Source organism: Oryza brachyantha, chromosome 7, assembly GCF_000231095.2.
Source record: "Oryza brachyantha chromosome 7, ObraRS2, whole genome shotgun sequence".
In the NCBI taxonomy this organism is placed as follows: Eukaryota; Viridiplantae; Streptophyta; class Magnoliopsida; order Poales; family Poaceae; genus Oryza; species Oryza brachyantha.
Window position 1 is genome coordinate 2,162,619 of NC_023169.2, and position 119,047 is coordinate 2,281,665.

The 119,047-nt window shown below is 40.0% G+C and overlaps 12 protein-coding genes, 5 non-coding genes and 1 pseudogene across 17 annotated transcripts; 11 read left to right on the forward strand and 7 right to left on the reverse strand.

Annotated features, from left to right (window-relative positions):
* Positions 1 to 17,946: 17,946 nt before the first annotated feature.
* Positions 17,947 to 19,229, forward strand: LOC121054903 (blue copper protein 1b-like). Its single transcript, XM_040525846.1, has 2 exons — positions 17,947 to 18,118; positions 18,886 to 19,229. The coding sequence occupies exons 1-2, from the start codon at positions 17,947 to 17,949 to the stop codon at positions 19,227 to 19,229; spliced, it is 516 nt and encodes a 171-aa protein (XP_040381780.1).
* A 1,785-nt stretch (positions 19,230 to 21,014) lies between these two features.
* LOC107304655 lies at positions 21,015 to 22,491 on the reverse strand. The gene is made up of 3 exons (XM_015839602.1): positions 22,353 to 22,491; positions 21,804 to 21,949; positions 21,015 to 21,338 (listed from the first exon to the last, which is right to left on the reverse strand). Exons 1-3 carry the CDS (start codon positions 22,443 to 22,445, stop codon positions 21,179 to 21,181), a joined length of 399 nt encoding a protein of 132 aa, XP_015695088.1. The 5' UTR covers positions 22,446 to 22,491; the 3' UTR covers positions 21,015 to 21,178.
* Positions 22,492 to 24,609: 2,118 nt separating this feature from the next.
* On the reverse strand, positions 24,610 to 30,976 carry LOC102715593 (MACPF domain-containing protein At4g24290-like). Its single transcript, XM_015839841.2, has 8 exons — positions 30,441 to 30,976; positions 29,997 to 30,359; positions 28,792 to 29,030; positions 28,285 to 28,480; positions 27,862 to 27,930; positions 27,604 to 27,790; positions 26,645 to 26,811; positions 24,610 to 25,558 (listed from the first exon to the last, which is right to left on the reverse strand). Exons 2-8 carry the CDS (start codon positions 30,258 to 30,260, stop codon positions 24,863 to 24,865), a joined length of 1,818 nt encoding a protein of 605 aa, XP_015695327.1. The 5' UTR covers positions 30,261 to 30,359; positions 30,441 to 30,976; the 3' UTR covers positions 24,610 to 24,862.
* Positions 30,977 to 34,126: 3,150 nt separating this feature from the next.
* On the forward strand, positions 34,127 to 36,344 carry LOC107304583 (small nuclear ribonucleoprotein-associated protein B-like). The gene is made up of 2 exons (XM_040526495.1): positions 34,127 to 35,048; positions 36,059 to 36,344. The coding sequence occupies exon 1, from the start codon at positions 34,255 to 34,257 to the stop codon at positions 35,038 to 35,040; it is 786 nt and encodes a 261-aa protein (XP_040382429.1). The 5' UTR covers positions 34,127 to 34,254; the 3' UTR covers positions 35,041 to 35,048; positions 36,059 to 36,344.
* A 6,306-nt stretch (positions 36,345 to 42,650) lies between these two features.
* On the forward strand, positions 42,651 to 48,302 carry LOC102716229 (probable inactive leucine-rich repeat receptor-like protein kinase At3g03770). The gene is made up of 9 exons (XM_040525929.1): positions 42,651 to 42,821; positions 42,948 to 44,791; positions 45,335 to 45,468; positions 45,794 to 46,034; positions 46,127 to 46,335; positions 46,424 to 46,455; positions 46,915 to 47,026; positions 47,264 to 47,567; positions 47,857 to 48,302. The coding sequence occupies exons 2-8, from the start codon at positions 43,408 to 43,410 to the stop codon at positions 47,540 to 47,542; spliced, it is 2,391 nt and encodes a 796-aa protein (XP_040381863.1). The 5' UTR covers positions 42,651 to 42,821; positions 42,948 to 43,407; the 3' UTR covers positions 47,543 to 47,567; positions 47,857 to 48,302.
* Positions 48,303 to 48,650: 348 nt separating this feature from the next.
* Positions 48,651 to 53,223, reverse strand: LOC102716512 (ubiquitin-conjugating enzyme E2 2). The gene is made up of 5 exons (XM_006657416.3): positions 52,939 to 53,223; positions 52,718 to 52,743; positions 49,964 to 50,053; positions 49,758 to 49,846; positions 48,651 to 49,076 (listed from the first exon to the last, which is right to left on the reverse strand). Exons 1-5 carry the CDS (start codon positions 53,061 to 53,063, stop codon positions 48,948 to 48,950), a joined length of 459 nt encoding a protein of 152 aa, XP_006657479.1. The 5' UTR covers positions 53,064 to 53,223; the 3' UTR covers positions 48,651 to 48,947.
* Positions 53,224 to 54,700: 1,477 nt separating this feature from the next.
* Positions 54,701 to 56,660, reverse strand: LOC102721661 (annotated as a pseudogene).
* A 2,966-nt stretch (positions 56,661 to 59,626) lies between these two features.
* On the forward strand, positions 59,627 to 69,322 carry LOC102716793 (glutamine-dependent NAD(+) synthetase). Its single transcript, XM_006657417.3, has 13 exons — positions 59,627 to 60,015; positions 60,507 to 60,812; positions 61,342 to 61,565; positions 62,229 to 62,332; positions 63,078 to 63,212; positions 64,088 to 64,256; positions 64,638 to 64,773; positions 65,424 to 65,562; positions 66,726 to 66,902; positions 67,073 to 67,240; positions 67,530 to 67,625; positions 68,390 to 68,518; positions 68,602 to 69,322. The coding sequence occupies exons 1-13, from the start codon at positions 59,822 to 59,824 to the stop codon at positions 68,830 to 68,832; spliced, it is 2,208 nt and encodes a 735-aa protein (XP_006657480.1). The 5' UTR covers positions 59,627 to 59,821; the 3' UTR covers positions 68,833 to 69,322.
* A 64-nt stretch (positions 69,323 to 69,386) lies between these two features.
* LOC102717077 (BTB/POZ and MATH domain-containing protein 4) lies at positions 69,387 to 73,861 on the reverse strand. The gene is made up of 4 exons (XM_006657418.3): positions 73,322 to 73,861; positions 70,983 to 71,358; positions 70,608 to 70,881; positions 69,387 to 69,719 (listed from the first exon to the last, which is right to left on the reverse strand). Exons 1-4 carry the CDS (start codon positions 73,765 to 73,767, stop codon positions 69,535 to 69,537), a joined length of 1,281 nt encoding a protein of 426 aa, XP_006657481.1. The 5' UTR covers positions 73,768 to 73,861; the 3' UTR covers positions 69,387 to 69,534.
* A 1,693-nt stretch (positions 73,862 to 75,554) lies between these two features.
* On the reverse strand, positions 75,555 to 85,959 carry LOC102717354 (probable polyribonucleotide nucleotidyltransferase 1, chloroplastic). The gene is made up of 24 exons (XM_040525798.1): positions 85,571 to 85,959; positions 85,089 to 85,157; positions 84,461 to 84,567; positions 84,324 to 84,366; positions 84,161 to 84,244; positions 83,956 to 84,020; positions 83,708 to 83,864; positions 82,995 to 83,051; positions 82,387 to 82,500; positions 81,729 to 81,989; positions 81,409 to 81,483; positions 80,613 to 80,726; positions 80,052 to 80,144; positions 79,395 to 79,573; positions 78,769 to 78,952; positions 78,598 to 78,645; positions 78,395 to 78,467; positions 77,776 to 77,849; positions 77,578 to 77,685; positions 77,421 to 77,515; positions 77,210 to 77,273; positions 76,957 to 77,010; positions 76,837 to 76,878; positions 75,555 to 76,299 (listed from the first exon to the last, which is right to left on the reverse strand). The coding sequence occupies exons 1-24, from the start codon at positions 85,874 to 85,876 to the stop codon at positions 76,039 to 76,041; spliced, it is 2,727 nt and encodes a 908-aa protein (XP_040381732.1). The 5' UTR covers positions 85,877 to 85,959; the 3' UTR covers positions 75,555 to 76,038.
* A 987-nt stretch (positions 85,960 to 86,946) lies between these two features.
* TRNAG-GCC lies at positions 86,947 to 87,017 on the forward strand. The gene has a single exon. It is a non-coding gene; the product is annotated as a tRNA-Gly (tRNA).
* Positions 87,018 to 89,153: 2,136 nt separating this feature from the next.
* LOC102717629 (probable glutathione S-transferase GSTU6) lies at positions 89,154 to 90,217 on the forward strand. The gene is made up of 2 exons (XM_040525799.1): positions 89,154 to 89,579; positions 89,674 to 90,217. The coding sequence occupies exons 1-2, from the start codon at positions 89,247 to 89,249 to the stop codon at positions 90,028 to 90,030; spliced, it is 690 nt and encodes a 229-aa protein (XP_040381733.1). The 5' UTR covers positions 89,154 to 89,246; the 3' UTR covers positions 90,031 to 90,217.
* A 7,478-nt stretch (positions 90,218 to 97,695) lies between these two features.
* LOC102717910 (glucan endo-1,3-beta-glucosidase 8) lies at positions 97,696 to 100,916 on the forward strand. The gene is made up of 2 exons (XM_006657421.3): positions 97,696 to 98,483; positions 99,508 to 100,916. The coding sequence occupies exons 1-2, from the start codon at positions 98,152 to 98,154 to the stop codon at positions 100,616 to 100,618; spliced, it is 1,443 nt and encodes a 480-aa protein (XP_006657484.1). The 5' UTR covers positions 97,696 to 98,151; the 3' UTR covers positions 100,619 to 100,916.
* Positions 100,917 to 105,194: 4,278 nt separating this feature from the next.
* LOC121055065 lies at positions 105,195 to 105,273 on the forward strand. Its single transcript, XR_005812284.1, has one exon. It is a non-coding gene; the product is annotated as a small nucleolar RNA R12 (small nucleolar RNA).
* A 67-nt stretch (positions 105,274 to 105,340) lies between these two features.
* Positions 105,341 to 105,422, forward strand: LOC121055064. The gene has a single exon (XR_005812283.1). It is a non-coding gene; the product is annotated as a small nucleolar RNA R12 (small nucleolar RNA).
* Positions 105,423 to 105,499: 77 nt separating this feature from the next.
* LOC121055060 lies at positions 105,500 to 105,585 on the forward strand. Its single transcript, XR_005812279.1, has one exon. It is a non-coding gene; the product is annotated as a small nucleolar RNA SNORD24 (small nucleolar RNA).
* A 587-nt stretch (positions 105,586 to 106,172) lies between these two features.
* On the forward strand, positions 106,173 to 106,264 carry LOC121055061. Its single transcript, XR_005812280.1, has one exon. It is a non-coding gene; the product is annotated as a small nucleolar RNA SNORD24 (small nucleolar RNA).
* Positions 106,265 to 109,907: 3,643 nt separating this feature from the next.
* On the reverse strand, positions 109,908 to 112,141 carry LOC102718189 (zinc finger A20 and AN1 domain-containing stress-associated protein 9). The gene is made up of 2 exons (XM_006657422.3): positions 112,102 to 112,141; positions 109,908 to 110,634 (listed from the first exon to the last, which is right to left on the reverse strand). The coding sequence occupies exon 2, from the start codon at positions 110,620 to 110,622 to the stop codon at positions 110,140 to 110,142; it is 483 nt and encodes a 160-aa protein (XP_006657485.1). The 5' UTR covers positions 110,623 to 110,634; positions 112,102 to 112,141; the 3' UTR covers positions 109,908 to 110,139.
* Between the last annotated feature and the right edge of the window lie 6,906 nt (positions 112,142 to 119,047).

Sequence of the window (119,047 nt, forward strand, 5' to 3'; positions counted from 1 at the left end):
AATTATAATGAATTTTTAAATAAAACTAATGATATTCGGAAGTCAACGACATCAAATCAAATAAAGAAAATATGCGAGTATCAATCACAGCCAAACACGTATACGTATGTGCGTACGTGCATGTGTAGGGACGACTTTAGGTTGGATTAGACCTCAAGAAATCATTCTGTGGGACGCTACTATACTACTTTTCTTATTAAACATGGACCAGGCTTAGTTATCAACGTTGAATATATGACATGAATTTTTTGGCTCAATTACAGCTCGCTTAAAATTAGTTTTAATGTGTTTGGTAGTTCCCTAGCCATCCCATGCGGCGACGAACGCCACAAGATTAAAGAGGAAGAGACATGTCTGCATTTGCGTCATGATCCTTAACCTATGGCCAAATTAAAAACATTCAACTTGCCTTCTATCACTTTAACTGTATCTTTGAGTCAGACGACGTGGCTAAAATAGAAGAGTCAATACGAGGATGACAGGATGTGCCCACTTTGATCGTCCTCCCTCCATCCTTAAATATTTGACTTCGTTAATTTTTTTTATATACGTTTGACTATTTATCTTATTTAAAACTTTACATGATTATTAATTATTTTTATATCGTTTTATTTATGGTTAAATATACCTTTATGCACATATATATAGCTTTACATATTTGATAAAAAAATTGAATAAGACGAATAGTCAAATATGTATAAAAAGTCAATGTCATCGAACATTTAGGAACGACGTAGTATCTTTTCTCTTATACTTATGCTTATAAGCTAAAATTTGAATTTTCAATCTTAAATTTAAGATTAATTTTGGTGTTTTTTACCTAAGTTTATTTTTTAGTCTTGTACTTTAGATCTCTTATAATACGTATATAGAATTTTTATTCATAATTTTTTTATAAAATATATCGTTTGACTTTTACGTAAAACACCCAACCAATCTAACAGGTAACTCTCTACAATCACACGCCACCGATGCCTCCCAACGTGCTCTTCATATTTCCTTTGAACTCCCAGCAACTTATCGGTAATTAACTGGAGATGTGTTAAATTTATTTCAGTCCTGCACGAGGCAAATTCCATTGCATGCATGGTCAATTTTCGTTTCTCTTAGAGAAAACTTTCACAAAAAGATACTAAGACCCTGGTTGGTTTAGATGATTAATCCATTAGTCGCTACACTTTAGTCTCTTTTAGTCACTAAAAACCCAAATAAGAAGGACTAAAATTATATTAGTCTATTAGTCCTTTCTAGAGATACTTATTGGAACTAAAACTTCCTTTCACACTTGCCCCCTAACCAAAATTTCTATATATGATATACTTTTAGTCTTCTTTATTCTCTCTAATAGGGATTAGAGTTTTTAGTCCATGGACTAATTTTTAGAACCAAACATAACCTAAATCTCCTGTAATAGATTATTTTTCGGACTTTAGCATTCTTAAATCACTATTACTGTATCAATCAGACCAGATGCTTTTGATGCCCAGCTGTTTTCGTGGGTATATTCCAGGGACCCCGGAGCACAATCCAACCAGCCATTGCTTTCTGATTTTCTATACAAGGTAGGCTTAACCGTTGCTTTCTTTGAGAGGGATATATATGTGCAAACTAATAGAAGTAATCGACAACCTCAAGTTAAGTAGAAGACAATAATAGCTTAAACATACGAATCCCATTAAAATAGTATAAATTATAAACTAGTCAGTACTAGATGATACCAACATATATCATTACCACGAGAAGCACCTAAGGATAATAATAAGTGCGGGGAGACCACCGACGGCAAAAGAGCATGGAGTAACGGTGCTGCGCACGAGGAGGAGCGGTGTCAAAGCTAGCACAATAAAACTACTGTCGAAGACGGGGGTCCATTGTGTAGTTTTTCTGTAGACTAAATGCAGAGAAAAAAGACAGAGAACTGACTGAGATGCATGAAAGCCACACAATTGATTTGCCTAGCTTGTGTGTGTCATGCATACAGAAGAAAGATTTATTTATATTTATAAACAGCGAACTTGTGGCGACTGGAGAGCATAGGCTTGGTCTTCCTTTGATTAAACAGACAAATTCAATTAAAAGTTCAAAACCGTTCTGTAAGATCAATCAAGGGGATCACCATGATTTCACACGGTGTAGTTTGAGCAAGTTTTTTTTTAAACAAATTTATGTAAGAAGTAAAATTTCTTGTTTCTGGCTATGATCAAGATGAGGGAGCAGGGGTTGCTGCCAGCACACTGAGGACAGAGGCTGTTTGCAGATTAATTGTACTACTCCGTCCAAAAAAAAAATTTCTGGGTTTTTTAGTCGAGCATTTGACCATCCGTCTTATTTAAAAAATTTATTAAAAAATTAGTCACGTGTAAAATACTATTTATATTTTGTCATGGAGTAACAATAAAAATATTAATCGTAAAAAAATTCAAATAAGACGAAGAGTCAAAAATTCTAAAAAGACACAGAAATTCGTTTATTTTAGGACGGAGGTCGTAAGTTTATAACCCTGGTTTGTTTGGTCCATCGATCAATCATGATATGCCAAAGTGCAAAGGAATAAGACCTTGTTTAGTTTGCAAAAATTTTTTTGCAAAAACATCACATCAAAACTTTAAACACACGTTTGAAGTATTAAACGTAGTCTAATTATAAAACAAATTTCAGATTCCGCCTGAAAACCGCGAGACGAATATTTTAAGCCTAATTAATCCGTCATTAGCGCATGTTGGTTACTATAGCACTTATGGCTAATCATGTACTAATTAGGTTCAAAAGATTCGTCTCACGATTTTTCACATAACTGTATAATTAGTTTTTCGTTTTGTCTACGTTTAATACTCTACTTAGATGTCCAAAGATTCAATATGATGTTTTTGGGTGAAATTTTGGGAACTAAACAGCCTTGTGGCATACATTGACTCCGAGTATCCATGTCCGAATCTTGCACCAACCGAAACTATTGGATATTCTCTGGAAGCTGTTTAGTGTAGCATAAGACATACGGAGTAGTTGAGAAGACAGGCTTCTATCAATGCAATTCTGAACTTCTTTTTCCTTGTTACTATGCTGTAATGGTGGCCCAGCTGTTCTCAATTCTGACCATGTTTTGTGATCCGGTTAGCATTTAGAGTTTCATTGGAATGCAAAAGTCTTAACTTTAAATAATCAGTTCATGTCTGACAAAGTCAGTAAAAACTTAAGTCAATCATTTGTTTTCAATTTTTGTTATGAAATCATGCAGTATATTTTCCTCGCAAAAAAGAAAACAGGGGGTATTTTTATCTCTGCAGATACTGGCCCTGGAAAACTCTACTACGCAAAAGGTAATTTTCTTAACCCATTTAAACATGTTTTGGGATTTCCTTTGGTGGGTTTCAGCAGACCTGATACTTAGGGTTCTTGATTTTGGGGAAAACTTAATTTTGAGATATCAGGCTATGCCATCAAGAATTAAAACCAATCTGACAATAGGAAGGCCCTCCTGATGCTTTAGCCAATGTATCTTGCATGCCTTATTCTGGACGGGACGAAGTTAAGTTCATTGACCATTCATTCAGTTTTAGTGGGAATATGGTAGGATTTTAATCTGTCTGTTGCAGATCGCATATCATTATTTCTTTTGTGTTGCTGAAATCCTGAATTGACTGTCCAGTGAACAAGAAATTTAAGATCAAGGAATTCTCCAACACCAAGGTCCTCATTGACCTGATTGAGTATGTAGGTACAGCAACACGCCAACACCTGGCTCTTTAGATTTTTTTTTTATACTTGAGATGTTAATACGACATTTCATTTTAGTAACAAAATAACATATCTGCCTAAACCAACGGACAATGATGTGATGTGGCTATTTATGTTTAACTTGCTAAGTTTCAGTTGAACACATTATATGTGATTATTCAGTTCTTTTTCTCGTTGGTTCACACACTGTTATTGATCAGTCAGATGTTTTATCTAAAATTTCTGCATGCAATATATGATAGCTCTCAGGGAGGTCTTAAAACCAAATTTTCCACAAGCATTTTCTAGCTGAAAGTCGATTATAGAAATATTTTTACATATTGGATGGCTCTTTTTTTGCTTTCATGTGAAATAATTGGATGCAATTATCCAGCTCGGAATACTTAGCTTTGTTTACAGAAACCAACATTTTTAAAATCATTTTGGAACCATTAAGTTCAGCCTACACTGGCAATACAAATTTTGTTTTATCAACCATTTACCTATGTTTCTTTGGAGAAACTTTCAGTTCAATCAACATTCATCTGTACAATGCTAGATTGCTCAAAAACTTTGCAGTACATTCAAGAACATTGTACGAAAATTTAGACGGGTACAAATATAGAATGATAGGCCAAAGAAATAGTATAGGATAGTTCAGTCTAAAGTGCATATCTTCTTGTTATCGCAAGTGATGATCATGCTCTTGTTTTTGGTTAAGTGCAATCTTCCTTTTGTTGTTTATTTGTAAAACCCAATGAAGCCGATGATGAAAGAACCCACTGAACCGAATGATGTTGTGCTACATAGCGAGATTCGCACAGTCGGTTATGCCAGGTTTGATCACCAAGTGAGTAGTAGTACATTTGTAATGCTTGCCATTGATGAGTTCCTCAATGTTGCAATGCTTCAAAACTGTAGGTCACTGAGCGCAACAGCTTCCAGGAGAAACTGAATATGGAGAGGGAGAGGCAGCAAAAGGTACTAACACCTACAAACCCTTCTGAAAATTCAGATGCAAATATGTAATCGTGTTCTTCAGGACTGAGTTTTCTCTAGGACATTTGTGCTGAAAAGGTAAATGAATCTGGATGTTAGCATTTCCATAATCTAAAAAAGGAATATCTGGCTGTTATATTCCAGGTTAATTCAGCTAAGTTGTGTTGTTGCAAATGGAGGCCAGTGAAACCTCAAACAGTTCCAAGAGAGCCAAAATTTCACCCTAGGCTAAGTAGGAGCAATTCCAAGACGTGATTTGTTGCCTTTATAGATACATCATTTCCTCCTGTCTGTACAACAAAATGACAGTAATGATTGTCACTGTTACATAGACATTTCGTTGTTTTGCTAATGTGATAGGCTGATAGCAGTTAGCAACTACTTTCTCTTCAAGAAAAAGGGAACTATCGTCAAACATCTCCGAATTTAGAGAAATTGACTATTCATGAGGTAAAATGTTGGTTCAAATGTGCAAAAAAAATTCTTGTGTTTTTGGTCACTTTATTCTGAAATTCAAGTTGATACTTGTATCAATTTATTACCGTTCAAATAAATCAGTCAAACACAAACAAATTATTTATTTCTCAAATATAGTTTTATTATGAAGCACGGGCATAAAACTAGTATTCCTAAAAACGTTGTAAGCATCTGTAGGCAAAAATTCACAATGAGTTATCTCAACACAAGGATCATCGACCAAATTCCATATCAGGAGAACCAACACATAGATTTCAAACTTTCAATGAAGCGCTTATCTAAACTTGTTTTCAGATAAATTTCTAACTATATAAGAAGATATGATCAGAACTAGTAAACAAGATATAATATGAACTTAGAATTAAGAAACAGACCAAGCAATGAGTTTCAAGACACAAACTTAGGAGCTAGAAAACAACAACATGATTACACCTACCTACCATGCAAATAAGTTCAAAAGAATGATCAATCTAGAGTCAATGTTCACACTGAAATACTGAATTATAAATTTGAACACAAGGAACATGTAGCTGAAGATTATGTTCATATCAAAGAGTGTGGTTCAGTTTGTCCTGATATGGACAGGAGCCAAACTGAACAACCGATAAGAATTTATTTAAGGCCCTATAGTAAAGCACAACAAACAAAGATTCGAAGAGCCCAACATTATCCATCTGGCAAAAAGGCCCATCTCATGCAACCCACGTCGAGCGCTCGCTATAGATAGGGAACCCGCTGGTAACTTCTAGAAGCACACACATTCAAAACAAACCAACGTCTATTCATCCTCCCAACTCGCTACCACACTACTAAGCCACCTCGTCGCCCTCCCTCCGTTGCCAGAATCAATGACGTGGTCGTTTCCATGGGATGGTTTACCTGATGATTTGATCTATGCAATCTCTTGCCGTATCCACTTCCATTTTGACCGAGCCCAGATACTTCTCGTCTACCGCTGCTAGTTTGTGTTCTCCTGTGAGGAGCTCCTAGCGACGCAGCTTGCATGGCTCCTTCGCCCTCTTGCCGATGGACATACCTTTTGCTGCCTTCTCCACGAGGTAGACGAGCTTGGTAGCAATCTGAAGTCCCAGGGAGATAGCTTAGAGAGGGGTGAAGAGATGACCTAAAAATTCTCTCGAAATGCAGCGGTTAGTAGGGCCGAACCGTCCGGGCTCAGGAGGCGGACTGTCCGGTTGGGCCCTCGGGTTGAACTGAGAGTTCTGGCTGGACTGTCCGGGTATGACCACCGGACTGTCCGGTCAGTGAAAGGAGGGACTTTTCAGTCCTCCTTTCTTGGTGAAGTTGCTGCGAACGTGTAGTGTATATGTGTGGCAAATGAACTCAGAAAGATCACAGGAACAACATAAAACCAAGGAAAACAAAAATATGGACACGAGAGATTTTTACCCGAAGTTCGAATCCTTCGATCCTATTCTCCGTTGAGGCGCTCCACTGAGCGGGATCTCTCTCGATCCTTTTCCTCTCTTGGCTTCTTCACACAAGATCAACACGGGTCTCCGAATTCACCCCTAGGCGCTAGCAACCCCTTGATCGACCACCAACATCAAGATCAACTCCTTGCCTAGCCCTAAGATGCAATTCGCTCTACCCGGCAATCTTCTAAGAAGAAGCATAAGAATCCACTAGATAACTTGCTTTTTTCCTTGCGGATGTTAGGCGTCAACCTTCACAAACTTAATCCTGGGCGATCCACAAAGCTTGGAGGCTCGCGGGCGACGCCTATCCGTCTAGGAGCGCAAACTCTAAGAGTAATAGGCCTCCACGTCTCCACATGCATCCATTTGGTCGCTCAAGATTACTTGATCACTCTCTTGAAGGCTCAAGAACACTTAATATCACCCACTAATCCCTCTCAACACAACCTAGCCTAGATTATCTCTTTAATCACTCTAGTAGGTATTGGAATTGGTGGGGGAGGCTTGGAGAGGGCTAGAACCAACCTAGAAAATCTACAGTTTGAACTGGAAGCCTCTCCAACGGCTAGAATTAGTGTTGTCAAACGTCAGCGAGCCGTTGGATAAAGTTACATGAGCCGGACTGTCCGGGCCCAGGGGTCAGACCGTCCGGCCCACACTTGGGTTTTGGCTGTTGTCTGGGGTCGAACTGTCCGGTCCAGTCTTTTTGGAATTTTCTTTCCTAGCCTCTAACACTCACTTAAATACTCACGGATGCATGTGTTGACTAGGTGACCCCTCTTAATAGTACGGATTTTCCTAAGACTCAAAGTGAAAAAGAAAAACGTCTTTCTATTTTTTTACATCCGTTCACTTTTCGTCTTATGGGTCACTTCTAGTTTAACTTGAAACTTTCGCATTAGAGCGTGAGTTAAACTTCGCTTGACTTCTCTGCATTCACAAAAGGTCCGCGCACACATGCTTTAACTAGGATTGTCATTAATCATCCAAAACTCGCTTTAGTGGCTAGATGCACTTTCAGCATCGTCCGTTGCACCCATGTTCCAGCCAAACTGCGCGCCGCAATTTTCTTCAGATCAGTGACAATGGCTAGCTCTTTCTCGCCTCTCGCCAGATTACTGGTAAGATACTTTTCAATCTCCGCACAACACGACGTCTCTGTCTTTCTATGTTAACTAAGGGGACTTGGTCATGATAATGCTCACCATAACCCTCACGAATATCTTGGTGCTGCCATAGTAACTAGAGATTAAGTTTTTACACTATAAAATATAATGCAACATCTTAAAACATTAGATAAAAAAACTCTATATAGATGTATGTATATATATATAAATTTTTTACGCTGCATCTTAAAGAAATACTAAATATGGATAACGTGGAGTTAATGCTAAAAATTTACAAGTCTATCTTTAAAATAATTTTGTGCGGTTTAAAACTGTAGTTTTCTATGTCAATATCACTGAAGTGCCTATTGTGCTTGTACTACTTGAGCTAGCTCCATGATGTTCTTAGTTAGCATGAAAGTTTGCATGTTCAGATTGTTGATGCTAATTATTTTGTATAATTGGTTGAGAGCAAGTAAAATAGACAAGTTGCTTTGTCTTGTGTCTTTCTAAAAAGAGAAGCTTATTTGGTGTATGTTATTAGCTAGCTCTCATTCACTTCAATGTTAAGTAGTACATCATCTTTTCACACAACTTGGTTGCCTATTTATAACAACACATTGAATAGTAAGATAGATTACTCTATAACTAATTACATCTAACTAGATTATTCTAGACCTTACCTAATAGGACATGAACATACGTATACTACATTATCCTAGAGATTTTCATGTGTTTTCTAGCTACTACCTGATCCTTGTTTCACGAATATTTGAGAGGCTTGACCTTGCATGAGTTAACTAGAAGCTTCAAGAAATGAATTAGTTTTTTAGTCATACATGAGTTATCTAGAATCTTTAAGAAAAAAAATTAGATTCAACATAGATTCTTCAAGATTTACTTAAACTGCTCATGGCTGCAATGAAAAAAAATATTGGAAAAACTCCCTCATAAATTGATGATATATAGGGTGTATTTGCTACGGATGTTTGGCTATGTGGCACATGTTAAATAGACGCGACCTCACCTCAAGAAGCTTGAAGATCGGAGCATTCCGATGGTACTTGTTGAATATGAGGAAGGCACAAAGGGGTATCGAGTCTACAACCTCACCACCAAGCGCGTCGTGATCACCAGAGACGTCGTCTTCGATGAAGGCGCGCGGTGTGATAGGGAGAAATCCGCACCGGCGCAACAAGGGACTCATGGAGCCCTCGACTCATTTACAGTTGAGCACATCTCCTACCGGCTAGCCTGCGACACGGGCGACAACACGCCCAGCACCCGTCAGGGTGGATACAGGTCTCGGGGGTCAATGGAGCCAACCGCGATGCACGGACGGGGGGAAGCCACGGCGGGAATGGAGTACCCGCCGGCACTCTAGGCGGGAGTGGTGCTGCGTCCCCCTTCGCTGAGGAGGAGTGGGTTGATGCTAGCCACGACGATGCACCGCTCCATCAATGACATAATTGGGGAATCTGAAGCACCTAAAATGGTGGCGCGGGAGCTCAATAGAGAGGACACGCTGTTCGTCTTAGCTGAGGAGCCCACATCATTTCACGAAGCTGAGAAGAGCCCAGCATGGTGGCGAGCTATGCTAGAGCTAGGCACCATTGAACAGAACAACACTTGGCAACTCATCTCACTTACATTCAGGCACAAACCGATCAGGCTCAAGTGGGTTTACAAGGTGAAGCGGGATGAACGTGATAAAATGGCGAAGCACAAGGCAAGGCTTGTTGCGAAGGGATATGTCTAGAAGCAGGGAATAAGCTTCAAAGAAGCTTTTGCTCCGGTGGCAAGGATGGAATTTGTGCGTCTTCTCGCCGTGGATGGGAAATTCACCACATGGATGTAAAGTCTGCCTTTCTCAATGAAGACCTTATAGAGGAACTTTATGTCGAGCAGCCACTTGGGTTCATCGCTGATGGATAGGAAGACAAGGTGCTTCGCCTACGGAAGGCAGTGTACGAACTTTAACAAGCTCCGCGCACCTGGAATGCCAAACTAGACAAAAGTCTGGGTTATCTCAGTTTTCAGCGTAGCAAGTGTGAGCACGTTGTGTACACTCAAGGCTCAGAAAAGACACAGCTCATTGTGGGAGTTTATGTTGATGATTTAATCATAACTGGGGCCTCATCAGTGGAAATTGCCAGCTTGAAGGAAGAAATGAAGAGCTCCTTTTATACGAGTGACTTAGGGTTGCTCACCTATACTACCTCGGCATCAAGTTTGAGCAGAGCTCCAGAGGAATCACCCTATCTCAGGGAGCGTATACAGCAAAATTGTCTGAAGCCGCGTTTGGCAGTAGGGGGAAAGTAGGTTAGTTATCTGCCACAGAAAACATAGTAATAGATTAGTACATGATTAATTAATTATTAATTATTAAAAATATAAATAGATTAATATGATTTTTTGAAATTAGATATCTTGCCGGGGGTGCCAAACGTGGCCTGAGTCTAGGGCTGCTGGATTGCAACCCCTGCCAAACAACCATGGAGCAACGACTGAAACTCAGCAAAGAAAGCACCAGTCCACCAGTGGACGCAACCCAGTATCGAAGCATGGCGGGAAGCTTGCGATATTTGGTGAACACACGGCCGGATATATCGTATGCCGTGGCATATTTGAGCAGGTTCATCTAAGATCCCAGAGAGGATCATTGGGATGCGGTGAAGCATCTGCTGCGGTATATTGCTGGAAGCCGAGACCTGGGAGTTCGCTTCGTGCGTGCTGCGTGCACGGCAACGGAGCACAATTTAAGCTGATCGGCTACAGCGACAGCGACATGGCCGGCGACGTCGACACCCGGAAAAGCACGACCGGCGTTCTGTACCTGCTCGGCGACAACACCATTATATTACTTGGCAGTCACAGAAGCAGAAAGTGGTGGCTCTGTCATCGTGTGAAGCGGAGTACATTGCAGCGACCACCGCAGCTTGCTAGGGAATCTGGCTCGCTCGTTTGCTCCGGGAGATGACATCAGAAGAAGCAGGGGTGCCGGAACTCCTAGTGGACAACAAATCAGCCATTGCCTTGATGAAAAACCCGGTCCATCATGAGCGAAGCAAACATATCGACACATGCTTTGATTCTAGGGGTCGTTTAGTTTGCAAATTTTTTTTAAAAAACATCACGTCAAATTTTTGAACACACATTTAAAGTATTAAACGTAGTCTAATTACAAAACAAATTTTAGATTGAAACCGCGAGACGAATCTTTTGAGTCTAATTAATCCGTTATTAGCACATATTGGTTACTGTAGCACTTATGCACTAATTAGTCTTAAAAAATTCGTCTCGTAATTTTTTATATAACTGTGTAATTATTTTTTTGGTTCATCTATGTTTAATGCTTTATTTAGATATTTAAAGATTCAATATGATATTTTTGAAGAAACTTTTTGGGAACTAAACAAGACCTTAATCGTGGATTAAGGGGATAAATTGTCACATAATCCTAGCTAGCAGTCTTCGTCGTTTTCGGTATTTCAGTTGAGTGCGTGGATCTCTAGCCTGCAAGCGTCGTTTCTGGCTTTCTGCTCTCGCTCTCTGTGCCATTGCTGGTTTTGCTACCGTGTCCATTGTGTTCGTGTGTGTTGAAACTTGAAACAGGTTGGGCGCTGGCACTTATGGCGCGTGCCCCGCCGTCCCGCCGCAGCCGCCATCCGCGGGCGCACCTGCGTATCTCGCGGACAAGGGCGTGCTGTCGCCGCGGCTCCGGATTCCAGTCGACCTCATTGCACCCGCCGCGGGCGCCTCCGGCCTCCCCGGCAGCTTCTGTATGCGCGCGCAGGTGGCAGGCTTCACCGACCTCAACTTCACGCCCGGTGGATCCTCTACCGCGAGGTCCGCGACGGGCGCCGCTCCTGGCCCCGACGGCCCGACCACACCGACGCCGTCTTCCAAACATCGCTCCGCGACCACACAGGTGACCAGCTCTCGCCTTCCACCGACCTCGCCGCCCCCACCGCGGGTGCCTCTGCCTCCATCCAGTATTCCAGTCGCTCGACTCCTCTAGTGGAGAGGGACGCGTCGGCTGGGCACCGAGCGTATCAACATGCGGAGCTGCTGCGCGCGTGCGAGCGAGGAGGCTGGCGTCGTGCTGCTCTTCCGCGCGACAAGGAGGTCTACCACCTCCAGGCTTCATCCCGACAAGGTCAGCACCGCGGCCACGGCCGGAGCTCTTCCTAGGCTCCCTCGGCGAAAGCTAGGTGCAAATAGACAAGGCGGAGCGGGCGGGACGGGTTGGCGATCGAGGCAGTAGGACGTGATGACGACGGTGATCAGCGCCGCCGTCTTGCCGGTGCCCGTGGGCGGTCGGCATCTCGAGCAGCGCCGTGGCCCCGCGCGTCAAGGGCGTGCGTGCTTGAGCCCTTTTAATGGTTGCGTGGCCAACCATCAACTCTCTTTTAATTGTCAGAAAAATAACTAAGATCTATATATCATATAACTTTTATTAGTTCTACTCTAATGCTATTTTTTAATAAAATCACGTCATGGGCAATATGCTAGTTTGACGAAAAATATGGAAGTGATACCGGGACAAATCATATTATGAGAGTTGATGATTTGGGAAATAAATATGTACAAACGTGGTGATTCTATACTCCTATGATGATTCTTTTACGAACTGCTCCATATCATTTATAATGTTGAAAAAAAGATCCTTTTACATATTAATAATATATTATTCCATCTATAGAATACCAGTTTACCATGCAAAATCATCCACAGGGATGAAATCTAAATAGGCTTGTTTAATAGAATTTATCAACCTTTTCTGTTGATAGTAAGCCAAAATTTGAATTTCAACCTTAAATATTGACTTGATTTTAGGTTTTTCATCCTATTTTATTTTTGAACCTTTGCTTTTTGATCGTCAAAAACAATATAAAAGTTTTATTCATAAATTATTTTTTATTTGTAAATATATCGTTTAGTTTGACTAGTCCTAGGTAGAGGTAGTATATTATATTAATGATCAAATTAATGTAGTACACACCGATTAACTTATTCAGATTGATTATTGATTGCTGGTACTCTGCTTTGGCGCGATTGTAAGTGTGTTGAGCGTGATGATTTACTTGACGGTGCACCCCACTCCAGGGGCAAGCATTGTTGATGAACGGGTACGCGCGCTCCATATGTGGGTTCAGCGTAGGCCTCGCTGTGGTCTGGTTGCTCTTTTCCTAACGATTAAGAGTAAGATTTTGCTCGATTAGTTAATTATCACTTGAAAAAAAGAAACATTTAGAAATAGAGATTTGGTATATGATTTTACTTTATTTTTATCTAAGTTTGATCGTTTTTCATTCATTTTTGTAAATGGAATTTGCTAGGTTTTAGTTTCCTAAAAGGGCACGCCCTATTTTTCATTACTGTCGAAGACATGTTTAGGTCGGACAAAAAATAATCTTGAGGATAATATTTAGTCTGAATATGACATAAATCTGGAGTTAGTAAAAATGAAGAATAAAGTTGGTATGACATAGAATGAAGTCTGGACAGTGAAGTTCAAGAGCCATAAAAAATGGAAATGCTTAACTTTTTGCCACTCTTACGAGTGGTGATAACAAATTTGATACTGGATTTATATGTCAAAGCACATAAGGGTTCATATGTCATAGACACATGAGGACCTACATGTCATAGACAACTAATGATAAATTTGTTATCATTGAATCTTAAGAGTGATAAAAAGTCAAATATCCATGCACTTTGATGTGGATAGAAAAGCAAAAGTACGTTGATAGGGACAGAAAGTCAAAGTGTGAATTTGTATTTTACTCATTCTATGTAGCATTCGCTCATTGTACTTCAAATCCGATGGCCTAAATCCATCTCCTTCGAAACGAACAGCCCTAATGCATTTGCCCACCCACTTCAAACCTAGCCACCACCACCTCCACCGCTTACCCTAGCCGTCACGGCTTCATCCTCCGTCACTCTGTGTCGCCTCGGTGCGCATCCAATGAGACCGCTCTACCATCAAGCTGCCACACCATCGCTGCACATGCCACTGCACCACCACTTTTGATCCCGAACGCTGCCTCCTATCCCAACCACCTCTGATCTCCGACGTCGCCTAGATCTTGCTGCCAGTGCCAAAACCACCGTCGTCGTCGATCCCCAATGCCACCATAACTGAGATCGATGCGGTGCCACACCACCGCTTCCGATCCTTGACGCCGCTTCCTAGCCCATCGACTCCGATCTCCGGCATCGCCTAGATCCCGCCTATGATCTACTATGGATTTTTTTGGGTTTGCATCTCTGTTTTTTTTATTTTTATTACAAAACTCATAAAACATTGGAATTTATAGGAGTTAGTTTTGCAATACCGGAATATATTTGACTATATGATATATGCAACTACTATATTGGAGTTTCATTCTGTTGTAATGCAACTTACTAATTGGTATAAGTTCATTATCTACCCTAAGACCTAAACATATTTCCTTCCTAATTAGCTTAGCTCATTTTTCTTTTCATCCTTTAATTTTTTTTGTTGACAGTCGAGACAATAAATTCTATCTTCATGTTATAATTTATAATCTTCAATGTTAGTGCAGTGTGTGCCAAGGTCATATGATGATGCTCTAGGTTAATTCATCTCACTAACCATATTTGCTCTGTTAAACAATAAATTACAGATAATTCATCAATCTTCTCGGCTAAGTAAGAAAATTATAGAAAAACACGTGTATCTATACCTCATTTAGTTCAAAGCCTAGCAAACCACTGTCTGCACAACTTAAAATATTTTCGCACATGATACAGGCATAGAACTAGTTTCTATACGACATCAATCAAGTAACAAGAGACAACCACATATAAAGTTTATATCAACAGTTATTATACTTTTATCGGTAGTTTGAAAAAGAAAAAAATCTCATCCAGTGTGCCAGCCGATCGGAGTCCAAAAAATCAGTCGAGCGTCTTAACCCAGCTACTGTACATTGCGGAGCCAACAATACACAAAGCACGTAAGTAGTATATATACCTCCTCCGGCTCCAAACAAGCCTCTGGCTATGTTGGACTAGAACATTGTGCCCATACCAAAGGTGAGTAAGACGCGCAGCTATACCGAAAGATCTCTGGCGATGTGCCAAAAGAAAAACCTACTATAACCCGCGTGGATGCAGCAAAGTAGCCCATAGCAACATGACCGAAGACAAAGCTCTTAATCCAAGCAGATGATTACATCATCAAAAGGTAAGCAGCAAATGTCGCGCGAATTGCTCCCCATAGCAATGGTTTTAGTAGAGTGACATACTTGGCCTACAAGAAAGAAATTATAATTTATAGTAAAGTGACTAAATAGACCAAAATGACTATGGGCTGAGATTGAAACACAAGGGGAAAGAGATGATATTTTTTTTATGGTGGTACAATCCCAAAATTCTTATAAGATCCTAATCGATTTGTGGGATGACATTTTTGTGAAGTTCAATTTTGATAATGGTATAATCCCCATTTTTTTGCAAAATTTCTAGAGTGATTGAACATCTAACTAAAATTAACATAAAAGTGTTACGCGTAAACTAGCATGTGAGGCACCACAAATATTATAAGCATTCTAGTGTTTTAGTATTCTAAAGGTGCAAAACATGCCAATTATTAAATAAAAGGGTCAAATTGGCTTTTAGTTCTTCAACTTTGCTCAAAGTCACCCATATTTGTCTTGGTGTTAATTACTTTGTAGAATTGGTTAGGAGCAAGGAAATAAAGGAATTGTTTTGTTTTGTTTCTTCCTAAAGAGTAAAGGTTGAGAGGTGTATGTTGTTAGCTAGCTTTCATTAACTTCCATGTGAAACAACTTGGATAGTAAGTTAGATTATTCTACAAGTAAGTAGATTATTCTAGACCACATGAACATATATAGAAATACTACATTTTTCTAGAGATTTCTATATATTTCTACTACTCGGCTATTGTTTTATGAATATTTGAGAGCCTAGAAGTTTTCATAGATTTCTAGCTATTAATTTATCTTTATTTTATGAATATAGGAGAGGCTTAATCATACATGAGTTGGCTAGAAGTTTCAAGAAATGAATTATCTTCTTAACCATGCATGAGTATGATCTAGAAGCTTCAAGAGATGCATTAGCCTCTTAGCCATTCATGAGTTAGCTAGAATATTCAAGAAAATAAATTGGCTCCAACAATTTGCACTCACCAAATGCTTAACTTACTAAGTGGTACGGCGAAGTAATTTCATTATCAATATTATTTTGCAGTCAGTTTAATTGATCCGGAGAAATGAAACAATGTAATCAAGCTAGCGTAGAGCAATTGATGGAATTAACCATAAGATTTACACAACTAGACTAAATAGAACAGGCACAGATCAAAGTACTAACATGTGAGGTGACGCTGTCAACAATAGCTGCAAGACGAACGCCAGAAGACAGAGCCCCCGTTCTCGCTCCTATGGTCGCGGCTGAAATGACAAACTCAAGATGATCCTACATAATATTTTGACAACATTAGCACATCAATTGATCCAAAAACATGAAGAGTTGGCAGTACAAGATCGTTTGCAACCGAAATAACAGGAGCAATAATTAAGATCATCTAACCCAGGACGATCCTACATATATACTAGTATTCCTGACAACTTTAGCACATTAATCGATCCAAAGGAGAGAGGCTAAAACTACAGAATCGATCGATTTGCAACCGAAACAACAAGGCATTAATAATTTAGATTACAGAACATTATGACAATGTTAGCACATTTATCAATCCAAAAGAGGAAGAGCTAAACACAACGAGATTGATTGAAACTGAGGCCAGTAGTTCAGATTGCCTCGAGGATATCAGGATTCTCCCAGGATGTGGGTTCACGCGTGTTGCATTTCGTGCGTGTGCCGCCATCGCTGCCAGAACCCTCATGGCGGCCACCGAACCAGAAGCGGCAGCAGTCTGCAGCCCGCTTGTATCGGACAAGCGGTGCCTGCCGAACCAGCAAGATCGAGTACAACTCATATGTGCCCGCATGGACTCAATACCTCTGATGGCGCCCTCGGTGGCAGAATTCTGCTCGTCAATAAGATGAAAGTGTATCTAGCCTTTAAAGCGGGTTTTGGATGATTAATGACAATGCTAGTCAAAACACATGTGCGTTAACATGTTGTGGTTGCAGAGAAGTAAAGAAGTTTGACTCATGTACGAAATGCGTGAATTTGAGTAAAGCAAGAAGTGATCCAAAAGGCGAAAAGCGAATGGAGTCAAGATGATCAAAAGACGTTTTTGATTTTGCTTTTGAGTCGTAGGACAATCTGTACTATTAAGAGAGGCCACCAAGTCGCTATATGCATTCGTAAGAGAGTGACGAGTGTTTGAGACTTATTTAAGGAAAATTCCAGAGAGCCTAAACCGGACCGGACAATTCGGCCCCAAGCAGTAGCTAGAGCTGGCCGGACGGTCCGGCCCTGGGCCTGGACAGGCTTCACCAACCTCAACTTCACGCCCGGTGGATCCTCTACCGCGAGCTCCACGATGGGCGCCGCTCCTGGCCGGCTGACCCCGACCACACCGACGTTCCACCACCGACGCCGTCTTCCAAACATCGCTCCGCGACCACAGGTGACCAGCTCGTGTTCTAGGCTGTCTATCGATCGCCGGACGCTGCGTGTGCCTGCTGGATTATATCATTTGTCATGTTACTTGGCTTATTTTGCGTGGTTCGACTGTTCAATTAATTCGCTGGAAGCTCGAAATTATCCGTACTGGATTATTAAACTCGTTTTCTGAGGACCAATCGATCGATCGAGCCGGCCATTGACCCAGCTAGCTAGTTCATCAGGTTCAGGAAATCGTCAACCCTGCAAGTTGATCTATACGCAAAACGCAAGGAGCCAGGGGAAACAACAATGCTCCAATCGTTTCTTCTCTTTGGCTTCTGACCTAACCATATACGTTCATACTGCCACTGATAATACCAAAGCATGCCCAAAACATTAATATAATTACACTCTTCTCAGAAAACTAATTAATTAGTGCCAATTGCACCCATGATCCCACCTGGAGCTAGCATAAATAATATCATTTATCACCCCCTGCGTCAGCAACCTGGTCATCATTTTTACCTCTATATAAACAGATGTGATCATTCACATTCTCTCCAAGCCATTGAATCCTAGCTTAATTTCTAATAAAGCTCTAACCAAGAGCTAGATATAGCTGATCAACTGCAAAACCAATGGCTTCCCGGCAGGTGTTGTTCTTGGCCGTCGTCGTCGCCACCGCCATCGCCTTCTTCCCGGCGACGACCTCCGCCATGGACTACATGGTGGGTGACAGCCATGGCTGGACCCTCGAGTACCCCTCCAACTGGGCAGACGACAAATCGTTCAAAATCGGTGACAATCTAGGTATTTCTTTTGTAGGAAATTAATGGTCATTTGGTAGGTACAAGAGGTTGTATGGCTTTCTAATGAGACAATGATTTATAATATAGTATTGATTATTGTATAAATTTATTGGGTATGGGTTCAATAGATAGATCGAGTAGAAAACAAAAAATTCTATTTTTCTCATGAACGTGATGCAATGCACGGGTAGGGGTGAAGCGATTGGTTTTTAGGGTTTTCTCAGGGTGCGGAAGTGGTTGTTGTTTTAGAATTTCTCAGAGTGAGAGTGCACTACGCGCAAAGTGAGAGGACGGATGACCGTGGCCGCGTTCGTTCAAGTTTTTTAACACCATCGTTTTCCCGCACGCACGTTTTCCAAACCATTAAACGGTATATTTTTTGCTAAAAATTTCTATAGGAAAGTTGTTTTAAAAAATCATATTAATCTATTTTATATTTCTTAAAAAATTAATAATTAATTAATCATGTACTAATCTATTAGTATATTTTCCGTACCGGGTAAGTTAACTTATCTATGCCTCTCCCAAACATAGCCCATGTTTTCTACATAGTATAGAAATTTGGTTTTTAGTGTGTCGGACAACGTCTTCTTAAGTATTTTACAGGTACTATATAACATATACAAAATACAAATAAAAGAACCTTTGGGTAACCATTAGTATAATAGTGTGGCACCCAGCTTGCACATAATATCACGTAGATAATGGTTTTGGTATTTGTTAAAGGTTTTTCTCTCATCTCTTTTCCTAATTTATAATCGATCGCAGTGTTCATGTTCCCGAAGGACAAGCACACAGTGACTGAGGTGGATGGCCCAGCGTTCCGCGCGTGCGACCGGCAGGGCAACACGCTGCGCACCTGGAACTCCGGCAACGACACGGTGGCGCTCGACAGGGCCGGCAGGAGGTGGTTCTTCTGCAACGTCGAGAACCACTGCGAGCGGGGCATGAAGCTCCTCGTCAACGTCGCCGACCCCAACGCGCCGGCGCCGTCGTCGCCGTCACCGCCGCCGCCGCCGTCGTCATCCGCTGTAGTGCTCAGCTACAGGGTCGGTGGCGCGGCCGCCGGTGCCGTGGCCGCGGCGGCGGCGGCGGCGCTCGTGTGGCTCTAGGCTGTCGATCGCTGGACGCTTGGCCGCCGTACGCGTGTGCCTGCTGGATTATATTACCTCCGTTTCATAATGATAATGTAGGATGTTTAATTTTTTTACTGTAACATTTGACCATTTGTCTTATTCAAAAGTTTAGTAAAAATATGAAAAATAACAAGTCATACTTAAAGTTTTTTTGATAATAAAGTAAGTCATAAGCAAAATACATGATATTTTCATAATTTTTTAAATAAGACAAATGATCAAACATTACAAGTAAAAAAATCAAACATCTTACATTATGAAACGGAGAGAGCATCATTTGTCATGTTACTTGGCTTATTTTGTAGGGTTAATTATATTTTGTAGAGCCGTGTATTATTATAATTAATAAGGTATTTGCCAACTATAATTTTTAGTCACCTAAAATTATATATTGCTAAGCCTAAAATTGCAGTTCTATATAATGTGTAATTTAGTTATTGTAAGTGTAATTCTGCTGTCATGTATGGTTTTACTTTATTTTTATTTGTTTGAATTTTGCTTCTATCCAAGTCATGTAAGTTTGTAGATCTTATTGAATTATAAGTTTTTTCCATGTTCAGGTGAGAAAATTTTATCCGAGAAAGAAGGAATATGTTTTTAGGCAAAAAGTCTGCCAATTCATTCATAGAAGAATAAAAAGTTTGTTATACGGCACACCTGACACACACACCATATCAAGAAATTACAAGAAGGAATACTTTCAAAAAATAACGGGGATTGATAACAACCATTGCATATATGATTCTATTTGAGCTCTTGAATCTTTAGTTTTTCTTTTTCTTAACTACATGGGTTCCATGCGCGTGATGGCTAAGTATGGTTTATAACGAGGGAAGGCAACAATTGGACAACAACGATGGCATCAAGGTCAACAATGGCTTATCGTGCTCGTAGAATCGATTGTTTGTCTCAATTAGAAAATTTACCAAAATCCATTTAAATTTCACTCCTGGCTTGAGTTTCCCCCTCTAAGCTGATTTATTACAAATACCCCCTTCTAATTTATTTTGGTCTGAGGAGACCATGTTACGTATTCTTATGATCTTCATCCGCATGTTTTATACTATCTAGGTAGCGATATCGGTAAGCAAATCTTACTCTTGCTACTTCAGGAGTTGGATGTAGCTCTCATGCGTATGGAGCTACTCCCATAGTGATGTCTAGATGATCTAGCTACCCACTGGTGATATGTGATCATTAAACTCATGTTCAACGTCGACGTCTGACGACGCTGTCTATGAACGTGTTCTATTTGCGAACTTGGTGTTCAACTACAATGCCAAGAGAGATCTCGTTGACCTGCCAACGCCGAAAAAGGAGTTGTCTAGCTTACATGTACCAAGCTCGTCAAGAACAACCATGATTATGTTCTTCTTATTTGTTATCTTTACTCTTGCCAAGAAATAATTAGGTTACAGTTAGAAACCTTCTCAGGCCATGGATGAACATACCTAACTACAAGAATGCATGAATTTCCACAATAGCGGCCAATTTCAAACCAAATGAATTAGGAGGAATGTATTTACAACCAATCAATTTATAGGGGATTCAAACTAAGAATGATATTTGAGGATTTTTCCCCTTTTATATATATATATATATATATATATATATATATATATATATATATATATATATTTCTATTGTAACCAATTTAAATGTGTTCATATCGGTGAGATATATTATTATCGAAAGTAGTATGAAAGTAAAATACATTGTCAATATCAAAAAAAAAAAGTACTACCACCTAAAATTGCATTTGCATAGTCTTATTATTTTATTTCCGTGAAAATGAAAAAGGCTGCTCATCATTGTAATAAGCAGGAAAGTGGCATGTTTGCATGGACACCTTTAGTCAAAATTTCCAAAGAAAATTGTGTCTGCAAAATTAGATCAATTTTGATATAGAACATGCAAACATCAGTTTACTCGTTGCTTGAGCTTGTACAGCATTTTGAACTGGCCGATTGGCGGCCGTGGCGCTTGGATCCCAAGGACAAAAATACAACGTTCAATGTACAAAGGGCCAAACAAAATGTGATTGTAGCCATGTTATTGTGCATTCCATCAAATGCCGCATTCCCGCTGATCCAAAAGAAAAAAACAAATTGACTCAAATCAGTAATATTTCTACAAATTCGATTTGAATATAACCACATCTTCTTTAGTACTATTTGATCAAGTTTGTGCAGTATAAGAAAAGCAAAATAATGACTCTTTTTAAACAGTTTGTCTAGTAAAATCTTCCAGGTTCAAGAGGCTAACTACGTAGGATGCGTTCGTTCCATCGAATCATCCCTAGATTTTTCACCGGTTGTTTGTGCATGCTTTAAAAACAACTAAATGATACATATTTAAAAAATATAAAAAAAATTACTTATTTCACCTTTCTATAATAGATTTAGTTAATTTTATCATTTATACTATTAAATAGCTATAAAAACAAGATAATCTTCCATACTTCGTATTTTATTAAAATACACAGCCATAATCCTTAAAAAGGTTTTGACATTGCGGATACAACAAGAGAGAATTAGTGCTAATACTTACGAATTGGTGTTTGCCATTGTGGCGAGCCGGTCCTTGGCAGCTGTACTTAATAAAACAGTCGTGTTAATGTTGCCTCCAACACAACCATAGGGCTTGATCTTGCGATTAGTGTGAGTGCTTGGAAAGGTGTTGAAGTTCCTCGATGCCTACATTAGGCAGGATAACAAATCAGTACAGGCCATTGAGAGCCAAGTATTTTTCTTTGCTAGTATATAAAATGCACACTTATACATTGGTGTTACTTAAGTATTCCCTACGTTTTTAAACAGAGTGCTAATAGCTTTTGTTGAGTATGTTTGATTATTTATCTTATTTGAACGTAATTATTATTTATTGTGTCACATTGTGAATTAGCGTCCTAAAAAAATACCACCTATGTTATGTAAAACTGAATACAGGATACATATATACACATGAATTCTTTCATAACCCTAATTAACCATTATATATTTTTAGCTCAAAAACATATAAAATTTTAAATAATTGCTTTTGAACCCAATCCTCAATTTCTATTGGTAAAAAGTTAGACCTATTACCACTTACACTAACCTTAGTAGTGGCGCGGAGGAAAAGGCTTCTTCCGGTAGATTTGGAGGACAGATGAGAGGCCAGGTTACGAAACACGAAGCAACCGGCGGCCATGTCGACGACGACGGCTATCGATCTGAGCTGGCCTGATCTGTTGATGTTAAAGCTGAAATCCTTCAAAAGAAAAGAAAAAACGGAGCGCGGACGCTCCGACGCTCGTACTATAAAGGGAGGTGATGTATGTAACGGCAACCGATCACCTTTTCAACCCCGGAAGGCCAAAGCCGAAGCAGAATCGACTACAGGGATGAGGTCTCAACTACAGAGAATTAGTGCTAATGCTTGCGCCGTTGAGCCGGTGGCAACGTCGAGCCCGACCGACTAATTGTAGTATCTGACGAACTAATTCTTATTCCTCCGATACGTATTACAGGACTTTCTCTATATTTATATATGCTAAGAAATCTAAACACATATAAAAAATATATAGATAAATAGATATATATATATATATATTAATATGTAGATAAATCTAAATAAATCTAAAAATCTTATAATATAAAATGGACAAGTACTGTTTACGTCAACGGAGAAGTCCGTCACAGAGACGACGAGATAAAGCCCGAGCGGTCACTGGACGTGTCGGGGAGCTGATCCTCGATCGCCAGCGTCATCGGCCCCATCGTGCCACCGCCACCGTCGTCGTCCGCTGGGATCAACTATAGGGCCACATACATGGTCGGCGCTTAGCTAATGGCGGTCGTACCATACGTGTGACGAATAACAGTTAACAGGGACGACAGCGCGCGGCAGCGCAGTATCATATCGAGTTGAAAATTGCCACATGTACGACTCAACTATTTCATTTAACTATCCAACAACTGTAATGACACTCACGCTTGACCCTCTTTATTTAACGGAAGTGTTTAGCGTATGACGAAAACGTATGATTCTCGTACGATTTCAACCAGCGTCACCCGCGTTTTGCTGTCGCCAGCGCTTTGCCGTCGCCCACGCCGTTACATGCATACGCTGTCACTGTGATTACGATGTTAATCGTATGTACGAACTACGTACATATAGCACTACTTATTTATCTAATCAATGGTTTTATGATTTTAGTAGTGTTTTAGTTCGTACGAAGATGGTACGATTGGGCGTTCGTATCGAGTTACGCCGAAACAAAGGCTTAGTTTCGAGCGTAGTCGCAGATGGTGAGGGCGGCGGTCGTCGGCGGCGGCGTCGCGGCATGCACAACAGTGTTGTCATACATACGTCCTGCCCAGTGTGCCGTTGTGTTGTGACATGGCGCGCTTCCCTGACTGATTCCCATGGATGGGGTGATCAAACCCCGGCCAGGTTCCGTCGCAGCGCGAGCACACGGCGATTCCGTTACAGCGCGAGCATATTTAGTATATAAAGTTAGTATATATAACATTTAGCGTACAAAGTTTGTACATATAATATTTTAGTATATAAAGTCTATACGTATAGCATTTAGTGTACAAAGTTTATAAGTATAGTATTTCATGTATAAAGTAATGTATACAAGGTTCCTAGGTAGTTCTCTAGTGGAAGAAGCGCGCAATCGTGCGCGTGAGACTGACCCGTGCAGCTGGGGTTGCTGTGCATCTCGGCGAGGACGCAAGACGGTAGAGCAGTATATTGCAAACGACTGCTCCTATTCTTAAAAAAAGTGTTGTTTGTGATAATCATAGTATCGGATTCAATGGTAGTGCAACAAATCTTAAGTTTTTTTTTTTTTACTTTTGAAATGAAGACTACAATGTGTCACATCTTGCTATTAAGTTCTTTTTATTTTGAAACGAAAGGAGCAGTTGTTCTTATATGTTCTCTTTGTTTTATATGTAAATCATTTCTCATTTGGATTTGTAAAATATTTTTATATTTGACTAGATTTAGAAAAATATACTAAAATTTACAATACTAAATTAATTTTACTAAATCCACCATTAAATATATATTTATAATGTATTTATTTTGGGTCCTAAATATTGTTACCTTTTACAATAAACTTAATGAACTTAAAAAGACATTTTGACTTGGGACAAACACAAAGCAGAGAGAGCATATAATAGAAGTATGAATCATCAGAAGAGCTTGCGATAATGCTATCATCAACAAAGAGATATATAGATCTCCATATATATTCCACTGAAAGTTTACCACATTCATGCATCATCAACAAAAAGAAATGCAGGATTTCACAGAATTTCGCTGAGGAATTATCTTAATATTGGCCTACAATTATCTAATCTTAATCTGGAATACATACATGCTGTGAAGGAATGGAACATTGGTGCAAGTACAAGAAACTATCTCGCTTCATCAAAGCCAGAGACCAATATTCTCTGCCTCAATATTTAAAACCCGCCAGTGTAACAACATAGATTTCCAACTAGTTCACATACAAATGCTATGAAAACCCTAGATCGATCTTTTGAGTTCATGAGGTTAGCTGCACATAAAACAAATGAGCTATTTTTCTTCCCTTCGCTTGGTTGCCGGTTCTAAAACTCTTCATCGAATGCAAACTCATCATCGTCAGGCAGCATTGCTGTCAACAGTGAGTATCTCACCCTCAACGATATCTTGCCCCTCTCAAGTTGCAGCTTTGCACCTGAGACCACCCAATAACCTGGCAGATCCTGCGGTCCACGCATCACCTCCGCTGTATCCACAAACTTGAGCAGTTTTGGGGTCTGCACTGGAACAGGGGGACCCCCAGGGTACACTGCCGAGTTGATGTTCACATCAGCAGGGCGCGGTGCGGGCCTTTGAGCAGCTGTGGAGAAATGTGTGCTAATGAGTGTTGAGATGAGGCCTGATTTCTGACCCAGGTTTGGAGATCCTTCCCACTCAGGGTTCCTGACAGAAGTGGCATTGCAGACCTTGGAGAAATGCAGGCGAAGGAACAGTATTTTCTTGAAGCCATGGTTGATCACTTCTAATTGTGCCCCAGTGACAATGGAGGAATCATCTGACTCAACTGGTGCAGTGCAGACATGGGAGAAACGTTTCCATGAACCAATTGGTTCGTAGTATTTGCGGTCATATGCTGGATTTTGGTCATTGTAAGGGTCATCTTCAAGTTGAAGAATCTGAGGAAGAGAGCAGAGATGTTGGAGATGGATAGCTAGTTTGTTGCTCTTTTTTCCTTCAAGAAACAACCGAATTCCAGTAACAGGTCTTTTGCCCACATCAACCTGCACCAATATTTTCAAAAACAGCTGAAATTATAGAAGAAAAGGACATAAAATAAAATTAAACCATCATGCAATACTGTTAAATGATAAGATTACATCCAGTAAAAAGATAGTAGCCCTTTTAAGGCTAGTTAGGCTAGATGTTTTTGTATGGTTTAGTTACTTGCGCGAATACTTTTTTTTTGCCGGGAGGCCCAGACTGGGCCAACCAATTTCATTAAGATTGAAGCATGTACAAATTGAGTTTACAATCTCAGCAGAGGATGCTGAGTCCGGTTTTCACCGGGGAAACTCTAACTAGAAAAAAACTAGAGGTTACTCCTCGCAAACTTTAAAGAACCCCACTTCCGCCCATATAATGATCTCGTCCCTTATCGCATTGAAAAGCTGGTTAGGGGACATTGCCTTGCTGTCGAAGATTCGTGCATTGCGCTCTTTCCAGAGCAGCCAGCAGATGAGCAGACAAGCTGTGCCGAAAGCCCCCCTAAACTTGCGCGAATAATGAACAGTGTTGTCAATGCGGTATGCAACAACTGCTATCTGGAGCTAGATTTGAAGGCAGTGGTGTAGGATTTGCGACAACAAGCCATCTGCAGCAAGAAAGGAGGTGACTGCAAGCCAGCTAGGTTTCTAGGATGAGCTTACGCCCCCCCCCCCCCCCCCCCCCCCCTTTCCCTCTCTCCACTGGTTTAAGGTGAATGAAAGACAAGGCAGAGGGACGCCTTATCCCCTACAACTGCCTTACCGATATAGCAACACTAAAGTGATGATATAGCGACACCTTCACAACCATGGTACTGAATTTTGCAATTTTTACAGGTAAAAAATTCAGTTACCAATGACTATAAATATGCCAAAGTCAATAACCATCGACCATCGTCATTAATTCATCATTATCAAATGTTTCTAGGGCTAGCCTATCCTGACATTTTGATTTTTGTATCAGAAGTAGGACTAACTTAATGTTATAGTGAGTGCAAGGTTACAATAATTATGATACAGAGTAAGCAAAGATAAAATTGACGAAATATATGAACAAATGAGGTTTCAATTATTATAATTTGAAATAACAAAAAGGATGCATACCATGTTGGTACAAACATAAAGCTTTGGACCAATTAAATTTACTGGCAGAGATGCAGTGCTTTGTCTTTTTCTCTGAGGACCCAGAGGAAGGTCACTGTAAACGGGAGCCCACTGCCTTGGCAGCTGGAACTCCAAAAACTGGTGCAACTCCTCAATTTGAGGCTTATCTGCACAGAAATCAAATATATCACATTCTTGCTAGCTCTTTCAGGCCTAATACCATTTTTTGCTGGTTAGAATGCTTGTCTGTGAGCATAATACGACTATGACCTATAACCTAAAAGGATGTACCTAAGAAATTGCAGAAAGTTTAAGACTTCTCTTGAAATTTGGAAACACTTCTTTTGAAAAACTTCTGAAGTTTATTAGCGGAGAACACATTTTTGCAGCCATACTAAAGACAACAACTAACATGGGGAAGACAGCCATGCAAATGCAAACTGAATAGCTGATGTTGTGGTGCATAATAAATTGGGTGTTATTTCACTTGCCACAAAGAAAATATAGAAAGTACAGTCAGTGAACAAAGATATCATGTATGGAGTATAGCCATATTGCAAAAACTATTCTCCAGCAGAACCTTATTTTCTTACAATTAGTAAACAACATGAACCACTATTTTTCTTCTATGGAAGAGAAGTCAGCCCTCTGTCTGACATGTGTGACCACTTCAGTGGACAGGGTCCAGGTCCAACATTTCAAACAGCCTATAGATAGCACTAAATCCTGCCAGAGGGTGTGCCGTAACAGTTATTTTCTTAATTCTAGACACTACCATTAATTATAAACCATGATAAGCAAGTGCAATTATGGCAATAACAATGTAAGAATTTCTAACCTTTCCTAGATTCAACTATTAACTTCAGGATAATAAGAAATGTCTTACAGTATGAAACAGAGGGAGTATTACTCATAACTACAGATGCGGTTTCATGAAGAGAGTGAAAAATTCAACTTACATCGAAGGTACAGATTAATGGCATGGTTTAAAAATCCACAGCCAGGAACTCCATTCAACAGTGAAGTAATAGGTACGAAGGACATTGAGATAACATCAGGTTCGGCCTGAACAGTATTCAACCAGTCACTATGAGAAAGGATATCTTTATCCCTGCCACCTCTCCGCTTAGGCATCGTTACCAAATCCTGGGAGACAACAATTTATCAATATAACTTTATATGAACAGAGATAAGTGCATCAACACAAAGAACTATACCTCCTTTGAAGAGTAAGAATTCAATGGACTGGAGTCCACAAATCTCAGCCGGTGCTCTCTCATGTCAATCTGAACAACACAGAAAAACTAAGATTGTAAATTTTAGAAGAGAAAAAAAAGAAATAGGAAAGTGATGCCAAACCAACACATTATGTACAAAAAATATGACTAAGAAAACAGTAAAATTTATTGTTAGATTCAAATTAACCTAGATATACAGAGATTTAGATCGTGAATAATTGCCAAATGATGTATCTGTATCACTAAACCCAGGATACTCCTTGGCTGTGTAGCCTCATAGAGCTTAGCATTTGCATAAAACACATGCCATTTTCTTGCTCCGAATATTTGAAAGTTGCAATCCCAAATAAAGTCATGCTATGAGGAGATAAAGCAAAGAAAATTTAGAGGCTGAGGAAGTACCTTATCCTTGGAATCATTGAAACTGAAGTCAGATTGCCCATTTGCATCAAGAAACCTTCTGTCGGACATCTCCTTCAACCGTTTTTGAACATCAACAGCTTGCAAAGTTGATGAATGCTGTTGTTTTAAATAAATCACGTCCTTTCCTCCCATTTTTACACCAACAACTACATGAGTCCCAAACTTTCTAATAAACCTGTAAGAATAAACCACATTTAAGTTGTGAAACAATATCAAACAAAATTTTAGTTCAGCACATGTTTTGATGAGCATAGACTTCATCCATTGGTACAATAGGCCAAATACTAACTGTAGAGAAGGAAACTGATACTATTGACCAATGACCACATTAAATTAGTTAGGCCCACATATGGCATTACAAGGCAACATATTAGGTGTGGGTACTCAAACTTTCAGAATGATATAAATATTAAGATTTCAACTCTGCGTCTTGATTTAAATCACCACATGGTTTAGGTATGAATGTGGACTCAAATTGCATCTAACCTTGCTAATGCAGCAGGTTCCCAAGTTGATGGAACAGCTTGCTTAACATGATCCCGGAGTACAATCTGTGCCTTTGAGAGTGCAATAGTGTACAGTGTGATACACCAACCGTCAAAGGCAAGTGACTTGGTATGAGCAGCATCTTTCTGCCAGCAGCCAGCAAATTCAAACATAGTATTGAATAAGCCAGATGGAATTTTCCCAGACAAAGATAATTCCTGGTTGAATTGCTCCGACATCTGCATTGGAACACAAATATTACCTTTTACAGATGCAATTATACTCTATGACTTAGAGCACCTTCCAATGACAGCTGAAAGGGAAAAAAAAAGAAGCATGATATGGTCCATATGGACAAGACTTGTATCAATGAGACATAAATACAATAATGTTCAGCCCCAATGGTATATCAGTTCACAGCTCATCACTTGGAAAACATAGAACAATTATGAACAGGGTATATAGGAATTGCTTGTGTGACACATATATCGCTGTTATGTGAGATACTACGAGAATCATATTGAATACTCCTTAACTATAAGGTGGAACTCCTCTGCTCTAAATTGGAAGAGATAAAACATTGGATTTGCAGAGTCTAATTGATTCATGTGCCACAACACCTGACCAGATGACTGTAGCTTGAGAGGTGGTGTTTACTAGTGCCATGTGCCAAATTTGCATGCAACCAGCAAACCAGATAAAATCCTACAATTATGTCTAAATATCTAGCAACTCAATTGACCAAAAATACTCTGATCTGGTGATTATCAAAACATGAGGCGTCACTGGAAATGTGTCTCCATAGTCCATACACCTCACAGTACTTAAGACTTACACTGCAAGCCTGGAAGTATAATTTAGTATGGAACTCACATCTCTGCAACCCTCAAATTATGCCAAATCAACCTAGAATACAAGGTAGGTTAAAGTATATGTTGGCAATAATTCCAATTGTTGAGACCATCCACATCAAGTAATTCTGCAACACCAAATAAACTTGTATTCCTATAATATTTTCTCGCTGAAGAAGTTGGAGCTATGCATGGCATCATATTAACCTCTTAGATCAAAGATAGCAAGAGGTTCACCGTGATTATTGTTACATCACAGTAGCAATTACAGATCATCTTACGGTATACTTCTCTGTCCTAAACATGACAATATGCAGTATGCATAAGAACTTGAATTGATCAAATGGTACATACCTGCTGAAATGATAGGACATCGGAACGGAACCGCATCCGCTCCCCTTTGTCACACTTGATTGACTTGCTCACACCAGCAACTGTCAGGCCACCAGGGAGCACGATATCCTGAACCTCGTCATGGTCAAGCTCAATGAGCAACGGGTCAGGTAAATTACGCTGCTTGCAATACTTGAGACGTATGTCGTGAGCAATGTCGTAGCCAAGACCAATGGACCGTATAGCAGACTCGGCAGAACTTTGCAGTGTTGCTTTGGGTGCCATTTTTTATCATTCCACGGTGATAGATCCAAACCCCTGCTAATCCTCTGGTTGATTTTTCGGCGATAATAAACTTCCAAACAAAGTAGACACTACAATCCTCTGCAGCCAAAACCGTCACTAGCCAAGATTTATTTTCCTTGATGAATCGAATAGAACTGACAGGAAAAGACAACTTATTACTGGTTTGGAATCGAGTATTGTTACTCCTCTAAAAAGGAGAATTAGGGGCGATGGTATCCAGTCACTCCAGAAGACCTTTAGTAGCTGGAACTACCTAAATACAAAATCGAACCAAGTAATCCATTAAGCGCAACTATCCGGATCAGCAATTCCATACATCCCCCAATTCCTAAGCAGCACCAACAACCTAGAGCAACCACCAATGAAGCACCATTCCAAGCAGCAGCACCGAAGCAAGCCAAGCAGGGATACCGAACAAGATCCACCTATCAGCTCGATTCCTCGAGGCCGAAGCTATAGCCAAGCGGACGCCATCGACGGCGGCTAAGCGCCCCCCACCCCCGCGGATTCGGTCGACTGGCGGGGGGAGTGAGGCCGATTCGTTCGGCGCCGGGGCGCTACCGGGGCTAGGCAGGGCAGGGGCGCGGCGGATTGCAACCGCGTGGGCGGAGGGGAGGGAGGGTTCGGTGCTTCGACGACGGCGGAGGAGCTCGTGGGGAATGGGAGGGAGGGAGGGAGGAAGACGAGCGGAGTTGAGTTGCTCACTTCTTTCTCCCCTTCTCCCTCCCTCTAGAGGATGACATGTGGGCCATGGGTTGAAAGAGGAGGATGGCAAGTGGGGCATTGTTTTAATACGGATGTCGTGTAGTCTTTTCCACTTATATATATTCGTTGGGTTTGAAAATTATTTCCTTGGTTGCGTATGATACTGCTTCCTATTTTTCTACGTGACCCTTAACTTTTAGATTTGTTCGATCATTTATTTTATTTAATATTACATAATTAGTTATTATGATTTAATATATAAATAAATATACATGACTTATAATTATGTATTCTGTGAAAATTTAAATAAAATAAATAGTCAAATATAAATTTAAAAAGTAAACACGTATAAGAAAAGTCAGAAGGATTAGTAGTTAGTTCTTAATTACTCGTATAGTCATATGCTAACGACTTGCTTTTATAAGCTCATGCAACCTTCTATTCCTATTTTTTTCTTATCCTTATATCCAAATTTTAAATTTTTAACCTTAAAATTACTAAATTTAAAGTAGATTTTAGGAGGTTTTTCGTCATAATTATTTTTCAATGTTGGCTCTAAGATCGGATTTTTATTACAGATTATCATTCATTTATTTTTTTTTCCTAAATAAACCAAATAATCATCCCTTCCATTAGTACGCAGTCCTATTTGAAAAACAAGAAACAGTGGTGCGAGTGTGGATTATCTCGTTAGTTTCTGTTGGAATATGCTGGTTCATGTTGTGTGTAAACGTGGGCTGGACGAAAAGCTCGTGGCTCGGTAGCTCGCTCAGCTCGTGGCTAGCTCGGCTTGGCTCGACTCGACTCGTTTCAATTTCTTTAACGAGCCAAGTCACTCGTTTGCGATAACAAGTCAGCTCGAGTTGGCTCGCGAGCTACTCGTGAGCTAAATTATGGAGACATGAAATTAATTTTCTAGATTATTTTGTGCCTTGGTACTTATAATTTAAACAATCTTGATCATGAAATTATGGAGACATGAAATTAAATTTAGATCATGTTTTCATATTTTAATTAAATTTACATTATATTTTTTGTATTATATTTTTATGGTAATTGTAAATTTATAGTGCAAAGAATTCATGTAAATGTCGTGGCTCGCGAGCCTAACGAGCTAGCTCGAGTTGGCTAACGAGCCGAGCTGAGCTAGTCGTTTAGTTAACGAGCCGAGCCAAGCTAGCTAGTTAACCAAACGAGGTATAACGAGCCGAGTTGGCTCGGTACTCAGCCCTATCTGTAGAGAGTGATTATGCGTATGTGTATATAAGTATTTGTACGTTTCAGAAAAATATATGTTGTCATTGTTTTGCTTATTTGAAGCATAAGGGAAACACCTTATTAATGACTATAAAATAATGTAAAGTAAATTTTTTACACATATTTTATAGTGACCTAAAAACAAATACTGAAAAAATACGATGAAAAAACTTATTAAAATTTAAGTGATGATTTACTGGAATAAGCATAATAGAAAGAGAAGAGGCCCGTGATTAATGTACTCTCCCGTAGTTGTCTTGAAAATGGCGTGAGAGAGATAATCAGTTATCTGATGGAACAAAATAAATGCATGCGTGACGTGAGACAGAGAAAATAGATACAAGAAAGGAAAAGGTCTCGTTAAAAGGTCTGCGCAAAAATTATATGTTATGTATAAACTTACGCAAACTATATACTACCTCCTCCGTCCCTAAATATTAAACACGGTTAATTTTTTTGACACATATTTGATCATTCGTTTTATTCAAAATATTTTGTAAAATATATAAAGTTATATATATATATACATAAAAATATATTTAATAATAAATAAAATGATATAAAATAATTAATAATTATGTAAATTCTTAAAATAAGATGAATAATCAAATATGTATAAAAAGAACAACGCCCTCAAATATTTAGGGACAGATAGAGTAATTATAGAAGTACCTGTACTGACGGATAAAATGATGTTTCTTTGTCACAACTTATTAGACCATTGACTTAGAACCCCGAAAATCCGCTTAGTACAAGTGATGGACTTTTATGGATCATTCATCAATGATCTTGGTCTCTGCTAACTCCACCACATCATTGTCAGCATCCTATATAGTTCACCAGTTTTTGTATCGCCAAATTCAACGGCAGTTGGAATACTACTTGCCCACCTTCAACCTTTTATTCATTTCTAGTGGCCTCCCTATTCAAAAAATGGGCCTTTTTAGAGAAAGAAAAAAGGAAATTGGGCTTCAACTATGCTTGTCTTTACGGGTACGAAGAGCCTCTTTTATACCATTTTCATAAAGAATAATTAAATTTCTCATATTTTTCTTTGAAAATCTTTGATGTTCTTTACGATTGAACTCGTCCTCATACGTGCAAGCTCACCCTTGGATTAATCAGAGACGAAGACCATGTTCATTTATGCCGGTTAATAACTTAGATTCTCTCATTTTTTGTGCGTATTTTTTTCAAACTACTAAATTATTTGCTATAATTTATATAGAAAAAATATTTTAGAAAATCATATTAATCAATATTTTATTTTTTTATAACTAATAATTAATTAATGGTATGTTAATCCACTGCTATATTTTTCACACTGGTTACTAACATAACCAAGAACATGACCCAAGAAAAAAAGAAAAATCATAACGTTACAGAAAGGACTTTTCAAATGCCAAAGAGTTCGAGTGATATCTTGTAAGCTCGATTCTTTTCCTTGGGATGTCTTCCATGTTTTTTACTATTACATGATTCCAAACTACTCCCTCTATTTTAAAATATAATAAAATTCATATTTTAAATCTTACATTAAAATAGAAGTATTTCTACTATCATTCACGTCACTTCTTGTCACATCAACCATTTCGCATTTAAAATTATTTCTACTTTATCCTCACATATCCTCACGCCCTATATATTCCTTATTTATTAATAAATATTATAGTCTTTTTTTCTATCTTTAATTACTGCTAAACAGCTTTTAGGACGGGAGCACTAATTTAGACCATCCTAAGCCCACGAGTTTCTCACAAGGCCCATTTAGACCATCCTAAGCCCACGAGTTTCTCACAAGGCCCATCGGCCCATAAACCAACCGACTATCAGTACTACACAGAAAGCCCACGAGCCACGACGCCCGCACCCCCCGAGACGCCGACGCCAACTCAAACCCCCTCGAAAACCTCCTCCTCCCCTCCCACCCCTCTTCCCCGCTCGCCGCCGAAACCCTAACCCTAGCCGCCGCCGCGCCACCCGGCTGCGCCGCCCGTCGCTGCCGGCAGCCATGTCGAATCCGAAGGGATCGAAGATGCTCCAGTTCGTCAACTACCGGATGCGCGTGACGATCCAGGATGGGCGCCAGCTGGTGGGCAAGTTCATGGCGTTCGACCGGCACATGAACCTCGTCCTCGGGGACTGCGAGGAGTTCCGCAAGCTGCCGCCGTCAAAGTCCTCCAAGACCACCGGCGAGCGCGAGGAGCGGAGGACGCTCGGCCTGCTGCTGCTCCGCGGCGAGGAGGTCGTCTCCATGACCGTCGAGGGCCCGCCCCCGCCCGACGAGTCCCGCGCCAAGGCCGCCGGCGCCGGCGCCGCGCTCGCGGGGCCCGGGGTGGGGCGCGCCGCCGGCCGCGGTGTCCCCGCGGGGCAGATGCTCCAGGCCCAGCCCGGGCTCGCTGGCCCTGTGCGGGGCGTTGGCGGCCCGGCCCCTGGCATGATGCAGCCGCAGATCTCGCGGCCGCCGGTGCCGAACCTCTCGGCGCCGCCGGTTGCGTACCCGCAGGTGGTGCGCCCGCCGCCGGGGCAGATGCCGCCGCCCATGCGGCCGCCACAGATGCCGATACCGTTCCAGCGCCCACCGGGGGCTCCGCCTGCGTTCCCCGGCGGCCCTCCGCCGCCACCTGGCCCGTTCATGAGGGGACCACCGCCGATGGGCCCTCCGCAGGTAAGGCCTGGGATGCCTGGGGGACCACCGCCAGGAATGAGGCCAGGGATGCCGCCACCGCCCTTCAGGCCTGGGATGCCACCACCGCCCCCTGGTCCGCAGCAGCCTGGACAGAATCCTCCACAATAGCTTTGCTGGTAATGCTCAGTGACTCGTCCATCTAAATTGTATCAATAGTTATGTTGCGCTACCGATTCATGCATTTAAGATAGATGAATCATATTATGCATTGTAGTTTGCAATTATATTTAGAGGTTGATGTCCTTGAATCTGCCTGTTGCCAGTGTTCTGGTTGTTGCATAATATTGATCACTTGCTGTTGACATCGGTTTGGCTTGCCTGTTAAATGCACGATAAAACCTGCCAGTAGTAATACTTTTTTCTTTGAGTGGGCAATGAGCCAGTGACAGAATTTTTAAGTTCACTGAAACACCATTATTTCGTACTGTTAGGCATGCCTATGTGTGGACTGTATGTTGAATTGTTGTTCTGCAGTATGTCACCCCTATGTCATCATACGTTAAGTGACCTTGTGCTGCCAAATGTTACCTGTAGTGCTTGTTTGGACCAAATATGATGTTAAAAGATCACAAATTCATTGTACACCGTGTTGATTTACAGTGTTTTAGGTACAAGATCTTGACTATTTCTTTTTCTAGTTGATTGGCCTACTGTGTAACTATGCAATGTGTATATTCTGTACAGTTTGCATTCCACACATGTATCAACGTTTTATAACTAGTACTGTTATCAACCTCATTTGGGAAGGATAGTTGAAAGAACAAACGTTGAGTTAAATAATCGTACCAATTATAGAAATGCTTGTGACCATTGAATATTATAGCTATAGATAGTTTACACCGTTATTACTGGCAGTTGAATTAAATATGTAGTTGCATTTATCCTTGTAGGTAAACACTTCAAGTTGCATCATGTTTTCTGCATTATTCTAAACTGAATAGCAGTGCCACCACAGCTTTATCAGTCTCAGTGATCATTGAGTTATGATTCCATGTTCTGTCATTATTTCATGACTTTGCATCGCAACCCCTTTTTAGGGAACATATATTATTGTAGCCTTTTGTTGCACCTGATTTTGCACATGTTTAACTGTGATTTATACTGGCTTGCCAATCTCTATTTCCAGGTTAGGGTTATTGCTATACCACCTATCGAAGATTCGCCGGTGCCACCTTTGCTTCACTATTCTGTCTCATATTGGGGTTACGAGTAGTTTCCTTGTGGTATCATCTTGGAGAAGAGAGAGAAATCCTTATCAGTGGAGCACTCTTGTTTCTGTGTGAGGGGACTGTACCTAGTTGTTAAGTTAGGGACTTGGATAGCCTGTTTCATCGTGTGTCCTGATAGCTGTTGTACTCGACTACTCGTCTTGTGTTTTTTGATATCCAGCATAATTAACTTGAGCTCGTCAATTGCTTTTCTTGCATTTTGTAGATGCTTCTAATTGTTGTCCCTGCATCTCCTTTTTTTTTTCTCAACAGGTGCAGCAGGTTCCTGAAAATAAGCGTGGTACCTTAGTTTGTTCATCTGTTTGTTTTGGTTTGCTGATTCTTGACTTGAAGGCTAAGATGAGCATATTTAGAGAGCTTGTTTGCTTTTGCCAGTAAGCTTCTGTGATATACAATGCAAACTAGATAAAAAAAGTTGATATCTGTCACGTCTGCCTATGCGGTGACTTGGTGGGTGTTTGGCTGCTTGCCTGGTCAGTTGGTTACCAAATGAGAAATTCTAAGAATACATATGTAGTAGTATGTGTTAGTTTGGAAACACTATAATAGAAAGTCGGTTCAACTTCATCAGTATATAATATTCATCAATTCAAATTTGGTAGCACTTCATTAGGATACTTACTAAGACATGTTTTTCATCTCTACTCCACTGAATTGGTAGGACATAGGGGTGAATAACGAGCTGGCTCGGCTTGGTCTGGCTCGTTAAGATAACGAGCTAGCTTGGCTTGGCTCGTTATCGTAACGAGCTAAAAACCTAGCTCGTCTCGGCTCATTACAAAGCTCGAGCTGGCTCGTTAGGCTCGCGAACCATGCATGAAAAGTTAATTTAAATAATTTTTAATAGATTATATAAGTAAATTTTCAATTCAAACATGCAAATCATATGAAATTATATCTAAATATTAAAGTTTGAATCAACAAATCACATGGTGAACCTATAAAGTATTGAACACATGCTTTCCGGGGAATCGATGAATGCTGACGAATCGCGTATCTTTGGTCTAGCTCGTTAGGCTCGCGAGCAGCTCACGAGTCAGCTCGAGCTGGCTCGTTATCTCTAACGAGCTAAAATGCTAGCTCGGCTCATTAGAAAAATAAAACGAGCCGAGCTGAGTTTGTCACGAGTCGAGCGGGCTAACAAGCCTCAAGCTTTCTGTCCACCGTAGGACATTACAACAAAACGAATCCTAAATTCGTCACGGTCACACTTCAATCCAGGCCACACGCGTTGATCTTTGGATATAGGTAAGGGTATAAATGGACCGGTGCGTCAATCCACTTATAGGTTAATTAAGCGAGCAGTCCACTAGGTTATCTACTTAATTGGTCTATAAGCAGATTCATGGGCTGGCTCACTTATGCCCCTAGATGTAGGTAACTGAGCTAGCATAATCAAACGGCTGTACTTAAAACTGAAATTATGCAAATAGGACCATGCATTTGGGAACCCCATTTAGGACCCATTTGGCGATCCGAGTTTACGCAGGTCGATCCCCATTTAGGACCGCTGTTTTCGGACCTCTGCCTGTCGTTACGGGTCCAAACGGGTACACTACGAGCGATCGCTCAGTTGGGCAGGGTTTACATTATCACAATAATTACCACGATTATCATGCATATCGCCATAGCATGATAACAAATAAATTATGGTTTGATTCAGTAAATATCGTGGGAATGCAAAAGTTTTGGATAAATATTTGGAGAAAAATCAAAGAGATATATCACGATAATCGAGACATTATGTTTATTTATAAGTTATAAGAAAAACTGAATATAGATAGTAAATTAATAATGTCTATTGGACGTGCACGCGTGTGTGCTTAGGGAGCGTCGTTAGTGTTCGTGTGTCCCAAAGCATTCTTTTTTGAAAAAGAAATAGGTACGTTTAATCCCCTGGCAGTTATTAAATTTATGCATCTACACCATTCATCGATGTGTGCAGATCGTCCTTAATTTGGGTACTGCCTAGCCTACTAACCTCGCCGCGCAGCCCAGCTAGAGAGCACATCAAACAAGGAAGGTAATTACCGGCAAAAATCACATTAACATAGTATCTATTAAGTTGTGATGTTTGCAGCTTTCAGATTTTCACTGGATGATATTGCAGAGGCTCATGCATGTCTGTCTGATACTCTGAATTTCTCTGATGCATGCATGGTTCACATGACATGAGTACGTACGTGGCTATGTGTCCTCCTCTGATTAGCACTAACCTAATGGTCCTCCCACTGAAGTGACAGCTGACAAATCTACCGACCCTGACTAATCTAGTACTACAATTTTATGATTATTTGTGTTGGTTGGAAAAATGGAATAACCAGAGACAAATAATTGATATCAAGTAGTAGTATGAATCAAGTAGTGCTAAATTATGAACTCTTCAGAGCAATGTCGTCAGAGATTCCTGTGTTCGGCAGGATGAGCTGCCTGCTGATGCTTACCAATGGTTTGACAAGAATGAGGAATTGTCACCTTCAAGTGGGTGTTATTTTCGGGTTAATTTAAGCACTCGAATTGTATTTATTGCTGATTAAATTTCTAGAAACATTCGATGAGAATAGGATGAGAAGGCGTGAGTTGTTCATAAGAAAAGTGTCAGAGAGAATCAGATGAACCCGAATACCCCATGCACATGCACCCGATAGATTCCAAGCGGAACGACGTATTTGTAAACTAAAAATAATTTATAAATAAAACTTATATATATATTCATATTCTTAACGTCTAAAAGTCAAGACTAAAAAATAAACTTTAGTAAAAAAAACTCTAAAATTAACTTTAAATTTAAAGTTAAAAATTTAAATTTTGGTTTATAAGTATATAAGCATAAGCCAAAAGATGATGTGCAGATTATTTGGGAGCCTTTCAGATTTATCTGCACTGACGAATGATGATTGATCGGCGAAAATCAGTCTTCATCTTATTACAAGTTTACAACTGCTTTGCAAATTCTTGCCTGTCATCCACCTGAATTTTGCATTGACATATCATCCTAGTGATAGTGGTGAGCATCATGCATTGTGGCGATTTCGATGAAATTTAACCTGTAAACCATATGCATCTTTCATAGAACACATATAGTCACCTATAATTTTCATGCGCACTATTTAAGTTTATATTGTGCTACTGACTTTCTTGACATGTCACTGTTACTGTGCTCTCTAATCAAATTAAGGGTTGCTGGTACCAACCAAAGTGAGCAGTATATAATAGCTACATGCCTCTTAAAAAAGTTAACAGCATCAGTTACATGATTTCATTTTTCCACTTCGTTTTCCATCTTTTCCTTTGAGTGGAATTATGGATGCTGTACAGATGAACTGATGACATGCGAAAGATCAATGGTAAATTTTACGATCCTTAAGAGATATCGAGAGATACGAATTTTTATCCCATTAAACAAAATTGCTAAAAAAAGAATGGATAATTTACGAATTGTGCTTTGTATTGCACAGTGCAGCTCCAGTGTCTCCTTCAGCGACGGCAGCCCTTCACAGTTACTGAATTAATGCATGATTGAAGCTTTTGAAATGTACGTACCAGTGTACTGCAACTATTTTGCAAGAATATCATTATTTGGATACGAAGGAGGTGGCACCACGACTAATCATTCAGGAGACAGGGTGAGGCACCACCATCAGAGGCTCCAGTAGGAGCTCTTGGGCATTGAGGCCTTTTCTGATTCAGTTCAAGTCTATCCTTGCTAACAACCTTGGGGCATCATGTGGTCATGCAGCTTGCTAAGTGTGCTCAACGTAATGGTAATCGCAAGTTAGGCAAGGTTACACAAAAATTAGTACTTTTACAGTGGTCCCTACTGGGAATATCGTAAGTTTAATTATGGTGGGTAGTTCAAACAAGGGTCCATCTCCGGTGTATTTTACTGACAGTAGAATTTAATTGACATCGTTGATCTATTTTTATCGGACAACTATGATTAAATTATATTACCAACAATATTAGACACAGTAGAAATTTGAAGGGATAATATCATCCTTTTTATAGTGATCTTTATTGCAAAAATAATTTACAAAATACTACTAATCAATTAATTAATAAAATATAAAAATACTCTTTTTAATCAATGGCTGATATTAGTTCTATTGATAGTATAATACTACCAGTAAAATATATCCAAGAGACCCTTTAAATAATATGATCCATTAAATTAAAGAATATTATAAAAAAACATATTCATTATATTACCAGTAGAGATTTTTAACATGAATTTAGTGAGACTAGAAATGTTCCGCTGGTTTGCATTCCTTTCCACGTGTGTTAGGGAGTGTATTCGGGGTTGCGTGTGTGCTGTTCTTTGTAGTGTTGTGTGCGCATGTGTATCTGCTATGTAATCGAAAATATATGTAGTAATGTAGAGACCACCGTAAAAGTATTCATGCAAGAAATGGATCGGAACAGATAAGCTCAAAGAAGTGGCAAACCTACACAACAAATTACAACCAAATAACGATCCAAAAATCAAAAATGTAACCCCACCCATGTCACACAGAAGCTCCTCCCTATTGTTCTTCAGCAAGCTCAAGCTCACATCTGCACATGGTCCTTGTTGGCTCACGCTGCACGTGAGCGCAGAACAATCCAAGGGCCTAACTGTCCAGCAACTTTTCTTAGGATTCTTTTTTTTTTCATTGTGCAAAATTGTCGAAAATTGCAACCAACTTAGTTAAAAAAAACCCTAAATTTTCCAAATCAAAATACAGGAGATTTTGTTATGGCAATACAGTTTGGGAACAGAAGAAGAAGAGAGGGAAGGGGCAAAGAATCAAATGTGTGATGGCGCGAAGGAACTGCCCACCAACCATAAAAGAGACGCATCAACGTGGTAATGGCGCCACTCGATCCCATACGCTTTCATTCGCCAACCAAATCAAACTCCTTTTGTTTTCTCTTTCTTACTATTGCTAATTGCTGGTTACGGCTTTCTCTTCAGATTCTTAGTGTCAGTTAAAAAGGGCTTCTTCACTTTACTACCTTCCATTTTGTGTCTCTCTCTAAAAGCAACTTTGTTGAAAAAAGAATTACTAGTAATTACCTCATGTGACATATATGGCTTGTGATATAATTTTTCCTATTTGAAATAAAAGGAAAATTTCAATTTCTTGTTTCTGTATTTTGGAAGAAACTATGTGGTCTGAAACTAGACCCTCAATACACAACATGGATCCATAACGTTGTTCACACAAATATGCATTCTATTTAACATTCACATGAATGTCAATATTATATTATGGACCACAAATCTAGGAAATCTGTCAAGCAATAAGCTTAATTAATCATCCCCAAAAGCATCTACAACCATGTGTTACCATCAGTTTGTCTCACATGAAGTGTGTGTTCTAATGGGACATTTCATTCAGTACCATTCTGATGGTCTACTGTTAACTATGGACCCAAAGGTGGTTGGGAAATATATCATTTAATTATTTTTCCAAGGCTACAGTGAGTGAAGTGTGGGCACACAACAAAACCTGACAAACATTCATCCAAGTCAAATGTATCGATGAACATCAGATTCCCAGTTTTTCACAGGGCACGGTACATTTTGCAATGTAGATAGTATCTCTGTCCCTCAAGTAATTTTAAAACACACTATTTGTTCATATACTACAGTTTTTATGGAAATATCCTTGACCATGAAAGGGGAGGTTGGTGCATGTTTGCCACCTAAGAGAAAGTGATGCTTCCATTGTCTTGTCTGCTTTAAGTAAAGCAGAGGGAAAGGCAGCAGAGGATTGAAGGAAAAAGGATTAAGTCAAATCATAGGTACACTGGAAATAAATACTGTAGATAAGTAACCACTACAGATCTTGATAGATGCTTGATAAAAATTTCTAGTTATTTGAAGAGCATTAGCACATAATACACTTATTAGTGTAAATAAACTCAGCAACCTTGAGATAATTTATGTGTCTTTTAAACATTTTACATAAATTAACAATCAAATAGTATTCATGCTTAGTATTCTCTCTGTCGCTTAAGTAAGATAGGAATAAAACAAAAGAAACCACATCATCTTCTAAACAGCATATCAAAATAAAATAATAAATGGAGCAACTGTAGAGCATACAGTGTTATGTTGGACCACCAGCTCACAAATTGTATATATGTGCCTATTGATTGCATTGGAAACAAGACCTACCAAAACACAAAAGATGTTGAAAACAACACATTGTTACACTATTGCCGTCTTACTTTAGCAAATCTTAAGAATGAAAAAAAGATAAAAAGCAAAGGCAAAAATGTTGCCTCAAAAAAGACATAAATTAGTGAAATAAAGAAACCATTATTTTCCTATCTTAAACTCTAATTCATGCTCTCAAAATCATAAAGGGGACAAGAGAAGGAAAAGAGGGCACTGGGTTCACATCTGATTGTCCTTATGCCAACCTCCATTTTCCAGCTCAATCCTTTTGGAGACCCTTGTCCCTTTGCCTCATATTTGTGCCACCCCGTGATGCTCAGCGACACTAGGGTAGTAGACGACACTAAGCATATGATTCCCTCACAAAACCCCAAAATATTATATCTTTTGGTCATATTTCACTCACTACCATCATCATCTTCTGCTGCATATGCTCTCTTTGCCAATGCACTGTTCAACCTCAGTAGTTCTGTTTCTCAGTGACTAATAATAAGGTGAGGTTCTTGCAGGCGCTGTAGTTTCTGGTTTCTTGGAATGGCAAGTGATGGTGCTAGTAATCTTGGTACAGAAGTGATTCTTTGGTAAACTGACGTACATTTGTTTTCTTCCTGTGTTGCCAGTTCTTGAAGGAAGGAAGCAAATCTGAAGATGTTTCTGCAGTAATTGGTATCCAGTGCTTTCTTGCTTTGGGATGAAATGAACTAGTGGTCTACTAATAAGTCAGATCCCTGTAGTAAGATAGGTCAATTTGGCACATCATTTTTTTTCAGGTCACCAGTAGCTATCTCCAAAACTGTAGTTCCTCCCAGCCTCAGCTCAGCCTTTCTGAGTTCAGTTGCTTCCATCATGCTGTCCTTCAGCTAATCTCTCCTTGCTTCCCATCATCCAATTTTCAGAGAAATTATTTTTCCCTTCTTCATCACAACTCCAGAAGCTATCACCTCTGTCATTGTTCTTCAATCTTCATCACAAAAAGGTAGAAAGATTTGCTGTTCTTGGCTTCAGAAATCTCTGGTTTCTGCTGCATTGCTGCTCATCAAGAAACCAGAAGCTGAACAGCTGCAGGAAGTGAGCCAAGAAATGGGTGGAAATGGCGAGCGTTTAGTGGTGGTGTTCTTGGTGTCGGTGGCGATGGCGATGGTGCCGGGGAGCACGCAGCTGCAGGCGTCGCAGACATGGTCGCTGCTCAAGATCCAGCAGATGCTCAACTACCCGGCGGTGCTCGGCCACTGGCACAACTACACCGACTTCTGCTACGGCGGCGACTACAAGACCACGTCGGCGTTCGTCGAGTGCTACGGCGACAGCGTCACGCAGCTGCACATCATCGGGGGCGGGGGAGGCGCGCCGCCGCTGCCCAAGACGTTCTCCGTCGACTCCTTCTTCACCACGCTGTCGAGGCTCCCCGACCTCCGGGTGCTCACCCTCACCGGCCTCGGCCTCTGGGGCCCATTGCCCGGCAAGGTCTCGCGGCTCGCCGCGCTGGAGATCGTCAACGTCAGCGGCAACTACCTCTACGGCGAGCTCCCGCTCGCCCTGTCCCGGCTCGGCAATCTGCAGACGTTCATCGCCGACGACAACATGCTGAGCGGCGAGCTGCCCGGGTGGCTGGGGAGCTTGCCGCAGCTGGCCGTGCTGAGCCTGAGGAACAACTCGCTGGAGGGCGCCGTGCCGGAGTCGGTGAGGGACATGCCGTCGCTCCGGTCGCTGGTGCTGGCGTCCAACAATCTCTCCGGCAACCTGCCGGACCTGAGCGGCGTCAAGAACCTCCAGGTGATCGACCTCGCCAACAACTCGCTCGGGCCGGAGTTCCCGCGGCTCGGCCGGAAGGTGGCCAGCGTCGTGCTCAGCGGCAACAAGTTCAGCGGCGGCCTCCCGCCGGAGCTCGCCTCCTTATACCTGCTCGAGCGCCTCGACGTGTCCAGGAACAGGTTCGTCGGCCCGTTCATGCCGGCGCTGCTCTCGCTGCCGTCCATCGAGTACCTCAGCGTCGCCGGGAACCGCTTCACCGGGATGCTCTCCGGCAACATGTCGTGCGGCGACAACCTCCAGTTCGTCGACGTGTCCTCCAACCTCCTAACGGGGAGCCTCCCCACCTGCCTCACCACCGCCGCCCCCGCCGGGGAAACGGACTCCTCCAATTCCAAGACGGTGCTCTACTCGGCGAACTGCCTCGCCACCGTCGCCGGCGACGACACCCAGCACCCGACCCCGTTCTGCAAGAACCAGGCTATCGCCGTCGGCATCGTGCCCACCGACCAGGCGCGCAAGAAGCCCAGCGGCGCCAGGTCCGGCCTCGTGGCAGGCGCTGTGGCGGCCGCCATTGCCGCCGCGGTGCTCGCCGGCGCGATGATCTTCTTTGCCGTGAGGAAGGCGAGCATGAGGAGGGCGCAGGCGATGCCGCCAAGAAGACTAGTGGAGCACGCGTCGAGCGCTTATCCTTCCAAGCTCTTCGCCGATGCGCGTATGATCTTGCTCTCTCTCAATTCTCTGAAGCTTTTGCTGAATTTACGATTCATTAACTGAAACTTTTTGCTGAATTTATGATTCAATAACTGAACATTCTGCTGAATTTCAGATTCATCAAGTGAATCTTAGTGAACTCAACATTTACTAACCGGAACATTTTGCTGAATTTCAGTGTCACTAGCTTGGCACAATCTCTAAAACATTTGCTCAATTTCGGACTCATTAATCTGACATCATTTCAGTGAAACTTTTGTGTAGCTAGGATACATTAACTGCAACTTTTGCTTAATATAAGATTTACTAACTGGACATTTTGCTGAATTTTAGAGTCACTAACTTGGCAGTTGGCACAAGCTATGAAACTTTTGCTTAATTTCAGATTCTCTGACTGAAACTTCTACCTATCTTTTGCTCTTTTTTAGATTCGTTAACTTGGCATCATTTCTCTGAAACTTTCGTTAGTTTTAGTGTAACTAACTTGATAGCAACATTTGTTTTCTGAAACTTCATCTGAAGTGCAATTACCTGGAACAAACAGGTTACATATCTCAGACAGTGAAACTAGGAGCTCTGGGCATTCCAGCATACAGATCATTTTCTTTGGTTGAGCTTGAAGCGGCGACTAATGACTTCGAAGTATCAAATCTCATGGGGCAAGATTCTCACGGACAGGTACCCCTTTTACTGTTGCTCGCACTGTTACATACATTTTGTTAGAATTCAGTTTGCAGTAGACATGCTCATTGAACCTAATTTATAATATTTTTGTTGCTTGATAGTATACTTTATGCCCCATAACTTTTCTTTTTATTCTACTGAGAGCAGCTTTTATAGTTAATGAAAACATTCTCTTTGTTCTGGTCAGAGTAGCGAAGTCATCTTTTCATATGTATTTATCAATCTAGTCACCTTTTTTTCTTTTGAGGCAGGTGTAACATTTCAACTAGAATACTGTTCGGCTCCATTCCTAAAAAGGTTTGCTCTTTTTTACTGTCAGATGTACCGAGGGAAGCTAAGTAATGGAACTCCAGTGACAATCAGGTCTCTGAAAGTTAAGAGAAGCCAGACTTCCCAGAGCTTCAATCGCCACATTGAGATGATCTCAAAGCTCAGGCATAGGCACTTGGTTAGTGCACTTGGACACTGCTTTGAGTACAATCTTGACGATTCTACCGTCACGCAATTGTATCTCGTCTTCGAATACGTTCAAAATGGCAACCTGAGAGGCAGAATTTCGCGTAAGTTTATCGTCTTCTCCTGCATTCATCTCCGATAATCAGTTACTCAATTTCTGAAGGTCACCAAAACTTGTTATATTTTTGTCATTCAGAAGGAACAGAAGGGAGAAAGCTCACCTGGGTGCAGAGAATATCAACAGTCATTGGTGTTGCCAAGGGCATTCAGTTCTTGCATGCAGGGATCATACCTGGCCTATTTGCAAATAACCTGAAGATCACCAACATTCTTCTGGACCAGAATCTTGTTGCCAAAATCGGCAGCTACAACATCCCCATCCTATCTGAAACCATGAAATCTGAGGTATCATTCAGGCAAACCTGATCTGAATTATGATTTACTACTTTCTAAACTCTGAACTAACAGTGTTTTCTTTTGTGGATGAGCTCAGGGAGGATCTGGCAACAAGTATCCATCTGATAGGTACATGACAAACCAACTTATCATAGTCATAGAGACCATAAACCATACTAAGGAGTTGTTTAGTTGGCAAAAATTTTTGTTAAAGTAGTCACATCGAACGTTTGACCGGATATCGGAAGGAGTTTTTGGACACGAATGAAAAAACAAATTTCAGATTTCGTCTAGAAACCGTGAGATGAATCTTTTGAGTCTAATTAATCCGTCATTAGCACATGTTGATTACTGTAGCACTTATGGCTAATCATGTCCTAATTAATCTCAAAAGATTCGTCTCACGATTTTCCTCACGACTTTTCCCGTAACTGTGTAATTAGTTTTAATGTTCATGTATATTTAATGTTCCATTTAGGTGTCCAAAGATTCGACGTGATGTTTTTGAAAAAAAATTTTGGAAACTAAACAAGGCCTAAATGTAACTGGTTTTCTTAAGAACTGTCTGTTGCAAAATTGATCCTGCAGTGTACCAAACGGCGACAAGATCGACATCTTCGACTTCGGAGTAATACTGCTCGAGGTTGTCTCGGGCAGGCCAATCACATCCATCTACGAGGTGGAAATAATGAAAGAACAGGTGACTGAACTGAACTTTTCGTCAGAGTTGGGACCCATCACATTGACCATTCGCGATTGAGATCTGCTATTATGTCACTGCATTGCATTACAGCATTGATATATGGATCTTATCATCTATAGGATCTATATGTCAGTGACTATAATAACACTATTATAATGGTAGAGGATCCAGAACTGCCCACATTCGCCAGTTCTCCAGCTCTGAAAACTCACCGGTGTCTCGCTGGTGGTGCAGTTGCAATCGGCGCTGACGGCGGAGGGGCCGAGCAAGAGGAGGAGCTTCGTGGACCCGGCGGTGAGCAAGGGGTGCTCCGACGAGTCGGTGAGGACGGTGATGGAGATCTGCCTGAGGTGCCTGGCCAAGGAGGCGGCGCAGCGGCCGTCGGTGGAGGACGTGCTGTGGAACCTGCAGTTCGCGGCGCAGGTTCAGGATGACTGGAGAGGGGACTCCCGGAGCAGCGAGGAGTCGCCGCTGTCGCCGTCCCAGATCCCCAGAGAATCAGACCAGTACTAGATGATAGGCACATATAGTTTGTCAGGTACTGCCTTTCTTCCCCCCTTCAATCGATCAATCAAACAAACCTTGCACTTCTGAACATCAGTTATTAGGTTCTTGAAAAGTTTCATCAAAATGTTTTCTTGGGTTAAGTCTGAACATCAGTTACTAGGTTCTTGAAAAGTTTCATCAAAATGTTTTCTTGGGTTAAGCCCGAACATCAGTTACTAGGTTCTTGAAAAGTTCCATCAAAATGTTTTCTTGGGTTTCTGGCTGCTAGGTTCTTCAACATTCGAAGAAGTTTCATAGAAATGCTTTTCTTGGATTTCTAGGTTGAGGTAAAACAGCAAGCGGGAAAAAGAAAATGGAGCAACATTTTGCAGCGTGATCTCTGTAGAGCTGAAGTACTGAACAGAAGAACAATTCCTGGCAAGTGTATACAGCAGCTGAAGCTGAACTGGAACTGCATATTGGTGTGCTACCGTAAGATGTGTACAGGGCCTTGTCGGTGTAGACCAGTAGAAGTCGGTGGGTTCTTTACTTTCATTTCTTTTGTATTTTTTTTATTTGACTCTACTACTTTTTCTATATGTACCTTTTGAATATGTAAGAAGCTAAGCACAACTGTAATTGTTTTTCTCCCTTTGAATTTATTTAGGACTAAATGTAACATCGCTGAAATCATATGGTTTAGTACGTTTATGGCATGTCTTCTGTATGAGCATTAGGCCCATTGCCTCATGTGTTTATGTGTGTATGAGCGATTTTAAGAGCATTCGCATCAGATGTATATGCATTCGCATTATGCAAGACTATAGGGAGCAGATCAGGCTCAGCTTGTTTGGCTAGCGACAAAAATACTGAGGTTTAGCTCAGCTAAATGGACAGTAAAAAAACACAAGATGTCCCCACTCCCCAGTGACCTCAGTTAAGAGACTTGCTTTACAACAAACGGACCATCCAAGATAGTAGAGACCAAGAACAAGGAAATATTTCTCCTATACGATAAAACGTTGCAAAATGTCCAACAATTTCAATCTTATAGGCACATGTTTTACGCAGCAAGGGTACATAAAATACTAAAAGCGAAACTAGATGACCCCATTTCAAACGATACATGCAGGCAGACTCAAATCTCATGACCCCATTTCGCTTCCATTCACATATTATGATGATAATCGCCTTTTTACATGAGCATAATGCCCTAGTGCACGAGAGGTCAACACCACTACATAAAAGCAGCCAAGAGTATCTGGGACATGGGAACACAAAAACATTGGTGGACTACAAGCAATCACTGGAGATCTTATAATGTTTTTAAGATGGCAGCAAATCTGGAGAGCCAGAAACGCACAGGTTTTTCACGGTTGCTTATTGCATCTTTCTGGCATATGGTGGATACCACCATTGCCCTACATGTGCCCTAGTCAGCTGTCCAGCTCTGCTCCACAATCTCACGAACCTTGCGGTTGTACTCTCGCTTGTTCTCACTAAACAGTCTGGCAGCTTCAGAGTTTGCTGGAGAGTTGGGGTTTGGATCACACAGCAAAGACTGCAGAACGAACACATCACAAGTCGGTGGTTCAGTATCATATCTACAGCATGCTACAGGAATGCAATGTAACCTAAAACCACTGGAAAGAGCAATGCGTAGATGCACAAGCAGCACAACCTAACCTATTATATCATCAAATGATGTTGCTGACATGCTTACATCAAACTTTGGGCAATGGCACCCTCCTAACTGGTTATAAATGGTGTAGCAGCCATATTTGTGAAGGAGCTTTGGTTTTAGTTTCCAATTAAACGAATTCAATTTTAGTCACTGCTGGTGAACCGATCAACCAGAGCTAGCCATAAAGTTACAGGAAAAAGTCAAAAAAAACAACTTTCAAATGCATAATTTAGAAGATGAATTCACTCCTTACTTTAGAAAATACGTACGAGATAAATGATGTTCTAACTTTCAATCTATAGTGTGTATAAAGGTTCATTCTAGTAGGTTTTCATGACAATGTCATAAAGAGGTCTTTACACACACAACAATGCAACTAAGTTCAAAATTCCTCAAGGTATGTAATTCTCATGACCTGGAAGCTGTAAAATAATGCATCTAGAAAAATCATACATGCACGTATGGTATGTGCCAAAAATGCCAATGTAATCTCATTCAACATGCTAAGCACTCTTCTCCAATGGTATTACATATGCTATTTGATAGTCTGACAGGTACCTGAATTGATGTCAATATGGCTGCAACATCATATATAGGGCTCCACTGGTTCTGTAGGATATCCAAGCAGATGCTTCCATCTGCATAAACTGCATAAATAGAATACTGTGAAATAAGTTTTCCACTATTCAAGAATGACAATCTTTATTTATTCACAAATGTAAGGTACATGAACAACATATATCACATAGGGGGAGAGAGATTACTATTTGGGTGGAACATCCTAGAGACAAACCGAACAGTCGGCGGCTTGTTGGGATAATCTTCTGTAAACTGCAAGGTAAGCTTGAACGTGCCTACAGATGTGTAATAATTAACTGTCATCAACTTCTCAATACATCATAGTGGCAGCTACAATAAAATAAAGCATGATTAATGATATGCTGCTTTTGGCTGTTTTTTGCTCTGTATCAGAAGAACTGTTGTCTTAAACCACGTAGATTAAGTACTACAACCTCCGTTTCATATTTTAAGACTTTCTAGCCCTGCTTAGATTCATCGATTGATAAATGTGTGTGTGTGTGTATGTATATGTGTATATATATGTGTCTAGATTCATTAGCATACATATGACTCTAGGTAAGGCTAAAAAGTCTTACATTGTGAAACGGAGAGAGTACTAATAGTCATAGCTACAAATTCCTAACATTTCTAAGGTAAAGATACACTTGCATTCATCACTTTTACCATAGATGATTCAAGGCTATGTATAACTACTGAAATTAAACCAAAAAAAGCTCAAGAAATGTCATATAAGCAATACATTAATAATACATAAGAGCCATCAGGAATCAAAATATAAATGAGCACATCTAGACCAGATACAAAGCCATGATGCAAGCAGGCCAACATATAGTCCTACGGTCAATAAATCCAATTAATAACTCTTTTTCTATAATCATACCATTATGATATTCTCCTTTGTTCTATTGAACCATGGCCTAAGAATTTTAAGAGTGCTTGCATCATAGGCATGTAACGTTATCCATTTAACAGATAAATGTGTACTCATTTCATTTTCAAACAGAAAATATAAAATAAACAGGCACCAACATTGCATAGCAGATAACATCTATCCTTACAAGGATTAGTTTGTGAAACAGAATCGTATTATCACCAATCATATATCTATAGCGCAACTTGAGGTTTGTGAGACAAATCGAAGGTTTAAATTCAGGGGAAAGAAGAAACCTGAACTCTTAGAAATGAGAAACTAACTTTCATAAACGATACAATTTTAGTTTATGACACCATAAATTAACTTAAATTTATATATGTGAACATCATAATTAGAGTCAATCAAAAAAGTTTCCTCGTGAACTGATTAAGACCAAACATCACAAATATACAGCACCAGTTAATCCATGGCACCACGTGACAAGGACAATGCATGCAAAATTGCAAACATTAACAGTGGTAAGCAGACAAAGCGAAATATACACAATAAGTGCCACATGGCAGCATGGTTAACTCTATGCATGGTTAATTGTAGGTTATTTATTCCTTCATCTGCTATGCATTTCCACAAAAATATCTTTTGTACATCAGACCTATCTTCAACATACTGCCCTGGAAAACCCACAGCAACTCCCAACTTTATTACTCCGGTTTAGACAGTAAATACCGCATTTGCTCTAATTTCTAAATGTTTAAATCACAATTTCTGCTATTGCATATGCAATACATATGGAAAGTTTTGTTGAATACTAGTCTAATGAAACTATGGCCATAACGCAAAACAATTATCAGGTAAAATGCACATGAACTTGTAGCTACTAGATGACAGTTTCAGCACAGCTTGATCGAAATGCTTAGGAAACAGGTGTCATAAGTACACCATGCATTTTGTCATTTTTTATTCTACTAATATAAGGAATTTATACATCTAGCCAATAGTGCAACCCCATAACAACCTTTCTAGAAAGCACTCTCAAGTCTCAACAGAACAATACAAAATAGATTTCATGGCACAATCTTGTCACGTATCCGACAATACCAACAGAGACAACTACAGACAATCATCAGCTCCCTTCTATGATAATTTGAATCAGCTGCCCTCTGTATCACCTCCCTGGGCAAACAAAACTCTCAAGTGCACTATAAGCTATCTAAAGTTTCATCGTCACAATTCCAATTTACAAATCAATCCATCCCTCAAGAGTCAAGGAATTAATAAACAGCACACTATGCACTAAAGCAGCTACAGATCAGAGCAAAAACAAACCAATGAGCCTCACGCCCTCACCTCTATCCTATGGTGTATCATCCAGCTTCCCAGACGATGAAACCTACTTCCCAGGAAAGCTCACAGTGACTCCCAACTTTACTACAACTTTATTACTCCGGTTTAGACAAGAAATGCAGCATTTGCTCTAATTTCTAAATGTTCAACTCATAATTTTTTGGGCATATGCGATAGATATGGCAAGGCTTCCCAATGTACTAGTATAATGAAACCATTGAAATAACCCATAGTAGCAATTATCATGTAGAATTCTCATAGACACAACTACTAGATGACAGTTTCAGCACGCCTCAATTAGAACAACTTAGTTGACAGGCGCGTCATAAATATACCATGCATTTTGTCATTTTCGATTTTACTGTGGAATTTATACATCTAGCCAATAGCATAACACCGCAACAACCCTTCTAGAAAACACTTTAACAGAACAATACAAAATGAAATGCGTGACACAACCTCCCCACATATCTGACAAGACCGATAGAGTCAACTACAGACAATCCTCAGCTGCTTTAAGCTATGTCATAATAGGAATCATCTGCCCCTCCCCAGGGCAAACAGAACTCCCAAGTACGCCTTCAGATATGTACAATTTCATCATCACGATTCCAATTTACAAATCAATCCATCCACCAAGATTCAAGGAATTAGTAAACAACACACTATTCACTAAAGCAGCTACAGATCGGAGCAAAACCAAACCGATGAGCCTCACCTCCGTCCCACGGCGTGTCATCCGGCCTGCAAAACATCAGGATCCCCCGTTAGCACCACAATCGTTACAAAAACAGCTGAAAAAAACCTCGGGTCCCCCGAGATCCGGGGGGTGGGGGGGCACCGAAACCCTAGAACACCGGAAGCCGGCGCAGGGGAAAGGAGGATGAGGGACAAAAGAGATATAGAGAGAGAGAATTCGCGCGTCCACGGCTAACCCACCCGAAGATGACGGCGTTCCAGAGCATGATGTTGTTGTCGTGCGGCGCGCCGCTGATCCCCGCGGGCGGGTCCTGCTGCAGCCGCTTGAAGTCCCGCATCAGCCGCTTCCTCGCCGGCGTCGACATCCCCCCACCCCCACCGCAAACCCTAGCTAGGGTTCCCGATCCCCACCTCCTCCTCGCGACGCGCCCACCACCGCTCGCTGCCTGTCCCTCTCTCTCTCTCTCTCTCTCTTCCTCCCCTTCGCCTCGCCTCGCCTCGCGGTTTGCGTCTGGAATTAGCGAAGCTTCGGGGGGGGGGGGGGGAGGAAGAAGAGGAGAATGTGGTGGAGTTTGTGGGGCGGTGGAATCGCTGCGCGTGAGAAAAGTTGGGGAGAGGACACGGCGCCCACGCGGGGATCGACCGACCTCACAGTGAATGACCAGTGGGGCCCATCCGCAGGGACCACCTGCCGACGTACCACACCGGGCGCTTGCCCACCCGGCTTTCGCTACCTGACATGTGGGGACAAGTGATCGTGGGCCCGGTATGTTAGTGAATGTTAGTACAAGAGGGAAGCTAAGCTCTCACTACTTGTCCAGGAAAATTGAGTTGCTTCCACTGACAGGTGGGGTCCCACGTGGGGTGTGATTCTCCCGGACCCACAGGTCAAGTGTGTCAGTGTGTGTGGGGCAGGGAGGTGGTCAGGACGTGGGCAGCCTTCGGTGGGCCCGAGTATAATTTATACTTATCACTATTAAAATATAACTATTTATAGGTTATTTAGCGAATATTAAAATTAAGAAAAATATTATATTGTCCAAAATATACGGAGTGGGAGGGTAGATGAGGTGATTGCGAAGAATTTTTTAAAAAAACGATCGAGGGACAAATAGTGCTCCGAGTAGAGATAGAAAATGATTATATTTTGATACATAATTAAAATCTTAAAAAATATTTGGAACATAAGTATTATATACGTTCCTATCACCTATTAGAATATTTACGTGTGGTATAGGCGCAGATGTATAAAAATAATATTTTTCTACCATTTATGTTTTAAAATTAGTCTTATAATTTATGTCGTTTTGAAGTTACATTCAAAGTGAAAAAGAATACAAATATTTTAGTAAAAGTAAAAAATAAAATTATTTCCGCCCGTTTTCATAGGTGATCCGACAAATGGGCAAAATCTCTATGCACAGGAGATTTAACTAATAGGACCTGAAAGGAACATATTCCCTCTGTATTTTTTTTAATTTGACTGTTTTTTATCTACGTTTCGTTGTTCGTACTATTTAAACGTTTTTGCAAATATATAAAATAATAAGTTGTGAATAGAGTATCTTTAACAATAAATCAAATCATAGCAAATATAATTAATAATTATGTAAAAAATTAAATAAGACTATCGGTCGAACGTAATATAAAGGTTAATTGTGTCCAATAAAAGTAGAGGGAGTATATACTGTCAATTGGATCCTGTACAGAACAAGGCTTGACTAGCAGCGGAAATGGTATCTAGAAAAAAATGAGGCTATTGGCAAATTCTACCAAGAGCCACATATTGGATTATTGGTACATAAAACAAGGAAGGATGGACTAGCCTCATTATTGAACTTGCCCTTTCATCTTGCACGGACAAATCTAGTGTATTCATTCTGAATAATTGTCCTCTACTCCTACAAGCACATAATGCAAAAAAAAAAAGTTAAGACAATAACCGACAATACGTATAAATAATGTATAAAGAAAATAAAAATAAATGCAACATTAGCATAGACTACTTACAGATGCAGCGGCTGAAGATATAATGTACGGGGCTACTATGTCTGCAAGGACATACATGCTACAATTATCAATTGTCGATGACGATGTACCACTGCTGAGGTGGTATTTTGCTAGATGACCTTGGTGAATGTAGGCAACATCATCACCCTTGACCGTAGCCAATATCTTAGAGGGGGCACTTGTGATCTTTCTCTAAAGAAGAGGGTATTGCCACCGATGCTTTTTATTGAGATAAACTTTTGTAGCACAAGGTCCACAAGTCTAGAAACTAAAATTTGTGACATGAGACCTTCGTCGTGGCCCAACACCAGGATCTCTGAACCACATTCTACCAGACCGTCGGGATAGGTTAGTTCACGTTCAGAGATTATGCCAATCAACTTTGATGGTCATAGCGAACAACCTATCCCCACCCCATCTTACACAGGTGGGTCAATCTGAATAGCTTGGTACATCATATTCTTTTGGTCATAGAATATGGGAGTATACACCGCGTATAGTTTGGTACATCATATTATTTTGGTCATCGAATATGGGAGTATACACTGTGTATAGCTTACTTCGTAATGACAAAGATGGATGGAGTATTAATAGGCATTTGCAGCTTACTAGAGTCCATTATCGGTAGAGGAAGGTAGCAAAGGCTACATGAAAATACCACATAAATTGCAAGCATAAAGGTGATAGCTCCAGTATTGCAGAAGATAGAAGCAATCACGATTCTTGCAAGTCTTCTGATCCTGTTTGGTACAGGACATGTGAGCAGTTATGAGCCTATAAGTGGGAGGAGGGTCCCTAGGGGTGGGGACCGTGGGAGCTCAGCGATGTCGATGGTGAAAGGGTGAAGGAGGTGAACGACACCCTGTTTTCTCGTTCGCTACTTCAACATATGAGTTTTTAATACTTGAGATAATCATTTAATTTTAAATTTGAAAAAAAACATATTTTTTTTGAAAACATAAAAATTACGGCCAACATTAGCTTCAACAGGAAATTTAAAGCCAATTTTTTACTTGGGTTTTAAGTTCTATTGAAAATATGGTATGAATTTTATCATACTTGGTTTGAAATATGTTTAAGAATTATAAATATCTTTTTTGATTTTTTGATCACATAATTGCATCCTCTTTGTTTTCTTACAAATGAATTTTTTTACTGCATATTCATTCAAAAGTACTTTTCAAATTTGATACAAAGTTTAAATTTTTCAAATTTTCAATTAAATCACCTTTCATTTTTTATTCAAATTACATATTCAGAAGTTTATCCCTTGCTGTCTTTTTACAGCCTAAATAATTTCGACGTGGAGCATTTATAACTTTTAGTAATATGCTAAGAGCAATATTATCATTTTCTTAAAGAAAACTAACGGTCAACTGAATGTATATGTAAGAGATCTAAATAAAATTTTATGGGTATGAAGGGATTGAACAAACCTTAGGACGTATAGGAGATCACATGAAAATTCAGGGTGTCTGAGGAATTGGCTCAATATTGGAGTACTTGAATCTGCCCGAGGACTCATTTGGCCTTTTGTCCTAAAAAAACATTGATAGTGCTAAATTTCCGACGCTATTGATACTTTAGCAGGGTTTGGTACATTGGTCGCATGAATTATATTGGTTTTGCAAACATTTGACACTAATCCAAACATCTAGATTGCACTATATAAGTTGCAACTATCTCGTAGTAGGGTTGGCAACGGGCGCGGGACGGGCTGGAACGCCCCGACCCCGGCTCTGATCCCGAACTTCATCCCCGGCCCCGGTCCCGGATTGAAATCCGAGGGGAAACACGTCCCGAACGGGCCCCGAGTTCCACAACAAACCAACACATAGAGAAGCAACACAAATGAAACTCACATATCGACGTCGGGCATCCAACACATCGGGGTAGAGCCGTAGAGGAGGGCATGCGATGCAACTGTGCAGATTGTCGGCATTGGGGTACATCGGCGTTGGGCAAATGGGGGCGGTGTGACCAGTGTCGGTGTCGGGCAGATGGAGGGCAACATCGGGCGAACGACAGGGGGGTTGGCGTTAGGCACCGGACGACAGGGGCGGCAGTCCAACGGAGGAGTCGACGCCCAGACCGAGTGGACTCGAGTGAGGTAGAGGGGACGGGGCAGAGGGCCATGGGCAACGAACCTAGTGGTCTGGATAACGGGGGATGGCCGAACGGGGACCACGGGGTCATAGGGGTGGTGGGAGAGGAGAAGTGGAGAACTGGACTAGGGTTTTGATGGTTTGGTTTTTGTTGGACCAAAAGGCTAGCTATGACCCAATATTTCTTATTATTAAAATTTCAGGGCCTCATGGGGATCCCCGCGAGTAAATTTTGTCCCCCTGGTCCCTAGCCCCGCATTATACGGGCCCAGACCCTGATTCCCTGAGGGGCAAAAATCATCCCCGTCATGGCTCCGTTGGGGAGGGTCCCCAACGGGCCCTGCCCCTGATAGGGAATTTGCCAACCCTATCTTGTAGGAGTAATGTTACGTTCTTTTTTTTTAGCTTTTGCGTGTATGTTTTCTAAAATGCTGAACTTTGTGTTCTTTTGGGGAAAAAATCAACGTAGAAGTTCATTAGTTCGACTCCTACAATAGTTATTTTTTTCCATTTATACCCTTTAATTAGCTATCGAAAAAACCAAAAAAATCTTTCATTTCACGTCTTTAAGTAACAAAGAACAAAAAACATGTTGTGGTTTTCTAGTGTTTCATCCGTGAAGTCTTCAGGTCTTTACCAGGGTTCCCCTTACCGTTCTTCCCGCGAAAACCACGGCACTGCGCTCCCGCGGATCCCGCAAGGTAACCGCCAAAACCGCAACGAATTTGAAAACAAAAAATTTGAATTCAAAACCGTGCGGTAAACACGGTTACCGCACGGTTTTGCACGGTTACCGCGCGATTTCGCGCGGTAACCGTGGTAAGTACTTGCTAAAACAACGCATGGAAACCGCGGTAACCGTGGTTTCTTGCGCGGTTTTTGCGGCCAAAACCGCGGTTACCGCGAGGAGACCGCGGGTGTGCTGTCAAATGCAAAAAACATTGAAAAATACATGAAAAATAGGAAATATTTGTGACTATATTTGTGAGTTATGACGTACGAAAAATAGGAAAATAGAACATGTTTTAGGGAAAGCAAGAAAATTTTCACATGACCTTTTCTAAATTCTTGATATTGCACATAAACATACACCGTCATATCACACTTCACCAAATAATTCACACTAATAACAAATAACAACAACTTCATTTTGATTGCTACGTGACAACTATACCTACTACCCATTATAACTAACGTGCTCATATAATTTTTCTCCATACATATTTTCCATATATCCATCGTCGTATATTTGTATTTCAACATTATTTAGAGAGAACTCTCTGTATGCTACTGAAATTATACCCAGTTCCTTATATGCCATACAAAAAATCGAACTTCCCTCTGTGCCATTCACTTAATTTTTTTCTTCCTTACGTGGCATTACCGTTGACTTTTTCATCCATCTCCGTTAACTTATTTTGTTTACGTTCCTTCTATGGCACTACATGCAAAATGACCCGAAATATAGCATTGAAAATTGATATTTTCGAATAAAATTTGAAATTAAGACAACATAATTGAAAATTGATATTTTCGAATAAAATTTGAAAATTGATATTTTTCAAATTTTCAATTCTATGTTGCGGGTCATTTCAAATTTGTCCGAAAATATTGATTTTCAAATTTTATTCGAAAATATCAATTTTCAATTCTGCTGTTTTAATTTCAAATTTTATTCGAAAATACCGGTTTTCAATTCTATGTTTCGGGTCATTTGGCATGTAGTGGCATAGAAGGAACGTAAGCAAAATAAGTTACGGAGTTGGATGAAAAACTTAACCATAGTGACATGTAAGGAAGAAGAAATTAAGTGAATGACACATAGAGAAGTTCGATTTTTTACATGCCATAGAAGGAATAGAGTATAATTTTAGTGGCATGCAGGGAATTCTCTCCATTATTTACCCTAGTGTCTAGTGCAAATTAATAATGACTCAATAACAAAATATGCTTAACCATCTTCCTATGAAATATTATTTGCAATAGGCTATTTTTTAATTTTGTTTCCCGAAATTCTCATTTATAATTTTTAATTACGCCGAAAATACATTTTTTTATGAATTTCTTTGACAAAACTATATTATATATCAACCTATACAACATATATTTTTTCATTAAATTTCCTCAAAATTTTTAAATTCTCCTCAAATTTAAACTCGGTTACTACGGTTTACCAAAGCCGTGCCCCCGCGGTAACCGCGAGATCGGAAACCCTGGTCTTTACTCACTTGTAGAAAATTTAACACATAGAAGCATGAAAATGAACAAATATGAATGCATGTACGCGTAGGAAATTTCACCAAAATGTTAATTGGATGAAAAAAAAATTCCACAACTTGTATGAAGAAAAATCTTCTTCGATTATTCCTATACTTAAATCTATAAACCGAGTAACTGAATTGATCTTAACAATTCAAACCCTTCGTTTTCCTTCAAATCGGCCTTAGCATTGAATCGCCCTTAGCATTGAATGTTACATAATGTAAAGACTTTCTAGCTAACGCAGATATTCATATAGATGCTAATTAGTTTAGATATATAAAACTACCGTATATATTAATCTATAGATAAATCTAGATAAGACTATAAAATCGAACGGATGAAATAGTGTATTTAGTTTTGATTTCGAACTTGCAGAACTGACAACAAAATGGAGTAATAAAGCAATGGCTAGGATGAAGTGAACGAACGGCACAGATGCGCTTTAACATATCCTTGCCACGTCCTCTCCATCGTCTGTGGTCTTCTGATCTCTTATTCATTTCACCTCAAAAATAAAAAGAAAAAAAGGAGAGAAAAAAAAAAGGAAAAAAAAAAACTATTCCGCACGGCCTTGCCGTCACCGCCGCCTCGCCTCGCCTCCCTCGCGCGCCGCCGCCGCCGGCGAACGCGAACCGGCCGGGACTCGGGAGGCACACGGCGGGGAGGACCTCCTCTTCTCTTCTCGTTGCCTCCCCTGTGGTTGATCCGAGAGGGGAGTCAGGGGACTAGGGGAGGGAGCGAGCGAGATGAGGCTCCTACGGGTGGCGACGTGCAACCTGAACCAGTGGGCGATGGACTTCGACACCAACCTCCGCAACGTCAAGGAGTCCATCGCCCGCGCCAAGGCTGCCGGCGCCGCCGTCCGCGTGGGGCCCGAGCTCGAGCTCACCGGCTACGGCTGTGAGGACCACTTCCTCGAGCAGGACACCGCTGCCCACGCGTAAGTAATTTTTCGCCCCTTCGGAAACCTCCATCATCATCGCTGCTGCTTATGCTCAAGGATTATGAGTTCTCCCTGTTGTAAACTTGTAATTGGTGGAATGTTAGTGGCTGATGATGTTGGTTCTGAAACGAGGAGTGATACTACGAAATGGAGATTCTGTTCATGTCATGGAAATCATTATCTCACAATTGGGAACGCTATATTTCCACTTTATTTTGTCTGAATTGGCTTTCGGCATCATGAAAATGCGGTAGAACTTAACTGATCTAGAACTAGAGCGGATTGTTGATGGTTAGATAGCGCCCATTTTTTTTTTCTGTTTGGATTGGTTTAGTTTTCGTCCCTCATTTTTAAACCTGGATAGAACTGTTTGCTCAGCTATTAGCATCACTCTCAGTCTCTCTCATATGCTCATGAGGTGCTTACTCCATGTACTGTTATATTTTGTCCCAGTAACTCTTAAACTACTGGCATGTATTAATCTGCAGTTGGGAGTGCTTGAAGGACATTTTGTCTGGTGGTCATACAGACGGCATCTTGTGCAGCATAGGAATGCCGGTTATTTTCAAGAGTGTGCGGTACAACTGCCAGGTTTTCTGCTTAAACAGCAAGATAGTCATGATTCGGCCGAAGATATCTCTTGCAAATGATGGAAACTATCGGGAATTTCGATGGTTTTCTGCTTGGACATTTAAAGATGAACTTGTTGACTTCCAACTCCCTGTTGATATCTCGGAGGTTACGTTGCAGGATACCGTGCCTTTTGGTTATGGTTTTATTCAATTTCTTGATGTGTAAGTACTACTGCTTGATTTATTTTTTTATATGTAGATGTGATTTCAGCTTGAGGATTGCCTGTTTAGGATACTGGATAGTCTACCAGTAATTGTTTCATTGGATCAAAGTGCCTGCACTATCTGCTACATAATCCCATGGGTGTCACAACCATTAAGGAATTGCATTTTAGACATCTCTTTTTAGTTGTCTTACTAGACTAGTGTAACACCATGTGTGCGCTAGAGATATTCGTGGTCCCGTGGTGATAGGCTAGGATCATATCACTTTTACCCTGCCATTGGGTCTTGTGCAATAACAATCGAGTTGTCCTCCACTTTGGTATCAGAACACAGTTAAACTATGATGCTGTTATTAGCATAGGCTCAAATGTCCTCTCTACTAATATGATTTAGTATGTATGCTTTGTTAACCAGTAAATTCATATATCATCTATGAACATATTTGTCTCGATGATACTCAAGTGTTAGATTATTTGGTGATCATGTGATTCTGTGACAGATTTTATTTCAATTGATATGTTTTTAGATCATTGGCTGCTGAAACTTGTGAAGAGCTCTTTACTGCAAATGCTCCTCGCATTGACCTAGCGTTGAATGGTGTTGAGGTTTTTGTGAATGCAAGTGGAAGCCATCATCAGTTAAGAAAGCTCAGTCTCCGGATTGATTCAATGAGAAATGCAACCCTTGCATGTGGTGGTGTTTACATGTATGCTAATCAACAGGGTTGTGATGGTGGCCGCCTTTATTATGGTATATCAAAATGTCCTTTTTTGTGCTGGAAAAATCGTTTTAGCATTATATGATCTATGATATGCTTTTTTTTCCTGTTTAGACTAAATTCTGCACAGTGCATACTGTCTTGTTACTAGTTCCAGCTTGATCTGTATGGACCATACTTGTTACTAGTTCCAGTGCACATGGTCTTTGATGGATATCATAGATCAGATAATTCTAAAACAATTTTTACAGCACAAAGCATTTAATCTAAACCAGAAAAAGATGTAGTGGTTTCTGTGTATGGACCGTACTTTAAGTACTCCCTTAGACTTTCTAGCTTTGCCTAGATTCATAACGATACTAATGAATTTAGACATATGTATATCAAACAATGTATATTTATCAATAGATGAATGTAATCCTAGCTAAAATGTCTTACTATATGAAACTGAGGTAGTAGTATTTATCGGGGGACTCTTAAAGTTCTACATTGAATTATCCTGAAATTGTCTACCCAAGTTACAATCCTTCGGCTTACATTTTTTCTTCTAAGCGTTGGGGATGCCATCTATCGTTCAAACCTTTACTGAGAGAGAAATAGTTCTATTTCTTTACATTAGCATTATCATTGTCTTCATCTGAGAGGTCTAAAGGTTAATTGATTTCCTCTATGTTATTTTAAATGGTTCCTGCTAGATGGTTGCTGCTGCATCGCAGTCAATGGAGATGTGGTTGCACAAGGATCTCAATTCTCATTAAAAGACGTTGAAGTATTGGATGCTCTGGTAGATCTTGATGCTGTAAGTTCATGCTCATCGAGGTCATATTATTGCTGCTACTATTTCCTGTATATTATGGGTTTCTAAACATACAGGATGAAGGGTTATCTTATTTAATCCGTATAAGTTAGGAAACACTTGAAGGCATATGACTCCCTTCCTTGATAACCATCTGCTTTAGATTGAGCTATGCTGAAACACTAGCAAACAATTTCAACAATTTCTCCTCAGTTATGTTTTGTGTTTCCTTTTATTACCTTAATGTGGAAAGAATAGTATTAGTTTCTCCATTTATTTTTGTAAGGCGTATTTTGGTTTTAAAGAAGTCAACATTTCTAGATTTGGACCAGCAATCAGTAAAATTACCAGTACTTTTAGTGTATTAATATTGTATTCAAAGTGCAATCTCGGTTTTATAGATATTAAAAGTACATTTAGTGAGAATCAATGGTCAAAATTTAATCTTAAAGGCATTCTGCAAAATACGTCTTGTAAAAATCAACCTGGGGCAGTATTTGATTGTTGTAAGTGAATTTTATTCGATGATATCTGCATTCTTTGTTCTATTTTAAAAAAAATTCCTCTTGTTCTTCCACCATTCTGACTATCCCCAGCTCTCTGAAGTCACAAATCTGTTCTGCTCTTCTATAGGAAACAATCTGTTCTCTGTCCTTTAAATTACTGGTTCTTGAGATGCTGATTCAGCTTTGATGTAAGTTTATGGGTTGTATTCTTTCATAAACTGAGTTTTTTTTTGTGCCATCAGGTATCAAGTTATCGAGCATCTGTTTCTAGTTTTAGAGAGCAAGCAAGTCACCGAACCAATGTACCTTTTGTAAAGGTACCATATAAGCTTTGCAAGCCATTTCTGAGTGGAATGGTTCCAACTGGTCCTGCTGAGGTCAGTTCCTGTTTATATAACTATGTCGATTGTAACTTGACATAATGTCTGTAATAGTTGAGATTTAAGATGTCTTCAAGCATTTAATTATTGGGATATAACAATATTGGGCATCGCATAATTGTTTAGCATATGATGCAATTTGGAAACTAGTTTCATGTGGGCTCAATTTATTCATTTTCATAAACTATCATCCAGCATATGTATCATCTATTTATTAAGTTCCCTTCATTTCAGTGCAGATCTTAAAAAGTTCCTGCCTAATTTCTCTCGATTCTATTTTAGATGTAGTTTATGATGCTTGTTTTTGTTCTCAGCTAGATGCAACTTTAGGTTTTCTAGGTTGGTGTTGGGAGAGCCGCTATTTAGTGTGGAGTTTATTTTGTGTACATGACTATAGTGTAAATACTGCAATAAACAATGTTAAGGATGTCAGAACTCAGAAGAGTAGTGCATTGGTCTTGGCCCAGAAATCTAAAATGAATGGAGTATATGAATTTGACTGTATTGAAGCGTACAACAAGATCCACTTAAACCCTGCCACAAGAAGTCACAAATTTGGTTATTCAGATGGTTATTGTAGTGAGGATTTCTCTCTTTCTTTTCTGATCGTCTTGGGGTCATCTCGGAAGTAGGACTGTAAACATCATTGCTGTTATAATTATTATAGAACTTAAAAATTATTTAAATACAGCCTTTTCTATCCTCAGAAAACTGTTTCATGAATCCCTGCTGTCCTGACATTGTTAATGCACTCAAATACTCCACTTTCCTTTTTGTAGTATTTACAGCCTCATTGTAGAGGATAGGTGTTCTTAACACTGTGCAGATGAAAAGTTTGAATGACAGTTTTCTGTCACATCAATCTCTGGTAGGTTATGTATCATTGTCCTGAAGAGGAGATTGCATTTGGACCTAGTTGTTGGTTGTGGGATTATCTGCGGAGAAGTCGAGCATCAGGATTTTTGCTTCCACTGTCTGGTGGTGCGGATAGTTCATCTGTTGCAGCAATTGTTGGTTGCATGTGCCAGCTTGTCGTAAAAGGTTAGGCCAAATTGTCTTTCTTATTTTGCTATTCAGCAAAAGATTGCAAAAGATTATGAAAACCTTCAAAACATGGTCAAAGCATGTTGACTAGTATAAATGCATAATACAGCCGAGATGGTAAAATTTGGAAGAGAACTAACAGATTGATGCAATGAGAGGCTGTAAATTTAGTGCCGAATAATGAGTGGGACATTCATGTAGCGAGAACAAAATTATCCTTTCTGAACTTTTGCCACATTTACCATTGGATCCTTTTTGCCAGTTGATCAGTTATGGTTGTATGCTTATCTTTTTGTGAAATTGATTCTGTAACATTAGGATTTATAACAACAGTGCCTATTTCAAAATTGATGACTATCCAGTCTCCAATATATGCAGATATAGAGAATGGGGATGAGCAAGTTAAGGCAGATGCTGTACGGATTGGCCAGTACAAAGATGGAGAGTTCCCTAAAGATAGCAAAGAGCTCGCAAAACGTTTATTTTACACTGTTTATATGGGGACTGAAAATAGGTGAGTTTTATTCTAAGATCATATATTTTGTGTATGTTCTTGCTGTTTGATATGCATTGAAATAATTTTTGATGTAAATTATTTACCTTGATAATGGTTATATATATTGTATCGACTCATTATTCATAGATTTATTACATGCATAAACAATGTATGTGTGCGCCCATAATGGATCATTGTAGCTTTTAATGGAATTTTGAATATTTTAGGTTGCGGTCCTGCAAAAATATTCCAGCAACTATTGTCTAACCTTCATTGTTGTCAACAGAATAATAAAATTCGACAATAGAATAATCGAATTCAACAATTTACCATATTGAATTAGGAGTACTCATGATCTTGTATGACAGTACTTCTAGCAAGAAGCAAATCAGAACACCTTCAAAAAGACATAATAATATGGCAAAACAGTTTCCTGTACCATTTATATTCTATCTAATATAACTGAGAATAATATCTCTGCCATGCATTGCATATTATCATTCTGAAGTTATCATGATGATCCGAATTCTCATTGGCGAGTACAACACAGGGCCTTAGACTAGAGGAAATTGGTTACATATTCTGCTGATTCATTTCGGTAAATGATACATGGACTATTTCTTGATTACTTATGTAAATTGTGCTATAACAGCAACTTTTTGTCACAGTTCTGAAGATACTCGATCACGTGCAAAAAGGCTAGCTGAAGAGATCGGTTCATTCCATTTGGATGTACCGATTGATAGTATAGTATCTGCATTGCTTTCTTTGTTTGAAAGATTGACTGGGAAGCGACCACGGTACAAGGTATTTGTGATATACTACTCTAATTTACTACATAAATGCATGACTGCATTCTGGGGAGTTAGAGTTGACATGTTGACTTGATATGTATAACCTTTTAGAAGTGTTCCCCCCCCCCCCCCCCCCCCCTGCATAGGCAGTGAATGCATAAACTGTGACCTCTGTCCAATAACTGTATGATGCAAAATATCCCCATGTTCAGTGAAAATATGATTCAGGGCAGCATTTCTATACAAATCCCATGCAGACTGGTCTTGAAGAAATCTATTGGTAATTGCATAAACCCTTGAGACTAGGAAAGTGTTCTATCGTGTAGCTCAGTTAGACCACTGTTTTTAATTATGATGGGCAATTAGAACACACATAACATAAATACTTAAACAGGACACATGGCAGTGAAGCATGATGCCTTAGTTTGATTAACAAAATATGAAAGAACAATCCTAAATCATGCGGTGTGATCTACTGATCTGGGTGGCATTAATGTGTTGTTATTGCTGCAGTGTGGTACATAATCAACTTTTTACTGTACAACTCTTAAAAGAGGTTATTGGATAGCTAAGTTGGCAGTGAATAGCAAGGACTAACCTAACCCATGATGCCCAACAAGTCCACATGGCCAACTCACTGCAGCCATACAGCAGGCGAGATAGTGTAGGAGCTGAGCACCAGCCATTGTTGCTGGAACTAAGGGGACAGTGACCATGGTTAGCAGTAACGGTGGAAGTGGCTGCCACATGTAGCCGGATCCAGCAGTGATGGGCTGAGATCACTGCCGAATCTTGCTACGAACCCTGGTAACCTGGATATGTACCAAGTTCCAGTAGTGATCTGCCACCTCAAACCTGGTTGATGCACCGTCAGATTCAATTACTCTTTTTACTAATACAAGCTTGCTAATTGGCCACCTGGACGCCTGTAACAGATTCCTCATTGACAATGCTCTTTGGAAAAATGGTAAAATGCTATTATTTATACACTAGTTGAAATGATGAATAAGTTCTAATGAACAATGGTGACTGCTATGGTTGATCTGCCATTGTTGTATCTGAAATAATCTGAAAATCAGGTTGCAAACATGGAAGTGAGCAAGACAAATGACTCTTATGTCTGCATTTCATTCTTATTACATTTTGTTGACAACTATTTATTCTAAAATAATTCAGGTTGATGGGGGATCCAATGCTGAGAATCTGGGATTGCAAAATATTCAAGCTCGAATCAGGATGGTGCTAGCCTTTATGATGGCCTCTCTTATGCCATGGGTGCATAACAAATCTGGGTTCTATCTTGTTCTGGGAAGTTCAAATGTGGATGAAGGATTGCGTGGTTATTTGACAAAAGTAAGTAGTGCAACACTGGTGTGCTAACTTTATCTGTAATGCCTTAGCCCATCTGTTGGAGGTAAAGATGAGGAACCAAAGCACACAGCATTTCCTTAGCGTATTCCTCATTTGAATTCATAAATGTTGTTGTAGCTGGAAAAATAACTAGATTTTTTTTGTTTACGAAGTATGACTGCAGTTCAGCAGATATAAACCCCATTGGAAGTGTAAGCAAGCAGGACCTTAGGGCTTTCCTACGGTGGGCAGCAATTCATCTTCAGTATTCTTCTCTTGCTGAGGTTGAAGCTGCACCCCCTACCGCAGAGCTTGAGCCTATCCGTGCAAACTACAACCAGGTAACAACATATCCTGGAAACTGCTCTCTAATTTCCTGTTCAAAACTTGAAACCATGTTTTACCTCATGATGAGCTCTATCCATATGTTGCATAGCAGTGAGAAGCTTGAGTTTAATGTTAAAGCTAGAACAATTTTGGCCTAAAAATCAGAACTATATATGTTTGTTACAGTCACATTCCAATTTTTAGGTTGTTCATTAATTTCGGTTGTTATGCGTAAAAATGGCTTAGTTGCCACAGAACTTTACTTCGTCTTGTTCTCATTTGACATTATTTGTACTTAACTAGTTGGATGAGGTGGACATGGGAATGACATACGAGGAGTTGTCGATATATGGCAGGCTAAGGAAAATTTTCCGTTGCGGTCCTGTTTCAATGTTTCAGGTTGGTCTTTAAATTACTTCCATATACTTTTAATAGCTTAGGAAGAGGATATTTCCTGTCATAGCAACCTTTAATCTTTGTGTATTGTGTCGTTTATTTTTTCCCTTCCAATTTTGCCTAGAGCTCTAGCATTCCTTAATGAATGAGATGGTCATCTGGGTTAATCCTAGGTAACTCAAACTGGTGTGGAAACTGCACCAGCATATCTGCTGCTTTGGTTATTTGACCTCAAGAGTAGTTTTACATTTCTGAACGAGATGATATTTTCAATAATTACTGCAAGGATTAAGTCTGCTTTGCTGAGGATTTTCCTTTTTATGAGATTTCTTTTTCTGGGGCTTTTCGTATATTCTGCTGCTGTTAGTAATAAAAGTAAAGAAATACAACCATAAATTATTCAAAAGAACTGAAGTAAACAGTGGATGATAGAAAAGGCTGAAAAACAATGCTGCTGCCTGTTACTTGTGTTTATGTTAAAACACTGGTACTTTACAACAATAATCATAAAAAAATATTCTTTAACTCAGATTTTGACTCTTGATGGCATTCTGTGGAAGCCACTTGTCCATTTGGGTTTCCCAGATATAAGCTTGGCCTTTAGCTTGCTTGGCAATGGCAAGTACAAATTGTCAATTGAGTTTAGCATGTTTTTTCTCAGCCGTATTTGCGTATAAAACATGTCTTGCTGATGAAATATACATAAGAAAAACGTGGGATGCAACGGAGTAATTTTAATGGATCGATGCTAATACATATTGCTGCAGAACCTGTGCCACAGGTGGTGTGGGAGGCTATCCCCCTCCGAAGTGGCTGATAAAGTGAAGCACTTCTTCAAGTACTACGCAATAAACCGGCATAAGATGACTGTCCTGACACCATCCTATCATGCTGAGGTACTTTTTTTTCCCTTTCAGTACATAGCCATATGATCTTTTCTTTGCTCCTGTAAGGCTGTAACATTGGTCGATTTCTGTAGAGCTATTCACCGGAGGACAACAGGTTCGACCTCAGGCAATTTCTGTACAACGCAGGATGGACTTATCAATTTCGCAAGATCGATGAGCTTGTGGAAGACATGGATAAAGATGGTAAATGGGAGAACTCTACTGAAGGGGAGTTGAGAAAACGGAAGGGCGTCCGATCCGCCCAAGGAGGCGGAATGGGCGTTGTCGCCGTGGGGTCTGCTAATCCAAGTGCCGGATCGTGAGAAGGCAGTCTCGCTTGGCCAAGTCTTCCACTGTTATTGAACAGTTTCCTTTTTGTTTCCCTGATAAAAATCCCTGCGTATGGACAGGGACTGGGGGCCTCCAAACAATGGAAGTGTCCATACCTAATCAATCACAAAGGAAAGCGTCAACAAACCACAAGTACAGTGTACCAAAGATATTGATCTTTCCCAACCCAACCTTGGTTAAGAGCCAAACTTCCCTGAAAGCGTCAACAAACCACAAGTACAGTGTACCAAAGATATTGATCTTTCCCAACCCAACCTTGGTTAAGAGCCAAACTTCCCTGAAAGCGTCAACAAACCACAAGTACAGTGTACCAAAGATATTGATCTTTCCCAACCCAACCTTGGCTAAGAGCCAAACTTCCCTATAGTCTTACCTTGTGAGCATAATAATCAAATCAGAACCAAGTTGAAACAGATAAACACACCTAGAACAAATCTGTTGTAGAAGGATGCTGCTTCGAAAACTAGCAGATTTAGTGTCCGCACACCGCACAGAAGCAACAGGCCCCAGGATAAGTACGATCAGCTAAAATTATAAACAGCACAGCAATTACGATGTAAGATGGGCGTGATGAGATACAGTCCAAGTCACAGCTATCAAATCGTCTTGTCCCATACAGAACCTCGCCATTTACACGGGTGCTTGCTAACCAGGTTAGTGTTCTGCGGTAGTTTCTAGATTCTTGGCCTAACCCTACGGCCACTCGTGTCACCACCATCCGAGAGTTGCGCCCACACGCTCTGGCTCTTCCCACCGCTGCTGCACTCCTCTTCGCACCCGGCAAGAGTTCTCAGTATCTCGGACTGAAGCGATGGGCAATTGTCCTTGAGGTAATCAAATCCTTCGGTCCGGATTACAGCTGCAGAGACATAAGGGTATCTGGAACGTTATGGAACTGTATAAACATAATTGCATCCAGAAAGCAACCAAAACGTCAAGATTTCAATCAATGGCATGTGGAAGCAATAATTTTCCAGGCACATTGGTTACAAAATGGAATCACAGAAATATGAGCTTGCACATGTTACTGGAATTTCAACAAAGCTAAAGTGCTGACCCAAAAGCAGATGCCGCTCATCTAATGGTATTATTTGCCACTTGAAAATTTAAGTGCTACCATAATCTAGCAAGCATATCAGTCGTGTAACCAGCTACTGATGACAAAATTTAGCAGTCCAGTTTAAGAACATAAATATTAGTAGTATATTACTCCTAACAGAATCATAACCGCTTCTTCCTTAACAAGTTTCGGGTATTCTGTTCTACATCACATAAGGAACAAATGCAACACAAGACAAACAGAAGCATGCACATGCCACTTCCCATTGAATTGAGAGTTTCAAAACAAAATTGCAACCAATGGCATGTTTTTGGCGTGCTCTAAGCTGTCAGAAAAAATCCAACATGAAACTGTGCTGCTCTAAAGAATTTATCTGAAGGTCTAGATACTGAAATACATGTGCCTCATGCAAACTGTACTTGAAAACATGGAAGTGTTGTCTCAATTTTAATGGTGAGCGCAAAGAACTTTTCCCATGTCAGAATGGCCTACCAAACAAACACACTGAGCACAGGACTAATATTTACTCATTGAACTAAATCGAGATATCTTGCCAATCTAATTATTTGTTCTTTTCACAGCCCCACGTTGAAGCATTTTGATTCACATAAATTAGGACCAGCTATTGGGTCCTGAGGAGCCAATGCAACAAATATAAAACACAATTGATGTGAATGTGGTATGTACCTGAAAGGTTTTCTGCAGCAAATTTTAGGCAAACAGCTTTAAGCTCCATAGCATGGTAACGATCAGCCAATGCTAGAGTACTTGAAACCGTGGCCACAGAAATGCCTTTACACAAGTAAGATTCACATAACAATCTTAGTCTTGCTAAGTCATACATGTCTGCTGCAGCCAACAATTTCGCTGCTAATGTATCAGAGATAGAGCCCTCAGAGCTTGACGCATCCAATTCGTTATCATCAACAAGGGTATCTCTGTAAATGAAATGAAGCATTGCCTGCAAAGAATCCACATTTAGTACGTCCTTGTTCTGAACTTCTGGAGCTATGGGCTATGGTTGGGAGGAAAAAATTCAGACTGTACGAAGCAGGAACAAACCTTGAAAACTTTAGGCTCCATATCATCAATAATAATCTCGTGTAGCTCATCACTCTCACCAGCCTCATTCTTCTCCCCATCCAATACATCATCCAAAAATTTTGATCTAAATACAGTAGACCGTGCAGCCAACACCAATTTATGGGCATGAAATCTCTCTCCTCCCACATTAAGAATAACATCAACCCCCTCATGATTGTCCAAAAGCGTACCAAAATGATAGCCTATATCAGAGTCTGGAACCTGGATAGAGTGTGGTCTCGAGTAATCAATAGTTGACACCACAACACCCACAGTGCAATTTATCTTCAAGCAATCATCTTTCAAAAAGTCTGACGTCTCAAGAGCGGTTCGCCGAAAGAACCGTTTGTAACCCCTGAAGAAAGGAGGAAAATAAAAATGATCATCAGAAACTGCTAGGATATCATGAAGGGATGCACAGCTAACTGTGTAATTCAAAACGCAGAAATGGACATAAGGACAAAACTGCTGTTTCCACATACAAAGTAAAAGTCAATAAGCATTTTTTTTCCAACTTTCAATTTGCGAGGTGATAACATCAGATAGAAGATTTTGCCACTTATATCTAACATACCTGTATAGAATAGGAGTCTCATCTTCTGTATCTGTTAAATGGTATCTGTTGCTTGAATTAGTTTCAAATGTGCAGATCTGAAACAATAATAAGCTATTGGTATGCATCTAAACTAACAGAACAATTCAAAAACCAAAACCGCTGCACTAAAAGTTTAAAACCCTTCCATGAACCCTTTGAGAATAGCTAATGAATATATGTTCAAACTGTATGTACGCAAGTAGAATAAAAGGTTTTTTATAGCTCAACAGCACTACCATATAAATAAATTCCAATGAAGCAAACCCAAAGCATGAAAGTCAGGGACCTCAAACAACATTGTTGCATGAATTCATCATAATCAAATCACAAGTTGCATGTTGGAAGTATGAAGTATTTTTTTAGGGGTAGCTAGTCCAATACAAGGAAATTTAGCCTAGACAATGAATATAAAGCTTAAGAAGATGTCAGCTTCAAGGCAAGATTCAAGATTCCTTCTGAAACACAAGGGCTAGAAACTCTACTCTGCAAGGCTTATGGCTGCATCAAATCTGCTAAAACGCGACTATAAGCTGTATTGCACATAGCAAACTATGATAATATATTATAGCAGTAGAACACAAAACTTTATCATACTGTCACCCCCATACTATGATGATTTGTAGAAAAAGGCTTAAACCTATTGGTAATCAATACAGTGGTAGAAAATAACAGCCACCTCAGGATGAAATCAAAATATTAAAGAATTAGGGTGTAATCTGCAATGGTAATTCAAGTACTCTTTTCATAGTTATATATAGGACAATAAATTCAGTGTGCTTGTTCCATAATCAGAACTAACTGAGAATGAATATAAAGCAGTTCAGTTCAACAATATAAAACTAGAAGTACTCAAACATGACAGTACTAAAGCAGTTTCATTCTATGACATACAATGTGCATCCCTAAATAGAACCAGTAGTAGAAAAAAATAATTCGAAATGACTACAGCAACAGTGGCAAGGTACGTCGCTGAGTTCTAGCAAAACTCTGGCAGATGCACAACAAATTAGCTAGCCAATAAACCCAAACCTACTCAAATAGTTTAATTAATATAATGCCCCTATAATTTGCCATGAAACAATTCAAATACAAAACTCAACACACTGGTTCAATTTTGTACTGAATCAATTCACAGATGTTACAGTGGCCATTGTTCCAACTGACTATAGTACGACAATAGAAAGGTACGCTGCCTAATTACACCAAAAACTTGGGCGCATGCACAACAAATCAAACCAACCAACAAATCCAAACCTACTGAAATGATAACCTAACATAATGTCCCTATGCTTTACCATTAAAGAATTCAAATTATAAAGTCCAAAACCCTCCAAATCCAAACCTAATGAAATGATAACCTAATAAAATGCCCCTATACTGAGTCAATTCACAGATATTACAATGGAAAGGGAACCAACAACTACCAGCTCAAACAATTGTGTTATTTAGAACATAAATTGGTACTCTGAACTGTTAAACATGTAAAACTGCAAATGTGAACTGCTTATATATGATTATTTATAGGATTGAACCTCAATAATCCGTAAAAATGAGTGAACCTCAATAATATGTAGAAATGTCCATACTCTCAAATCACGATTGCAGGACGAATCACAAATGAAGCGTACCGATGCTAGCATAACTCAAACTAGGCATTCAAATGCACAAATGCATTGCGCCAACCACATGACTGAATCCAATCATCGAGGCAGAGACTGCTTACCACATGGAGCCGCGGTACTTGAGGGTGTATGGCCCGGACTCGAGGGAGCGGTCGAAGTGGGAGTGGACCTTGTGCTTGCCCTTGCCGCTCTGGTCGAGCAGCGTGAGCTCGAAGAGCGCGCGGACGTCGGTGCCCTCGGAGGCGAGCGCGATGAAGACGGAGACGTAGGCGGAGTTGTCCTCGGGGTTCTTCCCGTCGGGGTAGAAGTAGACCGCCCACTGGTACCCGCCGACGGAGAAGGTCTCGCTGGCGATGTGCTTCCCGACGCCCATCCCCTTGGCGAGCGAGTAGCCCTGGATCACGAACCGGTGGGAACCGTTCACCGTCTCCGTCACGGACCGGGAGCTCGTCGGCGACGCTGCCATGTCCCGCGACTGGGAAGCGGCTCCACCCGCCGCCGCAGCCGCCTCCGGCGGCGGCGAGGCGTCGCCGGCGTCGTCGTCCATGGGAGGGAACGTGAAGGCGGTGGCGTGATCAGGCTAGGGTTAGGGCTTGCGACGCGAGGAGAGAATGGGGAATTTCTTTCTGGCGTGGCAGCCAAAAATGGAATACCAGTGGGAAAAGGAGAGAGAGTGTGTGAAAAAGAATTCGCTGTCCATTTGGCCTGTTTCATCAATAACTGAAATGTCATATTTTAAAAAATAATTTATATAAATAAAACTTTTATATACATCTTCTTACCAATCTAAAAACTATGGTTAAAAATAAGCTATCATAAATGCCCAAAAGTAACTTCTTCCTTCTCCTCCTCGCTCTTTCTCGGTCTCAGAGTCAGAGTCAAGGAAGAAGACGAGAGATAGATGGGCGGAATTTAAGTGAGCCAAGTTAGGCCGTTCCCACTAGCAAACTAATTATTTTGAGTCTTGATGGCTCAGAAAAGTTTGTGGTTGTGGTTTTGTGCTCGATACGAATAACACATGATCCATTTTCTTTTTCTGCATATATAGGTTAACATTTTTATTTTCTAAACAAAATATATGTATCATCTAGGATATTATACATCACCGACAAGAGAAAAAAATTACAAAGGTATCAGCAAAGATTTGATAGAGATCTTTTAAAAGGTATTTTCCAAATTAGTATAGGACTACACCTTAACCAGAAATAAAAGTAACAGAGGACACTGAAGAATTAAACACAAATATATATAATCGCCTCACAATAAAATGTCACTCATGCCTCACAAAATATACAAGTGCCTTGCAACGGCGAGTCATTTATATGTACTTAATCCACTTGAGCAAGACAAAGAACAATTTACTCCCGTCATCCCATAATATAAGTCATAAATATTTTTTCTTTGTCCTATAATATAAGGCATGCATACAAGTATGCATTAACTAGCACATTCTTCACTATCAAAATATTCAACCACCCTACATGTATACATGCACCTAGGTAATATAAATAAGAATATGGTTATAACTCTTTATTGGTCTTTGTGTTATAGCAGTTACGTGTTATATTACGGGATGAAGGGAATACTTTACCTAGTTATAATCCACCTCAAAATATTTTTTTTGTGAATTGTCTTGCTCTCAAGCCGCTGTGTAGGCATGTTCACATTTTTGTGGAAAGATACCAGCTTTAGACTATTTTACAACCTTATCAGAGATGAATGATTAATTGATTAATCGGTTAAACATTTCAATTGGGATGATTAATTGATTTTGTCGCAATTGAGACATACCTGAGCTTAAGAACAAATCTCGTTACATTGGGAAAATTCGAGTTTCGTTTCGGACACGTTTCGCCATGCTAAACCATCTCTTTCTTCAGTCTCTAATCCACGACATCAAGAAACTATCTATAAAAGGCTATTCCCAGTGGCAAGTTTTATTTTATTGTTTCCAAGATGCCACGTCAACTTAAGTGCTATGGAATCATCAATGAAACTATATCTTCCGATGGGCAGTTTTAATTTTTTTTTTGTTTCTTAAGGTAAACTTGCATTTAATTTACCACATTAACTATGACTAGATGGATTATATTATGTAGGGAGAAGTTAAAATGAAACTAGCTATACTGCTGGTTCCAGTCAATTCAAAGTGTTGAAAACAGTACATCACCGATTCCATCTAGATAAATTGATTTTATCTCTCTTCTCATAAATCTTATGTCATATCACCAGTTTTATAAAACTGATATGACACCTTATTTTTAAATAAAAATGACAGCATTGTATGTAGTAAAAGGTCTCAGTTTTTTGCACAACAAAGAACATATAGATGTATTTAATAGGAAAAAGAGGAAGTTCCAATAAAAGACCGACAAAGGGTCATGTTTTGAGTTACAATAGTTCCCTAGGATGCCGCTGGCATACTTGTGTTAACTGCTACTAAACTAATGAAGGAAATGCTGGTTATGTACTTTCTTGACCGCTTCTTAATTACTCTTCTGACAAAAAAATCTACTGCATTAATCAGGAAAATGCAGCTTCTGCATCTGTAAACACAGCCAAATCAATGCACTATGAAGCAGCAACTGAGCTCAAATGAATTTCACTTCTACTGCAGTGTCAAAATTCAACAGGTCATCAAGCATAAAAACTTCAACACATCAGCCATTAATCCCTTGCTTACGGCTGAGTGATGTCTTGACCCTTGCCATGGATGGGCTTCCTGTCATATGTTAACTGCATGTTGCTGTGATCCGTTTTAAGTTGGGCAAGCTTCGCAAGCAATCTTTTGATAAAGTGAACTCTGCTTCTTTTCACCCTATTCCTTTCCCATCTCGCTGACTTGAGAAGCCAAATCCTTGGGTGCAGCAGTTGCATTGTCTGCTGTGGCATTTTCTGCTCTAGATGGCTCTGCTTGCTTCTTACGTCTGGGTCTTCTTGTTGTCATCTTAACAAGATTATCCTTTTGCGGTGTCTTCTCTCCAGTTGAACTAATTGGTTGTTGCTTGCCGCTAGATTCTTGGTTTGCATCAGGAAGTAAAGCTCGAGAACTTAGTCGAAGTTGACCCTTGTCATTTATCTGGTTAAGGCAGTGAAAGATACTGATATTCAGAAAGCAAGAATGTTTTACGAAAAACTGAGACCATAGCTTCAGTCATATCATCCAGTCAAAAAGACCTAACCAAATGGCATTTCTAGCAGCAGATATAGTAGTATGAGGGAGGCACATGAAACTGTCATTAACCATTCTGCTAAGTGGGAATGTTGAAACCTTGAAGTAAAAATGGTAACAAACTAACAGCACGCAGATCCTACAGAAACACCAATGTAGGAAGTTGACCAGATAAAATCAGAATCACTGGTCAATACTGCAGAAATAGGCAGGATTCAAACCAGATATATATATATATATATACATATATACATACATATATATACATATATATATATATATACATATATACATACATATATATATATATATTTATTAGTATCTATATGAATCTAGGCTAGGCAAGGCTAGAAATTCTTACATTGTGAAACGGAGGGAGTACTAAAGTTGTTTTTATCCAAATTTCATTTGAAACTCATGTTGAATTCAAAGGGAGTTACAAACCTCAATAAGCTTGACATCAATGCGATCACCGACTTTAAAAGCCTGAAACAAACATAGCATTAGATGAACTAACATGCATAAAGAACAAATCAAAGGAAACAAATTTGAGATTTTCCTCACATCTTCAGCCTTGGCCAACCAACTTGAACTTAACTCACTGATATGGCACAAACCCTGCACATTGTGTTAAGCAAAATAAATTATCAGAAATATTGATTAAAAAATTAGAAATTTGTTCTTGAGAACTACTCTTTCATTTGTTGGAAGCTGAATGGGCCATGTGAATGTCATTCAGGGTGCTTTCCCATCATTACACATGCAATAAATATGTGAAAAATATTGAAACTAGAGGAAAAATTTGAAATATGCTGACCTCACGCCCTGGTGCAATTTCAACAAAGGCTCCATATGGAGCAATGGATTTGATCTCACAGTTCCTGCAATTGAGTATTCAATAAAAAAGGAGTCTGATGAGCTAAAATTGGAAAGTTCATCAGAAGAGGAAGAGATTAAATAGCATGAGATAATACTATTTGAGAATAAGACATGCAAACAAAACCAAGGGGATAAAAACCAAATGGCACCTGTAAATTTCTCCAACTTTTGGAACCATGGTAAGATTAGCTATTATAGTTTTTGACTTCTCTAAGCTTGACAAGTCCCTAGCAGTAATTTTTACCTGCCAAAAGCACATGTAAGAAACTTTAAAAAGGATAACAGAACAGGGTAATGTTTACTTACAGTGCCATCATCTCCAGTATCAATAGCATCAACTCCAGACTCCTCAATTATGCTTTTTATTGTCTTCCCACCAGAACCAATTATTAAATTCACCTTGTTTGGCTTGACCTTGAAGAACAAATTCATAGAACATTTTTAGAACAGTACATACAGTTGCAAGAAAAAGACATCATTCGCACTTATGACGTAAAGACAAACCTTCATGACATGGATCAAAGGAGCATACGGAGAGAGTGTTTTTGCTGGTGGAGGTGAACATTTTGCCATTTCATCTTGAGGAAGGCATGAAATGCAAAGTCAGATGAAAACAACTGAAAAATAAATTGCAACTAAAAAACTTGCAACAAACGTTGTCTCAACATAATAGCAATCTAGGTAACATATTGAGCCACTTTGTTACTGTTAAATGTTAATGATCTAAGAAGAAGAAAAAAAACATGCTATCCAACTAAGTTCTGGCCATATTGTGGCACTACTTAAAAATCCTCAGTATTGACCCCCCCCCCCCCCCCCCCCCAACACACACACAGCATCTGGTGGTGTGTTTGCTAATGACGTCATTTCAAATAATCCATTTAACACTACAGAGCAGGTCATGCATATTTTTTTGCATTAAAAAAATAAAAACAAAACAAACAGTGAATGCCTTCCACATGACTTCAAATGTTTGTGCACAATGCTTAAAGGAAATTATCCATTCCGAGATTCAAAAATGAGCTCAAAGGTTTGCGGGTAAGCCAGTTGAAATTTGATTATGAAAATCCTTCCTGGTAGGTATGAATGATAAAGCTAGACTGAAAGTTAAGCAAAGACTTACTTAAAATATGCTTTCTACCATCTCTAGCTTGAAGAAGGGCTTGTTCCATGATAGGCAGAGTTATCCCCACTACCTGTCACATCATAGCAAACACAAAGATAAATTTGTCAATGATATGCCTCCCAAAAGAGTAGCAGGCTAAAGCTGAGCCCACAAGAGAAATGCTTGTCATCTATAGTGATTAGTAATTACTAATTTACAACCTTGATGTCCATTTGGAAAGCAGATATACCATTTTCATTACCAGCAACCTGTAAGAAGAGTAGTTTATACATTAAAAAAAAGAACTAAAAGATCCAAACAGCACCAAAAGTTTACCACTCTGTTGCATTTCTGAATGAAAGACCCAATCCAGGATAGGAATCAAGTTATACCTTAAAATCCATGTCACCAGAGGCATCTTCAGCACCAGTAATATCAGAAAGAATAAGCGGCGTGCCATCTCCACCAAATTCCAGTGTATCAAGAACCAAGCCCATTGCTATTCCAGCAACAGGGAACTTTATTGGAACACCAGCGTCTTGAAGTGCTAAACAACCTCCACAGACAGAAGCCATGCTGGTGATGTACCAGAAAAGTATTACTAATAGAGGGGAGCAGTAATTGACTGAGATCAATAAAAGGCTTCCATTATCTAAAAAAATAGAGGGGAGCATAAAAAAAATTATGTTGCAGGCTGCACTCTATGCAAGAACTGCAATTTTCAGTTGTCAAACACTTGAGTAAAAGATCTGCAGCCTGCGCATATGGATGGTAATTATTATTCTGTACATCTGACCCCTTGGAAGAATATATATCCTGAAAACTCTAGGAGAGGTGGCAACTAACAGGTAACAGAACATCTAAAAGTAATATAAAGAATACAGCGGTCTCATGTATCAGCTGTAAACAAATTTAGCACACTACAAAAATACAAACTATCATCACATTTGTTATAATCACTGAAGGACAACAGTTTGTAGAAGACAATAAAAAATTAAAGGGGAAGCATGAAATGTACCTAGAGGAGCCATTACTTTCAGTAATAGTACTCTCGACACGAATAATGTAAGGAAAATCCTCTTCAGGAGGTAAAATAGGTTCCAGGGCTCTTTCTGCAAGCATTCCATGACCTATCTCCCTCCTATTAGGTGCCCCAATTCGACCAACTTCGCCAACAGATGATGGAGGAAATGTGTACTGAAGCATATAACACCAAAAGTTAGCTAATTGTGACTAGTAGTATCAGTATCTAACCTCTTCTGAGCAAAAAATTTTATGAACAAAGCAGGGAACATATTTATTAAGCTGCACAGGTCAGACCAAGAATGAAAATTGTAAGCATAAGCCTTCAGAAACACCTGTATGAGTATAAAGTCTTGTACAGAGGAGAGCATGGCACAACGAGATATAAGTCATAGTCATCTCATGAATGAGATTACTAAGGTCGACATCACTACTTATATACAATGAAATCTACGAGTGAACTAGCATGCATCCAATGCTGTTACAGCTGGGACAACACTCTTGATTGCACAATACACATGCTAGAAAGGGCTAGGTATAACTGCATGGTTTAAAGAAAACATATACTAGTTCACAAATCTTATTTTAGATCCATAAATATGTATGTATTGAGATGAACTATATAATTCAACCAGCCCTCAATTTCAAATACCTGAAGATAGAAACTTTTCGATTCCTCAGTATCAACAAGGTTATCAATTCGCTGTGCCATCTGATAGTCACCTAAAGTGACCACAGCCAATGCCTGCATGATTGAATAAGTTAACAAAATATGAGTTTCCAATCTAATTCATTATGCACATTTAACTCAAGTGAAAAGAGTGCCTGTTTGAAATAGACCAGCAATGTTCATCCAGACCTGTTACTATTATTAAATCATGATTATCATTGATCAACACCAGTGAGAAATCTTTACACACTTTTATGTTTCAAAATAGTGGTAAACTCCTACGCAGTTGAATATACTCTTCATAATCTATTTTATCTACGTAAGTGGCAACAAGTGTTGATCACAATAAGAAACCAATTCTTTGTACATGCCACATGGTTGGATGGAGAGCAGATTCAAAATTCGTAACAGGACTGGTTAACAAGATTACTGAAACAACATCAACAGGATATAAAAGAAACATAGCACAGGAATATGCTGTGACTCGCAAGTTGCAAGCGATATTATTTCTATTAGACTCTCAAATGAGGTGTATTACCTTACCTGTGTTTCTCCCCTTGTGAACAGTGCACTGCCATGTGCCCGTGGAAGTAATCGACATTGAGAATTAATAGGACGAAGCTCACAAGGGCTCCGCCCATCACTCCGCTTTCCACCCTGAAGTTTCAATATTAATGAAACTCATGAATGCAGTAGCCTATAATAGTTTGAGCAACAATTTAAATGAATCTTTTCAAAGATGATAAGCCTTCCTACTAACACAGAGGACACTGCAAGAATGCTAGTCATTTTAGTTGAAAAGATCTAGAAAATCCATCATATTTTTGTAATTCACATGGTAGTGAGTCCAACAGAGTTTCTGATAATTCATCATGAATCGCAGTACTACCATGCACTAACTTTTATCTGATCATTCACCAGGGCTAACTTTCAAGACTATCATGCACTGTAGCATTACAAACAGGAAATCAAGTATGCACATGAAAACTAATTTTCTAGCAAATAAATGCATTATTATGTTATCAGAAATAAAACAGATAAAATATATTAAAAGAACATGAGACAGATTTAATGCGGAAAACCCTTGTGGGGAAAAACCCTCCCTCCCTCCTCCCTCCATCACTCAATCTAGTTTCCCCATGGAAACCCTGTGGTTTACTGAGGACATGTAAATAGGGAAATTACAAGCCTACTTGAGTACTCATTGAACAAGTACATATATCAGATTCACAAATTTGGATTGCAAATGTAACATATCATGAAGCATAATAAAGCTAATATTTTGGAAGAAATGGTCACCTTACAGAAACTATTTTTATATAATAAGTGCGAATAATACCTCTACAATCCGTCTTCGTAAAAATTTAGATGAAACTTCCTTGAAGACTAGTTTTACATCAACTTCTGAGAATAACTACATGGAAGGTAGGAGACACAATGTGAATCAGTACAAAGCATCAGATGAGCAAATGTATATGAGATCTTAGATAGAAGATGTCATACAAACACAATAAAAATAGTTACAATGAGATCTAGCAATATTGTACCTTTATCGTGCACCGGGAAAGGTTTGTTTTAAGATGCCATTGCCAAAATTTTAGAAAAGAATTTAAAAACATGAATGCACATCTTCAGAGAGAACAGAACAGCATTCATCACCTGACGAGGAGGTTTCCTTGACACTGGTTTGATGTGAACTTCGCCTTCATCCACTTCACCATCCTCTATAATCTCATCCTCGTCCTCTTCTTCAATTACATCAGCTAAATTTTCAGTGGTTCCAGACGAGTCATCTTTAGCAACATATCCCTGTTCAGAAAGTATGGTTATTACTTTCTCTTCCAATGCCGAAAGAGCTTTTCTTCTGAGAATCTTCTCTTTTATTTGCAGTGCCTTCACCAAGTCATCTCCAGAAATATCCTGAACACATTAGCAGTTGAAATCAGTGATGGAAAGTACAACTAATTGAAAATGAGAAAGGTAATATATAAATATGCTCAGTCCACCTGACCACCAAAAGAATGATCTGAGAAAACAGTGATACTAAGTATTATCAAGGAATGGCCACTGGCCAGTGTATCAGTCATATCAAGCAAATGGAAATGTTTTAAAATTAGGAATAGGGGATAGAAAGGTATTGGTATTTGAGATATTTGATCACAGAAAGTGCACCAATCACCACAAATTCCAAAACCAAGGCAATTAGTGTTTTCACCAAAAACCTATTAAAAACTTGAAATAATTGCATATGCTATATACCTATTGATAAGTTTAAAGATTGCACATTAGTAAAATAAAGTGCAGTAGTTGTTCATACTTCAACATGCCTGTAGAGTTCGGGTGGTGGTAAGTCAATAGCATCGATCATTTTCTTCTTTCCACATTTCTGGACAAGACCATCAATTGCCTTGCAGATTTCTCGAATTGCCACCTGATTTCTACATTAAGTCAGAACCACAACAAAGGGAAACAAATACACTATACCGATAAGATGCCCTGAGAAGATAAACAAGATGAAAGAATGCATGTTTTGCGACAAACTAGTATTTATTTAGTGAAATAGGGAGAAATAGATGATGGTCACATTAGGTGAATAGCAGATTGAGCAAAAAGTTGTTCAGCTGAGTGCCAATCATCAAAAGGACATATTGTTCATTTTTCTGAAAAGCTCCTTGACCAAACAAATTACAATTTGAAGGGCAAGAAATCTCTGGTTTTGGAAGCTAACAGTAAAGCTTGATAAACAAAGGGGAGAACTTAAAGTTTGGTTATTTGTTACTGGTTGATTACAATGTTAACTACTAAGCACTAGTTTTGCAACAGAACTGGTCATAATGTGCATATAATTACTACCATACCACATTATGGATATCAATATATCATATCTAAAAAATTCAAATTCTAATGATTAGACTATGAACTAACCTGCCCTGTTTCCACAGCTTCAAGCAGCTTCTCCTCAGTTAGAAAATCACAATAGCCCTATCAAGAGTAAGTCAAAAATAATGGGTTAATCTTAACACGTAAAAAATAATACTCATGTGGGTTGAGTATGGATTCAAGTACGTTGCAGGGAACCATGTTTAGTTAAAATACTATAATGCTTGAGAATAGCATTTTTAAACTTTGACTACACATTTTACATGAAAACATTGAGAGTTTTTGCAATGTATTTATAGATTTGACATAAAAAGTACTTGAGAATCACACTTTTCATCATTTCTTTCTAATATATGATTAAAAAAACTAATGACCAAATGCACATATTAGAGGCCACGTTGATGTCCAAAGCAACAAGGAATGGAGGGAACAAGGGGGCAACATATGCACATGACCTTTACAGGTCATGCCCAATTCTTGTGTACAAAAGAGACCTCAAGTATTTTTACTTTATCAGATCATTCAGACAAGTGTCTAGATATTTTGTTATCAAATGGAGATAATGCAATATAATAGGAAATAAATCATTAACTTCTGGTGTGACTAGACACTTAGATTGATAACAACTTCTCTTCCAATTGTAGGCGTTGAAATATATTGGTAAAGCAGGAACCATATGCACTATTCTTGTCTTCTAGTTCTACAGACATAAAATGGAGCTGGGAAGTTTATGTACAAAATAAAGCTTTAGCGCAAACCTCTATCATCAATATGGCACTATCAGTCCCAGCCATCACCAAATCCAACTCCGAGTTTTCCATTTGTTCAGTGGTCGGGTTAACAACAAACTGATCATTAACCATACCAATTCTCACTCCTGCAATTGTTTGTTTATTTGGAACTTCAGATAGTGCCCTGCAGAGAAAGTTTTGTGGTAAGTAAGAGCAGCTACAATATTCAAAAAAATGCACAAAAGTACAGATTTGTATTCTTGCATTAGACCTACATGGCTATACCAGCAGCTGTGACAGCCAAGCAATCAGGGGAATGAATACCATCATAGCTGAAAACCTGTAACAGTAAACTAATCTTATTATAGGATTAATGCAGTTCATGATGGCACGGAACTGAACATTTATTCACATTTTGAACAAACTTAAAATTGATGATACGAGTTTCATATGCAAAACAAAAAAGGTTGATTAGATTACCCAGGATAGAATCTGAGTTTCATAGTAGAAGCCCTTGGGCATAGTAGGGCGTAGGGGCCTATCTATCAATCTGCATACTAGAACCTGTGATTAAAGTATGAAAGAAAGTTTAATTACCCAACAAATATAATAATAGAATATAGCGTAAGTTATTATAGTGAACCTCATGATCTTTTGCCCTTCCTTCTCGTTTAAAGAAACCACCACTGCATTCAGTTTAACAATTAGAGCAAGACCGATTCAAATACACGGAGAGATGATAGCTGATTGCTAAACTGCATGATTTGGGGGTATTTATACCTAGTTCTTCCAGCAGCTGAAAGGCGTTCTTGATAGTGAACTGACATTGGGAAAAAATCAGAAGGATCGTTTGGTGTATCAGAAAGACAGACAGAGGAGTAAACAATCTGCCAGTGTATTTAAGAAAAACATTAGTAATACAAAGCATCAATGTTGAAATATAACATCTAATGTTCTACTACCTTCATTATGTTAATTTGCAAAATAATGATGAAGGAAATAAATTCTAGTTTTCAGTCTTACAAATGGTGATTCACATATGAAAGTTTGATGTACTGTATAAAGGGACGTAAAAATTTTGACAACAATGAAACCAAGAGAACAAAGGGAAGTAAATATGGTTGCACTGCACACAAACTGTAGAGTTAGAACTGTGAATTGACTCATGAGAGCTAAGATAATTTGAATAATTAAGCGCAAAAGACATCATAAAAGTATACCACTATAACCACTTAGAATAAAATAATTATACGTCCAACTCCTCATTAAAAGGAAAAAGTGGTCTGCAATGATTTAAAACTAGCAACGCAGATAAAACTTGCGAGGAATCTGCCACATGGACATTGGCCTCTGGGTGTTCAGACCAGCCATGACGTTTTCTATACACTAAAATCAGCCAGTTACTTACTGTTTCACCATCCGTGACCATTACAGAAGCACTGGCTTGCCTCCCTATATGGCCTGTCTCCACCAGTATCTGGGAAACAAAAGATAATAATAAACACTCTGTTGGTTACCATAATCGGACAATCCTCATGCTGTGTCAAACAACAGAACCATAAAAAACTAATATAAGAAGGGTAACAAGGTACATATGGTTGCCTCCGTATGCGCATGACTATGAGCAGTTGAGCACATAAACCTGGCCTTATTTTTGATGTTTTACGGGCATCCTGAGAAACTACATTTCGAACGGCAGTTAAATTACGCACGCAGCAGCGTGCATTACGGTTCACTGCGCAGAAATGTTCGAGCTCACGAATCACAGTGACACATTTGCTCGAAAGGCTCGAACGCGAGACGCGGTTCCAATTCCCGACATGGCAATACGGAACATAGCAGTTGAAGTGCACCTCAATGGGAGCAACAGTATAGGAGAGAGAGGCTCACGTGGCGCTCGCCGACGGGAATCTTCATGGAGAACTTGGTCGGGCCGGAGGTGCTCGCCTCCTCGGTCACCACGGGCGGCGGCTCCTCGCCCACGGAAGCCCTAACCCTCGTCCACGCCGCTCTCCCTCGCGCGCCGCGGCGCGAGGAGGCGTACGCTGCTAGCGGCGCCAGGCGGCGGCCGCGCGGGAGCGGGAGCGGGAGCGCCGCCGCGGGGCCAGCGCCATGGTGTGGGGAAGCGAAGGCGAGGTGCGGCGGCGGCGGCGGCGGCGGGAGGAGGTGGTGGAGCGTGCCGGGGGTAGCGAGCATCTCGAGGCGGAGGGGGAGGAGGAGGAGGAGGGGGGAGCGGGCGCGCGGCGAGGCGGGAGGGAGACGAGAGGGTGGCGACGCGCCGAATGAACCTTATCGCTTTCGTTTTCTGGGTTTCGTTTCTGGGCGTTTTTATACAGTCTTTTTTTTTGGGGGGCTTGTCTGAGGTTTTTTTAGGGTTTTACCCTTCGCAGGACGTTGGATACGACAGATGCGAAGAACACTCCCAATTGTTTTCCTTCGGTTTAGCGGAAATTTTAAAATTGGATTTGATTTTTAGGTTCGATGTCGTAGTTTTTTTATTTGTTTTAAATAGTTGATAATGTTTGACTAATAAATTATTTTTTGATATTAATAGACTGTTATGATTTATAATAAATAAAAGAGATATGATAATGATGCACAAATTTAGTAGCAAGCAAGTGGTTCAACTAGAGTTAATGGGCAATGATACGTGAGGAGGGAGGTGTCCACAAACCCAATTAAAAGAATAGTTATAGTTTATTTATTTTTTATCATAGGGTCATCTTTTGGGTTTTAAAAGAAAAAAAATCTAAATGGTATATTTGAAATAAAAACAATTTTTCGCACGTATGCTTTTCTGAACTTATAGATGATGGTGAGTTATTTGTGAAAAAATATATGAAAGTTGCTCTAGAAAATTATAATAGTCATTTGTAAGTTTTTTACCTAATTAATTATATGCTAGTTCGTTGCTATATTATATAATACATTCACTCGTCATTCACTTTTCATTCAAAATTCGTACTTCTGCATGTCCTCTCACCCATATACACTCCTTATTTATGGAATGACACTAGAGTATTTTATTTTCAATCTTAATTACTACTAAACAATCTAAAAATACTTATAACATAGTAATACATCTATCCAAATATATAAGTATTTTGATGTTATCTAGAAGAGATTAAGATAATAATAAATTACTGCAATGCTTCTAAATAAATGAGAAATGTATATGGTCGGATGCTAGTAAGTATAGAAAGGGAATGGATTGATGTAGATGAAATACTGGTATATATAAAAGCCACTTCCAGACTTCCAACAAGGCACCAGTGGTCTAGTGGTAGAATAGTACCCTGCCACGGTACAGACCCGGGTTCGATTCCCGGCTGGTGCATTATCTGTTTTTAGTTATCGGTCCTCTTGTTCTATTCTGCATTTATAAGACCCTTTCTTTCCGGCTAATGAAACCAGCTAGCACACGTTCGATTGAAGTAAGATAAGTTACGGTTATATGATTAATTAAGTATTATTTATTAAAAAATATAAAATAGATTAATATAATATTTTAAAACAAATTTTTTATAAAAAATATATCGTTTAGCAGTTCGGGAAGTATGCGCGTGAAGACGTGGCCCTAATCATTTCTAAGCCCGTTCATTTTGGCTAACTAGTACTCGCACATCCAATGCACGTTCCACATTTCACAATATTTATCCCTAAACATTTTAGTTCTATGAATATAATGTAGTATATACGTACGTGCAGTATGAAACAGTCATGATTTATTCGTACAAGGTATCAAACAAGCTCTCACTTTCCCTATCCACTTTTTGTAAACCGCAAAAAAATATCAATTGATCTATGTGAAAGTCTTACATTTTTTTCACCGAAAATGCTAGAATTCGGTGTATCACACCTACCGTTGAGGCGGATGGTTTTTTAGGACCAGTAACACCTACCTGGGTTGACATTTTGTTTTTTTACCATTTTGAAACTCTTTTATTATAACTGAAATATTTTAAGGTATCATTTATATTTTTGAATATTATTTTTTATACCGGTGAGTATGAGTGATACCATATTGATAAATCATTACCAAATAGTATATCATTTGATATCACACTAATATACGTTGGTACCAACTGACTAACAATCGATAGTAATGCGATATCAGATTTGACACCAATGAGGTATCATATTTATCATCCGTATAAATTACCCTGTAAGAGCAGATAAATAGCAGGCTATAAGCTAGTTATAAGCATATTTTAAAAAAACAAGAGAGGAGAGAGAGTGAAGTGGGTTACTACTTTGTAGCTAGCTACAGTACGGGTTTAAAATACAATGTGTATATGACATATGAAACTATGTATTAATGTTTTATAGATGACTATTGATAAATTGACTATTAGATTGAATATAGATAGATAAATTAGAGCTCGTAGTTGGTTATACTTCTGAACTTGCTCTGATAATAAATAAATAATAACGATGGTGGGCAAGTTTCGTGTCGGCATACCATCAGCCCAAGATATTTGCATTTAGGCCTTATTTAGTTCCTATCTTTTTTTTCAAAAACATCACATTAAATTTTTGACACTTAAGTAAAGTATTAAATATAGATAAACTAAAAAACTAATTGCACAGTTATGAAAGAAATCTTGAGACGAATCTTTCGAGCCTAATTAGCTCATGATTAGCCATAAGTGCTACAGTAACCAACATGTGCTAATGACGGATTAATTAGGCTCAAAAGATTCGTCTCGCGGTTTCTAGCCTAACCGTGAAATTCGTTTTTTCATTCGTGTCCAAAAACTCCTTCCGACATCCGGTCAAACATTTAACGTGACACTTCTCCCAAAATTTTCTCAATCTGAACACCACCTTAGGCCTTGTTTAGTCCTGAAAATTTTTTTCTAAAAACATCACATCGAATTTTTTGACACCTAAACAAAACATTAAATATAGATGAACCAAAAAACTAATTACACAGTTATGAAAGAAATCTTGAAACGAATCTTTTGAGCCTAATTAGTCCATGATTATCCATAAATGCTACAGTAACCAACATGTGCTTATGATAGATTAATTAGGCTCAAAAGATTCGTCTTGCGGTTTCAAGGCTAATCGTGAAATTCGTTTTTTCATTCGTGTCTAAAAACCCCTTTCGACATCCGGTCAAACATTTGATGTGATATATCTCTCAAAAATTTTCTCAATCTACTCCCTCTGTCCCAAAAAATGATTTCTCCAGTTTACGTGTCCAGCATTTGACCATCCGTCTTATTTGAAAAATTTCCAGGAAATTAGAAAAAAATTAGTCACACATAAAGTACTATCTATAATTTATCATCTAATAAAAAAAATCTATCGCAAAGTTTTTTTAATAAGACGAATAGTCAAAAATTGAAGGTAAAAAATAAAAATTTGGTTTATTTTAGGGGAGAGGAAGTAAACACCACCTTATTCACGTTCTCAAACGTCCAATCCAATCCACAAAAGCTATTAGTATAATAGTGATAGAAGAGCTTTCCCAATCGGGAACAAATTCAACGCACCTCACACCCACGCCTCGCCCCTTCACACACCCACACGGCCACACCACACTGACGCTACCCCGGCGATGGCGGCCGGCGGCGGCGAGCTGAAGCTGCTGGGGACGTGGGCGAGCCCGTTCGTGCAGCGGGTGCGCCTCGCGCTGCACCTCAAGGGGCTGACGGACTACGAGTTCGTGGAGGAGGACACCGCCAACAAGAGCGAGCTGCTGCTCGCCTCCAACCCCGTCCACAAGAAGGTCCCCGTGCTCCTCCACCGCGGCAACCCCGTCTGCGAGTCCCAGGTCATCGTCCAGTACCTCGACGACGCCTTCCCCGGTTCCGGCGCCGGCGGCCTCCTCCCCGCCGACCCCTACCGCCGCGCCGTCGCCCGCTTCTGGGCCACCTACATCGACGCCAACGTAACTAGCCCCATCTCGATCGATATTGCATCTAAATGAGATCGATTGAGCTGCAGTAGTACGCTAATGGCGATCTCGCCCGCCGACCGTGCAGTTCTTCGCGGCGTGGAACAAGTCGTTCTACACGGCGTCGGCGGAGGAGAAGGCGGCGGAGATGGAGAAGGCGTGGGCGGCGCTGGCGACGATCGAGGGCGCGTTCGCGGAGCTGTCGGAGGGGAAGGGGTTCTTCTCCGGCGAGGACCGGCCCGGGTACGTGGACGTGGTGCTGGGCGGGTTCGTGGGCTCCATGCGCGCGTACGGGGCGGCCGTCGGCGTGGACGTCCTCGACGCCGGCAGGACGCCGCTGCTGGCGGCGTGGGCGGAGCGGATCGCGGCGCTCGACGCCGCCAAGGGGGTCATCCCGGAGGTCGAACGCATGGTGGAGCTCTCGCGCTCCGTCAACAAGAAGTGAAATTAAAGCTAGCAGCTTTTGCTAAACCAAATCCATGTTCGCCGCTAGCGTTTCAGAAGCTTTTGCAGGAATAAATTTGAACCATGTGCGATTTTGTTTTTGTTTCGTCGAAATAAAAGTGACATTTCCAGGTTTCACAGTGGTTTCAGTTGGATCAGGTTCCTCTCAATCCGTTTCAATTATATTGACTATAAGTCGATCGTAACGGTTTGTCACAACCAAAATTTAGTTTGCAAGTAAAACTTTCATAAACGAAAGCTTTAATGATTTGAAATCAAACCTGAAAAATATAACAATAAAAATATAAAATCAAACTTAAAAGGTAAGTCCTAAAATTTGAATTTTGGCTAACACTCGTAGAGTGAAAAGGGTAAACGATAAAGGGATGTTGATTTTCTCACGCACTGACACAAACCAGCATGGTTTTGTTGCCTGTTGGAGAGAATCGCCAAAGATCGGGTACTATATAGTTCAATCAGACAGATCGTCGCCGTTGACAGTCCATCCTAACTCCCCCCACAACTACCCAACACAAAACCACTCCCTAGTGCAGATCAGATATATCATGAAAATAAAAACAAGATTAGATACACCCAAGATTTCCCCGCACATGAAGCCACATGCTCGTTGTCGTGAGCTCACCGTCGAAAGAAAAGAACCCTCGTGCTCGGAACGAGAACCTCTACAGTAATACTACTGTGTATTTGAGATATTTTATTGTCGTGGGATTAAAATGGAAGGTTAAGATTTACTACTACGATAGTAAATAGTATTTAGAAGTACGGTAGCTACAGTATCCTAGCACGGTTAATGATATTTTTTTACTAGTTCTCTCACATAAACGATGTTTCTATGGGGTGCCGGTACTGTAGATATTCTGGATAACATGGGTTCATCCTCCCGTGCATGTAAAAACTATGGCAACAAACCAGGAGTACGGTACTCCCGCTATGTTTTAATGTATGACAATTTGACTTTTGAATATAAAATTTGATTGTTCGTCTTATTTAAAAAATTAAATAATTATTTATTTTGTGGTAACTTGTTTTTATCCCTATAAATACTTTAAACACAATATATACTTTCGAATATTTGCATGATTTATTTTAATAAATGAATGGTGAAATATCGAGTCTAAAAGACTAAGCATCATATATTATAACATAGAGGTATGTAACTATTGAAGGGCCTAATCTGTTAGGAAGGATTTCACGAAATTTTTGGAGGAACTAAACTGTTTCATATAAAATCTCGTGAAATCATGTGTTCCAATGGAACCCTCATGTACTCGTTGCATCCGATTATATATTTCATGATTTCTTGATCGAGATACACCATGTTTAGTATATTTGAGAGTGTTCAACTTTCAATAAAAATCTATAACCCAGAATAAAATAAAAAGGCCAAATAACCTGTTACCACTGTTGGTCAAAAAAATTTTTAATCATCCCGGTAAGGTCATCGTGATCTCATGATCTCATCGGCCATCTCTTTAGGCCATTCGTTGTGCAGGGGAAAGTATTCTATACCCTTGAGGGAATATCCTCTCATCTATTGTATGCTATCTAAATAGTCATTAAAAAATTTTAAAAAATTATAAATATAAATTAATATAAGATATATCACTACACAAACATACACGTTTAAATATAGCTTCTACAATCCATAACAAAAACAACAAATTGAACCAGTATACGTAGTGCAGTGGATTGGCAACTGCCCTACCGCGCTGACGTTGGATGATTTCTTTCATGGAGGAGAGAGAGGGTGGCGAAGTGTCTTACCCAAGAACAACTTCATGAGCAACATACCAGCAGCCTCGATTCATGCCGCTTGATGCCCCACGCCTCCACCGACCTTTGTTGCATCAATTTGCCAGCTGCCCCTGGATCTGCACCACATATATTTGTGTCGTCCATGAACTTTGATGACCCATGCCACTTAGATCCATTCCGCGTCGCGTATCACTGCCCTAGCCGCTTCAATGCACTGTATGAAGAGGGCATAGGAAATAGTTACAGCTACCTAGAGCAAGTTCAATAGTATAGTCAAACTACTACTAGCTCTAAATCATTTATAGTTAATATAAGAGTCAATTCATACAATAGTTATCTATAAAATATTGATACATGGTCCCACATATTATATACACTCCGCGTCTTGGAGCCTATGCTGCAGTTGGCTGTAAATTAGTAGGTCACTACTCTTATCTCTTATCTCTTATCTCTTTAAAATATGTTTATAGTTAACTTATAACTTGCTATTGTACCTGTTCTAAGAGAAGATCTCAATGACATCGTGTGGGCTCAGGAAGTGGCCATCTGTGTAAGGCTGAGGTGGAGGGGGCACTGGGAGCTGAGTCGCGCCGTTACCTCTATCGGTTGAGTGGATGTTGTTCGGATAAAGAGGGTGAGACGGAGTGGAGAAGAGAGGACACTAGTTGAAGTGAATGAAGGTGAGGATGCTGCAGGTGGAAAGAGTGGCTTTATATTTGTTTGTTGGTTACGGAGGCTCATATGTAAAACGTTGGACTTTCCTATAGTTTGGCAATTGTGAGGACTAGAATAAAAAATATTTGTCATTAATAATCAAAGACACCACTTAAAGCCACAAGTACCTTAAGAGAAGTATTTTTTAATGATAGGTCTCAGTCTACATAACATGTAAGATCACTTAGTTGGTGTGCTTTAAGTTGTAAATGCCCTAATAAAACTTAGCCTGAGCCACATGCCCACATCACTCTCGACCACTGTGTTTTCTTGCACATAGTTCTTGGTCATGCTTGAGTAGATAAGCCACTGTGGTTGTGTTCTTTGGTGAGGGTTGGGATTTGGGAAAAGATTCTCCCTCCATGCAAAACAGAAGAATGAATTAGTGCTATTAGGGGTAAAGCAATCACGTATAAGTATATGTATCCGTAGTGATGTGAACGTTTCATTTGCCTTAATAGACTTTGTTTTCGTCGATGTTGATAGGGACACTGTTACTAAGTTCAACTTCCGTCTAGTGCAATCATGGTTTCTCTTACAGACAAAAACTGGGAAAAGAGACAAACCAATGCCTACTGACACTAAAATATTTACCAAGAGAAAAATATTTACCAAGAGAATTGAGGAAAGTGACAAAATAAAGAAAACATTTCAAACTCGTGCTAGGCCAAAAGCTTAGAGAAGCCTTGGCCCAAATAAGCCCAGCAAGTAAACCCAAAGTCCCTACCCTTGGTCCCCTGCTGGACGACAAGAGCAGTTAAGGTTATTTTATCAAGGAAAAATCATAGAAAATCCACCCAAATGTCACTCTTGTTTGAGATTTCCTCTATAAATTGTTTTTTCTACAAATGCCCTCCTTCTCATTCATTTTGATTTGATATTGCGCCTATCAACGTTGCTCACGTATTGTCATGATATTTTCCTTGCGTTCTATACGGTGTATCGTATCGCATAGTCAATATGGTTACAAAACTAGCTACACCAATTGATCTTGCAAACAATTTCTGCTCTTGGTGCTACAGGAACTAGATGTGATTGTCGCGTGCATGGAGCTGTTCTTATTGTGATGTTCAGACAATCGAGCTCCATTCACGCTGTCATGCACTCAATAAGCTTGTGTTCAATGCCAGTGTCAGGCGAGGCTGTCTATGAACATGCTCAACTCACGGACTAGTATTCAACTACGACACCGCGACCTACTAGCATCAGAGTAGGAGTTACCTAGACCACTTGCCCTAAGCTCATTAATACTATTATGGTCATCTACTGCTTGTTTGCTAGTCATTTTTTCCTACCAAAAATACAAATCGGATAAGCCATTCAACTCACTGACCCAACCAGCCTTACACCGGCTTGTGCAGGTTCAATTGGGTTACTATTGGGTGCTGTTTTAGCCTGTGAAAGAACATGCCTGGCAACAAAAATACGTAAGCGGCTACAATAGAAATTCAAACCAAAATGAATTAGAAGGGAGGTATTTGCAATAAATGGGATCTCAAAACTAAAAGTGACATTTGGGGTTAAAATTTTCCTTATGAGTACACAACCAAAGTGTCACTAGCTAGTCCTCATCTTTTACACGAAAACATACTACCTCAGTACCTATGTCCCAAAACGTAACTATTTCTAGGTTATTTAGCAGGAGTTATTATTGAGAAGAACGTGTAAACGAGAAATAATTTATGAATTACACACACACATATATATATATATATATATATTCGTAGCGATCTAAAATCAAATGCTAAAAAATATACTACTATGAAAAAAACAAAAAACAACTTTAGGTAGAAGCAAAAAATGAGGCTGTTAATAAATGAGGAATTGGTTGAGTGGGTGCGTATGTGGAGATGAAATAAGAATAATTTTGAATGGAAATTGATTGATGTCAGTAGTACCATGAATAGATCGAGATATTTATATCTTATATAACATTTAAATACCATGAATGTTTACATTTTAATACAGAGGAAGTATATGCCACTATCAACATTCGAATGTTAAAATTTAATTTTAAAATTAATTTTATGTCTGTTCATTGTATTTTCTTTTTTATATTGGTGTTTAGTCATCAAGACACAAATATACCCTTTCGTTTTTGGTCAACCGACGGGACCTCTTAAGATATAAAACACGTCAGGGACGAACCTGAAACACGCGGTACGTACACCAAACCACACATGCCACCGCCAACCATACGAAACTCTGAATTTTCACCAGTAGTACATATATAAACTACTCCGGCCGATCCGTAGTGCCCAACCAAAACTGACGTACGTAGATCGTAGACACCCCAGGCAAAAGCGTCACCTGTTGTTCCTGTCGAAAACACTACTCATCTCTGGATGAAACGAACGACGTGTTGGAGATAGGACCAGGAAATTCAGATTAGGTGGGGAGCTCTTGCTGTTGCTGTTGCTGTCGCTGCTGCTGCTTGGCATCGCTGGAAGTTTTGGACCTTTCTAGCTCATGTGAAACACCTGATCGAAGGAAGAGGAGTTTGATTATTGTTAGCTACTTTTGGCCTGTTTGACAAGTTTGCTACAACCGCAGCTTCTCATATAATCTTTAAAAATAAAAAAACTCTTTTAAATAATACATAACTTTTGATAATATGTCATTATAAAATGAATTAGAAGCCAGAAGTCGGAAGTTGAAAAAAACACTTTTGAAAATCTGCGGTTGTAAAATGAACTACAAGCTGAAAAATACAGCCTTTTTAGATCTCATAGGCTAGCCCCCAGACAGGATCTTTGTGTGTTCAGCGCTTCTGGCTGCCTTCCACAACAAAAAAGATGGAATTGGTAATTAAGAATTGAGTGTGTTCTGGTTGATTTGCACAACGAACCATTGGGCCGGCGGTGACCATCAGAAATTCGGAACTACTGTCTCCGTTTCATAAGTTTCATAACGTAAAAATGTTTAACTTTTTTTTAACGTTTGAGCATTCGTCTTATTAAAAAATTTAGCACAAATGTAAAAAATAACAAGTCATGCTAAAAGTTTTTTCGATAATAAAGTAAATCATAAGCAAAATAAATGATATTTTCATAACTTTTTGATTAAGACAAATGGACAAACACGCAACCAAAAACAAGTTAAACATCTTACGTTATGAAACGGAGGAAGTACTAGTATAGATAATGGACGGAGGATATACATAGGAGAAAAGTGAAAACACTTTTTATACGGTTTGACGAGTTGTCTACGGCTCATATAAGCAATCAAAAAATAATTTATACATAAAACATATATAGATGTGTGCGGGCATGATTAAGTTAAAAATGTTGACAAATAAAATACAATAAGAACCATAAAATATTTTAAAATTTAACGATATCATATAAACTTTAAAAAACAAATGAAAGGGATGTGCGTCGTTAGGAATTCGATCATACTAGTCTTAGCAGGATCTCTTGCTTGAACGCTTGGGTGAGCTTGAGAGGGAGCAAAAAAGAAGATGGTCCTGCAAAATGTGATATCCAAACACCTGAACGATAAATTAAGTATTACTTATTACAAACTTAGAATAAATTAATACTACATCTATTCTAAAATATAAACATTTCTAAGTTGTTTAGCATAGACTAATGAGATATTAAAAGAATTCTTTTTAGTCGCATCAGTATTTATTTTTAAAATTTTAAATTAATTAGATTATTTTTCTAAGCATTTGATTAGCTCCAGACATGATTGAAATCATAAAAGTTGGTACAAAATGTTGATATTATGCTTTACAATTTGAATCCTATAAGTAAATATTTATATTTTAGAACGAATGGAGTACTTTTTTAACTTTTAGAAAGAAAAGTTATGCAAAAGCCGTAACGATACTCTCTTCACCTAAAAAAAATATTTTCTACCCATCTTGTTTGTCCCACCTATATTTTATATTTTATTCTTTAAGTAATTATTCTATCGAGATTTGGTAAGGCAGAGGACAAATGCATTGGAATTTGAGAGATTAGGGGACAGATGCATGTGATTTGAAAAAGCAGGAGATAAATGCATTGATGTTTGAAAAAAATGAAGGAAAGAACTTCCAAATACATTTTCTTTTAAAAAACACGCCTTTCAATATACGCGTGAAAAGAAAAACCAAACCCCAAAAGAGCGCAAGCTATGAGAGTATACAGTGACATGGCGAGGTCGTTCCCTATGCGAGATTCCATCCAGCTCGGACTGGGTCGCGCCTCCGTGAAGCTCCTTGTCCCCGCAGAGGAAACGAGTACGTCCTGACGCTTTTTGCAAAAGCAAGCAGCTTTTGTCAGAGCAACCAACTTTGAGAGGCTCAAGGAAGGGAGCAAGCAGCGGGCGGGCCGCCTCCGACGCGTTGCCAAGCCACCGGGAGCTCGTCGCCGAAGACCTCCGCTGGCCGCCACGCCGTCCATCCGCGCCGCCGAAGACCTTGTCGGCCGCCTCGTGGTCTATCTGCACGGCCGCGAGCTCCATCGGCCACCGCGTCGTCCATCCGCGCCGCCGAAGATCTGCGCTGCCGCGAGCTCCGCCGGCCGCCGCCGTTGAGTTCCCAAATCCGCCGGCCGTCGAGGCCGCCCCGATGTGCGCGCCGCCACCCCGACGCGGTGGCTGGCGAGCTCTGCCTCGACGCGTGCGCCGTCGACCAGATCCGTCGGCCGTCGAGGCCGACCCGTCGCCGACGTCGCCCGCCCCCCGCCGTCAAATCTGCCGCGGGACGCGCCGGCGCCAAGCTCCACCGCTTGCCGGGGCCGACGTCGGCCGCCGCCGCCCCCTGTGGCCGAGAGAGAGCAGAGAGAGGAGGGAGAGAGATGGAGAGGAGACAGCTAAGAACAGGAAAAAAGTAAATGTAAAAGTTTTGGTAGGATCCACGCGAAGCCGTGTGTGCATTTTGGAGCATGTATACTATCTGTGGCTTAGTACTACGTAGTATCTCTTTTTTGTCCGAGACTCCTACATAGAGCTTCTTTTCTATCCGAGACTTTTACGTAGGGCTTCTTTTTTATCCGATTCCTACATAGAGCTTCTCGGACTGTGTATGCCCTGAAAGAGGCACCATCCCAGAGAAAAAAAACCAAACCCCAAAAGTACCTTTTGGCCTCCCTCCGTTCCAATCCAGCACCTGTTATCGTCAGTCTCACACGCTCTCCTTCCAGTAATAATAAAATAAAATAAAATAAAATAAAAGTAAGCCCGACGTCAGCGAAAGAAATCCAGGTGGTGCCACCTCCCACGTCAAACGCACTAGAAATATTTCAGTGCACTCGACACCACACGGTCCACACGACACGATCCGTAGCGTCTTTTTTGAACGCTCCTCTCGGCTCTCGCTTGCCTCGTTTCCTCCTCGATTCCCGTGCTTCTTCTTCTTGCTGCTCGATTCGTGGCCTCCGTTTCTCCTCTTCCTCGATCGCTCAAAGATCGACACACCGAGCGAGCGAGGCGATGCTTTGCTTTATTGATGGCGAGCGAGCTACGGTTGGTGTGAAATCCAGAAATTATTGGTGAGTTCTCTCCCTCTCTCTCTTTCTGCCCGGCCCGGATTGCAGCAAGAAGAAGTCCATCCAATCTCGTCGCGAGTGCTCGCCGGAGTCTTGGTTTCGTTGCCGGCGACGCTGGCTTGTTCTGGATTGGGGCGTCATCTTCCCGGATAGCAATGGCGGGGCTGGTGATGGCGGCGGCGGTTGTGGTGGTGGCGGCGGCGGCGGCGGCGGTGGAGGGGCTGGGGATGAACTGGGGGACGCAGGCGACGCACCCGCTGCCGCCCAAGGTGGTGGTGCAGATGCTCAGGGACAACGGGATCACCAAGGTGAAGCTGTTCGACACCGACTTCGCCGCCATGAGCGCGCTCGCCGGGAGCGGCATCGAGGTCATGGTCGCCATCCCCAACAAGGACCTCAACACCATGGCCAGCGACTACAGCAACGCCCAGAGCTGGGTCAAGAAGAACGTCAAGCGCTACGACTTCGACGGCGGCGTCACCATCAAGTGAGCCCTCCTCCTCCCCTCGCCGCCGCCGCCATGGCCATGTGTTCTTCAATTTTGAATTTTTCATAGCCATATTAATCACCCTACATCCATGATGATTACATGTCCAATTTCTTCTGTACTTGGAGCAAAATTACCAAACTTTTGAATTTTCAAAGCATCAAATTGCGATCTTGGGATGAGGATTGAGTGATGGATGATGGATGGATGGATAGAGGGAGGGGGGAGGCAGAGGGCAGTGGAGGAGGTTGGTGGCACGTTTGGTTGGTGGTGCCAAAGCCACATTAATGTCGTTGTTCAATGGCCCATTTTGCAGCATGGATAACGATATGGTGCTTGCCATTGTTTGACAACCAGTTTAATCTACACCTTAATAGGGTATCAACGATTTAATAATTAGTAGTAGATGGTTGGGGGACCTGTTCTATTATGCTGAGGCCACAGGGGAATATTACATGTTCTTGTGGTCCCATTGGAGCTCAAAAGCTATAAGATAATGGGGGAATGCTATTCAATCTTGTGATCCATGCATATCTAATTCCTATCCCTGGTTGGTTGACTTATGGGCTTATGGGTAGTTGCTAACCATCTGACAGATTTTTTGTACTTGTTCTTGAAAGGAAATGGCGAATTTGCTAGTTCATGTGTTGATAGTTAAGATAATACCATGTATTAAGCTTACCATTTGGGAACAAAATATTTATCCTTTTGGAGGATATTTTACACTGTTTGTAAAGGTACAGATAAATATTTATGCTGTTCAATGAAGATAGGAAAAATACTTTGAATCTGGGGGAGCTAGTACAGTGATTTGCATCTGAAAAATTTATGAATTTGCAGTCATTTCCAAACAAAATGAACTAACTAAATGTACATTATACTACTGATTTGCTCACTGAAAACATGTTTCCAGTGCAAATTCAGATCAAATGAACAAGGGTTTCTCCAATTTTTACATGCTGTTCCAAATTATGATTTGCATGTAAGAACTCCAAGCTGAGAAAGCAGCTTCTTCTTCTTTCAGGTATGTGGCCGTTGGCAACGAGCCTTTCTTGAAGACATACAACGGCTCGTTCATCAACATCACCTTGCCGGCGCTGCAGAACATCCAGAACGCGCTCAATGACGCCGGCATCGGCGACCGGATCAAGGCCACCGTCCCTCTCAACGCCGACGTGTACGACGGCCAGTTGCCGTCCGCCGGCCGCTTCCGGCCGGAAATCTCCGGCCTGATGACGGACATCGTCAAGTTCCTGGCCAAGAACAACGCGCCCTTCACCGTCAACATCTACCCCTTCCTCAGCCTGTACTTGGACGACAACTTCCCGGTCAACTACGCCTTCTTCGACGGCGGCTCGACGCCGGTGAACGACGGCGGCGTCCTGTACACCAACGTGTTCGACGCCAACTTCGACACGCTGGTGGCCGCGCTCAAGGGGGTCGGGCACGGCGACATGCCGATCATCGTCGGCGAGGTCGGCTGGCCGACGGACGGCGACAAGAACGCCAAGGTCGCCCTCGCCCAGCGGTTCTACGCCGGGCTGCTGAAGCGGCTGGCGGCGAACGTCGGCACGCCGGCGCGGCCGAACCAGTACATCGAGATGTACCTGTTCGGGCTCGTCGACGAGGACGCCAAGAGCGTCGCGCCGGGCAGCTTCGAGCGGCACTGGGGCGTCCTCCGCTACGACGGCCAGCCCAAGTTCGCCATGGACCTCACCGGGCAGGGCCGGAACACGATGCTCGTGCCGGCGAGGGGCGTCCAGTACCTGTCCAAGACATGGTGCGTGATCAACACCAACGCCAAGGATCTCTCCAATCTCGGCGACAAGATCAACTTCGCCTGCACCTTCGCCGACTGCACGCCGCTGGGCTTCGGCTCCTCCTGCAACGGCATGGACACCAATGGCAACGCCTCCTACGCCTTCAACGCCTACTTCCAGGCGCAGAGCCAGAAGGAGGAGGCCTGCAACTTCCAGGGCCTCGCCGTGCCCACCCAGACCGACCCTTCCACCAACGCGTGCAACTTCACCATACAGATCAAGTCATCGGCGGCGACGACGGCGACGGCGCCAGTGGCCGCCGGCGCGCTCGTGGCGGTTGCGGTGGCGGCGGCGCAGCTCCTGCTTCTCTGGTAGCGTTTTGTGCAGCATGTACTGGGATCAATGTGCATTGTTGATTTGTTTGCATTCTTTGGAGATTTTACCCTCCTCTCGCGGCGTGGATTAGAAGAAGCCGGTGGTTCAGATGCTTTTCTTTGAAGGATTAGAGGAGTGGTTAATTTGATATGTAATTAATTAATTTGGGTACAGTTTATTTGAAATTAGTTCAAAGATGGAGCTTGCTAGTTGCTTTCGTTTTTGCATCCAACAACAGCAAGTTCGTAGCGAAAGGGCATGTAGCCTAGTGGTTATAAAGGTCTTAGAGCGTCCCCAACAACTCATCTAAATTTGGTTATCTATATTTTCATTTGGATGATCATTTAAAATATTTTCATCTTTCATATCCCTTTGTACTCTAGCAGATCATCTATATATGGCATCCTCCATATCTATTTGGAGGATTGAAGAGAAAACATCTAAATATAGAGTTTCTCTCCTAATATGGATGACATCTAAAAATAGATGATGGGATAGATGTTCTGTTGGAGCTCAATTTTTACTCTTAAATCCTCTATTTCTAGGATTTAGATGATGGGATAGATGTTCTGTTGGAGCTCAACTTTTACTCTTCATCCTCTATTTCTAGGATGGAGGATGGGATGGATGAGCTGTTGGGGATGCTCTTAGTAGCACCTAAGGTCCTAGGTTCGACTACTGGTTCAAGCGAATAGGCTTTGTGCTTTCAGGGGTAGGCGCCGTCCTTGCTGATCAGGCTTCGGAGATGCCTTTAGGGATATGGTTTGTGTCCGTACCTTCTTAGGGGAGAGTATGCGTGTGTTATGAGCGTCTGCGTTGTATTGTGTTCCCCAAAAGTCAACCGTATCAAGTAAAATAAAGTGGAGGGAGTGGGACTTTTTCCGAAAAGGCAATAATTTCATAAAGAGCATTTCAACTTCTCACATAAATTAACAAAAATATTTCATGGATTACAAAATACAAATGCACTACATGGATATTAACGAAGGCAGTAGTAAAGAAGATAAGACCCAACAAAACGATGGTATTTGTCGTTAAAAGTTCACAACGTATAACTTATAAGAATTTGTTCGTCCGTCCTAAAATATAAGTATTTATATGATTTAAATTTTATAATACAATATAAGCATTTCGATGGATTCACATGATTTCAATCAGATGCTTAGAAATATAATCTAATCGATTTAAAATTTGAAAACTAGCACTAAAGCGAGAAAAATAGAATCTTATATTATTTACTTAGTCGATGCTAAAGGTCATAGAAATAATTATATTCTAGAACAGATGTAGCGGTAAACTAAATCCTAAACAAGTAGTATAAGTGGGGGGAGATGAGAGATCAATGTTTTTCTAAGTTCTTCGTAGTATTTACTTGACAATGGTTAGGGAATGTTTGGCACTGCTCTACTCTAGTTTTTGCTGCTATGCTGCACTAGCTTCACCTAGAAGCAGCTATGCTGAGAAGTTTGTGGAGCTGGTGGTTTTGTTTGGCATGCAACGTAGCTCTGGCTCTAGAAATATAAGATTTATCTAACAAATGTCAAGTAAGTCCTTGATTAGTAATTGGCAAAGAAGCGGCGGTGGTGAATAGGAAGTCAATACTAGGGATGTCAATCTGACATGACGGGTATAGGTAGTAACTACCCATATCCGTACTCGTTGGGCGAATATATACGCGCGGGTATACCCGTTACTACATCACGGGTACAGAATTTGCCTGTACCCATTACCGCGGGCGCCGTATTCCCGTGGGCATACCCGTTTACCCGCCTTTACACGGGCAAAAAAACCCGCGAGTATAACCATCCAAAACATATACAATGCAACCACAATGACAGCCTTAATATATTTCATACAGTTCAACAATCCAACTTGAATCAAAAAAAGCATAGTTCAATACACATGATAGCGTTGTTCTTCACGTTGGGCACTGATAGCCTGGAAATAGTCATAGAAAAAAATTCAGATAAAGAAAGTAGAACCAAACAAGTATGCAAAAAGATCAGCTAGCATATACACCAGCCTTGGCCGGCGTCGGCGTGCGGGGAGGGGAGTTGGGCGGCCAGATCTGATTCGGCTGGGAGCATATATATATATATATATATACACGTGTATATATATATATATATATATATACACACACACGTATATAGGCCTACCTGTCAGTCTTGTAAACGGACGAAGCGGGTATGGATAGTGCCTACCTATACCTATACTCGTTTACCCGTTGGGTATTACTTTTGATCCAATAAAATACCCAACCGACCCTATTGGGGCTTTTACCCGCGGATAAATGGATACAATTACCATCCCTAGTCAATACATATATGAGCTATAACTGTAGCAACGCATGATTTGCATAATTCTGCATGCATGGGTGTCATGATGAAAATTTTAACATGACAGTATGCGATTCACTGGACCAATAGGCAACTGGCCAGCTTGGGCAGCAGCATCCACAACATCTCGCTAACAAATAAGGGGCTGACTCGGGTGTATTTTACTGCTACTAGAATTTAATCTATACCGTTAATCTATTTTTTAGAATGACCATGATTAAATTATACTACCAACAATATTAGATACAGTAGAAATTTAAAGAGGTAACATCATCATTTTTATTGTGATCTTTATTGCAAAAAATAAAGTTACAAAATACTGCTAATCAGATAATTAATAAAGTACAAAATAACCAGTAAAATACACCGGAGAGTTGCCTAACAAACATGTTAATGTAGATCATCCATTCATCTCTCTACGCACGACCGAGAAAACGAAATGTATATGATCTATGTGAGGGCAACGAGGGCTACCAGGTCGCGCTGTTTGTGCGCTCGAAGTCGAGCACCTTGACGGCGACGATCTCATTGAGGGGCCTGCAGAGCGAGCGGTAGACGAGGGCGCCGACGCCCTGCCCGATCTCCTCGTACAGCTCGTAGTCCTCCGCGCGGATCGTGTACTTGCGCCTCTCCGCTTGATTAGTACTACTACGTTATTGGTGTCCGCACCACGTGGCCCCGCCCGCCGCCGCTCCTCCGCCATCCGCCGCCGCACCAGGATGCCCCGCTGCCGCGGTATCGTCGTCATGGTCCATGGCTAGCGAAGAGGAGGCGTCAGCGTGCGGATAGATAGAGGGGACGCGCGGCATGGGAGGAGGAAGACTCGTACCGCTCCAAAAAAAAAAAAACGTTAATCGTTTTCTGTGTAATGCCAAAGGTGAGTAATTATGTCACGGCTCTACGGGAACATACATAATTTGATTCATGTAGTATCCTTTAGGAGCTTTAAAAAAATATGGAGATGACCTTAGCTCCACTTTTTTTTTTGGAGCTGGCTCTATTTTTTTTAGCAGAGTTCCTTTGAGCAGAGTTCCTGAAGTTTGACCTGTTTGACTAGTTATTTGACAGTGAAGTAGTTCCAAATAGGTCTTTAGACAACCGGGTTTTAGTCGTCTTTGTTAGGTAAGTGGTTCGTAGTATTTACTAGTTTGACAATGGTTAGACAAGATAAACATAGTACTCCTTCATCCCATAATACGGAAAGATCAAGGATAGGGAGAAAAGTCTGAAATGACCCCATTACATGAGAGACTACATCACGTGGAAGATTTATTAGAGACTTTGAGGTTAAGGTAGAAAGAAATTTGAATTAGAGTTGATTAATGGAAAAACACATCAAGATTCTTCATATTTGTCGACAAACTGTAGGTTTCTAGAGGCGTAGAGCTACCAGGGCCGTATTCTTTCTCTTCCTTAAAAAACAGACTATCTTATTTTTCATTCGCACGTTTCTCGAATTAATAAATAATATATTTTTTATAAAAATTTTTATAGAAAATAAACATAAAAATTATATTAATTTATCTTATTTTTTATAATTAATTAATCATATACTAATTTATTATAACGTTTTCCGCACCTAACTAACTCCGAATGTGGCCCTACTGTGGGCCGTTAGCCCACCTGCATATTGGGAACATATAGAAATTCAAGCCCACGGGCCAAGCCACATTGTGCGGATCCAAACCAACCCGATATCGGCGCAAACCCGCTACGACGCCTACAAATACAGGAAGGAGCTCCAAACCCTCGTCGTCCACCGCCGCCGCCATGGCCGCCTCTCGCGAGCTAGGGTTTAACGCTTCATTCCTCCATGGCATCAAACCCTAGCCGTCCCGCCCCTCGCTGGGTCTCGATTCGAGATCTACCCATCGCCGAGTCTTGATTTGCGACGCGTTTGCTTGTGTTCTCTTCGGATTATTTGGATCTGTTCCGATTTGCGTTTTTCTTTCTTTTGGGGATTGGATTTGGGTTGGTTGGCTAAGCCTAACATTGCAATCGTTTGCTGCTAATCTCGAGTGCGGCGAGGGATCTATCCTTGGGCGAGATTGAAACAGAGGGGAGGACGCTTTCCTAGTTCTCTCTGCTTGCTTTTTAGCTCCGGCTGTCCTTTGTAAATCCCCAGGATTTGCCGGTGACAAAGCAGGTAAATTTCCCCCCATTTGCTGTACAAGTTCTTGATGATTCTCGCTTTCCGTCGATCGAAGTGGGAGTTTTGATTCACCAGTTGGCAATGGTTGGGGATGATGAAGAAAAGACGGATTCCCATTGATTTCTAGTCGAAATGTGATCTTCAATCAGCTACTTTTGACTCAAGATCATGCCGCTGGATGCAAAACTTTTTCTTCCTTTTCTTTTCTTTTTTTAAAAATATTTTTAGTACTTGAGGATGACGAAGAAAATCAGATGGATACCCATTGATTTCTAATCGAAATGTGATCTTTAATCAGCTACTTCTGACTCAAGATCATGCCATTTGGTATAAAGATTGTTTTTTTGTTATTGAAATAGATTATGTTTGATTTGTTTGTCATTTTCTGAGGGCCAGTGATGTGAGGAAATATTTGCTACTCTTGATGGGGCAAGAGTCCTATCTGATGATCACTAACCACCAAGATCTCTGAGGCCTTTCTGCTTTCTGTCTTGAGCCCCCCTCGCCAATGAAACGGATTCACTTTTATGAAGCGAGGAGAAAGAAGGGATCAATCGAGATTCACTTTTATTCACTTTTATGAAGCGAGGAGAAAGAAGGGATCAATCGAGGGGAAGTATCTTGTAAATCATTGATTTAATTTAGAGTAATAAACTAATAAAACCTTAATCAAAACTTTCTGTCTTGAGTTATATTTTCTGCGTGTGTCCGAACTGTAAATATGCGTTGGAAGACATAACAGATGCACCATTAGTTGATCGACAAACTGAAATTTGATAAACTGAAATGAAAACTGAAATTTGATAAACTGAAATGAAAAAAATAACGGACAAATGTCTGGCACACCAAGATGGGACTGTGATTAACGTTACTGTAGGAGTGATTAACAGAATACTATACTGGTTCTTAATTATTTAAAAACAAAGGCTAGACAAACCCTAAACTCAGTTTAAATAACAGAATACTATACTGGTTCTTAATTATTTAAAAACAAAGGCTAGACAAACCCTAAACTCAGTTTAAATTCAAGGTTGAAATCCAAAATTTTAGCTTATAAGCTGCGGGCCAGTGATGCGAGAACTATTTGCTACTCTTGATGGGGCAAATGTCCCATCTGATGATCACTAACCACTAACCACCAAGATCTTTGAGGACTTTAGTAGTCAGGTCAGGCTCTCTTTTTTTTAAGCTGGAATTTTCTTCCACGGTAAACTGCTTAAACAAACATTAACTAAGCCCTGATTCTTTCAGCTTGGGTCCGGTTATTTGCTTGAGATTATTATAATTTAGATTATTAGGAGTAAGCTAAAAGAAACAGATAATTTAATGAAGTAGTTTATTATAATCTCGAACCTAACTTATTATAATCTGATAAGCTTATTTAGGTGAGTTTTTTTTTAACTTATTGGATAAAAAATTACTTACCATCTCACCTCACTTTTTATTTAGACTTGCAAACCTAATAATCTAGACTTTAATAATCTAGAAAAGAAATAACTCACAGCTTATTGTACTATAGATTATTCTAGTTTATAATAATCTGATTTAATAATCTAGATTATAATAATTTTAAGCTAAAAAAATAGGGCCTAAACCTTTGACATGCTAATTTGGATTGTGCTAAAAACACAGGAGTAAACACATAGGAAAAAGTTTACTCCATTATCTGAAATATCAGGTTGATCTACTTACCCTAATATATAAAGCTGTATATTTTACCCTTGAAGTACGGATGGTGGTGGTTTTGATACGTAGAGCATGGAGGGGACAGTGATACTATGGTGGTCAGTTCAGTATTTACGAAGTGAATTTGCTGTAGTAGTTGTTTGGAACATAGGAATTAAATGCTGTAGCATTAACTTAACACCGTAATTGATTTAACCCCTTATTCTCTCATCTCGTGGATCTGGGCTCCCATCATTTTGCTTTTTAAGTAATAAGCGAAAATACGTTTTTGCAAATGAAAAATAATTTGCAGTTAAAACTTTTATATACGTGTGACTCAAAAGCGAAATGTATAAAACAAACCATGATAAAAAATCATAAGATCAAGTTCAAAATCAAATTAAAAAATTCAAATTATAAGCAGTGACAACCACGAAACGAAGAGCCTGGAGTCGCTGGATGCTATTTTTCCTCATTTGCCGTTGTGAATCTGCGGGCAATAGCTTGTGCAGGAAAAGAAAACAGTTTCTCTAGATGCGCACCTTTATCTTCTACTCCATCCCTTTCTTTTTCGTCTTCTGCTCCATCCCTTTTGTTTCGTTGTATATGATGTTTGACTTTTTTACTTATAATATTTGATCATTTGTCTTATTTAAAAAATTATAAAAATATTATTTATTTTGCTTGTGATGTACTTTATTATCAAAAGATTTATTATCAAAAGAACTTTAAGTATGACTTATTATTTTTTTATATTTATACTTAAAAAAAAGTCAAACATCTTATATTATAATACAGAGGTAGTATCTTTTGTTTATCCTCAGAGCAAGTTCAATAGTATAGCTAACTATTTATGATACGTATATTGTGTCTTAAAGTCCGTGCTATAGCTGGTATAAATATGTAGTTATCTCCTTAAAATAGGTTTATAACTAGATTATAGTCATCTATCGTATTTGTACCTGCTCTTACAATTCAAAATTTAAATTTTTAATCTTAAATTTAGAGTTAATTTTAAAGTTCATTGGAGTTTATGTTTTAGTTTTGAATTTCAGATAAAATTTTTATTCGTTTGGTTGCACTTTTCTTTTAAAACCCCAAAAGGTGACCCCGTTAGCACCATCGCTTCGCTATTGCTTACATTTATAAGCAAAAGTTAAAATTTTAATTTAATTTTGATGTTGATTTTGTTGTATTTTTATTATAGTTATAGTTATTTTTCAGTATTTACTTTTAAATCGCTAAGAATACATGTGTAGAAGTTTTATTTATAAATTGTTTTTTATTTGCGATGTACCATTTGTTTTTTCTAAAAAAAGTCAAACCATCCCACCATGCTTTTTCTTCATTTCCCGTCCGAATTGTAAAAGAAAGACACTTTTCCTGTGTTTTTTCCTGGTCCGATTCCTACGAACCAAATGCTAATACAGTGAGAATTCCTGCAGCAATTGAAACCTCTTGATTTTCCTGTTAAAATCTTACGATCCAAACAGGGCCTCAGTTACAAAGCCAGCATTTTCTGGGCATGGAAGAATGGAAGTGCTTTTTAACAAGCATAAGCGAAAGTGTTTATTACTATATATATGTTTTTAGTCATCTAAAAACGAAGACTAAAAAATATACTATGATAAAAAAATGCTTCAAAATCAACACTAAATTTAAGTTTTAAAATCCAAATTTTATCTTATATTGCTTACATTGTACAGTTGTCATCGCTTTCTGGCATCAGATTGTGCTTGGACACCAGTGTACATTTCATGGAAGAACTATGCAGATTCACAGATCCACCCGGCGCTTCATTAGAGGATTGAATAAAGCATATGAAGTTTTTTGTTGTGCAATACCAGAACATGTATTTACAATAAAATTTCGTTTTGTGGGTCACTTAATTTTGTTTTCTATGGACAGTGTATCTCATGGTAATGTCTTGGTCAGGGATGAAAGCAAACACTATTAGGGACCATTTCAAACACAGTATTGCGAAGACGCGGGAAAAGGTAAAGCATAAGAATGTAATTCCATGTCAACTAGATTCCTATAGGAATTGAAAACCTAAAAAGCTCAAAACCATCGTTTTATTCATATATATAAGAAATACATGAATTTAGAGTCATGCGAAGAACAAAATATGAGGTAGCCCAATCAATAGGAATTTCAAAACAAAGAGTGGGATGCAATCTTTTTTCAAAGGCTCCAAACTTCCTGTTTTTCCTACGATTTAAATGGGGCCCTATTGGTTCAGAGTACAGCTAGAGTTCCAGTAGTACAATCTTCTGTTACAAAAAGTTAAGAATGGGTCATTGTCAATTCCCCTCTTATGTCTCTTTATGTGAAAATTTTGCGACAGTGTTATACTGTTGTTTCTTCAGTTAAGAATATGTGAAATATCTGATACATTCTTCCCATCTTTGTCAATTGTTCAAAGTTAGCTAGATACCAATAGGTCAATCCATCCATCTGGCCGAGTGTCAGCTGCCTATTGGCCAGCTATTATAATAATCGATTCTTCATCTAGCCCCTGAAGAATACTTCAAATACACTGAACTGCCATCAATATGCTTTTTGCATGAGCTCGACACAATAAGAGAATATTTTCTTTTTATCAGACTGATGGAAAACAATTTCACATGACATGTGTGACAGTACCTTGCAAAGAAAATAACAGGTGAGATAGCAGCAGCCTGACAAAATCAATGCTTATCTTGTATTTTAACTTCATAATCATAATTAGCAATAGATAATTGCCTAGTGCATCTTTCAGCACACAAGTGATAACATAAAAACAGGTGACCTGTCAATACCATTTGGGACCTCCTGAACAAGCTACATCATATACAATCCTATCTTATCATCTTGGACAAACTGCCCATGGGCCTCAACTTTCAGAAGAAGCGAAATATGAAACCACGGCATCTTTTCCAGGATAGCACAAGCCGCCATCCTTCCTTCCAATACCGCTGTCAGGTATACAAATCCTGAATGGACTTCCAGGAAAAGGCAGCGGGAGCAAGGGTTTCATCATCTCTAATTAAATCTTTTAGATTTGCGATGAACCACTTGCTAAGATCAAGCCATCAACAGGGTCATATCACACTTGCTCATGAAAGTCGAGAGAAAAGAATGAAAATAAGCATGCTGTAATAATAACCAATAGGATAGAATATAGTTAAGAATAGAATAGATATATTTACAATATTATTCCTTAATTGCCAGATAATGAAACCATGGTAGGGAGAAGGATGGACACAATTGGGACTTCCTAGCATACTAACCCAGACCTGAAGGAACCTACTGGTTGAAGTAAACTTGAAGACTCGGTTGCCACCATGAATAGAGAGATTAAATGGCCCTTCCATAACCTTCAATCAGATCTTGTTGATCTTCTCGGCTATCACAACAGGATTCTGCTTGGCGATCTGATCTCGGCCTGCCTTCTTGTAGTCAAAGGTGCAGTTGTGGGCTTCGGTGTAGCGGTGTGTTGAGCAGAAGGTTCCTCCACATCGGCATTGGAAACCAGTCAGGCCAACCTTTTTGCGGCATGACAGGCATCGGTTGCTGGGTGGCTTTGGAGGCTCCTGTGCCTCTTGCTTATCCTCTACAGCTGCGGCAGGCACTTCATCCGGCTTTGCTGGTTCCAATGGTGTCTTCGACGACGAAGCTGCTGTAAACACTTTCTTGTCCACTACAGGAACCATTGTTGTGACCTTAATGAAGTCCCGGTAGCACTTCGAACACATATTGTTCGTCATGCTGCTGCCGAAGAAGCCACAGTTGTTTACACACAATATTGGGGCCTCCGGTGTGTGGACGGTCTCCTCAGACTCATTTTTCCAGCTTTCTTGTGCCATTGCTACTGACCGCTGTACAGGTACAGAAGTTAGATAACTTAATGTCAAGACAACAAGGCACATAAATTCAAGTACAAGAAATTCAGAGCAATGAAACACTTTTAAAACAGGAAATAAGTAAAATACCATATGCAATGAAACAGGCTGCACATGGTTGAAGGATTGGTATCATGAAAAGGATTACTACCATTTTCACTTTCATTTTTAGTCTTTCAGCTCACAAATTAATTTGAATAATGAGGCAGCATTGCACAGTAGGACAACCTATGTATCATTGAATACAGCCCAGGTTAACACAATTCAAATGAACACTGTTCCAGCCAACCAAGAAATTTCAAGAGACGGTCAAACCGGGGAATCAACAAGATTTCCTAATTTCATACAGCTAAGGACTGTGGGCGGGCAGAGGGCAATTTTAGTCGGTAAAACAATGCGTAAATGCTGGTAGCTGATATCAAACATTCGAAACAGTAGAACAATATGTAAGTACTCTATGATTCTCCTCATAGAATGCTTCCTATTATAGCAGTGTCCTCTTCAACCTGAACAATATGCTTAAAGCGCTAGAATGGGAAATACATTGAAACCAAAGGTCTTTCTGCTTTTGATTCCCGGGGAGCATAATCAGCAGCGACGAAATACCTGAAATTCCACAACTTCACGCTAGAATCGTCAGCCACTGCCCTATGATCCTATATGATGTGATTTATTCAGCAGGACCAATGTTCGTTCTTCTACCTCGTGCTTGGTATACGTGCAGATGGCCACCAGATTTTCTCGCAGCATGGTTCACCACAGGATAACTTATGCACCCCCGGCGCAAGGCAGGCGACTGCAAGTCACTGAAGCAACCTACGTCCTCAATCCATCCGGGTGTGCAGACAATCCACGAAATCTCTCTAGCTTCCCGCAAATCCCTCAAATCCAAAAGGCTGACCTTTACCGGCTAATCCAGCAATCCAATTCGGACCATCCACGAGAATATTAACCCCTTATTTGCCATGCACGGAAAGAAAGGTTGCTCCTTAATCAAGAGCAAAAATTTTCCATAAGCGAGAAAATTCTACCCCTCCCCCTGTGCTGATTGGTTCAAAAAGCAAAATCATCGTCCCTCCCGACATGGTTACATCTGGAATCAAATCGCAGCAAATCCCAAGCCAAAATTGAAGTAAAACCGGAGAACTCCAAAGGTCAACCTCCGAACACGCCATCAAATCGCCAAGGAGTACATAGCCCCCGCCCCCTATCGAAAACAACCGCCGCAGATCCAGGCCGCATCAGGTTGATCCGCGCACGCACAACGACTCTCCATCATCCCAGCCCCCCCCCCCCCCCCCCCCCCCCCCAAACTCCACAAAAAATAAATAAATAAAACAAAATCAGACGAACCACCCGACAAGCGCGCGGCGGCCCAGATCGGCCGGGGAGGAGATCGGATCTGGAGAAGAGGAGGAAGAACAACGCGGACGCGCCACCAACCTGTAGGCGAGGCGAGGCGAGGCGGCGACGAGACTTTTCTCCTCCCCGGAGCTCTCTCTCTCTTCGCGTTTTGGGGGGGACGACGAGGCGGAGGAGGGGGAGGACGACGACGCTGTTGGTTTATTTCGTGGCGCTTAAATAAAGGCACACGCCGCCACGCCTTCCAAATATCCACGTGGCATTCCTTAATTCCACCGTAATCTCGCGGGGCTCGGGCTAATCACTCGATTAGTCAGTTAATCCTCGGGTTTACCATTTCGGGGACCGTGCGGGAACCGCCCGCGTGCCACTGCGGGTGGGGCCAGGGAGGGCGGGCGTGGGCCCCGCCTGTCAGTGCCCGCAGCGGGAACGCGGTTGCGAGCCGTTGGCCCCGGGCTGGTCCGAATTTCGGCGTGGAATGGGTCCACGCTGGACCCGTCGTGAGTGGTGGGGCCCACCTGTCGGTGACGGGATTTTGGAATTTCTGGGAACCGCTGGGTCCACATGGAACTGTACCAAGGAACTTTACACGGTGGTGTTAATTGGGATACGCGGCATTTTGGATCTTGTTTTGGCAGGGATACAAGTGCTCCGATCTACTCCTTAAACTATTTAAAGTCTCCAAATATAATACCTAGTACACCCCATTGGTCTATTTGGCAAGTACTGCACATATTACTCAATTAGCATATCATTAGGTACTTGTAACATATTTCTTGGTAACACTGATATAAAAAGGAATGTGTGGATTCACCATGAGTTATATATGGATCCTCGTATGTCTTACCAAACATATGCTATCTTTGTCCCATAATAATCTCATTTTTTGATTTGTGTCCAAAGTTTGACCATTCATCTTATTTGAAAAATTTATGCAAAAATTTTAAAAAGTTAGTCACGCATAAAGTACTATTTATGGTTTATCATCTAGTAACAATAAAAATAGTAATCGTAAAAAAATTTCAAATAAGATGCAGAGTTAAAACATTATATCTAAAAACCGAAAAATTAACTTATTTTGGAATGGAGGTAGTATGTGTTTATAAACATATATGTGTTGTTTATGGACATTGACATGTTGCTAGTTGCTACTTGCTAGTCTAAGGATATATTGAAGGGTGAGCTATGATGTTTTCGAGGTTGGATGTTGCATTTTAAGGTAAGCAGGAGGCACATGATGGTGATAATAAGTATGGTAGTGTTACCATCTATCAGAAGATAACTATTGCATTATAAGCAAGAAACTTAACGTACAATGTATGTTCGCATTATGGAACTTAAACTGCCATGTTTTGAATTGAGCATGTTATAGGAAAAAACATTTCAAGAAATTATGTTATTTTCAACATCAATCAGATCTTGATGTGACTTTTATAGGCAGTTTCTCCTATAAATACCAAACCCTTCTAATTATAACATTATAAAAGTATAATATAAAAATGGACAGTTGGAAATTTCATATGTTTAAATCGCTATTATAAAAACTTTCACTGAAAGCTACAAAAACATCACCAAACTATCATTCAATTATCATCCTTACAAAAATATGCCCCATTAAAAAAATACTCATCAATTCCAAAATAAGATTGTTTTTTCTCATCTTATTTGTCTCAAAATAAGTCTACTTTTGAGCAATTATTATGTTTAAGTTTCTGAAATCAGTAAACAAATACATTATGACTAGGTAAATTATGGGTCGATTGTATTGGAATTTGATAAAGTATATGGTACTTTATTCTTATGATTTTGCATTGGTATATCTGAAATAGGTGAAAAATAGATTTACGTTGAGACAAAGAGAGTACTAGATAAATACATGTACTTAGTTACCGATGAAAGAGAAAAACTACATAGAAATAGGTGGGTTAATGGATGCATTGTCATCGCTATTAAAGTATTTTAAACGAGTATAGATATGTTATAGACTCAATCTAAGTACTCCCTCCGTATTTTTTTAATGACACCGTTGACTTTTATGTCCACGTTTGACTATTCGTCTTATTAAAAAAATTATATAATTATTAATTATTTTGTTATAATATGATTTATTATTATAGAAACTTTAATTATGCATTATAATTTTGTATATTTGGATATAAATTTTAAATAAGACAAATGGTTAAATGTGATTTTAAAAGTCTACGGTGTCATACAGGGTTCGTGTTACCGCGGTAACCGCGCCCTCCGCCGAGGCATGGCTTCGGTAAGCCGCGGTAACCGAGTTTAAATTTGAGGAGAATTTAAAAAGTTTTAGAAAATTTAATGAAAAAATATATGTTGTATATGTTGATATATAATGTAGTTTTGTCAAAGAAATTAATGAAAAAAATGTATTCCCGACGTAATTAAAAATCATAAACGAGTATTTCGGGAAACAAAATTAAAAAATAGCCTATTGAAAGTAATATTTTATAGAAAGATGGTCAAGAATATATCGTGTTGAGTCATTATTAATTTACACTAGACACTTGGGTACATAATGTTGAAATACAAATATACAACGATGGATATATGAAAAATATATATAGAGAAAAATTATACGTGTATCTTAGTACATACATAATAGTTTTATTTGTAATAATAAGTAGTAGGTATAGTTGTGACGCAGTAATCAAAATGAAGTTGTCGTTACTTATTATTGGAGTGAATTATTTGGTGAAGGGTGATATGCCGATGTATGTTTGTATGTTGCAATATCAAGAATTTAGAAAATGTCATGTGGAATTTTCTTATTTTCCCTATAACATGTCCTATTATCATAAATATAGTCACAAAATATTTTTCTATTTTTCATGTTTTTAGATTTTTTAAAGTTTTTTTTGCATTTGACATCACATCCACGATCTCCTCGCGGTAAGCCGCGGTAACCGCTGTTCTCATGTATTGTTCCAGCAAGTAGTTACCGCGGTTTTCGCGCCTTACCGCGCGGTAACCGCGGCAAACCGCGCGGTAAGCCGCGAAAATCGTACGAGTTTAAATTCAATTTTTTTGGATTCAAATTCATCACGGTTTTTGCGGTTACTGTACGGGATCCGCCTGCGCGGTAAGGAGAACCCTGGTGTCATACATATTTTAATATAAAGGAAGTATTGCAAAAGATATCGATGCAAACAAACTTCCCATACCTATCCACAACCAAACATATGTATTTTTGCATGCTGACAGTTTATTTATACGCCAGTACAAAAGTAGTATGCATGGAGGCATGGAGCATACATGCATTTTGAGCTGGCTCTAGTTTTGAGGCTGGCCCCCAGCCATGCCGTGCAAAAGGAGAGTAGGGAGGGCCAAGCCTACTGCAAATATGCATGGTAAAAATATAGGCGATGGTGCCATCTGTTTAGGGGAGATCATTTATGGTTCGATTGTTTGAATGTTTAATAAAAAAATTAAATGATATTTTATAAATAAAAAATAATTTTTTAATAAAAAACTTATATATATATATTCTTAGCTATCTAAAAATTAAGACTAAGAAATAAATTTTAGTAAAAAATTATAAAGTTAACTCTAAATTTAAAATTAAAATTTTGCTTATAAACATGAGCCGAGGTGCATGCATCTGTGCGTTTTGGTAGGTGAAGAGAGTAATCAATCGACCACTTTGAACAAAAACAAAAAATGGTAGTAGTACACTGTCATCTATCTGTCACAAGGAGGCAGTGCCAATATCAATGCCACAGTGCAAAAGGTGGCAAGCAGTGATTACACTTAAACGCACGATCCACCACTAACGGTGAAAATGACACCTCAACTAGCAGCAGCGAAGCAGGAGCGAAATAGAGAGGTGTCACGGATATCTGAATTTAAATTGGAGGAAAAAATATACGATAAAAATTCATAAACTTTAGTTAAAAATTTTTTCGAGAGGGATTCCTGGTATATGTGGCATATGCAGCTTCGCCACTCTCAACTAGAGCAGAGCAATTCGATCCATCGCCGCTTTTCTTTCTCGTGGCACAAGCCGATGGGAGAAGGTTAAATGTCGATCCAAACGTAACTACTTATAATTTCGTTTTTATTTATGTTTATAAGTGAATACTTAATTTTTTATTTTAAATTTATAGTTATTTTTAGGGTTCTTTTCATCCAAGTTTATTTTTCATATTTATTTTTATATCACTTAGAGTGAGTATATAAAAGTTGTATTTAATTAATTTTCGTTTAAAAAGTATTGTTTAATTTTTTTATAATGACACCCTTCGGGTGTGACCACTGATTAATCTTTGGACCAGCTAGCTTAGCGTAGGCGTGTAGTTGTCATCACTAGGATGGGGGTTAAAACACAGCTACGTTGATGCAGATCATGGCACATTCTGGAAGTTCATGACAAGTTTTTTTTTCCTTTGCACACGCGTATTTTGCAAGGGTGAGTTTGGTATACCACACAAGTTTTGGTAAATTTGGTAAATTTTGGCTTCAATAAATACATAGTCCGTATTCCTTATATTTTGGGATTTTGATATTAAACCAAACCGATTCAAAATACTATGGAAAAGTCAACACGCGTTTCCATGATCCATGGAAGGTACAGAAGGATTCTCTTCATAGAAAAAAAGCAAGTGTTTTTTTCCTTATTTAACCAAAACAACATATTTTAGTATTTACCTAATATATCACAGAAAAATAAAAAGAAGAGCCACGGTATTCCTTCTGGACGTGAAATTACCAAAATAATAAAAGAAAGTATATGATCGTTAGATTATGGTATATACCAATTATGGTCATATAGATAATAGATTGATATAAATGAATATGATACGGGAGCATATATAAAAACTAAGATTCATATCAATTCCAATTTTACATTTAAGAAGGAAATATATGGTGACAGTTGTAAAACCAATCCTACTTTTCTTTTGTAACATATTGTATACAAGATGCAATTATACATATACAGTCAAAACCTAAGTAGTTGTATACCAGATGTTATCGTTTTAAAAATTATAGTTCTACACAAAACTCGCTTTGAAAGTCAACTATTGATAAATCATTCCACGTGTGAGGTGCTGGGGTTATTCCTCTTGCTGTTTCTTTTCACAAGCGCTTGTGTATGTGCTTTGATCGGTAGTTTTTCGTTTCTGCTTATGCTTATAAGTTAAATTTTAAAATTTTCATATTAAATCTAAAGTTTATTTTAAAGTATTTTCATAGAAGTTTATTTTTAGCCTTGTTTTTAGATCGCTAAAATATGTACGCAAAAATTTTATTCATAAATTATTTTTTATTTGTAAATATAATATTTAATTTTTTTCTATAAAAATCAAAACAACCATCTCTATGTGTACGGATGGCAATTCCACCCGTGGGTACGGGTCCCTGGCGGGTACCGTCCCTACGGGTGCGGGTACGGGTATATGGACAAGTATGAATTTTGACCCGCAGGTGATCGGGTCCGGGGCCTGCATATGGGCGGGTGAGGGGACGGGAATGAAGTCCTACCCGGAAATATTAGACTATAACCCCTTAAATTGCAACTCATAAAATATGCAAAAGCCCAATACTAAGCTCATATATATAAAGAAACCCTAGATTGTCTCTCTTTCTTTTGTTTCCTCCTCAATCCTCACGTAGGCAAGCGGCTGGGCGGGCAATAGGGCAGCGGCACTGCGACATGTGGCTGGCGGTGAACTCCATCCAGAGTCTGGATCCCGGTCCCTCTCTCTCCCCGCTCCAGCTGGCGGCACATGCGGTGGGGGAGGCGGCGGGGCTACGGGCTAGCACAGGGCGGCGGGTGAGCGGGTCACTCGGTCGGGTTGCGGGTACCGGGTCGGGTACGGGAATGGAATTCTACTCGTTTTTTCCATTGGGTCTAGGTTCGGGTATACTATTCGGGTGACGGGTTCAGGTCCGTTCCTGTCTAACCCATCCCCGACCCGCCCCGTTACCATCCCTACCTATGTGGGTCGGCCCATCGATCCACTTATCGATCAATTAAGTAGTTAATCCATCCATTTATAAATGGATTTGCATATTAGCCCATCTACATCCTTACGTGAAAGCGTGTTTGATCGGCGCGGGTAGCTGGACGGGGACGGCGACGGCGAGACGGCGTTTCCGTTGTTGCAGCAGCGGCCACGTACGTCGTCTGGTGATCCATCTTTGTATGGCCAGGAATTAATCGATTAGGGTAAATGGGTAATTAACGGGAGGGGACAGGATTAGGGGATACCGGTGGATCGAGCTGGAAATTCCAACAAAAAATCCCCAATCCTGAGGACTTAGCATGCTGCAGTGTACACTGATGGACGCACGCGCGATTCGTGGATCCTGCGTGCTAGCCGCGAGCCCATTTCACGGATCGGGACGTGTAACCATGTATTTGTCAATAAAAAATAGTTTAAAAATAAAACATTATATAATTGTTTTTAATGATTTAAAAACCAAGCTTATAAAATAGTTTTTGGGAGAGTGCCGTTAGTGGTCTTATCCGTACTTATATTGGTTTCGTGTCACATCGGCTTGTCTGTGACATCGTAAGCTGTTAACCCATGGATTATTTTTTTGGCTCTAGTAAAAAAACAGGGACGGAAGTTTTTTTCTCTTGAAAATAAACTATGGTAAAAAACAAGCCAAAAAATTAACCTTAAATTGAGTTTAAATTTAGCCTTCTAAACACAAACAAAATCAAAACTGAATGTAAGCACAGGTGTAATAGTAACCGAGTACAGCGGGTACGCTAGGTGGGATCGTGCAGGTACCGTAGACGGCCGAGCGTGCCAAAGCATCACGTGGGCGTTCATGGCGCTAAGCACGCTGACGCAGCGTAGCAACCTGTCTTTTACCGCTACATTACGGTATTTGATACGAGTACCTTGGTAAGCAGTAACCTTGCAATATGCAGTGGAATTAGTGATGTAAGCACACATTTTGAAAGAAATATTTCATGGTCCATAAAGAAAAAAAAACTTTCGGGTTGAAACTTAGGATGCATTTTTTTTGCTAATGTTATTTCTCGGCTTTTATA

Coding starts and splice junctions, on each gene's coding strand:
- LOC102718189 (XM_006657422.3), bottom strand. CDS start 110,622: ATGGCACAAGAAAGCTGGAAAAATGAGTCTGAGGAGACCGTCCACACA.
- LOC102717629 (XM_040525799.1), top strand. CDS start 89,247: ATGGCGGCCGGCGGCGGCGAGCTGAAGCTGCTGGGGACGTGGGCGAGC. Junction 89,580..89,673: donor CCACCTACATCGACGCCAAC/GTAACTAGCCCC, acceptor CCGACCGTGCAG/TTCTTCGCGGCGTGGAACAA.
- LOC102715593 (XM_015839841.2), bottom strand. CDS start 30,260: ATGGCACCCAAAGCAACACTGCAAAGTTCTGCCGAGTCTGCTATACGG. Junction 28,481..28,791: donor GAACCTGCTGCATTAGCAAG/GTTAGATGCAAT, acceptor TTATTCTTACAG/GTTTATTAGAAAGTTTGGGA. Junction 25,559..26,644: donor TTTATGTTTGTACCAACATG/GTATGCATCCTT, acceptor ATATTGGTGCAG/GTTGATGTGGGCAAAAGACC.
- LOC102716512 (XM_006657416.3), bottom strand. CDS start 53,063: ATGTCGACGCCGGCGAGGAAGCGGCTGATGCGGGACTTCAAGCGGCTG. Junction 52,744..52,938: donor TGGAACGCCGTCATCTTCGG/GTGGGTTAGCCG, acceptor GATGTTTTGCAG/GCCGGATGACACGCCGTGGG. Junction 49,847..49,963: donor TAGGATGTTCCACCCAAATA/GTAATCTCTCTC, acceptor CTATTTATGCAG/TTTATGCAGATGGAAGCATC.
- LOC102717077 (XM_006657418.3), bottom strand. CDS start 73,767: ATGGACGACGACGCCGGCGACGCCTCGCCGCCGCCGGAGGCGGCTGCG. Junction 71,359..73,321: donor AAGTACCGCGGCTCCATGTG/GTAAGCAGTCTC, acceptor TCCTTTCTTCAG/GGGTTACAAACGGTTCTTTC. Junction 70,882..70,982: donor TGGAGCCTAAAGTTTTCAAG/GTTTGTTCCTGC, acceptor GATTCTTTGCAG/GCAATGCTTCATTTCATTTA.
- LOC102716229 (XM_040525929.1), top strand. CDS start 43,408: ATGGGTGGAAATGGCGAGCGTTTAGTGGTGGTGTTCTTGGTGTCGGTG. Junction 45,469..45,793: donor GGCAAGATTCTCACGGACAG/GTACCCCTTTTA, acceptor TTTTACTGTCAG/ATGTACCGAGGGAAGCTAAG. Junction 47,027..47,263: donor TGGAAATAATGAAAGAACAG/GTGACTGAACTG, acceptor CTGGTGGTGCAG/TTGCAATCGGCGCTGACGGC.
- LOC102716793 (XM_006657417.3), top strand. CDS start 59,822: ATGAGGCTCCTACGGGTGGCGACGTGCAACCTGAACCAGTGGGCGATG. Junction 63,213..64,087: donor TTCCAACTGGTCCTGCTGAG/GTCAGTTCCTGT, acceptor AATCTCTGGTAG/GTTATGTATCATTGTCCTGA. Junction 66,903..67,072: donor TGCGTGGTTATTTGACAAAA/GTAAGTAGTGCA, acceptor TTGTTTACGAAG/TATGACTGCAGTTCAGCAGA.
- LOC102717354 (XM_040525798.1), bottom strand. CDS start 85,876: ATGCTCGCTACCCCCGGCACGCTCCACCACCTCCTCCCGCCGCCGCCG. Junction 79,574..80,051: donor CGAAAAGTTTCTATCTTCAG/GTATTTGAAATT, acceptor TATATGCTTCAG/TACACATTTCCTCCATCATC. Junction 78,468..78,597: donor CTTTCCAAATGGACATCAAG/GTTGTAAATTAG, acceptor ATGATGTGACAG/GTAGTGGGGATAACTCTGCC.
- LOC107304655 (XM_015839602.1), bottom strand. CDS start 22,445: ATGGCCGCCGGTTGCTTCGTGTTTCGTAACCTGGCCTCTCATCTGTCC. Junction 21,950..22,352: donor TCCTCCGCGCCACTACTAAG/GTTAGTGTAAGT, acceptor TGCCTAATGTAG/GCATCGAGGAACTTCAACAC. Junction 21,339..21,803: donor ACAATGGCAAACACCAATTC/GTAAGTATTAGC, acceptor CTTTTGGATCAG/CGGGAATGCGGCATTTGATG.
- LOC107304583 (XM_040526495.1), top strand. CDS start 34,255: ATGTCGAATCCGAAGGGATCGAAGATGCTCCAGTTCGTCAACTACCGG.
- LOC121054903 (XM_040525846.1), top strand. CDS start 17,947: ATGGCTTCCCGGCAGGTGTTGTTCTTGGCCGTCGTCGTCGCCACCGCC. Junction 18,119..18,885: donor CAAAATCGGTGACAATCTAG/GTATTTCTTTTG, acceptor AATCGATCGCAG/TGTTCATGTTCCCGAAGGAC.
- LOC102717910 (XM_006657421.3), top strand. CDS start 98,152: ATGGCGGGGCTGGTGATGGCGGCGGCGGTTGTGGTGGTGGCGGCGGCG. Junction 98,484..99,507: donor GACGGCGGCGTCACCATCAA/GTGAGCCCTCCT, acceptor TTCTTCTTTCAG/GTATGTGGCCGTTGGCAACG.